The sequence below is a fragment of the Tetrao urogallus genome (assembly GCF_951394365.1).
Source record: "Tetrao urogallus genome assembly, chromosome: 24".
Lineage (NCBI taxonomy): Eukaryota > Metazoa > Chordata > Aves > Galliformes > Phasianidae > Tetrao > Tetrao urogallus.
In genome coordinates this window covers 1,144,496-1,265,301 of record NC_136837.1, presented here as the reverse complement: position 1 = coordinate 1,265,301, position 120,806 = coordinate 1,144,496, and the positions used below count along the sequence as shown (strand labels likewise).

The 120,806-nt window shown below is 51.5% G+C and overlaps 7 protein-coding genes across 8 annotated transcripts in view; 4 read left to right on the top strand and 3 right to left on the bottom strand.

Annotated features, from left to right (window-relative positions):
• Positions 1–3,923: 3,923 nt before the first annotated feature.
• On the bottom strand, positions 3,924–28,608 carry BLTP3A (bridge-like lipid transfer protein family member 3A; the record flags this gene model as incomplete). The annotated part of the gene is made up of 21 exons (XM_079546561.1): positions 3,924–4,049; positions 4,491–4,606; positions 5,183–5,291; positions 6,063–6,328; positions 7,774–7,921; positions 8,021–8,172; positions 8,687–8,880; positions 9,092–10,656; positions 11,464–11,657; positions 12,117–12,258; positions 13,379–13,521; positions 13,992–14,156; positions 14,661–14,747; positions 15,116–15,293; positions 15,692–15,862; positions 16,438–16,578; positions 16,764–16,953; positions 17,115–17,206; positions 17,610–17,648; positions 18,880–19,042; positions 28,565–28,608. 21 exons carry the CDS (start codon positions 28,606–28,608, stop codon positions 3,924–3,926), a joined length of 4,425 nt encoding a protein of 1,474 aa, XP_079402687.1.
• Positions 28,609–32,927: 4,319 nt separating this feature from the next.
• Positions 32,928–36,802, bottom strand: SNRPC (small nuclear ribonucleoprotein polypeptide C; the record flags this gene model as incomplete). Its single annotated transcript, XM_079546440.1, has 6 exons — positions 32,928–33,254; positions 34,177–34,281; positions 34,854–34,943; positions 35,982–36,090; positions 36,487–36,529; positions 36,795–36,802. The coding sequence occupies 6 exons, from the start codon at positions 36,800–36,802 to the stop codon at positions 33,130–33,132; spliced, it is 480 nt and encodes a 159-aa protein (XP_079402566.1). The 3' UTR covers positions 32,928–33,129.
• Positions 36,803–38,646: 1,844 nt separating this feature from the next.
• Positions 38,647–66,507, top strand: ILRUN (inflammation and lipid regulator with UBA-like and NBR1-like domains; the record flags this gene model as incomplete). Of its 2 annotated transcripts, XM_079546365.1 has the most annotated exons (5): positions 38,647–38,804; positions 50,408–50,562; positions 54,883–55,080; positions 57,462–57,790; positions 66,472–66,507. In XM_079546365.1, the coding sequence occupies 5 exons, from the start codon at positions 38,647–38,649 to the stop codon at positions 66,505–66,507; spliced, it is 876 nt and encodes a 291-aa protein (XP_079402491.1). The 2 variants fall into 2 exon arrangements, with proteins under 2 accessions (XP_079402491.1, XP_079402492.1); XM_079546366.1 differs by lacking the exon at positions 54,883–55,080.
• A 12,550-nt stretch (positions 66,508–79,057) lies between these two features.
• On the top strand, positions 79,058–83,521 carry SPDEF (SAM pointed domain containing ETS transcription factor; the record flags this gene model as incomplete). Its single annotated transcript, XM_079546439.1, has 7 exons — positions 79,058–79,081; positions 79,235–79,304; positions 81,708–82,043; positions 82,621–82,818; positions 82,892–82,939; positions 83,121–83,261; positions 83,343–83,521. 7 exons carry the CDS (start codon positions 79,058–79,060, stop codon positions 83,519–83,521), a joined length of 996 nt encoding a protein of 331 aa, XP_079402565.1.
• Positions 83,522–86,750: 3,229 nt separating this feature from the next.
• Positions 86,751–90,073, bottom strand: PACSIN1 (protein kinase C and casein kinase substrate in neurons 1; the record flags this gene model as incomplete). The annotated part of the gene is made up of 9 exons (XM_079546404.1): positions 86,751–86,860; positions 87,160–87,353; positions 87,586–87,710; positions 87,789–87,909; positions 88,400–88,575; positions 88,919–89,074; positions 89,234–89,469; positions 89,545–89,701; positions 90,011–90,073. 9 exons carry the CDS (start codon positions 90,071–90,073, stop codon positions 86,751–86,753), a joined length of 1,338 nt encoding a protein of 445 aa, XP_079402530.1.
• Positions 90,074–102,390: 12,317 nt separating this feature from the next.
• Positions 102,391–107,692, top strand: RPS10 (ribosomal protein S10). Its single transcript, XM_079546405.1, has 6 exons — positions 102,391–102,398; positions 103,295–103,444; positions 103,834–104,005; positions 106,510–106,587; positions 107,074–107,129; positions 107,606–107,692. The coding sequence occupies exons 2-6, from the start codon at positions 103,295–103,297 to the stop codon at positions 107,645–107,647; spliced, it is 498 nt and encodes a 165-aa protein (XP_079402531.1). The 5' UTR covers positions 102,391–102,398; the 3' UTR covers positions 107,648–107,692.
• Positions 107,693–109,536: 1,844 nt separating this feature from the next.
• Positions 109,537–120,806, top strand: part of NUDT3 (nudix hydrolase 3) — a gene marked incomplete at both ends in the record, with an annotated part of 19,554 nt that continues 8,284 nt past the window's right edge. Inside the window, 2 exons of the mRNA XM_079546406.1 lie at positions 109,537–109,635; positions 119,874–119,984. Coding sequence (XP_079402532.1) covers positions 109,537–109,635; positions 119,874–119,984 — 210 coding nt within the window. The remainder of the gene's footprint in view (positions 109,636–119,873; positions 119,985–120,806) is intronic.

The window sequence follows — 120,806 nt, the reverse complement described above, 5'->3', positions numbered from 1 at the left end:
CATGGTAATTGTGTAATGGTGTTGGTGTGATTCAAAGCAGGGAGAGCGCGCTGCGATCTGCCTCAACCAAGCCCAACATGTCCAAGAAGCTTCACGCCTCCGGCATGTATTGCTCCATATTGCTCCATGACCACGAGCAAGGGAACACGTGCTGACAGCTGATACTTCTTAAGTCATCGCTCGGCTGCTCCTCCCAGCTGTATGGAGCTGCCTAGAATCCATACAATGGGGAACGTGAGGAAGAAAAGGAGGGGGGAAAAAAAATGCAGGAGCCCGTGAGGAGGTTAACAAGTTTAATTTCTTTTCATGGTTCACAGAACCAATAAATGCATGAGTGGAAATATACTGCAACAAAGTTCCAATACTGCCTAAAATTCAAGTTCAGACTTGTACATCACCCACCTGTGCATCCAGTAATCCCCTCTGAGCACACTTCTCACTAAAGGTAAAAGATGCTGAGGCCACGTGCTTTTCCTAGGGTAACTGCCATGCAGTTACACAAAGGATTAAGTTGGCTCTCATAACGTAGAGCCCTTAAACAAAAGGCTCTAAAGAGTAAACTTTGCTAATCATCATCAGTGGAGTTCTGTCCTCCCACACCTACACCTCGTAGAAAGGAAGGGGGTGGTGTTTTACAGTACTTCTCTCCATAAAGCAGAAGATAGTGGAAGTGATTTAATTGTCACACAGAACTGGGGCACTCGAGTTGCTGAAGCAAGAGATTTGCTGCCAACAGCTTGGGCCCAGCTCTGGTCTGTCTGCCCACGTGGAAAGAGAGGTAAGGAGCTCTGTGACACTGCAGATAGGCACCGTGTTGGAGAAAACCCCTTCTGCCCATCCATTCCCTATGCTGGCTGGAGATGAAGCTCTACTCAAACAAAAAGTCACAAAGTGTGAAAGAAAGGAACCTCCTATTTTCAAGCAGTTGGTGAATAAAAAGGAAGAATAGCAGTGCATTCCACCTAAGGCAAGCGTTTTCTTGCTTCACACAGAAAGAAGAAAGCACAGAAGCATGTAGGTTGCCAAAAGTTCAACTTCTGCTTATGTGGGCTTTGTGCAGTTCATAATGGTACTTACAGTGAGCTTTTGCATATAGGTTTGTTTCACAGCAAGTCTGGAGATACACAGAGACTTTATTTCCTCCCTCCTCTATTACTCTGAGAACTGCGCATGAAAAGAGTTTTATTTCAGTATGGAAGATATCTTGCATTTCTGACCCCTGCTTTTACTTCTGGATTCTATGCACGAGGCAGTATTGGTGAAGGAAATGCCCGCTGATGCTTAGAAAGTTAAAGTGCATTTTCCTCTAGAGAACAGGCCTGACGGGCTGCTCCAGAACGTTGCTCCATCACAGGCAGCACCACAAACCCGAGTTGTGCACTGAGCTGGGGATGGGTCACACAATGTGCTCCAGAGAAAACAGCAAAGCTGTCTAACAGGAACCAGGAGAGGGCTTTCCTGAGGAGGAGGGAAAGCCATCTTGTGAAAGGCACAGCACCAAACATCAGCTCCAGCCCTGCAGAGTGGCGGTGGGCGCAGAGCCCTCTGCCAAAGGCAAACTCTCCTCCTTTCCTTTCATTTGTGCCCATTTGCTTCTGGTTTGCAGCAGGCAGGTCAGGCTCTCACTGCCGCTGTCACAGCTGATCGGAGGCACGGTCAGTCACAGCTGGGCAGGCAAAGACACCACAAACCACAAACTGCACTTGAGCAGCACAGTTGCCCCCAGGCTGTTCAGACCCTGCATCCCAGCACAGCTCCCAAGGAACATTAGTCAGGGCTACCTTCAGCACAGTGGAGTCAGACACCAAGTCACACTGATGATCTTAACAGTGACAGCAGACAATCAGCCTCTATCTCTTACATACCCTCTTTTACAGAGGGTGAGCAAACAAACACAGCAAGGATACTCCCAGCTCCCCACAAATCACAGCAGCGCCTCGGCGCCCAACACTGTGCTGCAGATATGTCCTTATTGCCCCAGAGCTGCAGGAGAGCTCAAAAGATACCAGGAGTGTCTGTTAAAAGTGTCTGTAAACTGCTCAGCAGCTCCAGAGCTGGGCAAAGGGAAAAGTACATCAGAGCAAACTCAGCTCGTACATCACTGCTTTCTTTCGTGTTGCTCCCAGGCCTCAGCTTCTCATGGCTTGTAAATCAGAGGCTGTTCCTTGCATAGCAAGCAGGATTAAATCTTCTATTACTTTAGTTAATCTAAATACAACAAAGTAATGCTTACACACACACACATTAAAAAAAAAAAAAAAATCCAACAGAAGAAAGTTTTGGGTACTGTGTGCCTTTACACAATCAGAAAATGCACCTGAAATCTGCTGAACTGCCATGAATTCTGCACACAGTACAGATGCTACATTTGATGGGGAGGGATGGGCACTCACCCTGAACACAGCTGGAGGTGAATGTTCCACCATGCTGTGCCAGAGCAGCACGGATTCTCCTCTGTAACAGCTCTGTAACAGCTCTTCCCTTCACAACCAACTTCTGCCCCTCACGGCTGCTCCTCATTCAGCAGGCAGCCTGTGCCCTGCCCGGACCAGCACAGTAAAGAAACCACACACCCCGTTCCCTATAGCAGTGCATTTGATCTCTGCACTTCATAAATTACATTTCCTTTCTTAGCTTTTAAAACAAGTGCTTCCTTCCTCTTTTACCAGGTTCCCATTTCTTTTCCCATCCACTCTCTCAGAGGCAGTTTCTTTACTAATTAGACCAATCCCCCCATTCAGCCACACAGACTTCAAGCAAAGGTAAGAATACAAAGCATACAAACCCTGCTTATTTTCACCTCCATCCCCTGGTGAGCAGTTAGCAGTGTCAGCCTGCACCCAGGGGACCCTGCTCAGCACCCTTCTCCTGACCCACACACCAGAATCCCTGCTAGAAGATGTGTAACACTGAGCATGAGCCCAGAGCTATGAAAAATACACGGCCCTGTAGGAGTGCAGACAGCTATTTCTTGGTGTTCCCACTGGTGAAACTTGGGAAACACAATGGTTTAAGGACACCACGTGCCCAAAAGGAAACACAAAGGCCTCATTCCATGGTTCAGCCAACTTCCATCACCCCTGTTCTTTGACTGTAAAATTAAAGACAGATTAAACAGCACTTGGTAATGAAATAATGAATTCCTCTTTGCTTCTGCATCAAAAAAGCCAAACGTTGCAGGATTGACAGTGATTTAGACTAAGTGTAATACACCACCACCTCTTTTTCCTAGAGGTGGAAAAAGAAACCTGAAAGAATTCCTCTTCTATCCTGGCTCTATTGTTGAGGGGTTGGTGAGCTGTAGCTCCATTCCTCCACATGGGGAAACCCGTTCTGCACCTCCCACACCCCCTGACCTCAGTTTCTCTCTCTGTGTGACAATACACATGCTTTTCACATCACAGCTCCGAGCCACATTTTCTGCCCTGCCTATTCTCTGCCGCTCCTTGATGCGGTGAATTGAACTGCACTCCTTTTGCTGCGCTCTTTGGCACGTGTCACTGGGCAAGAACACAAAGAGGAGGGCAGAAAAAAGCAGAAATCCTAACGCCAACCACCTCCAGGCAGAAGGGCTGACAGCAGACTGTCTCTGCCACCGTGTGCATGAAGAGCCACAGTGTCCCCACGCCAACTTCAGGCCTTTTGTTTGCAGGCTGCCCTGGTTCAGTGGCAGGTGGTAGCACCATATTGCCAGGACAGAGGGAAGTGGCAGCACACGGGTAACTCCTCGTCGCTCCCGTGCTGCTCAGCCAAGCTCTGCCCTTTCTCCCTGTACGAAGAGTATTTTGCAATCACGGTTGGTTTCCACTCTTTGTGACAATCAGTTCTCCAGGAGGTTGACCTGTTTAGCAGCAATGTAATCAAACTCGCTGCCTTAGTGCTGGTGGTGGTCTCCACTCCTCCTGAGCAGCTGCAGCCTACTGTCAGAGCTCAAAGAGGGGATTGTATTTCCTAATTTCCTGCAGAAGGCGAGCCTTGTCCATGTTGGCTTCTGCAAGGGCTATTTTCATGTTCTGAAGCTCTCTTTGCAACTCTGGCACTTCCTTTAACTACAAGAGACAGAGAAGAAAAAGAAAAACAAAGCAGGAGTTTAGAAAGGTAAGCAGCAGGGCAGATCTAACTACACTCATGCACACACAAAGCTCACTGACAGCCACCAGTTTGATTTGCAAAGTACTTCTAACCGCTGCCTGAGGACTTCCATACCTGTCAGCAGAGCCAGCTCAGGCTGCCAGAGATGCATTTCTAATGTCTACTTTCTCTTAAGACTTCCTTTCACACTTCTAGCCCTAGGAGTAAGGCCTGCAGCAAGCTAGCTGATCCCTTAATACTCTGAATGCCTGTAAAGGGAGGTACAGACTGCTTTGTGTGCTCCCTATCTGCAACACACCACACCTACCAGTAAGTGCAAACAGATGCAGACAAAAGACTTTTCTTGCCCACTGCCAGCTATCTGGTTGTCTAGACAGCAGCAGGCAGCAGTGACTCACCTGCAGTCCACGCATCCCTCCTGCTGGTGCTGCCAAAACACACTGTGCTGGGGCCTTGTGGCCCTGAAGAACTGACACAGGTTTGTCCAGTTTCGCTGAGTCCTCCCCTTGTGGAGCTGGAAAGAAAAAAAAAACAAAAAGCATGGAGATATTTAATTATTATTTATTTGACAGGATTCTTAGGACTGCAAGAAAAACTTGGATGCTCTTTTTGTCTGAAACAAAAACAGGAAGAAAAGAGACACATCTTATCCCCATTTTAAAAGGGAGAAGCTACGCCAAGGGAAGGTGCAGAAGTGCTTCATGATTGTATAAGCTCTAGGAAACACCAGGCATGAATTCAGGCTGCCCATTCAGTGTTCTAGGTGTTAATCTGTTCTGCTTGAGGTATCAGTTTTTCTGCCCAAACAATACAACAAAAGCAGTGAGAAGCAGAGAGGCAGGAATGCCTGCAGCCAGCAACCAGCCCTGCAGAGCAGCCAAAGGCTGTAGATGCTGGCACTGAAGACAGAAGATTATTTGCCCATTCTGCAGAACTGCAAGAATCAGAATTAGGGACAGCACACACAACAGAGTGCATCCTTCCCACCACCAACCATCCCGTTTCGGCTCCAGCCTCCACAATCAGGCCCAGCAGAGCACAACCTCCAACAAGGCCTAGAGAATAAAACACGTTTCCTGACATTTCTGACCTGTTAGGTAGAAAACTCCATCATCTCTGCGCTTCACGAGGACGTGATCTATTGCCAAGGTGACAGGAACAGGGCCAGGGGAGGTGGGGTATATCTGGGGGCTGTCATCCTGGAAAATTAAACAAAGCAAAACAAAAGGCAGAAAAAAAGACATTAACTGCTGTGACAGCTCTGGCAAAGGGCTCCCCTTGCCCCCAGCCTTCACAGGGGTAACATTACCAACCAGAGCTCACCAAGGTCACCCACCATATGGAAAAGCCTGGCTTTATTTACGCAGAGACTTAATTTGTGCAGAAAGGACTGGCAGGGATCACAGCACAGTTCTGCCATATCCATGACAAAGGCTGGGGAGAAGCCATCTCCCCTGGGATCGCTCTCACAGTTGTCCTGCAAATTCCTGATTCAAAAACCTATTAAAATGAAGCCAGTATCTCTAAGTCTGGAGATTCTCAGGTTGCTGTGGTTCCTGCTTGCCAGTGGAGCAAGCTTATTGCTTTCCGAAAAACAGTTTTGTCCGCCTTTACATCAACCAGCTCTTACATAATGTGGTTTTTTTCACCCATAATTCTTTACACGCTTACCAAAAAGGTCAAATAATTCTCATTTCACACAAGCACTTGGGGAAGAGGTATTTAATTCTCTTTCCCTTCAGTCTGCAAATAGATCATCAACAAAGCTGGGGAGAGAGTCTGAATGGCAGGCTCCTGTTTCTCCACCATCTGAGCTTGTGTTACCGTTTGCCCATTAGAAACAAAATAAAACACCATCAGGGAAACAGGAGCTTTGCAGAAAGGCACAGCGATCCCACATCATCCTTCCCGAAGCAGAACACCGAGGTGAGCCCTGCTCAGGATCCCGCCTCAGCTCCCCACACACCCACCTTCAACGTGATTTTGGCATCCACAACTTCAATCTCCATGGGGATCACCTCCGGGATGATTTCATCCTCAAGGAAGGGGCCGAGGTTGGTAAGGAAGGACATGAAGAACTCTGCTGCGTAACTGCGGACCAGCATCTGAAGGAAGCCGTTCTGAGCAGCGAGCGGGGAATGCACAGCAGCGTGAGGCCCTGCTGCGAGGCGCAAGCACACTTGTGGCTGGGTCTGAGCAGCTTCAGGGGCTGAAGGCTTCTCCACCTCTGCATCTCCTGAAGCACAAAGCATCACGGAAGCACAGAATTATTAAGGTTGGAAAAGAGAGCTGCAGTCCAACCCTCAGCCCGTCACCAAAATGCCCACTAAAGCACGACCCTGAAAGAGCTCACTGCAGGACATCATAGAATCATAGAATCACCAAGGTTGGAAAAGACCTCAAAGCTCATCCAGTCCAACCGTTCACCCATTCCCAATAGCTCCCACTAAACCATGTCCCTCAACACAACATCCAGCCTTTCCTTGAACACCCCCAGGCTCGGTGACTCCACCACCTCCCTGGGCATCCATTGCAGTGCCTGACCACCCTTTCTGAAAAGTAATACTTCCTCATGTCCAGCCTGAATCTCCCCTGCTGTAGCTTGAAGCCATTCCCTCTGCTCCTATCACTGATGACACGGAAGCAGAGGCCGACCCCCAGCTCACTGCAGCCTCCCTTCAGAAGTTACAGAGAGCAGTGAGGTCTCCCCTGAGCTCCTCTTCTCCAGGCTGAACATTCCCAGCTCCTTCAGCCTCTCCTCATCAGCCCTGTGTTCCAGATCCCTCACCAGCTTTGTTGCCCTCCTTTGAACACGTTCCAGGGCCTCAATGTCTTTCTTGCAGTGAGGGGCAATCAGATGGCATCAGTAGTAAGGGAAATGGTCAAAATAGGTCTCACAAGAAATCACAGAATCACAGAATGGCCCGGGTTGCAAAGGAGCACAGTGCTCATCCAGTTCCAACCCCCTGCTGTGTGCAGGTCCCCAGCCAGCAGCCCAGGCTGCCCAGAGCCACATCCAGCCTGGCCTTGAATGCCTGCAGGGCTGGGGCATCCACAGCCTCCTTGGGCAACCTGTTCCCATAATAAATAAGACCAGGTTTCAAAACACTCAGAGTTCACATCCCAGAAGCTGCCACCAGAACCAGGCTGCTTAATCCCCCAGGCCCACCCACCTCTCTCACCATCAGCACATTACAAAGCCAGCCTTCATTTAGCATTTGCACAAACAGAGCAGAAACTCTCAGCCTCCCAGAGCTGCTCACCACCACCCAACCTTCTATTCGCTGTGCCCCCTCGTGGTTACAAACAGCATGGATCAATAACAGCCCAACTGAGCATGTTTGCACTCAGAAGGTTTGGGTTGCAGCTGCTGCTGTGCTTTCCATTTGTTTGTTTCTTTAAAATTCGAACACATCTGTAGGGAAGTGCCCCAGCCCAGAAGGGTTATTCTCAGGGCAGGGATATTTGGGGTTTCCCTAGGGAGTTTTATCCCTCTTTTTGCTGATTTCATTCACTCCAGAAGAAATTTAAACACTTCCATAAAGGATGAGGGTTTCACTGTGCTGGACACCACACAGCTTGACTGTACAGGTACTTCAGCTTTGTGAACACTGAAGTTAGAACGGAAGATTCCTTGAGAGCAGCTAGCACACGACCCAGTTGTAAAAGCCAGAGCCTTACCCACACAGCCATGCAGGTATTGCCACATCCCAACATTGTTCAGCTGCTCTGGAACCACGTTCATGACTTGTAAAGCAACAGACAAATCATCACCTCGTGCCTCTACGGCACAGTTCACCTTGTTCATCTTCAGTAGAAGGACAGACACCTGAAACACAGAGGGACAAGCTCAGCCAGTGGAACACAGCCACACGGTTCACTTCAAGGCTCAGTGAGAGGCAGCATCACAAGGGAACAAAGCTCTGACCAGCTGCAGGCTGGGCTCCTCGCTCTGGGAAGCTGAGCTGTTTACTTCAGGAGAAGCTCCGCTCTCATCCTCCGCCACCAGGTTTGCTCTGCTGCCTGCATTGCTGTGCAGCTGGAGAAGATGCCCTGAAGGAAGAGGGTCCAGGCTGGGCTCTGAAATAGAATGGAACAACAACAGCTCGATTCTTGGTGTTTTTTTTCTGGTTTTAAGCAGTTCTGATCTCAGCATCTGCCTTAATCTCACGACCTGAACCATCCTCTAGAGAATGTTTTCCAGTTCCTTGGATGAACCTAAACAATGTGCAGCTGAAGTGAAGAATACTCACTGCAATGCATGGCACCCCTACTTCCAACCATCCTTTATGAAACCCTCCCCAGAAGCTGTGGGACATCTGCCTACCTGCACACCACCTCTCTACTATGGCCAAATGCCTCAGAGCAGCACAGTAATGGTGCTGGGAAAACCCTCCCCACTCATTTATACTCTTCATCTCAAAAAAAAAAAAAAGCATCTACAAAAGCATTAAGAGCCACTGTGGGTGAAAATGCTCATCATCTTCAAAAAGAATGAGTGGCACAAGGAATCCTGTAAGAACACAGCATGAGCTGCACTGTTAGCTGGTGTGAAGTAAGAGAGGGGACGAGGACACAGCTGGACCCTGGTTACCAGAGTCTGTGAGCATTACAAAGCCATCGCTGCCATCGCTGTCCACTGACAGCCCATCCTCAGGACCACTCCCATCCACAGACGTGGTGTCAAAGGAATGTTGGGATGCTGTCCTCTTCATGGAGAAGAAACGCATCCGGCTGCTGCCACCCCCTGGAGTCACGGCCCCCTCTTCTGCTTTGGGCACAGAATCCCTACAAAAAAATACAACAAAGAAAAGGACAAAGGCAAACAGGATTACACAGGTACTGCACTAAACTCTACATGCTTGCAATGCAGGCTTTTGTCTACTTATATTATGAAGGTCTGACACCTCTCTGGTCCAAATGGCACACAGACAGAGGGAGCAGTCGACCTACATCTTCCCCCTTTCCCAGCAGCCTTGCAGGAGGATAGCTCACTCACTTGGCTGGGGGGAGAGAGAGCATTTTCTGCACAGTAGAGGTCATCTTCTCCCGGCTCAAGCTCAGAGCATCTTTTGTTATAGACATAGCTTCTTTGGTGAGGTCCATGGTAACATGCAGAGCTTCCTTGGTGGCATCCTTTGTGATGTGCAGCGCACTAGACAGCTCCACCTCCAGGTTCTTCAAAGGGAGGAGCTCTGCCTGGCCATTGAGAGAGGGATTTCCTCCTCCCGGGGGGCCGGCACTGGTTGAGGTTGGGCTAAGGGGGAGGGGAGCAGGGCTCTGAGGATGGCTGCCAGGCTCTTCTGCTCCTTCTGCAACCAGGGCTTCCACAGCTTCCTCTATCAGACCTTTCTCCTCCATGCTCTTACTTGGTGGGGCTGTGCTCAGAGCTCCATCGCTTGCAGATTTTGGAAGCCTCTCCAGTGGCACATTGGTTGCACTGGCGCCTGTATTTTCAGCCTCATTGTCCTCTGGGACCCCTGTGCTATTGCACATTCCCTTTTCTGAACCGGTCTCGGATTTCTGCTCCTTCTCCTCAGCTGCCAGCTCCTTCTCTTCAGCTGCCAATCCTTCCTTGCTGTCTGAAGGTGAGAGCTCCGACTCTATCAGGCTTGTTGTATCTGAGTCGAGGGATTTGGGCTCCAAGCAGGAGCCTGGTGTGGGGTTCATGAGCAGGGCCACTTCAGCACTGTGGAACATAACTCCTACCGAAGCAGACATGGGATCTAAAGGACACCCAGTCACCTCCTGGGTGTCTTGGGTCAGCTGCTCCTGTAGTGTTTGCAGAACTTCTTTCATCCTGAGCAGCACCAGGTACTGGTAGTGGTTGAGACGAACTTTGACATGAACAGAGGAGGACAAAAGCACGTGGATATCAGCAGAGGCTTCCAGCTCTTTGTCATCTACTCCATCGTTAAGTTCACACTCAGATTCTCCCAAGGCACCCATCGTCTCTGGGACCTTGTAGATGCTCTTCAGATCCTGGTCAGTTCTTGATCTTTGACAAACTCCATGCTCTCTGGGAAGGTTCTCGTTCTTGGAGTGATTGCTAAAGCTGGCAGAAGACTTGATTTTCAAATCAGAGACAGATGACGGCTGTCGTTTAGATATCTGAGCTTGCCCCCATCTCTTGGGAAGACAGGCCCAAACGGAAAGGGGAAACGGCTCGATAAAGCTAAGGGCTCTGCCCTTTGAGCTCTCAGCACCCTCGAAGTCCAGGCAGAGCTCAGTGAAATTCACAGACCACAGATCTTCAGAGGCAGAGGTTTTGCGCAATGGCTGAGGAAAACCTGAATGCTTCTGAGGTCCAGCATCCACCTCGTAGGCATGGTGCAAGAAAAGGGTATGGAGGAGGTTAAAATTGTCCTGGGATCGTGGGAACTGGGTGTAGCTGGAGTGGAAGAATTCGGAACCAGCAAATTTACGGAAGAGGCTCTGGAGGTCCTGGCAGCTGCAGAAGGGAGCATGGCGGGTGTTGGTGGCCGTCATCTCCGACGTGTGGATGCAGAGCGCCTGCGGGCGATCCTGATGGGCAGCGACTTTCTTCTCCACAGGGATGCTGAGCTACAAGAAAGAGAAAGATGTTTTTCACACAGAAGGTGGTGAGGCACTGGCACAGGTTGCCCAAGGAGGCTGTGGATGCCCCAGCCCTGCAGGCATTCAAAGCCAGGCTGGATGTGGCTCTGGGCAGCCTGGGCTGCTGGTTGGGACCTGCACACAGCAGGGGGTTGGAACTGGATGAGCATTGTGGGCCTTTTCAACCCAGGCCATTCTGTGATATGATATGATATGATATGACATGACATGACATGACATGACATGATGTAAGTAAAGCAGCAAGAGGGGAAATCAACAGAACCCCATTCTGGCCATTTACACTGAAATTCAGCTGTGGAATATATAAACAGTTGAGAAGTCTTGGTCTCTACTAAAATCCCAAGAGCTGAACTAGATTCTCATTTGAGAAATTGAATAAAATTTACAAATCAGAGAAGAGAAATGAGACACAAGGAAAATATCACCTAGATGGCAAACATCACAGGATGTCAACGCCACAGACAGATGCCCATTGGGAATGGAATGGGAGTCAAAGCAACTTCCGAAGTCCAGAAAGCAACTTCTGGTTACCTGAACCAGCAATTCCTCCTTCCTCCTTGAAACTACTTCATAACTATTGACCTGTCCATCTATTCTGAAGTAGAACTCAAATGCTTGTTTTATGGCCCATAGATAAAAACAAAACCAACACAAGCAGTGGGCGGAAGAAAGGTGGAGGTTTTGTTTGCTCATCCTGGACTCCAGCTATTCCCTGGTACTTCCACCACAGAGAGGGAGAGGACACTGCTGTGCAAAGGAGGAAGGGCATGGTACCTTCAGCTGGAAGCCATCCAGTCGAACGTCAACATGCTCATCACATTTGCCTGAGTCCTCCAGCTTGTAGATTGCTTTGAACTGCTCCAGGCTGCGATAAAGGTCCAGACAGAAGAGGTTTATCCAGAGCATGCTTGCTGTGTCCAGGGTCAGCGTCAGACCATTCAGCTGTACATACAGGTTTGGGCAAGGAACTAGAACAAAACAGAATCAAATTCAGTTCCTGCACTGCAAACACCAAAGCACAGGGCTTTAACATCCACCCCAACACAGACCTCGTGGATGTGAAAAGCTGAGAAGCAGCAGAGCAGCGAGGAGCCCCAGTTCTCACACCAGGGCTGCAGAGCGCTCAGAGCTCCCTGGGGTCCCAGAAGCCCAAGCTTTAACCAAAGCAGGTCTTTCAATAAAGCAGGTCTTTCAATACGCTCTTGGGTTCATTATTTTTTGAGTACAGCATTTCCTCCACATTTTGCACCACGTAAACCCTACACCATTTTCTCAGTAGTAATTTAGAAAGGCAAACATGCAAACGTCAGGGAACCGAATGGACACTGACATGCAGAGAAGCTTCAAAATGGACAACACATCTAAAGAATGAAAACACTGATTTCTGAAGGAACTTATGAAAGAAGGTGCTAACCTTGGTGTATTACCTGGAAAGTCCTGATTGTCTGGGAAGTAATACTCTGTGAATTCAATGTGGATTGCAGAGACCTGATCAGGCAGGTTGAGGAATTTTCTACTACACGAAAGCAGGGTGGAAGGTTTCTTACTGTGCTGGCCAGCTGTGGAAACCTGAAAACACCAATGGCAAAAATGCAGTTGTACAGAACCTGCAAGTGGCAAAAGAAAGCATCCCAGAAACCTGCAGCCTCCCACACTCAATGTGTCTCATTTACACATCAAACACACTTGGCTTTCCAGTAATGACTCAACTTTCCCCTACCTTCTAACACTGTCAACTCCTCTCCTTCCAGGGAATTCATCTCTTTGTATACACATATATTCTTCCAGTATTTAAAAGAGGATTACAAACAGGAGGGCAATCAACTTTTTACAAGGGTAAACAGTGATAGAACAGGGGGAAATGGTTTTAAGCTCAAGGAGGGAAGGTTGAGGTTGGATGTCAGGGGGAAGTTCTTTACTATGAGAGTGGTGAGGTGCTGGAACAGCTGCCCAGAGAGGCTGTGATGCCCCGTGCATCCCTGGAGGTGTTCAAGGCCAGGTTGGATGGGGCCCTGGGCAGCCTGGGCTGGTGCCAGATCTGGAGGTTGGTGGCCCTGCTTGTAGCAGGGGGTTGGAACTTGATGATCCCTGGGGCTCCTTCCAACCCAAGGCATCCTATGATTCTATGATTTATATCCCACATCACTGCTATTAAGAACCACAACAATCAGATTTAGGTGATGTGAATAAACAGAAGTGAATCCCATCATAACTTTCTCCAGTATTAACAGCATGCCAGTAAGTGCATGACAGCATCTGGTACAGATCTCACAAAGGGCACAGGGTGTGTGGATGTAGGGTGATCCGCTCCAGTGATCCCTGCTGTGCTGGGTCAGAAAGCACAAGGGCAGATACATTCCTGCTCTGTCAAAAATCCCCATCTTCACCTCCTTCTCAAATACACGAAATCTTTTATCCTGGCTTTGCCTGAGGAGGTTTGAAAGCGGACACGAACTCAAAGAGCGCAGAAACACTGTGGCTCTTCATGCAATTTCCTCTGCACGTGACAACGACCAGCACTCCCTGCTTGCCTTAACGGCTGCACGAGCAGCACAATAATGGCATTCAGCTTGCGATGGCCGGCCTGCACTGAGCGAGATCTGTGCCATTTATTTGCACCACAGCCAATTAAACTTCCTTCCTCACATAAACCCCACGTGGCTGCCCCCAGGCACTGCTCAGCCCCCACCTGGTGAACGTCCAAGTCGTCCACACGCAGCAGCACACAGCTGGAGCGCAGGCGGTGCCAGGGAGGGTGCCGGAGTTGGGGCAGACTGCAGGGAGCTCCACGGCCCTTCTCCAGGGGGCTCTTGTGAGGACTCAAGGACGCGTCTGTGGGGATGGGAGAGCAGAAGGGTTTTACTCAACTCCTTTGTAGTGAACGTCGCCGTCAGCTCCGACACAGAGCAGAAATAACAGCCCCAGAATTAGAAACAGATGGGCACAGCCAGGCAGGAAAAGAAAGCCAGCACTCAGTGCTTGCAGAGGAACTGTGAAAGATCAGCGTGATCTGCACCAACAGAAGTTCTTCAGCTGCATTTCAGCCACCCTCTGCTGCTCAGCCTATTTCATTTACTCATTACACATTCACTTAAAGAGGATAGAAATAAGCCAGGTCTGTCCATTCTTGCTGCGGTATTATTCCAATATAAAACTCATTGTACTGTGCCATTAAATTGATGATTTTTGGTGTGCCATGCAATTCTGAACAATGGATCAAGCTGCTAAGAAAGGGAACTAGAGATGCTGCTGGATGGAGAACAGCTGTTATCACCTCCAGGAGTTTAATCCAACATCCTTACCTGCTTTCTTTTTGAAGGGAGAAAGTGGAGTCTTGGCAAAGGCAGCATCCATTTCTTCATAATGCTTCTCCACCTTGCTCTGAAATTCACTGACCAACCTTTTTGCCCATTGTCCCCGCGTCTCCATTGCCTCACTGTACCTCACCCAGTGCTTGCAGGCATCTCCTGCATTAAAGTAAACACACCAGCTTTAAAATTAGGCTCCTGCGTACTCACAACTCTCTTGTTCCCCTTAAACCAATATCAATCTGTAAAGCATCCCCCTTGATTGATATCACATTCTGTTGCTACTCCAAATACAAGCATTGGGAACAATGCCACGGTGACACTTCTTCTTGCACCCTCACTTAACCAACAAACAGATTTTCTCCTGAGACACAACCCTTTCTAATTGATGTGCTCAGAATCAGGTCCTGAGCTTCAGCAACCCAAAAAGAAATTCAAAGTTCCAACTTTATGGTTTTATGGCAGGCAGCAACTCGTTCCTTTCTTCGCACTCTGCCAACAACTTGTCAATCTTCCACCAAGAGGTAAATCAGATCAACCCTGACCACGAGGATTTCAGATCCAGGTCCTTTGTGCAGCTCTTTCTTCTTGCCCTGCCCGACGCCTCACAGCATCACCATTCTTCAAGTTCTTTTTTCAAGCTGGAATGACAAACCCCCTTACCAGCCCTATGGAAGGGATAATAGTCAAAAGCCATCCTCCTGAAGGTCAGCTGCATGGCACCTCCCAGCATCCCATGCTTCAAAGTGCCTGTGAGAAATGGAACAAAGAAAACTATGATCAGCTCTGCAATCCAAGCCCTGACTCAGGATAATTCAGAACAATGCTGCTCTGATTGCCATCACTGTTACCATGGCTGGTATCTGCTTCTAAAGAGCTCTATCAGAATCTCATCCTAGGGGAGGAAAAGGGCAATTGAATGTAACAAGGCAACAGTTTATACCATAGGAACCAGATCTAGAATCTCAAATTCCAAATCACAAGACCCCACTGCTTTGCAGGCTCCCATTAATCACACTTCTCACGGCACCAATCAGGAGAGTTTCCAGAGGAAAATCCTCTTTTGAGAAAGAAAAGGACTGGCTGATTTTTTTGCTCCTGCTGCTGCTCTCTGTTACCTGACTCTCGAGTGTGGCTGTCGTCACAAATGTGCAGATCCAGGCGTGAGATGAGGAGGTGGTAGGACGACTCCTTCATGTCGTGTTTATCGAAGTACTGACCAATGCTGGTTGCATTCAGGCTGACTCCAAATGGTTGAGACCAGGACTGCTGGGTACTGGGAGCTGGTGGTGTGATCTGTTAGGAAACAACGAGCTTGGTAAGAGCTCATCTTGGAAGATATTCTGAGACCAAAAGGGCAAAGTATTCCTTATGATCCCTCCTGTAACCTCACTGCACTACATGCACTGCCCTCCTTCCCCAGAGATTCCACTACCAGTGATATTCCTCTTCCCCCCCTAGAAACACTTTTTGGCCTCTGCCCTACGTATTTATTGTATGACATTCACCAATCAGTTACTTAGAACGGGATCTGGGGAAAAACATAAAAAAACAAGTGGTGAGGGATGTTCAAAGTTGCTGCTTAGAACTGCTGCTTCAAGGCTCTCACAGACTATGCTATATGGAAACCAAAGAACAACAGCAAAAAATCAAGAGCTCTCTCTGTCTTTTCCTCTTCCCTATGGCTCACTCACCTGCACAGAGTCTGGTGCCAAGCTCTTCCTCTGCTGAGCAGACTTCTCCATGGCTTCACTCAGAGACTCTGCATATTTCATCATTGCTTTCAGCTGAGAGTCTGTCAGCACCCAGAGAAGGTCGTCAAGGAGAAACATCAGCTTTGATGCCATCACATTGCAATCTTTGGTCTGAAAACAGCAAGAAGGTGTCAAGGACTAAGAGCTGCTCACTTTACACTCTTCTCAAAATACACAGAAGCTGTAGCACGAAGCAGAGATGCTGCTCTGAAACTCATCTGAGAGAGAAGTTAACTCATCTGGTGGATGCCCACACTGCTCTCATCTGAGAAGGAAAGGACTCAAAGCTACCTTCTCTTTGGAAGGGAAATTGATTGCTGGCCATTTAAGACAGAAAAACAAGAGATGACAATTTTTTGCAACTTCTCATCACATCCACTCATCATCACCTTTCTGCTGACAGCTAAAAGCAAAGCTAGCAGCCTTCCAGCTCCCAGTAAAGAGATGACAGATCTCCTTGGGACGAGAAAACAGATTTTAAGACTTGCTGCACACACATTATTCTCCCCAGGGAAATAGCTTTGACATTTGGTGAGAACACAGCTGTTTCCAACAGACAGCAGAGCAGTACATCAGCTCGGGCTCAGTACTTGTGAAGGAGATGAAGCGTGGCTGAGGGATGTGGGAGGAAATGTGCATCATGGCTGCAGAGAAGGCGTCCCCCAGGGGATGGGTGAAACACTCACCCTTCTCTTGAGAGAGATCTGTATCCTCCCCTGGTTCGTAATGAGTCTCAGAGGAGTAGTAACAGGGTCCTGATCACCGTTGTCAGTTGCATCTGCTTCAATGCGGAGCGTCTGCCAGGTGAGTTCTTTGAATGTCAAAACCTACCCAGAAAGAGGAAAATGGGGAGATGCTGAGATTTGCATCAGCTGCCAGGACTAAAGGAAACCCTTTAAGGACACAGAATGAAACAAGGGCACGGGGAACCGTCCCACACGTCTTTCCTCTGCAGTCCCTATCCACAAACAGGGATGTAGCCCAGGTCAGGCAACATCTGAAGGCTCCTTACCTCCCCTCTCTGTGGATCGGTGATGCGGGTGAGCCGCAGGTCGCTCTGCTGCCAGTTGGGGTTGACGCTGTAGCCTTGAAGCTGCCACAGCTCAAAAGAAGCATGAAAGGCCTTGGAGTGAATCTTGATAGTGATGGAATTGACAACAATAAACATCCCCTCCACGACCTTTTCAGCAAAGCCGTATTCGCTGCAAAGAGAAAAATCCTTTAAGTCATCAGGGAGAGAGCGCGGTACGTGTGGAACCACTCAAAGCAGAACCCCCAGAGGTCAGTGGTTGACTTTCGAGAAGAACAGCCCATCCCATACCCCAGCACGTCAGAAAGAAGCCACGGGACTCAGGGGTCTGACCTCTGGCCGGCTGCAAGAGCAATGGGAGACTGTCCATTGGGTGGCCTGGGCTCTTCACATGTCCGCATCTCTACCTCCACTTTGTCCAGGTACTGGAAGACAAAAGACAGGAGCAGTAAATACAAGACCAAGGCTCAAGGTCAGCCTTACACCCTCAGGTCTGAGGCTCTAGGGCTGGTATAACCCAGCTGTGCTACCTCACATCCCTCAGTCTCGTGCTGAAGTTCTCACACCTTTCAGTGCCAGAATGGTTGGGTGATCTGAATCTCCAAAAGTGGGGGGAAACAAACAGCAAAAAGCAGGCAACGCTGCCCAAGAGCTGAGCCCAGCTCCATGCTGCAGGGAAATGGGAATCCCATGGGAGGTCACCCAACTTCTAATAGAACTGCTCTCAGAATTCCCCCATGCTCTGAAGGCCTGGAGGCTTCATGTTGACACTGCGCTTCACAGTTTCCCTTCAGAGAATTAGGAAGAGAACAAGAGAATAAACATTACCAAACAGATTGGGTGCGTCTTCAGTTTTGTCCACTGGATCTGAAACAATAAAGGTAAGATCACAAGAGTCACCTTTGCACTGGGAAAGTTAAGATATTGCAGGGAACCATTTGAGCTCAAAGTTCTGCTCTGAGAAATGACCAGTATGACTTTCCATCATCTCTAAATCCAGTCAAACAGCTCAGAAGGGGAAGTGAGACATTGCAGCTGCCAGCCCTACAAGCCCAGCCCAGCTTTTGCATCTCGTATGTCATTGTGAGTAATAGGTGCTCAGTGGGTCAAATTCAGATTCCTCCACTCCCTTCGTAGAAAATGCTGCCATTGCTGAAAGTCAGGTCACCCTTTTGAAGACTCCATACAAACCCAAATGATCCTATTTGATTTGCTTGCAGCCACACTTACTCTGCAGTTCTTGTACAAGGGAGGACAAACGTTTGGTGCTATATTAAGCAGATCTGACTCTAAAAACAGATAGAACAGATCTGATGAGTAAGACAGGCTCGTTTTCATTCTCATTTGGCAGAGTAGAACCATCATAGCAAGTCTCCTCCATGTACTAAAAAACCGTGCGTCCAGGTAATGCAGCTATGGTCGGTACCAGCCGAGATTAAACAGCCTGGCATTTCACATCAACTGAAAAAAAGTCAATTTCGTGCTCTAAAAAGCACAAGGAGGAAAATTTCTAAGAGGGGTCAGAGTGCAAAAGTGCAGCTGCCCATGCGTGCCCAACTTCAGCCATTATGCACATAAGCAGCAAACGGTGGCTGAATGAGCGCAGGGCGCACTGCTTCTCAGTGTGCCATTCACAGAGCTCTTAAGAGCTGCCTTCTCAACAATGAAGGCTTCAGCTCAATTTGTTTTATGGTGCCTCACAGCATCGCCAGGCTTTCAGATAGCAGCACTCCATTTGTCTCTGCTTCCTATTCCCGGTGGAGGTCTGTGTTCATTCCTTAGCATTAACAAAACAAGCCACTGGGGATGAGGGAAGACACAGAGAACTGCTCAGCGATCAAAATAAGAGGAAAATAGAGGAAATGGGGAAACAGAGCTGTAAAACCTTAAGGTGCTTGGGGGTAACGAGCAGGGAGACATTCATCACCATTTCTTCTGAAGAACAGTGCCAGCTCACCAACTAAAACTAATGCAGCAAAAGCAAGCATGCAGTGAAGCTGCGAGGCTCTTTGCCACAGCGTGCTCTGGATATTAAGTGAAGGGTGAATTAAATGACGTGTGTGGAACCCAGGGACGTGACCACAGCCCCCCTGCTCACCCTGATGGATGCCTTGTTGCAGTAGACCCGGGTGATGGCGAGCCAGGTGGGCAGCTCCAGCACATTCTGCAGCACCTCCTCATCCAGCTCCAGGTTGGTCAGCTGCCCCTGCCCCTTCAGGGTGCTCAGGTTGATTTTGTCTGGAGAGAGATTCTTGGTGAACCTACAGGAGAGGAAAGAAGAGGCTCTAAAACCAAGGCCAAGCGGAGCTGCTGAGACCCGCAGAGCCTTTCAGAAGGGCGCGTTAAGTGAAAAGAATCTGCTTTCTTCTTTGTGAAAACATGCTGACATTTTTAGGCCCAAGGCAAGTTGGTTTTTCCAAAAAAAAAAATAAACCACCCAGAAAACCCCTTTATATTTTGACATTTGAAGGGACTTTATTTATTTTTTCTTTCTAAATCAAATTCAAGGAACTGAAAATTCCATCTAAAGCCCTGGAAAGGCAGAATTCAGCAGAACTGCCTTAGGACAGAAACAAACCCAAACCAAAGCCAAACCACAGATAGGGAGAACAACTTTGCTCCCCTATGAGCGCCAAAGCAGTGATGAAATGCTTTGCTACCCAGATTTTTCTAGGTAATGAGGACAGAGGAAAGGAAAAGCCCGTTCATAAATTATTTTTATTGCTGTCTCTTTAAACAGCAGCCTGGCAAGCTCTCTGGTCAGCAGGTCCATTGCAACCCAACCCTCAGCCCAAATTCCCATCCTCCCCATTGGCATCCACCACCCTGCTCCCTCTGCTCCCGTTTCTTCTCCCAGGGGTTTATTCTTGCATATATTCTGCTATCTCCCTTCTGGGCCTGAGATTTAAGTGCGACAGATGGAACGATTCCAGCAGGGCCGGTCAAGAGCAGCATGCCCTGCTGCAAACCTGAAAACCTCTGCCATCATTCAAAGCACCACGGACCCATCCATTGCACTGCAGCCCCCAGGCTTCCTGCCAGCTCATTGACTCACTGCTGCAGCCAGAGCTCATTTCATAGGATCACAGAATGGCCTGGGTTGAAAAGGACCACAATGATCATCTCTTTTCAACCCCCTGCTATGTGCAGGGTCGCCAAGCACCAGACCGGGCTGCCCACATTCCTCTGTGCTAATACTCATTCAGCACAGCGCTCCAGAAAGCAGAAGAAAGGCCCTATTGTCAGCACAAGCAGGACAAGGCTCTCAGCCCCGTGTCTCCATTCTCTCTCCTCTCCCTGCACCGTGGTCCCATTCCCTGGGAAAGGCTCACGGGGCATCGTGCACAAAGTGCAGGCACTGCTGAAGGGAGCAGAGGGGAGGAGGATGCAGAGCACTGCTGCTGGGATGGCAATGGGTGCAGCCATGGGGCTGTGCTACCAAGCTGCCTGAGCCGTCTGCCAGCCCAGAGCTTCCTGCAAGAAAAGTACCCTTCTAAACCCAGCATTTCGTTAACACAGATGGTGGTGAGGTACTGCTGTTAGGACACAGCACTGTGAATCTGCCTCCATCCCTCCTGCACAGCGTGGCCTCCTGCTGCTGCAGAACCACAGGCAGACGCTGTGATCTGCCACCTCCCCGAGCCGCAGGTGCTGCTGATGCCAGCATCCCAGGGAAGCTGACACGTTTGCTGCGAGCGCGTCGCTCCCTTTGACCTCCTGCTGAAACACACGCGGGCAGGAGGCCAAGATCAACACAGCATCCCAGCCCTGCACAAAGAAACGTGGCGCTGGGTGCCAAGGAGACGCAGCGATGCGCTGGGAGCTGTGAGGTCGGTGCTGAGTCCTGATGTACAAAACCCAGGCACTGCGTTACGCTGAACGCCTCCAGAGGCAACCTGCTTTGCCTTCAGCCCTGCTGAAAGCTGCTGTAATCACGCTCACTCAGGACCGGGTTTGAGAATAAAGCAATCCCAGTGAGGAAAGCACAGGGCACCGCTATGCTCGCGTGGGGAGCTGCAGCTGTCTGACATCCTCGTCCCAGGCTGGGCGCTTGGGTGGGTGCTGCAGAAAGAAAAACAAAACTCAGCATAGAACTGCTTCACCCAGTGCATACGTGTGCCAAAAATAAAAATAGCCCTGGGTGTGCTGGGGAAGGAGGGCGAAGCTGCGACACCGGACACTGCAAGAGGGAGCGGTGTGAAACACGACCCAGCCTGAAACAAACGTCTGTGTTCATCTGCAGGGAAAGGCTGCAGAAATCCTGTGAGCAGATGAGAGCAGCAGAGGCGCTGCGGGTGGAAGCACTCTCAGCTGTGAGACACTTTGGTGCTTCCAATGCACGTTGGTGGGGAATACAGAAGGAGTAGAGATGATGCATGCCTGCGAATTTGGAAGCTTACAGATGCCAAACTGAAAAGAACCGCTTTGGTCACTGCCAGGGGAAGGACAGAGCTGTGAGAGCAGACGATTTGAGCTGCTTGTTGGCAGGCTTGCTGCATTCATAGTCACAAGCAGTAGCATTTTTGGCAGCACGGATTGCTGGCCTAGAGAAAAATGAATGAAAACGGTGACTATTAGAAAAACAGACCGTGTGGGATAGTTGCTTTTTTTTTCCCCCAACTCTGGAAGAAGTCATGCAGCACTAAGCCAGTGAACTCACAGGACTGCACTCCTTTTGAGCCTGCTCACATTACCATGACAAAAGTCAACGCAGAAAATCCTTTCCCAGCCTTGACAGAGCTGTCCTGCAGACTCACAGGGCCATTCTGCAGCTGGGTACACAAGCACAAATGCAGGCACTCCCATGCCACGAGTGACAGCCTCCTTTCTGGCAGCATCTGCAGCTGACAGCCAACAGAGCATCCCAGTCACCTGCGCCCATGGAAAGCCTTCAGCTGACTGATGTGCAGTTAAGATGACAGCAAATATCAGCTAGAAGTTTCTAACCGCTGTAACCAGGGCAGCCCTGCTGGGCCAAGGCTCCTTCTTATGCCAGTTTACAGAGATTTCCCTGCTGTACGCTCTCCCCTTTTTGTGATAACGTGGGCACTGCAGTTTGCAATCAGCAGACGCACAGTAGTGAACCGTGCCATCCCAGCTTCTTGGCAAAATGAAGGCTTTGCTCTTTCCTAAGCAGAAACGCCACCCAGATGAGCGAACCCTCAGCAGCTCCTTTGGACCCAGCCGAAAAGCACCGTGCTCCTTACAGGAACCCTTGGCCTTTGGGATTCCCCCACTGCATGCTGTAGGTGGGCACAGGAGAGTTCCTCTGTTTGCTCCATCATCAGCCTGAGCACATGTACAAGAAATGACGCCACTCCTGCATGACGGCCTGCCCCATTCACCAGCTGGGAGATCCAGAGGCTGCAAACCCATGGACTGCAAGCAGGAGTTTGGCCAATCTTACAGCTGGCCTCAAGCCAGGCTGTACCCATAAATAAAACATCTACGTCCACACCTGTAGCTGCTGCCACGCTGCATCCAACCACACACAGATAAAAATGCTCTCCTTGGAGCCATCCCTCCCCCCACACAGATCCTCCCTTCAGCACATCTTCTGCCTCAGACCCCGTTTGCAATTACCCACTGATCGCCTCCTATTGCACACAACCAGCACCCACACGACAAAACACTCGTTCCTATTAATATCTTCGTTACTATGGTTATTATATGCAAGAACTAATTAGCAGGACAGCAGTGACCTCGGTTTTGTTTAGTGCCACGCATCATCCATCAGCAGGAGAGAACAACCCACGGTGGTTGCCACCAGTGCAGATGGAAAAATACTGTGAAAAACTCTGTGTCAGGCCAGTTCCCTTCGTGCTGACTCTTGTGAGCCACAAAGGTCGTTGTTACATGGAGATAAAGTCATGAGTGGAAAAGGAAAGGTCAGGCAGTGCTGAGGATGGGAGGCTTTCAAGGAAGACAACAGCAGAAGCTCTGACTGCAAAACACGTCTGGGAATGAAGTGAAAGATAACTGTGGAGGAAATAAAACTGGGCAAGTGATCAGAACTTCTATAAAAAGGGAGGAAAACTGCTGGCTTGGAGGCACATGGGAAGAAGAAGGAAAGCCTTTTCAGGAAGCAAAACCACGTTAAGTAGATTTTGCACAACCTAGGTTTTGCACAACCCCAGAGCCATCTGCCTGGTCACAGTGCTGCCCAACACTGAGAGATGCAGATCTGCAGCCAAGGAAGAGAAAAGAGCAGAAAATGAGGCTGACTGATGCACAGCGTTGTATGCATGTGGTGTGGCCTCTAGCACCAATCCCATCCACCTAACTGGTATAAAGGCATTTAGAATTGGAGGAGCCTTGATTGATACCAAACAAACTGTTGGGATGATGGAAAGCATCGCATCCTATGGAAACCAACCTATGGAAATAATATATGGAAACCAACCTATGGAAACCAACCTATGGAAACCAACCCATGGAAACCAACCTATGGAAACCAACCTATGGAAACCAACCTATGGAAGTCTGGAGAAGAGGAGGCTGAGGGGAGACCTCATTGCACTTTACAGCTTCCTGAAGGGAGGTTGTGGTGCAAAAGGGTCTGGCCTCATCTCCCAGGCAAATAGTAGGACCCGAGGAAACGGCCAGAAGTTGTACCAGAGGAGGTTTAGGTTGGACATTAGGAGAAACTTTTTCTCTCAGAGGGTGGTCAGGCAGTGGAATGGCTGCCCAGGGAGGTGGTGGAGTCGCCGTCCCGGCAGTGTTCAAGAGGCGCCTGGATGTGGAGCTACAAGATGTGGTTTAGTAGCTTGTGGTACTGATAGGAATGGGAGGGTGGTTGGACTAGATGATCTTGCAGGTCGTTTCCAACCTTGTGATTCTGTGATTCTAAACCAACCTATGGAAATAATCCTATGGAAACCATCCCCATAACTCCAGCTCTGCTGCACTGGGCAGGCAGCAATGTTTGGTTCCACCACAAGAAACCTGTTGAGCTCACCCTATTCCACCTGCAGAACAGCACCGCACCTGTCTGCTCGTTATCAGGTGAACTCAGCGCACTGCTGACGATTTCAAGGCAGCAGCACTACATAAAATCAACATTCTGTCTTTCCAAGCACCAACTGCTCTGATAAAAGGCCAGTCGGCTCAACAGCCCAAATCCAAGGGCAAAGGCACTCCCACCACAAAATGCCCAAAGCAATTCCTTATCAGCTCTCCCAGCTCCCAGAGCAGCGTTATCTGCTGCAATGCACTGCGATGCAGCTACAGCCAAAGGACTCAGAAATTCAAGTCAAAGTGAAACTCTTGAGGATGACCCACGTTTCCAAGCAGATGAAAGAGACTGCAGCATTCCCCAAGGCTTCCTCCCCGCTCACACACCCAAAAGCACTCTGAAAACCTGAAAACGACTGCACCCCACATTAGGGGGATTTCTTACACTGCTGCCACCTCCTTTGGCACTTGGAGGTTGGTGAAGCAAAGCACAGGTTAATGGACAGAGGCAAGGATGCTGGCAGGGTGGAACAGAAGATTGGTTTTGCTATTTCCAGCTCGTTGGCTGGGAGCTCAGGGAGGTTTAAATGGCGCTGCCCCATGAAGCCTGGAACACGAAACCTCTGCAGCTGCCAGGGAATTTCCCAGGACTGACCCTCAAGCGAGCAGCAGAGCACAAAGGAAAAGGAGGAAGGAGTGCATAAGCAAACACAGCATTCCCAGTGCCTCGTGCTGGGCAGGAGCCCCGCTGCTTGGATTATTCATCTTGTGATCTGAGCCGCGTTTTTCTTTCCCAATGGCAGGAAATCCGAAGTGATGACATAATTCAGAGCTGGCTGAGCAGCGCCGGGCTGAAGGAGCCCCACAGAAATGAAGCACACCGAGGAGAGCCCGTGCTGTGAGCACTGCCTGGTCTGCAGAGCACCGGCAGCTCGAGGAGGTTGCACTGCATCGCTGCAATGCTCCACCAAGCCCAGCTGCTGCAGGGAGATGCATGCAGCCTGAGCAATGGTAGTGCAATTTCTTTTTGCATTAGCAAGAGCCTATTTAGCATTCTGGAAAGGGCACATGTTGCTCCCTTGAGCAGAGGGGAAGCAGCTGCAAACACCTTGCAGCAGCAGCTGATGCATGTTTCATCAGATGACAGTTTGGCGGCCCAGCAGCCCTGATTGGCGTTAGAGATTACTTTCTGTGAAAGATAAATGTCACATCCTGTCATGCGTATGCTCTCCCTCCCCACCCCTGTTTGAACAAGGAATTAGTAGCTGTATTAAGTAACTACAACACCTCAGGCTTTTGACTTTGCATACAGAGTTCCTCAGTATTTAAATCTAAACAAAAAGCCATGAAAAGGTACGAGTGAGATAAGAAAAATTCCCTCAAGGGGCTGAGTTCAGATGGCATCCAGCAAGGCACTGGGTCACACAGAGCCCATGCAGCAGTGCAGGCTTGGGGAGAGCAGCTGGAGAGGTGCCTGGTGAGACCTCACCTCAAATACTGGGCTCAGGTCCCTGCAGGAAGGATGCTCAGACGAAGAGAAGGGAGGAGGAAGATGCACGAGTGTGGGGACAGAGAGGAGGAGGGGAGAGCCCAGCAACGCACAGCCACAGGCAGGAGGCTCAGCAACGAGGTGACCCATCTCCTTTCTCGGGTGACAAGTGATAGGACACGAGGAAAAGGTCTCAAGTGGCACAAGGAGAGGTTTAGATCAGAATCAGGAAAAATTTCTGCATGGAGAGGGCAGCCAAGCGTTGGAAGGGGCAGCACGGGGAGGTGGTGGGCACTCCATCCCTGGGGGCGTTTGGAAATGTGTGGATGTGGCACCGAGTGACAGTTTGGTGATGAGACCTAAGGATCTTGAAGGACTTTTCCAGCTTAGATGATGCTGTGATTCCATTACCTGGCTGAACAGAACCACAGAATAGAATGCTCTGCAGATGGGAGACTAATGGCTGCTTTAACTTCAGTTTTTACCCGCTGGCAGCTCTGTGCTTTCACTTAATTCCCAGCTACTTTAGGGCAATTATGGTCTTCTGCAGGAAAGATTTCCCTGATTTCTGAAGAACATGAAATCAGCTCCAGCTGAAACTGTATTGTTAGTGCCAATTGCAGAAGGGACCTGCAGAGGACCCTGGGACACCCAAATCATTTTATGGTCTGCAGATCTCATCAGCCCACTCTCAGATGCGACCTCCTTGCTTTTCCCCCTACCCACCACGCTCTTTCCATTTCTGGCAGTTAATTTAGAATCAAAGTCAGGAAATTGGAAGAAACTCAGAGGGTTCTTGCAGCCCGGATAGTGGCAGCAGGTCCTTCTAAAGCAGAGGGTTTCCAACACGTTGTTCTCACTGAAAATCCACTGCTTTGGTTGTCACTGCAAAGCCACAGCTGCAGCTCAGTATTTGAGCACACAGAGGACAAGAAATGAGAAGCAAAGAGACCTGAGACCTCCCAGAGAAGCAGGCAGTGCAGGTGGAGCAGAAGCAGCCCTTGCTTGCAAAGGGCAATAAGAAGTGGATTTTAAAGGCCAGGAAGGGATTCTGAGGTTCTCAGACCCATGTTATTTCAGAACAGCACACAACAGCCTTATTCATCCCTGGCTAAGGCACTGCCTGCAACACCCACATACTGCTAAACTGATCCAGAAGAAGAAACGAAGGATACGCTGCAGGCTTCTGTGCCAGCAGGGGCTTTATGTGCTGCAGAGCTTACATGCAGCTGCAAACAGAAGGGGGAGAGGCAAAGCAGTCCTGCCAAGGCCCAAAGCACCGGGAGCTGGAGGTGCCGTGCTGAGATGCACTCTGGTTTATGAGCGTCACGTGAAAGAAGTGTCATTCCTCCTGGCTGCTATCTGACCTACATTTACACTCGTCAAAGCATTACATCGTGTAGATGGTACGCAACTGTTTTGTTTTCTAGGATATTTTTTTAGTTCTGCTCCTAAAACTTCTTTCATTTATCCCCAAAGGTGCAGCACGGCTCTGCAGCTTCCTCCAGGCCTCATCTTCCTCTGCGCAGCACCTGCATGGAGCAGCAAGTGAGAGTGGATGGCAGGATGGATGGCTGTGCTGCCCTGCGCCAGCCAGATACAGCTCAGCTCCAGCATTCATCAGGATGCCCGTGGAGCCCCAACCCTTCATTCAGCAGCTTCCAAAGGTGGGGAAGGAGGAAAACAAAGCAGCCAAGGGAAGCGAAGCAGTGATGACAGAGAAATCCCTGCCTTCCCCACATCCCAGCTCACACACAGCTGCTCTGCCACCAGTGGGGAAACTCAGCCTCACAGATCCCTGCAAGCAGCCACGGGGATCCCATCGGACACTGCTGTGATTCACCCGGTCTGAACAGTGGTGTCAAAGAGCTCCTTCATATTTCCCTCATCTCTCTGCCTCTCTGATCCCTTCCTTGCAAATCTGCAGAGATAGAAGGAACAAAAGCGAGCTCCACACATAACACAAGGAACAAGGAATTGCTTCATATGCAAATGGAAAGCTGGAAATAAAGGCAGGTTAACGATTGAGCGGTGAAATTCTTCCAGGCAAATGAGCACAGCAGAAAGAAAAACCCAAAGGGAGTGTGAAGCAGAGTTATCTGCAGCAAACAGAACTGGAATGGAAAAACATCCTCTTTTTAATACAGTATCAGTGTTCAAAATGCGTTGCTGCAAAGTATCTGCAACATTTAAGTGAGAATGAGGCAGGATCAGACCAAGCACCCCCAAATATGTTCTTAAACTCCAGGCAAAGCAGCAGGGAGGAATAATGCTCAGCTCTGCTCCAGCCTGTAGGAGCTGCTGCTCTCATCCACCTCTCCTTGCTAGCAATCCGAAGGTCGGGAGGCTGATCCATCCCAGATCCATCCCAGATCCATCAGTGCCATGCTTTGAGATGGAACAGCACAAGAATCCTGACGATCCGTGATGTCAGATGAGCAGCAATTCATTTGAATGCAGCAAAGCCAGCAGCAGGCCCTGCTGCACACAGCACTGAGCAGCACTGAGCCCAAACCAATGCAGATGGACACCCCGTGGAGCTCAATTCAAGTCTGCAGGGATTCCTCTCAGGATCTCAGTGCCTCCCCTCAGCTCCAGGGAGGGACTCCCAGTTTTAATCCTCACTCCAGCACCGATCCCATGGAATGCGGGGTTAGTCTCTATGATCTCGTGCCCCTCAATGTACATCTGAGTCTCTCTGCCAGAGGCACAGAGTGGCTCCATCACCCGCAGCTCACAGCGCACACAGAAGTGATCCCAGGGATGGGATGCGGCCCTGCAGGGACAGGCTGAGAGCTGGGAAAGAAGGGGACACAGGACGGCAGGGTCTGTGTGACAGGGGAAGGGGAAAGGGTCTCAAAGAGGGGAGGTTTAGGTTGGATATAAGGAAGGTTTTGCGGCCAGGTGAGGCACCGCACGGGCTGCAGGGAGGCGGTGATGCCGCGTCCCCAGAGACCCCAGGGGGCTGTGAGCACTGATGGAGCTGCGGGCGTGCAAGGATGGCTTTTAGAGATCCCTGCCGACCCCAGCGGTCCTGCAGCTCCTCAGAGCGCTGTGCAAACCTTGCCGCTCCGCACCTCCGCGGGGAAACTGAGGCAGAGGAACCAGCCAAGGTCAGCGCAGAGCCAAAATAAAAAGCCGCCATTCCCACGGAGCTTCCAGCTCCCTCCTCCAACCTCACCGACGCGAGCAGCCCCTGAACGCCGCGCATCCTACAGCTCCGGGACGGCCGAATCCCCCCGGGACGAACAGCACGGCCATCGGGACGGACGGACCTCGTGCCCCCCCCGCACCCCTCCCGCACATCCCGGCCCCACGGGGCGCTCCGCGGATGCCTCACCGGGACAGGTGCTTCAGGATCTGCTTCTTGATGATGGCGGCCATGCCGCGGCGGGTGGGCTGGGGGGGTCGGGAGGGGTCGGGGGGGTTCAGCGCTGCGGCCGTCGGTCCCCCATCGCCGCTCCTCCGCCGCTCCGCTCCGCCCCGCCGCTCCCGTCCGCCCTCTGGCGGCCCCGCGCGGCCCCGTCCCCGCTGTCTGCCCGAAGGGGCGGCACCGCGGGTGGAAAAAACGCTTCTGGAGCCGTTCCGTGCGGCACGGGATCGTTACGGTCTGGAAACAGCGCCGAGACCTGCAGCCCGCCCCACTCTGCGCCCCGCTGACCGCGGCCCTCGGTGCCACATCCCCGCATTTCCCGGCCTCTCCCAGGTGTAGGAATGGAACGTTGGTGCTGCGTTTGATATTAAAAAGGGGGAATTGATTGAGGGAGTAGAGCACACTGTTTGTATTTTGTAACTTGTCCTTAGAAATGTGATGTGAAAAGGTAGAAATGCCATCTATGTTGGTAACATGCTTTAGGAATACAGCTGCTGGATTACGTGATTAATTCTTGCTTGCAAAATGCAGTAGTTTTTAAATGTTGCAAATAGTGTAGGTATAGTGTGATGGACTAGAGAGCATGTTGTAGGGCTGTTCTGTTTGGGTAAGAGACCCTCAGCAAAAGAAAAACAGACTTAGCAAACATCAAAGCAGGCAGGGCTGCACACTGGCTGGCTTGCCTTGCTCTGTGGGCAGGTTGGGGTGCAGCAGGCAGGCATCAAGGCCCTCTGTCCTTCCAAGCTTATCTGTATGCAAGGACGAGCAGATGTGCAGAAACAGCGACCGAGTGTTGAGTGAGCAAATGTGAGAAGTTACTAATTAGCAATACATGCTCAGCTGCAACAATTGATGTTTAGCCAGTATCTGTGTGTTCAGCTGAGCATCAGGAAGATCGTGATCCTAAAGCACTCGGCCAATGAGGAACCAGGGGAGAAGGAGATAAGCGTCGAGTAATAGGGCATAAAAGATGGAATGCTGTTTTCTGGGTGCTCTCCTGCCTGCAGGAGGCCCACCACTGCAATTGTGAATAAAACCTGCTTTATCAGAGATACCGTCCTGATACATTATTTGGGTATTTCCAACACAGGGACGGTGACCCACCGCCCCCCAGCAGCCCGTGCCACTGCAGCACCATCCTTAACGCTCAGCCTGCCCCTTCCTGGTGCCACGTGAGGCCATCACCTCCCGTCCATCGCCGTTAGCTGGGAGCAAAGGCCGACCCCCACCTCACCAATGCCTCCCTTCGGGATATGAGGTCCCCCCTGAGCTCCTCTTCTCCAGACTCAGCCATCCCAGCTCCCCATCAGAGCCCTCGTAGCTCCATGCCCACCCGCAGCACCCCGACGTCTCTGCTGAAGGAGTGGCTCAGAACGCAGCGCTGAGGACAGGCGGTCACCTCCTGCTCCTGCTGGCTGCTGACACAACCAGGCTGCCATCACGTTCTTGGCTGCCCAGGCTGTCAGCTGACACCTCCAAACCCTCCTCCACACAGCTTTCCAGTCACTGCCCCAACGCAGCTCTGCACAGAGCTGCTCTCACCGAAGCGCAGGACGTGGCACTCGCACCCCTTTGGCCTCAGCCCAGCAGTGCAGTCTGTCCAGGTCCCTCTGCAGGGCCTTCCTCCCCCCCAGGCACATCAGCGCTTCCTCCCAGCTCGGTGCCATCTGCAGACTTCCAGAGGGTGCCTGTGTCCAGGTGGAGGCTGGTAATGAGGGCATCCCCCAGGGCTCCGTCCTGGTGCTCTGTAACACCTTCATCCATGACAGCGATGATGGAATGCAGCGCACCCTCAGCAAGTCTGCTGACCACACGAAGCTGAGTGGGGCGGTCGATATGGCATAAAGAAGGGATGCCATGCAGAGGGACCTCAGCAGGCTCAAAAGGTGGGCCTGGGTGAACCTGATGAGCTTCAACACAGCAAAGTGCAGGGTTTGGCACTTGGGCCATAGGAATCCCAGGCATTTGTACAGACTGGAAGGAGCAGTCCTTGAGAGCAGCCCTGCAGAGAAGGACCTGGGGGTCCTGATGGATGAAAAACTGAATATGAGCCAGCAGTGTGTGATTACAGCTCAGAAAGCAAATGGGATCCTGGACTCCATCAGCAGAGGGGTGGCCAGCAGGGACAGGGAGGTGATCGTCCCCCTCTGCTCTGCTCTTGTGAGGCCCCACCTGCAGTGCTGTGTCCAGGTCTGGAGCCCCCAGTACAAGAAAGACAGAGAGCTGTTGGAGAGGGTCCAGAGGAGCCACAGAGATGATCAGGGGGCTGCAGCACCTCCCTACAAGGACAGGCTGAAGGAGCTGGGCTTGTTCAGCATGGAGAAAAGAAGGCTGCGGGGTGACCTCATTGCAGCCTGCAGTACCTAAAGGGAGCCTACAAACAGGAGGGGAGTCAACTCTTTGAAAGGGGAGATAACAGCAGGACGAGGGGAAATGGTTTGAAGTTGAGGGAGGGAAGATTGAGGTTGGATGTCAGGGGGAAGTTCTGTGCTATGAGTGGTGAGGTGCTGGAACAGCTGCCCAGAGAGGCTGTGGATGCCCCGTCCATCCCTGGAGGTGTTCAAGGCCAGGTTGGATGGGGCCCTGGGCAGCCTGGGCTGCTATGAAGTGTGGAGGTTGGTGGCCCTGCGTGTGGCAGGGGGTTGGAGCTTTGTGATCCTTGAGGTCCCTTCCAACCTGGGCCATTCTGTGATTCTGTGATGCACTCCGTTCCCTCATCCTGATCATCAATAAAATATCGAACAGAACAGGCCCCAATGCTCACCCCAAGGAACACCACTGCTGACTAGGCACCAGCTGGATTTAACTCCATCCAAAACTCTCCAGACCCAGCATCCAGCCAGTTCTGGACCCAGCAGACACCCATCCAAGCCTGTGGCACCCAGCAGCACAAGGGAAGCTCCTTATGGGGTCCAGCAGCTCCAGCTCAGCCAGCCATTATCAGCCAGCACTGACAGGAGCAGGGCAGAGCCAGGAGCACCCAGCACTGTCGCAGAGCTTCAGGCAGCTCTCAGCTCTGCCTTTATTAGCACTAATTGCTCACAGTGCTGGAGGTGCAGGGAAAATCCCTGAGCAGCTTCACACCTCGTTCTGTATGAGCTACCTCAGGACAGCCAAAGCCAGCCTTTGAGAAGCAGTGCTGAGTCCTAAAAGCATTCAGCATAAAACAATTGCTGGAATTAAAAAAATAATAATAATCTTAGAGCAGTTTCTGTGCTCCTTCATTTATGCTGCATTGCTCCTTGGACAGCAAGTTACATTTCACATGCTGGGGGATTTCATACTGTGCTACAAGGGAGTGCTTTGCTTCCAAGGCTGTGAAGAACAAAGAAATCCTTCATAAATGCTTGTGTTGTTCTTCAAATAAGGCACTGGAGCATTAAACTGATCAGTCAGTCCTTCACCAAGGAAGCCACGTGCTTTGTACTTGGCTGCATACGTTGCTTTAATCTGATAGCATGCAGCCACCCCACGTGCTTTGTAGACTTGAAGGCATGAAAAATGCCTTCCTAAAATACCACCTCGTATCAATGATTCAACTCAGAAAAGGAGCCCTTGCAGAAGTGCTGACCAAACACTTCCCTGCAAGATAACTCCCACTCTTTCATGTTAGATACAAATATGCCAAGAATGAGTTGGAAAATTCCACCTGTATAAACAGATGACAACCATCGTGCACAGAGCAGGCGGTTATGCAAACAGAATAAATTCTTTGGATTCAGTTAGAACTGTATGCTTGCATTAAGCACATGAAAACCACAAAGCCCTCTGCACCAACAGAAGGGCTTTGGTAATTGTCTTTAACCCCACATTCCTTCCCTGAAGAAGAAAAGTGGGCATCACCACTGCTGCCTCCACAGCTCTGATAATTTGATGACACGTGACACACAAACAGCAAATTAAAAACACACTTGTGAGTGGCAAAGCGATGACTTCAATCCCTCACTGCAAGCAGTGAGCTTCTAACAGCATCTCTTTGCTTCTCACAATATGGAATCAAGATTTTATTAAACTCATCCTGCTTCGTTAGGAATTAACACTGATTAACGTTAGTTTCCCCAGTTAGAGAGATGACTGCAGACCTTTTTGACATCACTTTTGTAAATTAAAACCATGCCTGCTTGCTTTGAAGCAAGAATTTCTAGTTAAAGAAAGCAGTCGTTCCTCTCTCTAGGGGTGTGATGTGGAAGTCGACTCAAGGAAAAAAGAAACCTTAAAAAGCCAAGTGCAGCACAAGTGGAGAGGGTGCAGCGAAGAGAGACGTCCTGCCAGGCAGAAAATCACAGCAGGCTTCAGGTGTTCCATACATAAACCAGCTTCAATGCTTTATTTCAACAGGGAAACAAACAAAAAACCAGACCAGTTACAAAAGCATCACTCCAGTGCGCATCTAAGGCAAACAGCCTGCAATCTGAAATAAGAGCAGATCTCATCTACACCCTGCTTTCATATAAAACCCTTGGGACGTAGGACTACGGCATTTTAGCACATGGAAGAGCACAACATGAAAAGAACCAGAGGGCTCCATGTCTTTATCTGTCGGGACGGGTCATCCCCGGCCGGGTTGGCACCATCATGGGCCTCGAGGGTGGCCTCATCATTGGGGGCCCTGGCATCATTGGCATGTGTCCTCCCATCGGGGGCCTCATCCCTGGAGCTATGAGAGGAAAGAGAAGACATCAGAGGAAAGCTCTCAGGATCAGCAGCTGCTGGGAACGTGCAGGTTTCCTCCCCAGACAGCTTTCATTTTTAAGTGTGTCATCTGAATCCAGAACACAGGGGGATGGGTTACGTTTCCCTGAAGGATATTAGAAATTAGTAGAGGAAGAATCACATTTCTGAGTTACGTTTCTGGCTTTGCAATATTGACTGACAAAATTATTTCAGCTACTCCTAAGAGATGCCAGCTCCATCACTGAATTGGAAAGTTCAGTTGGAATAAAGTGCTGCAAAGTCCTCCAGTTAAGGGTGTTTGCATAAGGCCTGGTGTGCTTCTTACAGCTGGGGAACAGCACTGCCAAAGGACATCAGGTGCTTTACCAAAAAGCAGAGAGACAGTGCCTTCAGTGCAACCCTCCATTCATTGCAGCCCTCCATTCATTGCCCAGCAGCCACTGTGCTGCCCATGTCACAGAGCATTATCTACCAGAATTGCAGCACCTGCAGGTGCACTTCACTTCACTGCTTTTGGTGTGCATGTGTGTATTCCCTTAGATTTGCTCCAGTAACTGAGTCAGCAAAACGTCCTCTGAGAATCCTTCAAATGCCAATAAGCAGAACAAAACATTTCAGTTTACCTTATTGAGGTAAATTGCTTCTCTGGAACACATTACTGCAGGACATTTTAAACAATAAGCTTCACCTACTGCTGAAGAGCATCTCTAGTGCAAAGATGAGAGCGCTGCAATCATAAAGCTGCTAAATAATTAAAGGCTGTGCTGTAAGACTAGAGGTAGAAGACCTGCCATTTACCACAGCAATAATTCCAGCAGGACTCGTAAGCGCTTTCGACGAGCAGTAAAGGACAGAACAGAACAGGCTGGCGACTGCTAATCACAGAGAATTATTTTCCCACTTACCAGGTCCAACTGGCATCATTCCTGGCGGGGGTGGGCCCATCATTGGCATCATTGGTGGTCCACCCATGTGGGGGGCCGGCATCATGCCAGGCCGCGGGGGGCCAGCTGGACACACACAGATCAGTTAGGTGCTCTCCTCAGCAATGTGCCATTTCAAACAGTTATTAACCTTCACAGGAAACGTCAGCAATTCCAATAACTTTCACTGTTTTACAACTGCCTGCCTTTGTTTTCAGTTTCAGCTTTGACTTCAGGTGCCAGATAGAGAAGCAAAGAATAGCCCAGCTATTATTTCCAACTTTGCATATTTAATGCAAGTAACTGCCACAGCCAGGCTCTGCACAAAGGGATCTCAAACGTTTGCCAGTCACAGGGCAAAACAAGGTTATCAATCTTACGTTATTATAGAAAAACCCCACTGTGCTGGAAGTTTTCACGAGGTTATCTGCACAGCAGCTATCAAGTAATGAGGGAGCACACGATTCTCTTGGTGCGCTCAGCATTACTAAGGCACAACAACCCGAAGATCTTGCAGTGCATTCCCTTACATTCCAATATTCACGAGCTCAACGCTTCCTTGCTCGATCCCAAGCTAAGAGGACTTTTCTTGGCAAGCCCAGGAAACACAGAACGCTGCTAAAGAGGTCTGCCATTACAGCCCAAAAGCAGGGACTTACGGATGCTGGGAGGCGGTGGGATCATGGCTCCTCCAGGAGGTGGTGCTGAGAATGGGGTCGGTGGAATTTTCCCTTGCTGAAATGCAGCCGCTACATTGGGGGGGAAAAAAAAAAGAAAAAAAAAGAGAAAGAATCCCAGAAGAAAAAACAGTTACTAAGCAGAGGAAGCTCCTGCCTCAACGCTCCTTCCCACGGCCAGCACTCAGAATATACTTAGCGTCGTGGTGCAACTCATTTGTTCTTACTCTGGAACAAATCCCTGGTTTACACTGCTTGTCAAGATGGAAGCACCTGATATTCCTGAAGACAGTTATTACAGTAATTACTCCAGCTGAGACTAGAGAGCTCCGTGATGAATTTCACACACCTACTGTAGTAGATAGCAGAGAAAATATGTCACATGATTTGCAGCTGTAACTTTTCACCTAGGATCATTAGATTAATCCATGTTATCTTGAGAAAAGGCAGGTGACAAAAAGCACGGAAAATATCTAGTGTGAAAGGGAAAAGAAGAAACTCAAGAGACTGGAGTTGATCAAAAAGAAGGCCAAAGATGCGACAGCTGGAAGCATCTAAAGAAGAAAGTTGCCATTAAGGTGAATTTGGCACTTCTATTTATGCCATTCAGACTGAAAAGAATTCGTATTAGGGAGACAGCTTAGAGGAGAAGAATCCCCAACACTGACAAAGGAAACTTTACTGAAGCCTACAGCAGTGAGGGAGGAAAACAAAAACAACCAAGGACATTTTCACTATCAAAAAAACTTGACCCTAAGGGTGTTAGTTTACAACTCAGCAGCCTGAGATAGAAAGTCTAAATCCCTGACCACAGGCATAGCTGTGTGCTATGGCAGCTCGTACGTTATGAGCAGTGATAAAGGTGGGTGTAACCACAACCACCTCAGCAACACTAAAACTTTAACTGCTGCAGGGCCCATCACACAGGGCTCCATCTGTCACGCAAAGATCACGCTGGGATGAGTTCAGATTCTAAGTCACATTTTCATTTGTGTTTCACAGAATAACCAGGGAAGTTATGTTGAATCAGCACAGGAAAAAAGGAAGGAAAGCACTTAAAGACAGAAGCAAAAGCAAAGCACACCAAGATCACAAAAGGATTCGTCTTACTTGTTTTATCAATCAGGCTCTGAGCTTGTTCCTCCATCCATTTCTGATAGTAGTCTTTCACATTTTCTTTGTGCTTTCGGCCACTGCAGTGAGTTTTTCTCACGGAGGGCTGAGAAAGATCACATAAACCTAAAGCTCACAAAACACCACGTAACACTACAATTTCTAGGAACTTTGATACAGCTATCTCCTTTGCAAGCACAGAACAGATTGGTTTTTGTGTGCAGGGAGAGGAAAGGTGCCGCACAACCCTTATATATAACTTATATATATAACTACCACGATTAAGACTCAAGTTTGAGCACAAAGCATGCTAATGCTAAGCCAGCTGCCTCCTACTAATATAAGGGTTGTTGAGTATTTCTGGCACACCTATTCCTCCTCTTTCTTTCTTTCTGCTATGACAAGCAAGCAGAACACCTCAGCATTTCAAATAACTTGCTTTTACTCCGTGCAAGTTTCACTTTGATACAGTCAGAACCAAAGATGAAGGCTCGGTACTCACCGAATCATGGGTGAGGTACGTGTCACAATAGTCACAGTAAAACCTGGCGGGGGAAAAGGACCCGTTAGCGACGGCATCTCACGCTGTGGCTGTTACAGCACAGCCCTCCACAGCCGCAGCACAGCGGCTCTCAGCGCTCTGCACCACCGGGACCCACCCTCCATCTTCCCAAGCTGCCAGAGAGCGGAACCAACGCGAGCCCCTAACGCCCCCGCTGCCGAACCAGGCGGCTTCGAGCCCTAACAGACCCCAGAAGCCCACAGCCCCTTCCGAAGCCGTCCCGCGTTCCTGCCCGCGGCCGCGCTCACTTGGGCATGGTGCTCCCCGCGCGCCGCCGCCAGGAAGTGACGCAATCAGACGGCGACACGGCAGCTCCTTCCGTCACGTGACCCCGGCGAGCCCACAGGATGCTCGGCGCGCTCTCGACGGTGGCGCGAGAGGGACAAATGAAGCAGCGCGGCTGCTTTGCGTTTCTTCAGCGCTCGGAGCAGCGGGCTCCCCGGCTCTGCCCGTATCCACATTTGTGCTTGAATCACTAAACCACAGGATCATGAGATGACCCGAGCTGGGAAGGACCGTAGGGTCCAACCCCATCTCAACGCAGCACTACCCAAACCCAAACTCAATGGCTGAGAGCAGCGTCCCAGTACCCCTTGGGCTCTGGCAACTTGGGGCTGTGTCCACAGCCCTAGGAGCCGTGCCAGTACCACGAGTGAGGTTCCCAGGCTGTGGTGCGGTCCTGGCACTGTGCCTAGAGAAGCTGTGAGTGCCCCATCCCTGGGGTTGCTAAAGACCAAGCCGGATGGAGCACTGGATATCCGGTGGGGAGCACTCAGACCATAGCAGGGGAGTTGGGGCTGAATGGTATTTAAACTCCTTTCCATCACAGAGCCATCTGTGATTTAAGGCCCCTTTTTTCCGCAAAGCCATCACAGAGCCTTCAATCACAGAGCCATGCTATGATCCTGTGGTTGAACCCAGGGCTTTCCAGACACCATGGAGGTAGGCAGGTGCTTGGCACGGCCACGTGGACACAGCCCTGCCACCGCAGTCTGTATCAGCATCACAGATCACAAGATCCAGCATACAACACAGGCAGTGACAGCGCGACCCTGCTTGCTGGGGCTGCAGGGACAGGGGCAGCACTACTTACTAAGTCTTACAGCAAAGAACGAGCAATGCAAGACGATATGCTCTATTCATTTTGCTTGTAATCCCACTGTTTGTTTTTCTGTGCAGTCTCCACACTGACCCTCACCCCCCTGTACAGTCGCTACTCATTTCTACCCACGCACCCCAACACAAGGGTGGCACTGTCAGAACAAAGCCGCCCTGCACAGCACTACAAAGCCCTCAGCTGGGCCTGTGTTTAGAACGCCTTTTGTAGCTTAGCACGCTTATGTTAAAGCCCAGCATGTCTTAAACAGAGTCAGAAATGAAGGCATAATGGCCTGTGCTCGCCCTGTCAGTGCTGAAGGGTGGTCAGGGCCTATGTTTGAGACATCACTTAGGTTTCCCATGTGAGACGCTGAGGTCAGGGCTCAGCGCGCGGAACTGCCACCATAAAATGGGAAACTTTAGCAAAAAGCGACACTTTGAGGGGAATTCAGGCAAAAAACAGCATTTTGAGGAAAATTCCAGGCCCGAAGGCGCACAGCCGCCCCGCCGTCCCAGCAGCCCTTGCGCCGCCCCGCAGCTCCCGGTGACGTCACACGGTCCCGTCCGCACGTGACTGATTTGCATACATAAACACGCGGCTCGCCTCCCGCGTCGCCTCCATATATGGGAACGTGCGGCTGGGGGGGGTTATGCAAATCGCCTTCCTTTCTACCGCTCTCATTGGCTGCGCTGCGCCCTCGCGTCACGCCAGCCGTACGCCACGCTCTCATTTGCATCCACTCCCCGCTCGCCCTTGCGGTTCCCCTTCCGCATCAGAACAGCGCCGTGCGGAGCGCGGGGAAACGCCGGCGCGGTGACGTCACAAGCGCGTGCGCCGGGGCGGAGCGGCGCATGCGCAGTGCCGTTAGCGCCTGGCGTCGCCCGCGCCCCCTCCCCCCCGCCCCCCGCCGTGCCCGCGCTCCCCCCTCGCCCCCATGCGGCGCTGAGGCGGCGGCGGCGGCGGCAGTGGGGCGACCCCGGGGCGGCGGGGCGCGCTTCGCCATGGAGGGCATGGACGTGGATTTGGACGCGGAGCTGATGCAGAAGTTCAGCTGTTTGGGTACTACCGACAAGGACGTGCTGATCGGCGAGTTCCAGAGGCTCCTCGGTTTCCAGCTTAGCCCGGCCGGCTGCGCTTTCTTCCTCGACATGACCAACTGGTGAGGGGCCGGGGGGGGGGGGGGGGGGCTGGGGGTCGACGGCTTGAGGAGGCCTCGGCCCCGGGTTGGGGTTGAGGGGGGCAGGGAGAGGCCTCGGCAGCGGCGCGGGCTGCAGGCCCCGCCGTGGGAAGGCGGCGGGCCGGGCTGCTGCCGGCGAGGGGGGAGAAGGGCTGTTAACGGAGATTAGCGGGGGGGATTTGGGGCTGGGGAGGCCTTAAAGGGGCATTTCTGGGCGAGGCTGCGTGGGGCCGGGTCGTTAAAGAGGGAAGAAGGCTGAGCGGAGGGGTTGTGAAGCTCCCTTGGTCTCTCTGCTCGCACACGGGGCTAGCCGAGCCTTTTCCTTGTTGTTTTTCTTGATTTTGTGAAGGCTCTTTGTGGAAAGCAGAAGTGCAGGTAATGGGGGAGGCTGCAGCTGGGGGGAAAATGTGAGAAAACGGAAAGCGAGGAGTGAAAGTGGCGTGGGGAAACCCGGCGGCTGTAAGAGCGCGGTGGGGCTGCTGCCGTCCGACGTGTGGGGTTTCCTCGTTATTGCTGCTTGCACCTTTAAGCCCACCGCTGATAGCAGTCCGGTGAGTTGGCTCACATCTGGGTTAGTGCCCTTCTTGTTGTTTACATCCCGTCCCCGCAAAGGATGCGGGGAGGTGAAGCGCCCTGTGTTTCAGAAATTATTAACAGCAGATACTGAGGCGGACTCTGCTTTACCCATTAACAGCATAAAATCAACTCCAGAAACTTCCAGTTTGAAACTGGGAGTCTGAGTTGAAAGCCTGGAGAGCAACAGTTGAGAACAAAACGAAACTTGCGTGGAGTTGCTGAACTAATAAACAGAAATATGGCGAAGCAGTCAACTTTGTCTTTTCACTTCTTTCACTTTTCCTACAGCCCTATAGTAAATACTGCAAATCTGCTTCTGCAGAAGGAGTAAGGGGATAACAATACAATTACAAGCTGATGTGATGTAAAATAAGGCCTCTGCTCTAGAGGAGTTCAGGAGTTTGCTTTGGAGAAGTGGTGCAGGGCAGGAAATGCTTTCCTGCCTCATTCATGTTGTCTTGATAACATGAGTAACGCTACCTGTGCTACATGTGACACTGTGACACTGCTGTTGTGGTGTGGGATTTTTGTTGTTTTTGCTGTTCTGTGATGTTCCTGGGGAAACTCCAGCAGAAGCTGGAAAGTGGCTGGTGGGGTTACTGTGTATAACCCCGGTGTTCCTGGTTTGTGCTGAAATGCTGCTTTCTTTTGTAGGAGTGAAGTAACAGTAGCTTCTGTACAACCCCTTGAGCCCCTTTGTTAAACATTACATATTTGATTACAGTTGAAGAATCATGGAATCACCAGGGTTAGAAAAGGCCTCCAAGATCACTCTGTCCAACCAACCACTGAACCCCGTCCCTCAGTCCCATGTCTCAACATTTCTGAGCACCTCCAGGGATGGTCTTCAGTGATCAAAATGGCTTGGATTTCACAACTCTGGCAGCAAAAAATTTGATAGCGTGATTTTTTTAATTAGGATAAGTTAATTAGCCCTGTTGGCTGGGGGTGTGCGTGCGTAAAAAAAAGAACTCTTTTAACTTGGTGTAACACATCCAGCAGTACGGGAGGATCAGCTGGGGCTCTTGCAGTGGGCTTGCAGCCTGTGAGGTGTAGCCTTTCAGCAGCCCAGACTCGGGCCAGCCGTGCTGACAGGTGCTGCTGGTTCTCCTCGGGTGTCTGTGCCAGGATGCTGCTTCCCTGAGCTATGGGTGCTGTACAGCTTCTGTCCCATTCCCAGCTCCCACCTCGCTGCAGTGTCGGCCTGAATGTGCCAATCCTGTTCTCTGCTGTTGCAAAAAGCTTCAACCAAGCCACGTTTCCCCTTTCTGGATGCACCTTTCCTTTGTTATGTCGAAGGACTACGTGGAAGTCAGTGCTGTAATCCACTCTACTCCGGGTGATGTTGGGCAGCGGCACAACAGGAGATTTCTTGGTGTAGAATGAGGGTCTGAATCTTTTACCACCATTCTGTCCTGCAAATAATTCCTCTCAGTGACACCATCAAATCACTTTTTTTTTTTTTTTTTTTTTTTTTTTTTTTTTTTTTTTTTGCTAAAGCTGCAGCACTGCAGTGATATTTCCTCGTTCTCTGTGTCAGAATTAATGCTGGTGTGCAGGAAATGGTGAGGAGGTCACAGCAGGGCTTAGGGCACTTGTTTGGTGCCTGAGCTCTCATTAGATATGTTCATAGAGACTAATTGGAAAAAAACTTTCTTCGTAAATGTGGCAGCCTGCTCTTTGATAATGATACAGTCAGCAGGCCTGAAGCTACTTCCTCGTTGTAGGCCTTTGAGATGGTGCTGTGTGTAATCTGTAATGTGTTTTGAAATAATATTTCCAGTGTATTCATTAGGAATTGCATTTAACACTTAAAACAAATGAGCAGTTCTGCTGGGAGGGGCGAGTTATCTGAACACTGCTGTTCTCAGATCTCGGGCAAAAGAGTGGTTTGGTGATGGTGAAGAAACACAGAGGAGCCTTTAAAAGTGAGCCCACCTCTCCAGCTCACCTGGAGTCGCTCAATGTGCTCCCCAGGTATTTTTCAGGCTCAGGACAGTGCAAAGAAACTGCCAGCTGATTTCACTGGCGGTGCTGCAGGAATGCTCCAGGTGAACGCATGCGTCTGTAGTTTCTGAGTCTGCTCTTTGATCTTCAAGAAAGACGGGTTAAATGCTTTGAGTTGTCTTTTTCCCTGTTGTTTATTAAACACTTTCCTAGAGCTGCGCCTCTTTGGAATTACAGCCCGAATTCTGACTGTGGGCTGTTCTGACTGCTTGTGTTTCTGCTAAGGCCCTCTCACGGGTCCTGGTTCTAATAGAGCAGCAAGCACGGGCTCCCTGTTGTCATTTATTTACTGTTCAAAGTCCTGGAGTTTGGGTTAAAGGTTGAACTTTGGCTTTTGGTGTAAAACTAAAAGTGAACTTTTCCAACAGGTGCTTTGGCACCAAAACATTCGTTCTCCAGAAGGAGAACAGAGGCTGAGGGTGTTTTGCTGCCGCTGCATCTGGGATGAAACCCCCCCTGCCTGGCACAGCACGCCCCAACCTGCAGGCACACAGCTGGGCTCAGTGGGATCCCAGCAGAGATGTGCCACAGGCTGCCCAAGGAAGCTGTGGATGCCCCGTCCCTGCAGGCACTCAAGGCCAGGCTGGATGTGGCTCTGGGCAGCCTGGGCTGCTGGTTGGTGACCTGCACACAGCAGGGGGTTGGAAGGAGATGAGCACTGTGCTCCTTTGCAACCCAGGCCGTTCTGTGTGTGCTGAGGTGAAGCTGTAGTGCTGACTGCAGCTCCCTGCGCTGTGGCTGGAGCGTGTCTGAGCCTGCACGGCTCGGTGCGTTTCTCTCTTCCTACAGCAGAAACTCCTTTTGGGAAGTTATTTTCTTAAAATTCGGGCTTGTTTTATGTCAGTCAGCACTGAATGAATCTGCACTTGAATACCTGCTCAAGGCTTTTAGTGCAGGAGCAGTGCAGGGACTCTGGGTGGCTGGGATCGGGGTGTTTGGAAGTGTTCTTAAATGGCAACCAGCACTGGTCATCAGCACTAAGGACTGGTGTGAGCGTAGGAGCAGAGGAGGCTTTGCACAGCACGTGTGTATGGTTGGTTTTTCAATTGTCTGTGCTCAATAAAGAGCCATTTCTTAAAAGACATTGGATTCTTTCCAAGCTGGTATGGGAACTGTATTGTGAAAAGGAAGAGGGGATTTCATTTGTTGGCTGCTATACCAAATTAGAGGGTGAGAGGTTGCCGAGTAAAACTTGGAGCTTCTTCAATTCCCTGGGAAAGTGAATTAATTTGATTTGAAGTATCTGGTGGTGCTGGATTGAACATCTTTTGTGCAGCACACTTGGCTGCGAAGGGGTTCCTAATTTGGAAGGTTTATTTTTGTGTGCACGTTCCAATGATTTACAAGCAGTGTTTGTTTACGCTTCCATTTCTGTTGGGAAAGCTGAGTTCTGTTATTCTGCTAGGTGTGATGCTGCATTTAATGGTGGAGTGCCACATATTGATGGTTTGCATTAGGTTAAAAAAAAAAAAAAAAGCCCAACATTTTCTTGTTGCTGTAAGTCCTCATCTTGTTTGATCTGGCTTCTGGTGGCAAAAGTCTCCATAGGGCCCTCCTTAAGGTAGATCTCTTCTAGAGGTCCCCTCTTGTCTTCATTCTGAGAACTTGCAGCTGTAGGCTGGTTTCATCTGCTGACATATTTCTGTGCTTTGGTTGATGATACAGAGCTCTAATCTGCGTTCTGTTGGTTGCAGAGAAAAGGTTGAATATTGACTTGTGACAAAATTAAAATTGCCTTAAATTGTTGTTTCTATCCCCTGGGTTGGCTGTTGGGATGCTCAGTGTTGAATGAACCACCTGTATTGCTCAGAAGTGGGTGTGCTTGACTGCAGGTCTCAAGGCATGTTTGAGCTGGTGATGGCCTTGTAATTGCTTTTGGTCTGACTTCAGGTGCTTCTGCTTTCTAGCAAAGATGTTAGGAACCTTCGCTCAGGAAACCTCAGATCTGTGCATGGAAGCATGTGTGAACACTTGAGATGGAGTGCTGGGGTGTTGTTCAGACCCTCAAAGTACGGCTAGGTGAAACATTGGGGCGTAATTTGACATGAACAGTCAATCATCAGAAGCTATTTGCACACAATGCATTTCCTGGTAGCAGTAGCCCCTTGGTACCCCTGCTCCTGATATCCAGGCTGTGCTTTTTTATTTGATGAACGCCTGCATTCAGGTTGTTAACAGACTCATCTGCTTTGCTGAGATCTTCAGGCACTTTGCAAGAAGAGCTTGGGTTTGAAAAGCTCCAGCTCAGGTACAAGCAGGTCACCAGGTGTTGTCCAAAGCTCTTCAGCTCCTCCCAGCTTAATGTAGCCAGGTGGTTTTTTTTGTGCTTGCTGTATTTAGAAGACTTGCTGGTACGAAATGCAGTCATCTTTCATTTGAGCCTCCAAATAGTTATGCTTCCAACATGTATGGGGTGAGGCTGTGTAGGAAGCAATTGTAAGGACGTGTGAAGCCAGGCTGCCCTGAAGCTCGCCAGCACTGCCAGGACACCAGGTGGAATGTGCATCCTTCACTGCATCTGCCCTGCACCAACCAACCTTTGATCATCTGGCTGTTCCAAAGGCCGCCTGTATTGATTACATCACGGCTCTCTGTGTGTTTGGTCTCCGGTCCTGGGAACTAATTTGGGTTCGTGCTGCTCTGGGCACCTTTTGGGGAGGTGATGGGGAAAGTCACCGAGCTTTCCTTCTCCTCTTCCTCTATCAGGTGATGGAGGAGGAAAACAAGAAGTCTCTGTTCCTGATGCACCTCAGTACTTAGCAAGTGTTTGAAGTTTTAATCCTCTAGTCTGATTAATGCTTGCAGGTGGTGGCCCGCTGAAGGGAAAGCAGTGAGAAGTGTGATGCACCTGGCTTAAAAGATCATTTCAAAGAGGAGGAAGGATGGAGGCTTGAACTCCGTGGTGTTCTTACTCTGAAGCAACAGATGGACTCTGCTGTCCTCACAGGCACAAAAGACAGCACAGAAACAGATCTAACAACTCTTCTCCACAACAGCTCAAACATTGGAGCAAAAATACTTCAAATATAGTGTTTAACTGCAGAATACACTGCAGTGGAGTTGTGCTGTGCACCTAGGGACAGGACTTGGAAAATGGAGTGCATGTGAGATGGAGCTGCAGTCAGACAAGGGTAGCAGAAGGAGTTGGGTGCGATGCAATGTTCGGCCAGCTGGACTGCTTTACATGCATGAACTTGTTCTCAGGCACTTTCTGGAGCTTAATCCCCCTTTACGTTAGTGCAGACAACTGTAGATTGGTGACATGGTTTATGCTGAGGAATTAGCAGTTACAGAATCTCCCGTGCTGTGGCAGCTCGTGCTGACTTTCCTCTGGGAAGAGCTGGGGCAAGCAGAGAGCAGCTTCTGCAGGGGCATTCCCAAAATGTTTCACCCCAGACTGAAAGCTCCTGACTGCCTGCTTCTGGGGGTTCAGCTGCTGGGGATGGGACTTAAAACAGCACTGGCAATGATTCTGTCAGCCAGACTGCTTGCTGCTGCTAGGCAAGGTACAGTGCTCAGCTGGGAGTGGGGACTGCGATAACGGCCAGCTTGTGGTGTTTGTATCTGAAAGCCTGATAAGGGGAAGTGACTGCTGGAGGGTTGAGAGCCCTGAGGAGGGTGTGCCTTCTCTGCGGCCTTTCTCCTCCTGCTATCTGTGCACAGTGCATAGCTGCTGATCACAACAGGTTTCTGTGGACTTCCTGGAACATCCCACTTGTGTTTTGGAACTGGCTGTTTTCAGCTGAAACAGTGAAATGTTTTTTCTGTGGCTTCGTATAAGGAAAATACATAAGCTCTGAATTAGCTGGCGTTTTCTCCCCTCTAAAGCTGTGTAATTTCAGTTCAAAGCTTTCAGCTTCCCTCCTTTTGGGTAATTCAACATCTTAGTTTCTCAGCCTCGTGGTTTAATGTAGGAGAGATCAAGACTGAAGATAATGGATATACAAATTTTGGCTTTCAGAAGTGGTGTTCATTGAAAGCTAATCGCTTCCAGACCTTCAAAATGTCATGGGACTTTTTCCCCCTTAATTGCCGTCTGTCATCTCTATCGAAAACCTTTGAAGCCAAGTGCAGGTAAAGGTGCCTTTCCTGGGGTGTGATGATTCTATCTCCTCTCCAGCTTTCTCTAATGCTTCAAGGTGCTTCCTACTGCAGGAGCTCTTTCGGTCAATCCAGTTCCAAAGAAGATATGAAGAGGCAAAAGGAGTGGCCTGAGGATTGCCTCACCGGGATGTGTTGCACGTCTGTTTTCAGTCTCTTCCACCTGTACTGTGTAAAGAAGATCCATCATTGAGGAGGAAGAAACGATCCATCTGTTGCATCGCTTCTCTTGCATGCTTGGTTTTTAACACAGATGCCTCGTTGGGTGCTATGGTGCTGCCCTGCATATTGCATTTAGGCAGCGGGAGCAAGAGCTGTAAAGTTGGACAATTCAGTTATGGAAAGAGTACAGAGCCTCCTACACAGGGCCGTATGTTACTGTCACTGTGCTCTGTATCATTTAGCCTTTGTGTCACGTCTTTCTGGGAGATAACCCCTGAGCTGCTTTGGGCACAGCAGGCATTCTGCCACATGTGAGTGCTGAGGCCATGCAGCTGCCTGGCTTTCAATGGGGAGCTGCTCGGAGGGAGAGAAATGGAGCCTGGCGTTCAGTTCATTGCAGCCATCTGCAACCGAATCCATTTGTCAAAGTTCTTTCTGCTCGACTTAATAAATGTCCTCAAGTTGCTGCCTGTGATATAAGTGCTGTGTGCGGTGTGAGATCTGAAGTTGAAGGCTAAATTGGTATTGCACTGGAAGGGTGACCTTTGTTTTTTTCCTGACGGCTCAGGAGAATCAGTGCTGGAAGAACGTCCACTTCTATGGCTGGCAAAGGGCGCCAGGAGCCATAGGAGCAAAATCTGCGTGCCGTGTTTGAGGACTGTCTTCATCTGACTTGGGTTCATCAAAGACTTTAAAAGAAAACTTCTAGATTCCTGTAAGACTTACAGTTAAAACTTGAACTATCAAGTCGTTGCTTTCTATTGTAACTGCTACTTTGGAGTGTAATTCCTGTGTCAACAAGTACTTCAGAGCATCAGCCGGCGTGGTACGGGGCCGTTTTCCCATAGCTCGGATCCCTAAGCTGCTGGGTTGGAAATCAAACCCAAATACGATTCCCTGCGTCTGCTCTGCTTTGCTCGAGGCCGATGTGAGCGAGTCTCAGTGCCACGGTTTCTTCCTTGTCGTAATGAGGAATCGGATTCAATTAAAAGCAAAAAAATCATTTCCAATTACCCGTATATTGCTCTTCCCTTGCACCACCGTTCGGTTGTATGAAGAGTGCTCTGGTTTTTGAATTGATTTGGAAGAGTTCCTTTTATTTTTGAATTCTGCGCGGTGACCTAGTTAATTGGGAGTAATTACTGTCTAAATATATTGGTTTAACATAACAAAAGGCTGTCTGGAAGAAACATGGGAAGGGAGAGAATGGCTCGAGATAAAGCGCCTCTTCGCAAACACTTAAGAGTTGTTAAGGGACATCTCCAGCGCTATTAGCAGGGAAGGTTTTAACTTCTATTGTAATGTAGCTCCTGAGGCCTGAAACCAAACGGCGGAGCAGAAAACGGACTTGCAAAGGAACACTTTCTCCCGTTGTGTGGGTAGCTCTTCGCTGGGAAAAACGCGCTGCCTGAGACTTGTGATGCCTTTGGGGAGGAAGGAGCAGGGTACCGGAGCTGGAGTGGGTTTGGTTGATGATATGAAGCTACAATTTGCTGCCTTCTCCCCTCTCTCAGGACTGAAACAGAGCTCTGCTTTGGTGGTAAGAAGGCTCGCGTTGTTGTGTGTGATTTCTGATTGCAGGAGGCCGAGGTAAAACCCTGCCAGACCTGCTGTGTGAGCATGGCAGAGCCCTGCTGCCCTCCTGGAAGAGCCCGATTGCTTCATTTGGGAGAGCATGACACCTGGAGGGCTGTGCTGAGAAAGAGACAGAAATATGGCCATCCCTGTAATTAGGATAGATCAGTCGTGTAAATTGCACGGGCTGGGTTGGGCATGCTCATCTTACAGCTCCAAAGTAGTTTTGTTTATAATAGTAATTGATATCACATGGCAGGGAGCAAAGGGGGTAAGTGTGGTGCAAGTCACACCTGGGAGTGAAAGCAGGCTGGCATTAACGTGTAAGCAGCAGCTTTCAAATGATAACTCCTTCCTCTTTAGTTTTAACTCCTCGTTCCCCTCCCGGGAGGATCTGCAGTTGCTGTTCTGCAGTTGTATCTGGGGCACGAGGGTAAAGACCTAATAATAACAGCAAATATATATAGGCGAACTTCAGGGACTCGTCTGTGACCTCAAAGTCTCCTTAGCAGCATTTCTTTGTAAAGCCCACAAACACTGTGCTTACAGTAGAAAGGCAGCAGCATTCAGTCCTACAAATGATACGCAGCCTGGGGAACGGGTGAGTAATCAGGCTGAGCGTTTTGCAGCTCTGACCTCTGGACGTGGCCCTCGAGCAAAGGGCTGCATTCACACTGATACCTGAGTTTTCTTGCTCGGAAAGAGCAGAAACAAAGCCAGCAGTGATAGGTTGCTTTCTTTGCTGGTTGTGTAATCAGAGAGCATGACTAAAATGTGAGCGCTGTGTCTGCTGCGGCGGTGCGGTGCTGGACAGCCGCTCGGTGGCATCTCTCTGGGCTGCCTGTGCTGAAGAACTTGAACTTCAGTCAGATTTGCTTTGTCATCCTGACTTGGGCTCTTGTTACTTTCGATTTCTCTTTGGTTTCTGGAAGCTTCCTTTTAGTTCTCCAGCAAAAAGGCCATTGTGCATTGGAATGCACCCAAGTGTTCACCCCCAACCCAAACCCGCTGCACACTGATCAAAACAGTGGGAGCAGGGAGGTGGCTTTGTGATATGTGATCACAGAAGGGTGGCAAATCTGTTTTTTAGCATGTACTCTTCTTGAGTTAGCAGCTAGCTGTACGCTGCGGAGGACTGGAGTTGTTCCCCAATGGCAAAGCAAGCAGTGAAATATGACACAGGGAGGGGAAGAAAGTTGGCAGAGAGCCTATGTGCACAAATAGCCCACTACCTTTGAAGCGTATTTACAGCCAAGCAAACAAAACGTGGTGCAGGCTGCCTTACAGCGGATTACAGCAGCAACCTTCCCCTTGGAACTTTTATTTTTCTCTTTCTTAATGTCAAGAAAATGTCGTTTCTACTGATTCCAGCACTGTAGCGTGCAATGTGGTGTGTCTGGGTGCGTTAGGAAGAGGAAGAGCTGTATTGCTGGCTGTTATCCTTCTTGCAATACCTTTTGTATTGGATTGCTGTAACGCAGGAAGAAATCAAAGTGAAAACTGAACTCTAGGCTGTAGTGTTAGCTGGTTGAGTGAACAGGAGTCTCCTGGCACAGCCCTTCTGCAAGTTATGTAAATCTGGTGTGGTGTATCAGCAACAGGCGGTCAGTGATGTAAAACAGAGCATTTGTCTCTATTTATTGGCTAATGTGGCACGCAGCCTTCCTGCAGCATTGGACTGAGCTGTCTGTTTAAATATAGCCCTGACACTCCTAAGTAGAAAATGCCTCAGGCTGAATAATGACTGCTGGTCCGAAATGCGGAGTTGTAAATGTGGAAGTCTTACAACAGGGTGCCTCTGGGTTCCCGTGTGAGCAGCAATCAGCCATGCTTCTCTCCCATGCGCTTCTGATTTTACTCCATGTCTCCCTATGACTTTTTTTTCCTTGAACACTGTAGGAATTGAACAGGAGTTCCTTTGCTCACCGTTTCAAGGCTCTTTCCAGCTGGCAGGCAGTCCAAAAAGCCCTGTGTTTGCTTTTTCTCAGGGTCATGCTGCAAATGTTTTTCTTGTTTTCGCCTTGGCTTTCTGGCTTTGGTTTAGACACATGACACTCCACCAAACAATACTAACCCACAATAAATCGCCGTTCCCATCTACTGCAGCTTCTCCAATGTGTCTTTTGTTTTAGGTGGTGATTCCTGGTTCTGGAAGGCTTTCTTGTCTCGCTTTAAAAAAAAAAAAAGCAAACACAACAGAGTAGCTCTGTAATTACGAATAAAAAAGCAATTGCTTTGCCCATTGCTTCTGGAGAGATTTCACTCATCTCCATTCTCCCAGCACTTACTCACAACATGTAAAGTAGGGCCACAACCTCCCAGACGTGCGTAAACAGAGGAATTACATGCCTTGCCAAGACACTTACATAATGGCACAGTAGTATATCGTGGAATGGCAGCTGAGACTCATGGATCCTCTTCCTGTTTGACTGTTCCTCTTTTCAGATTAATTACCGTTTGAGTTTCTGCTACACCGTGACCATGAATCAATAGCATCTGTGGCTTTCTGAATGTCTGTAATGCATCACAGACTTCCGCTGTCATTTGTTTTTATTCAGGAAGAATGCTGGTGTCAATGGTTTGTAAGTTCCTTTGAGCCACGACTGTCCAGAGACACCTAATGATTAATAAATAGCTCTCATGACCGTATGTTTCAAACGCAGCAAAGCTTCGGTTATTTTCCATAGCTGCTGATTCTCTTTAGCCTTCAGAATTATCAGTGTGTTCATTCTGTGGTCTTTTGGACCTTTCACACCAAAATAAAACAGAATTTGAGTTGTCTTGAAATTAGCCCAGGAAACAAGGCCAGTAAGGAAGCGGCTCTGCTTACATGTGGTGCACAACACTTAACCTCACTGTCCTTTCAGCTTATTGTCAGGTCTCAAGAGAGAGCTAATGGCTCAAAGGCCTTGCAGACTCTTAAGTTCCAGGTTTTACAAAGAAAATGAGAATCAGGCTAGGAATGTTGCCCTGTGGGAGCGTCCATGGAAAATAAAACGCTGTATGTTGGATTTGGATAGCTTGGAAAATCCATGTGTGATAGTGATGGAAGCTTTAGGAAAGTGCAAGCAGCAGAGCTGATATAATCTGGATAATATCTATACTTAATTGTCAGACCCCGACCCTCCTGTGCTTAAGATTCTAAGCTGCTTTTTGCTTTCCAGGAATCTACAAGCAGCCATTGGAGCCTATTATGATTTTGAGAGTCCAAACATCAACGTACCCTCCATGTCCTTTGTTGAAGATGTCACCATAGGTGAAGGAGAGTCCATCCCTCCTGACACCCAGTTTACAAAAACATGGAGGATACAAAACACAGGTAAGTCTATGTGACTCAAGCAAAGCCCATGTAAAGTGTATTATGTGATAGGGTGGCAGATCTAATGGAGGAGATGTTGCTTAAGGCAGAACGTTCACATGCACCTACCTTGGAATGAAGCCATGCTGCTGCTGAAGGAGGTCGCCTGCTGGCCTGCCTGCATTCCCCTTCCTACGTCAGCACTTCAGGTTTTGTGGCTGGATGTGGAGCTCTTCTTCCTCCTGTCGTCACAGAAACAAAAGCTCTAGGAAACTTTTGGAGGAAAAGGCATATAAATAGAAAATGAAGTACTTCTCTTGTTTTGGTTTTTGTAATGGAAGTTAAATCTGAAAATAGGTTGAGAATCCTTAAGTAGCCTTATGTCCACTTGACAAATTCACTTGACACCTTCGAGTCGGTGAAGAGAGAGATCCCTGTAAACCTTGAAGCCTTTCAGCTCTGGCCTGTGTACGTTACCACTACGTTTCATTACTCTGTGTTCTGATTGCCTGCCCTTTGGTGGTTGGGCTCTCAGTATTAACCTTCTCTGTGGATGCAGTGATGCCACAATCTGAGAAGAGGCAGCTGTGTGGCAGGCACCCTTGACTTTTTAATACACCTTTGGCAGAATGGCTTTTTCATGCTTTAGGAGAATGCAGAGATGGAGAGAGCACGTTCCAGAATGAAATAAATCAAAGCAGTGGCTGCTGTCTGGAAGTGAGACTAGGCAAAACTGCTTAATCTTTAGGGATGTAGTCAGAGATCTGAGGATGCAGAGGGGAACACCTCATCTTTGGCTGCTGCAATGACAGGATGTTGCATGAATGTTTAACCTGTGTGTCTGAATGTAATTGACCTGCTTGCACTTCTGTGAAGAAGAATGATAGCATGACAAGGTGTGATACCATGAATCATCATGAGTAACACACAGCTGTGCAAGTGTCTTGACTTGAAAATGGCTGCAGTACTCATGCTGTATGGATTTGTGCTAAATACCAAAGTGCAGCAAAGACTAAAACCCCATTAAAAATCTTAGTATTTAATCAGGATATTGGAGGTGAGAAGTGTGCATGTAAGAACACTGATTTATAAGCACCATATTCTAGAAAAAGGATTTAATTATTTCAATTTTTTTCTGCCTTTTTTGACTTAGTAAAATAGAAAGGTAACAGAACATCCTTGAATTCCTGTAATGTACAAAATTGACTGGAAAACTTTTATAACTGTCTCAAACAAGTCTTAAAATGTAGTAAGCTTGACAGATCTTGTTTCTCCACTATTAGTATCTTAAACTGTATGAGTTATGACTGCACCCCCTACATAGCTCCTTTCAGACTCCTCCTCCTCTTGTTCTTCTGATGTATTCTTTCCTGAATGCAAATTCAGCCTTAATTTAACATCCTTGTTCAAGCTGTTTTTCACTGTTTGCTGTGTTTGACCTTCTGAAATCCATGGGCCTGCTGAAATGAGGAAAAGAAGTTCATCTGGACTCACGAGCTCCTGGCGAGGCCAAAATTTGTTTTGGCTTCTGTGTGGGTTAAAGCCCAACTTGTTAAAAGTACATCTGTGCTTGAATACTGGTGCTGGAGGCCAAATCTTGTTAAAACCACGCTGTTGAGGCATGTTTTAGCTAAATGCACCTCCACATACTGTGTTGTGACTACAGTTTAAGCAGAACCAGGGCATATTAAAACCATTTTGAGGTTTAATTAAGATATAATATCAAAAGACTATGGTGTTTCTAGATAATATCTGCTTGTTAGGCAGATAACTGAAGTAAAGCCAAGGTTTTTAACAGCTCTACAGGAGCCCTTGATTAAATGATTTCAGTCCTAGAACAAGAAATACCTGAAGCATGTGTCACCCAAGCACTCGGTGTCTGACGAGTATGACAAGCACAGCTCTGGGAGGCTGTCAGTTTTAGGCACGCAAGCAGTAAGCCAGGTTCAGTCAGGTTTTTATGTTACTAAAAACTAATACCCTGCTCTGATATCTTCCAGGATGGTGCTTGGCATGTCTGCTCAAAGACCAGGCCGTATCATAGAAGCAGTGCTAAAAGACAAGCAGAATTTAAGTTGTATTTCTTCTTCCCACTCTGCCCCCAGCTGCTGCTGGCTCTGCATGCAGGACAGTTACTGCAATTCATCATCTCCTGACAGATGAGTGTACTGAAATAGAATGGCATAATCATCTTCATCAGTGACCTGGATGGGGGGTTAGAGTCCACCCTCAGCAAGTTTGCTGATGATCCAGAGCTGGGAGGAGTGGCTGGCTGTGCTGCCATTCAGTGAGACCTGGATGGACTGGAGAGCGGGGCAGGGAGGAACCTGATGAGGTTCCACAAGAACAAGTGTAGAGTCTTGCACCTGGGGAGGAGTAACTGCATGCATCAGTACAGGGCAGGGACTGCCCTGCTGGGGAGGAGCAGTGAGCCCACAGTGTGCTCTTGTGGCCAAGAAGGCCAACGATGTCCTGGGCTGCACTGTACAGAGCATGGCCAGCAGGTCAAAGGAGGTGATCCTCCCCCTCTGCTGTGCCCTGCTGGGGTCACATATGGAGCGCTGTGTCTAGTTCTGGGCTCCCCAGTTCTAAAAAAGATAGAGATCTCCTAGAAAGAGCCCAGTGGAGGGGACAAAGATGTGCAAAGGGTGTGGAGTATGTCCTGTATGAGGAAGGGCTGTGATCCCGGGGACTGTTCCTTCTAGAGGAGAGAAGGCTGATGGGGGATCTCATCACTATTTCTGAACACCTAAAGTGCAGGAGCCAGGTTGGTGGATGTGGGCTCTTAGTGGTGAGCAGCAGTGGAACTTCAGCTCGATGCCCCTTGTTCTGTATGACGCAAGGAAGAACTTCTGTCCTGTCAGAGTGACAGAGTGCTTGTGGAGTCTGCTGTATGACCTGCTGTAGAGAACCTGCTTTAGCAGGGAGCTTGGCCTTGATCTCTGGAGGCCCTTCCCAGCCTCCTACAATTCTATGATTGATTCCTTTTGATTCCTTTTATGGGGCTTATTAATTGCAGCATTCTAGGCATCTTCGATCCTGAACTGATAAAAGTTGCACAGTTTAAACCCTATTGCTGGGCTGCTAACCTTGTCAGAGGAGGCTTCATACTTGACTCCCCCATGCCTTAGTCTGAGATCAGCTAATCGCTCAGCTTTTCTCTTTCGGTTACCTCCCTGTCTCTGTAGTGTTTCCAGTTGTAGCAGTGTGTTCTCCACTCTGAATATCCAGTGTTATTAACTCACATCTTTCTTTCCTTGCTAGATGGAGAGTCCCATAAATAAGGATTCTACTAAGAAGCTATTCCTTGCCATGTTTTCACTGAAGCATCCATAGGGATTAAATTAGCAGACAAGCTGTTTTGCATCCTTTGCAGGATGCTCTTGGAGGTAACCTGAGGTCAGATCAGCATCCACCAGTCTGGCCTCAGAATAGACTTTGAGTGGTTCCAAGCGTCTTGGTGGTTCCTTCAATTAACTGCTTCCTGCAACCTTAGTCAAGCAGAAGGTGTTCTGAAAATCTTTGGCCTGCCACAAATCGGAGAAGAAGCAAAAGAAAATTCTGCTAAGCTTTGTTTGTTTGTTTGCTTCAGTTCTTGTTATCTTTGGAGGAAATTGCTGTGTTTGCATGCAGTAACTGCTTTCTGAATCTCTCCAGATTGCCAGCTCACACTGTCACTCCCAGTATCTCCAGTCTAAACACTGTTCTCCACAAGTAAATCATATGCTCGCAATCATTTCCACCATTTTGCAAGGCTGAGAGAAGAGTTGGTGCAGGAAGGGGTGCAAATCCTTTTAAAAAACAGTACTAGCTCTTCAATTGTAATTCAGAGTGTGAGTTTCTCTGGAGACTAACAGGCTGAAAAAGGAGTGAATGCCTGAAAGAAAAGCTTCCAGCACTTTGAGATAATAGCATACATTTTGATGTTGAAAACCTCAGGAGCTACATGTAGGGAGGCAGAAATGAGGAAAAGAAAAATGTCTCACCTCTTTGTCTGTAGTATGAAGTGAATGTCAGTTGTGTTGATTTTCTTTATTTCTTTTGCAGCTGTTGAACTGTGACTTTGAGGATTTTCCTGAATAATGAAGAGCTAGAGATTATTTCTGTAGGAATGTGATTTTGCCTGCTGGTCGCAAAATGGACCAGTTAAACCTTATCAGAAAACTGTTTTCTTCTGTATCCGCTGCTGGCTGTGATACATAAATCTTGGTATTCCTTTAACTGTTCAACAGTTGCACAGCTGTTTTAAGAAGTGTTTCACCCAGTCTCATAAAAACGCACACAATGCCTTTTCCTGGTGCACTGTTGCTAATTTATTTTTTTTGCTCTGCTTAATCCCAGGGACAGAGGTCTGGCCTCCAGGAGTTTGTCTGAAGTACGTTGGGGGAGACCAGTTTGGCCACGTAAACATGGTCATGGTCAGGTCCCTGGAGCCCCAGGAGATTGCAGATGTCAGCGTTCAGATGTGCAGCCCCAGCACAGCAGGAATGTATCAGGGACAGTGGCGAATGTGCACTGCCACAGGACTGTATTATGGAGGTGAGTGGGGCCTTTCCTGGCACTTCTTTGTGATATTCCCATCATAAAAGGTGCTCCTGTTCCCCTGATAACAAAGTGATAATCTACCCATGATCTTTGTGTGATTGATTGTAATTGCTGTTGATGTGACACTGTGCTGTGCAAAGATATGAAAACCAAAGTAGCAGTTGTGTTCTGACCTTGGTTTCCATATTGAAAATGTTGTGCTCTGCTGGTCTGGTGGGCAGTGCTGCAGTCAGGTCTGAAAGACAGAAAGCTTGCCTTCAGTGAGCTTTGACTAAAAGCAGAAAGGTAGGGAGGTCTGCCAGCTCTGAGACTAAAATAGAAAGCAGAGAAAGCATCAAGTGAGCTGCCTTGTTGTCTTGGTCAGCACAGAGCTGTTTTCTAAACACTGGCACAAATTGCAGATGACACAAAGCTGTTAAAAACAAAGGAACTGGTACGGTTCTCCTGGAGTCTCTTACCCTGTCAGAATTCTTTCAAGTTTTTCAGTGCTGATCATCACAAACTACATACAAACATAACATCTAAATGGCATAAACCCAATCTGACAAGTTTAGGAGAAGTTTTAATAGATAAACTTGGTAAACATCTACTGTGAACTGGTTTTCTGTGTTTAAAAATCACTTCTTGATGATTCTGTGCAATGCCTTGGGCTGAGCCACTAGCATCTTCATTCATTTGGAGTCTCGCAGTCATTTTTAGCCAGCTGTAGTTTATACTGAGAACAGCTTTGTGTCTGTTTTGGCAGTTGGGAGTGTCCCAAGTACATGGCTTCTGAGTGAGAGATGTTAGTGCTGGGAGTCAAAAATAACTCCTTGCTCCATTTCTTTGGCAGAATTGTCAGCAGGAGTAAGGCTCTGCTGTGTTGCCAGTGGATGTAACTTGTCCTTGAAAGGTGTGCATAAATTAGGTTGGAAGGTAGAAAGGCCTGTTCAACTTGCATTGCCTGCCACCAGCCTGTGTGTTTATTAATCCAAGGCTTTCCTACATGCCAACAAACAAACAGCTTAAGATCTCACTAAATTTCCTCAAATTCCACACTTTGAAAGAAAACCGCCTGCTAATTAAAACCTTGTTGGCAAGTAAGCTTAGAATCAGAGCTGCCTTTGCTTGATGCTTATTTCCTGAGCTCAGATCCAGCAGGAAGGGGAGACCCAGGGCTGCTGTGCCTGCTGTGCCTGCTGGCTGGGTGTTGGTCAGGCCTGCACCAGGGAGAGCCAGAAGTGCTGTGTGGGGTTTGGGTGCCGGCAGCGTGCTGTGCTCCTTGAGCAGCTTGTGTAGGGCGGGATCTCACCGTGTTAATTGGGCTACAAACTGTGGGCTAACGAGCCGCCTTGCACGTGGTGAGTGACTGCAAGGAGAGTTTCAGTGCATCGGAGCTGTTTGTGGAGGTGGTGGTGGTAAAACTGCACAGCAGTAGCTGCTGCCTCCCTCCCTTCCCCACACCGTTGGTCGCAGCACAGAAGAGCCCCTTGCAGGCTGGCACTGTGAGAAAGCTGGAATCGGAATGATGTCACTTGAGGTCCTGTAATTAGATCAGCTGAGATTAGGAATTGCTGCTGTTGTTAATTTTCTAGCTCCGTGCAGCAAAGCAGAACTGGAGCACGTTTAATGGAGAGGTGGGGGGGGGGGAAAAAAAGCAGTGGAATTGAATTTGGATATGTACCAAGAAATGGGTTTATGTGAATATGCCCTAGTGTTTGCATGGAGTACAAGGTGAATTAGTAAGAAGAAAAACAATCTTATCTGTGTACGAAAGACACACGTTATGTAAGAACTGATGGGCATTCTTATTCTAACCAGTAGTTTGCAAACTTGTGTAATAGTTTACCAGTCTAGATAGGTGTCCACCTGCTGGAGACATGTTGGAACTAGAATAGAGATAAATTAATGTGAACTGCAGTAAATCTATTTATTTTCCAAACAACCCTTCTTGGTGTGTATGGCTTTTAAGAGCCAAACCTTTTAATGCTAAACAAAAAAAATTACCTTTTCTTTACCATCAGAGCAGATTGGCAGAGGTTCTGTCTGGTTCTTGTTTCAGTCCTGCTGTGTAATCTTGGTTAAAGTCACTTACAGTTTTCTTCTTTCAGTGCATCCAGTTGGTGGAGTGAAGTATGGAGTTTCAGGCTGTCATGTCAGCTTGTTTTTTTCTATGTTCCAACCTGGTTCTTTAAGTTCAGTAAAAGTGCCTTTGGTTTCTTGAAAGTTTACACTCCCTTAGTGCCTGGCCACTGCTTCTGACGCTCTGTGTTCAAAACAATCCATCTTTTTTCCTATTATAAGGAGTGAATTCGTGTCCTGTTTTTTTTCTCCTTCTCTGCCCATCTCCATAATCTCCACCCAGTTATGACCCAGGTGTCTTTCCTTTTCCTCAGATGTCATCTGGGTGATCCTCAGTGTGGAAGTGGGAGGACTTCTAGGAGTAACACAGCAGCTGTCATCCTTCGAAACGGAGTTCAACACGCAACCGCACCGCAAGGTAGAAGGAAACTTTAACCCGTTCGCCTCTCCACAGAAGAACAGGCAACCAGATGAAAACAACCTAAAAGACCCTGGGGGTTCTGAGCTAGGCACAATCAGCAAAAACACGTGGGGGCCTGCTCCTGACCAAATTGAACAAGATCAGAATGGACTGTCACAAAACTCTGTAAATCTCTCCCCCAGCAGTCACTCGAACAACTTGTCGGTAGTGACATACAGTAAGGTAGGTGCCCTGGGAGAACAGGAGAATGGGTAGGTGATGAGACTGTGCTGTATGTAATAGTTCTTCATTACAAACTGCAAAGCCCTTCCCTTCTGCTTCTGCCAGACCTGCTAAGGAAGGTTTTGAATTTGACTGTCCGACTCTGCCAACTCCTCATGTTATATTAAAATACTTTTGCCTCTAATAGACTCTACCAGATCCACCTTTTCTTTTTGTTTTTGCTTCGAGTCCTTCTTAAAGTTTATATAATCTTGTCTGGGTGCTGTAACTATCAGTGGCTGGAGCCTCTTCCAGCTGCATGTGCAAATAAGTCAAAATATCTCTCAAGATGTGTTCCTGAGTTTTACGTAATTAAAAAGAGAAAAAATAACCACACCTCCAAAACTTGAGATTAACCAGATGACTTCTGTTGTTTGTTTTGTTTTGTTCTAAACTGGTGTGGAGAGACTGCAGAGCTCAGTGCTTTGGTCCCAGAAGCTATTGGTCAGGAGCAGTCAGAGGACTATTGCTGTGTCCTTGTCTTGTTTATAACTGTAGGTGACTTTTAAATTATCTTTACTTTAAACCTCTCTCAAAAGCTTGCTTGGTGGATGCTATAAGAGTCTGAGTGATATTTTGACTTTTTATTTGCTTGTGTGTGAAAAATGAATTGCAGGATTATTTACAATTCAGAATCCACCTGTTAATGCAGCCAGTATGTGTAGGTGTGTACTGTCTTATGTCACTAGTTTGATTTTAAAATCCTTCAAAAATGCTTTACTGTACTTTAAGCAGGCTGTGTAGGACAATAACACTTGGTTGCTGAATGACTTAATAAAGCCCTAATGTTAGTTCACCTACAGCACTTTAGTTCCTAACTGGATGAACTCCCTGTCCTCTACCAGTGGATCATACTTTAGTGTCCTACTTTGCACCAGGGCTATGCATTTTTTTAACTGGTGTCATGCATGAGGATAACTATTTGTCAGGCTACAAATCCTCCTCCTTGTGTTTTGCACCCCGAAGATCAATTTTTAATAAGCTCTGTTGGCTTCTGCTTCAGGATTTTCACTCACTAGAGCTGAAACGGATGGCTTTGAAAATAAGTGCAAATAAAGTCTTTCACCTATCAGCTCAAATAGAACCTGGGTTAACAGTGACTGGAGGTCACTGCTGTTGAAGAGCTGCTGGATGGCACTGAAAACTTTCCTAGCAGGGTTTGCTGGATGGATGGGCTGTTGTCTGCCTTAGCAGAGGCATCCATAAGTTTCTTTGCATGAACTTCACCTCAGGAGCCTTGGGTGGAGGGTGCTGCCCTGCTGTTGCTGGTTGTACACATCCCAGCAAAGTTTGGTGGGAGGGGATGGAGATGAGAGTTCTGAGTTCCAGCTTTGAAATGCTGGAATTGCCTCAACCTTTCACAACTTAAATACGAGGTTCGATTTAGATGGGTGAACTCCCTTCTGTTTTGGTGTCAGCTTTAGACCAGAGGTAACTTTTCTTTTTTAATCCTTTTCTCCCCTTGCCTGTACTCTCAGTGCAGGACTTGGCAATTGCTTTGTAGTTGATTTGCACTTGCAGGTGGATAGATTTGGAAGTGCTAAGAGATGCACTTCAGAGAAAGCTCCTGCACAGAAATCCTGGAAATGGGGTTTTGGCAGTAATGTGGCCTTTGATATATTTTTTTCCACTAGGTCTCTCCCTATGGAAAACTCCTTGCCCTTCCTACTGAAATTAAGGTGATGTGAGTGCCAGCAGGTTGGGTGTATCAACAGGCTCTCGTGGCTGAGGAATAGTAGAATATTTTGACTTTTCTAAGAGTAAGGAACGTGCCTATTGGAGATGCAGAGGACGTAGCGTGTGCCAGTTATCTGCAGAGAAGGGAAGCCAGGGAAGAGACTGAGGCACTACAAAGATGCTCTCGCTAAATTTAAGAGAACTGGTCTAGCTAGTAGCCCAAAGTTCATGAGCATTGCTCTGATGGGATGAGTCATTATAACCTAACCCCAGACATAGGCTGGGCGGCCTTCCTTCTCTTCTTGTTCCTCCTTATCCTCACAGCATGTGGGTGGTTTTGGGGTAGATGTAAGGTAAGTCTTGTTTCTTGTTTACTTTTAGAAGGGATGACTTCTGGAAAGAGGATGGGCTGTGCAAGACGTTCATTGATTTGTTTTTTTTTTTTAAATGAGGTCTTTTGTCTCTCAGTGTTTTCTGTTTGTGACCCACAACAAGTTAGCTTTTGTTTTGGAAGCAATTATTGAAGGTAGATGTGAAGATGAGTTTTGTTCCAGCCGTGCCCTTTCTGTCCAGGGCAAGAAGCATTATGCCCCAGATTTCATACCCACCTTGGTGCAGTGCCTGTGGTGAGCACAACTCTGTAGTGAACAGATCTCAGTAGCTTTGACGTCCTAGATATTTGGTCTCATCTTAGGCTGTCTGGTGAACACGTTTGCCTTCCTGGTTTAGGTCTTGCACTGTTGTGTGCCTCCTTTTCTCCCAGAAAGATTTGAAGCTTTCGGGAAGGTTTTTTTATTTTCCTAAAAAGGAGCAATGTGTGAGCAGCTGAGGCTCACCTTAAGTGGATAAGGGCTTGGTGAGGTGATGTTAGAAGTATTAAACCACCTGATCAGCAGCTATCTCTGGGTAAAAGCTCTGTCTCATGGCCTGCTTCAGCTGGTCCACTTCCCCCTCCTCCCTGGAGCCTGGACCTGGACTGCTGATTGAATGGGAGAAGGAGAACTGTGACATTTGGAGCCACTGCCCTGTGACAGAATAATGATGTGAGAGGCTTGATTTCAAGATCCGGAAGCAAAGATTACTGTGGGTTGGCAGTCTAGATACTTGGATATAGGATACCTGAATCTTATTTAACTTGAGCAGAACCTCTAATATCTTTATTTCCTTTCACGTCCCCAGATAGTGGATTGAATCCCTGGTCACGTTTAGCACAGCATCTGGTGAGATACAGTAAAGGAGGAGGTTAAGGTTCAGTTTAGGCCTGCGTCTTGTATTTAAAAGGGTTATAAGCCCTCCATATTTCTCAGATTGGTGTGAAGGCTTCCCCTCTGCAGAGGGATTGTGAAGGATCCCAGCCACGCAGCTGCATGAGACCATGAAATCCTGGAGATGAGACGAGCTGCTCCTGGTGGCTGCAGTTGTAAAACGTGCTGGAAGTTGCCAGACCTTGTCTGCATTGCTTCTCGCTCTGGTGCAGCTGAGCAGGTGTGACTTGTCCTCTAAAATTCCCCAGTGGAGCCAGGATCTCTGCGATGCTGATGTGCCATCTGCTGCTGAATGAGGCTGGTGTTTGAATGTTCAACACGTGGAAACAGTCAGAGAGCTTCTCTCCAGCAGCACAAAGCACGTGGCATGGATGCTGTGCTCAGTGAAACAAACCTTCCTAGGGAGATAAAAGACTGTTCTGTAGGCAGATAAGATGAAACCTGTGACACAATTGAAAGAAACTGAGTGTGGTCTTTATTCCTGCTGTACTGTATGCCTTCCCCGGGTCCATCTTGCTCACCTTCTGAAATAAACTGCTGGAAGGTAGATCAGGGTCTGCGTTCAGGGCATTGCTTGAAGCATGTTGTTATATCTATTCCCAGTGGAGTTTTTTTGCATGTTCTGAGAATCAAACGTGCTTTAAGTGCAGGATAGGATGCTTATCTCAGGGCAGGGATGAGCTGTATTGGAATCCAGATATACCCATGCATGGGTATTTTATTCTCCTCTTTGGCATCGCTTTCTCTCTGTATTCTCAAGAGAGATGAGGCTAATATAGTTTCCTTCTATTTACTTGCTCCTGTCTCATAGCAACACTGTGGAGGTCACTGCTGCTCTCTTGTGACAGTCTTTTACATTAAAAGCACAAGATGCAGTCTTCTAGAGCCTGGGAGTTAAATTCCTTAACGAAGAAAAGAAATGTACAGATTAAATGTCTAAATGGAGAGTTGAAGTGGATAGCCATATACTGACACTCATATTGTATTTGTCACTTATATGATAGAAGTCTATAAATCTGTTGCTGAGTTTAGTTGCCTGCCCGTGTGAATTGAGGTATTGCTGCTTTCCTTGTAGTGCAGAAAACTGCATATGGAAGTTCAGAGCTGCAAAGATTCGCCCACACAAAACAAGTTGCATTGTCACTGCCGTTGCAAAAGGCATTCTACCAGTTGTGTGATGCTAATCTGTGCTGTTCATTGCTCATGCTGTTCTTAAAAGGTGATGTAATACAAGCATACGTGGAGCTCAGAGTGCCACCTTATTTCCCTTGCTGTATTTATGCTCCCCGTCATCATTCTGTGTGCAGCTGAACTCTGATCTGTGCTAAATTGCAGATTTATATACCTAGGGGAAACCAAACCTCCCTCTGTCCTGACAGCCTTCTCACTGACTTCCCCTCTCCAAGTCTAAAAGCTGCTGCTGCTCCTGGAAGTATCTTCTGCCAAACCAGGGCACTAATGGGCATGTTTCTGGAGTACCTCTGTCACCTTCAGATAGTTTCCAGTGGGAAAAAAAGTCCTGTTTGGGTACCAAACTATATTTGTAGGTAAGGAGGATGCCTCAGAAATGTGCTTACTTCCGTGTAGACAAGAAGCTCCTTCTGTTCTGGTGTCTGGGCTTTAAATTGGACTGGTTAACACATGGCTAAATTGATTCAGAGCAAAGAGGGGAGAATATTGGACTTGGAACTACTGGAGCTAGTCCTTGACAGCCACACTGCTGCACAGCACATGCAGGTTAAATTGGGGTTGCATGAGCCGGTTTGTTTATCTGGTGAAAGACTAACATGTTTGGGTGCTGCATGTTAGCTCCTCCATGAAGACAAACAGTCCGTGTGCTTTTGGCCTGTGGGAAATGTGGTACAGTGCAGTTTTAGCTTCTCTGTGCTCCATTGCAGGCCACCAGTTCCCTGCTTTTTATCTCTGCGGACTAAAAGCACGCCGTTGATTAAGTTACAGGAGCAAGGTTGTTGCATGGTAACTTAATCGTGTAGCTGAGCCCTCGTTCCTTCGTCAGCTCTGTACATCTCCACTGGCCTGTAGTGCTTGGCAGCTTGCATCAAACTCCTGTCTCTCTTCAGTGTACCTCGTCTTGAGCTTGCCTCAGTTACAAAGGTGAAATAAAGATAGCTATTTGAAAGCCTGTGTTGTGATGGTTTATGAAAGATTAACTTAATCTTGGTTTCATTTCAGTGCTAACTAAAAAGGCTCTGCTTTTTCACAAGTCTGTTTGAAAAGGGAGTTGAGTGATTCTCCCGCTTATTTCCTCACATCCAGGTGCTGTGGGTGTGAATGTGGAGGCTTTGCTGTGCTTGTTTGGCCTTTCTTCTAGCACGAGACCATAGCATTTACTGAGCATAGCATTTCACTGTCCCAATCTCGATTCCCTTTTAGACAATGAAGTCAAATGATTACTTAAAACAATTTTAATGTGCAATGTTTGCTTGAAAAAACAGGGTCCTCTGTGCTCATGTTTGTCTTAATAGCCAGAATGCTTTCACCAGCAAGTTAGCAGTTACTTCTGTGGAAGACACGGGAAGAACTGAAAGTAAATTTGCAAAGCTGCAGCTGAGCTTTTCATAAAGACAGCCATTTCATTGTGAGAATAGAAGGGAGTTCACCAAAAATAGGGTGAGACACTCAGCTAAAATAACTTGGGAAAACTGCGTTGGCATGCAGAATTATTTTTGCATGTTTATGGTGTGAAATCTTGCATACAAGGGATAATTATTCTTGGAAGCGCCCTGTAGTGGAGGTTGGTATTTGCTTTGCAGCATAACTGCAGGCTTTACGTACGAGGATGCTGTTACCACTGTTCATTGAATAAATGTAAGAGGAACAGAGGTCTGCAAAGAGCTTGCACCTTGCTGAGGAAGAGCAAAGTGTTCTTCCTGCACAGAAGGTTTCTTGCTGGAGGAAATCACAGGCAGGATATGCTCCTAAAAACACCTGAATACAATTACTTAGATTGCTGCTCCTTTCCTGACACGTTGCTGTCTGTTCCCACCCAAGTCCCCGGGCTTTACCAAGAACACAAAAGCACAGAGCTTAATGAACTGCTGTAGGATGCAGAAATGTGCTTTTAGAATCATTTGGGGTTTCTTTTTTTTCCCCCCCCACTGGAAATAGAAGAATTTGAACAAATGCTTCCTGCCATCAGTGCTAAGTTAAAACAGATTATTTCCTTCCATGCAGGAGGGCTGTTAGGTCTGATGCCAAACCAAGTCGACACTGCCTTTAAGAAACAAGTCTTTTAACTCTCTGTAACTTCTGGTATGTCCTAATAAATCTCATAGGTCAGTGAAGCTCCACCAAGAGCTCCTCAGATGCAGTGTTGCGTTTTATGGTGGTCCCGTGACCAAAGACTTTGGGCTTTGTGATGAAATTCACTGCATGCAGAGAAGTTCCCCTCAGTCAGGTTCTGAGGCTGCCCTTAGCACTGCTGCAACAGGGAGAGGAGCTCAGCTGGAGATGTCAGCCTGCGGAGTGCAGGGTGGCAGGCAGCACCAAGCCTTGTGTGCTCAGTAATCTAACCATAAAGATGAGCAGACCCCTGTTTTTAGTTAACACACTGTTAGCGTGGTAGTTTAGCTTTAAAGTACATGCTGTGTGATGTAGTGTTTGGAATTCCAGAGGCTTTCCCTGAAAACAAGGTTAATATCTGCTGTGCTGGGGCTGCCTCTGCCCACAGAAAGGCTGGTGAACTCTTCCCGTGTCTGACTGAAGCAGAGCAGCCTGTGCTGTGTGCTGATTAATTGTGGTAATTCTTCTGTGCCGTGAGGTGAGCAGTGAAAATGAGCAAAAAAAAAAAAAGGTTCTGCCCGTGCTGAATGTCAGTGATGGGCTGTGCTGTGCAGCGGGCAGCACCCAGCAGAGGGAGCAGGCAGCGCCGAGAGAGCTGTGGGGCTGGGGGAGCTTGCAGGATTGTAGGATTGCAGTCACTGCCTGCAATCGAAGCGCTGTGCAGGCAGCTGCAAGGTGAAGCAAATCCTGGCAAATGTCTGTACAGGTAATGAGCAAATCCTGCCTTCTGTCTGCAGGTACAGCAGCTGAATCCCTTCGAAATGAGGCTGTTGATGATTGGTGTTTTTAATGCTGTTTTCATTCCCTGCCCTTCGATTTATTGTACAGGTCTGTGTGCCTGCTCGCGTTGTTTTAATGCAGGTTCCCTTCTGCTCTTCCTCCTGTTGATAGCAGTGATGGTATTTCTGTACTGCTAGTGGGAGCTCCTGCTGTCAGAGGCGAGCTGTTGTGGAGTCTGCTGGGTGTTATCTCTTGGAGATAACAGGCTGGAGATGCAGTGTATTCCTAGGGCTGAGGTGTGCTTGTTTCCCATCACTTGTGCACATTTCCCTCTGCAAACAGCAGTTTCCAGCTCTCTGCTTTTTTTTCTCCTTGTTTCCCAGTTAGTTTTTAAGACATCCTGTTTAATTGCTAATCCTCTTTGGGCTGAATTTTGAGAGCTGCTGGTAGATGCTTCATTTGACCACTGCCTTGTATTTTGCCATCTGATATATCCTAAGGACTTAACTTTTTTCTCACTAGCTGTATCAAAATAATTGGCTTCTGATAGCACCTGCATTGTAACGGATACCCAGCGGGGCTCTGGAACTTTTGCAATGGATCTCAAGGTGGTGCAGCTGGTGCTTGCTGTGTGTGAGCCATGCTAAAGGCTCATCGTTTCGTGGCCCGTGCAGCAGGTTGTTAGGGAGCTGCAGCAGAACATGCAGGAAATAATGTTTCCTTTGAGATCTTTCCTGTTAAAAGGTGAAACGGTGAAAACTTGAAGTCAGAGCTTCCCTGAAAGACAGAGGATGGCTCTGTGCTCATTGAGCTGTCTTAGCAGCAAGCCAGCCAGGGGATGGCCTGAAGAAACAAAGCTTCCAGCTCTGATAGTGAAACAGAAGCTTTTCCTCCCTCCTCTCGCTTCTGACCTGAATGTATACCTGGATCTTATGGGAGGGTTTGGCGTGGCTCTGACCTTCATCACTGTGACAAACTTTATCTGTGAGATCCATTGCCTGCCTGCTCACTGCTTCGATCAGCAATCCAGTGTCTCATCAGGAACGATGGGAATTAAGACAGGAGCTCCTGCTAACTGGAGGCTTGTCACTGGATCTGTCAGGCTGCTCACTTCAGAATGTCAATGAGGGGACAGTGGCTTCTGTTGTAAGCTTTTAATTTTTTGCTTAAGTGTTGTGGCTGACTTTCACTTGAAAAAGAACGTGTCCTTAAGAAGTGCCTGTGATGAATGTGGAGTTCAAAATGCTGCTGCTTCTTCAGTGGGCTTTTCCATCAGTTATGGCCTTCCTGTTTGCTGTAACCTTTAGAATAGACTTGTGAGACTGCAGCTGTTGGCCTTTCAAGGACAGCAGCATCCACAAATGGCTTTTGCTCTGGTGTAGGAGCTGTCAGCAGTTACTTATTTAGCCCTGTAGCACCTGAGAAGCGTTTTGCCCGGCTGTTAGCTGGCCTAGGTAACACCTGGAGGAGGTAAGTGGATGGCAGCTGGTGTGAGAGGGGAGAGCAGCTCCTTTGTGAGCCTTGGTGAGGCTGGAGAGCTGGGGCTGTTGCTGTGATGGGTGAAGGGTTGATCGGACGTAGCAGCACTGGGATGGGATGGGCGTTATTTGTAGGCGTGCGCTGAGCGCTTTTGTTTCTTGCCTGTTGAAATTGATCATGTCTCCAACTTTCTTTCAGGGTTTCCACGGTCCTTATCCCTTCGGACAGTCTTAAAACACACACACACAAAAACGGGTATCGGCAAGAGGAGAATTTAACAGAGAACTGACTTGTGGGGGAAGGGAGAGGGGGATTCATGTGGCAAACAGACGCGGCGTGGAGCCCCCTTCTCTGCCTCCATGTTCTGGATAAAGAAGACAAAAAAAAAAAAGCCCAATAACTTAAGACTGTTTCCGGAGGAAAGATCTCAGTATGCATGTGTGAATGCTGAATTTCAGGAGTGCTGTTTAATGCTATGAGAAGGAAACTATACCAACACCCTGATTTTTTTTTTTTTTTTTTTTTTAGAAGTCATTCTCACACAGGATAATTAGGTAGCTTGAGAAGTTTAAGAGAGAAAATGAAATGAAAAAGCCATCTTTTTAAGCAATTTTGCCTACAGAGCGGTTGTAGTTTGAGCAAATGTTTAATTTGTTTCTCTCCTGTTTTTTAAATAAGGGACAGCGTGCATTTGTGTGGAACTGTCATGTTTTGCTTGTTACCCGATGGACGTTTGCTTGGCATCTTCTGGGGGTTTGTGCAGTGACTTCTTTGTGTTGGATGTGTTTGAATGGCGGGTTGGGTCTGTACCCAGCTCAGCGTTTTTAATTTCACTTCTGATTTTATTTACCCACTTCTTAATTCTTTTTGTGTCGTCATTTGTTTCCTTTTGGTTTGAGTGTTGCTGTCAGTTGCCCTGCTGAGGACCAGGTCTCAGCATCACAGTTGAAGAGAGGGACTCTGGGACTGGGGTAGGATAAAGGAGGGCTCGTTTCCCTTCCTCTTGCGTATATACAACCCTATGAATAAGAAACAGACCTATTAAAGTTCCAGAGCTGTCCTATGTGGTTAGCATTTTAAAGTACTTTTTTTCTCTTAACTCTTGATGTACAATAGCTGTGCCTAGAGCCACCAAGCGAGTGTACTGGTCCTGTGCCAAGAGGAAACTACTTTTCTGTAGCTGTAATTCACTCGACGATAGTCGCGAAGCTTTGCAAGTCACCTCCTTATTAGTTTTGAGTCTCCCATCTCTCTCATGCAGTATAAGTTTGAATTCCTTTCTCCTGTTAGGAAGCGTTACTTAGAGGCTAAATCTTTGCAGTTTTGAATGTAGAGCAAGAGTTAGAATCAGCAGCTGGATTCCACTCTGTCGCCTTGTGTTCATTCGCCTTTATCATCCTTGTATAGCTTGGAGGCTCTCACCCTTCCAACGGCTCCAGGGCTTGTTGCCGGAGGAGGACTTGTTCCTCTAAAGATACGGGTTGCTCTGCTGTTCCTGCAGTGTATCTTCATGCAGTTATTGATTGGAAAGCCCAGCGTGAAGGGGGGAGAGGGGCCTCGTGGGTTCCTGAGGGCTGTGTGCCCCCAGCTCCTTCTGCAGGGCACTGACTGACAGGAGTCCTGCAGGCCAGAAGAGCCAACTGCCAAAGACACAACGATATGCAAATACCCCACAAGCTTCTTCCCAACCTTTCTGGTGCAGACTCCTTTCAGAGCAGAGCGCAGGCTTGCTGCTGCTTGGTGCGTGGCATTTTCTCGATTTGTTGTGGATGGGGGATCAGTTTGCATTCCAGCTGCCAACCAGAGCATACAGGTGCTTCTTGTGGAGGATGGTGGGTCTTCTCTGGATCCAGCAGAGGAAGAATTGGACCTTTGGGAGCACGTGTGGTTTGGTGAACAGACCTGGGTCTGTGTCAGTGTCGTGACAGTCAGCAGCTTGCTGGAGCTGGTAAGTGGTACAGATTCAGACTGAATGTGCCCGTGGAAGGTAGTGCTGCACTGCCTGGTGCCACTGCGGTGTTTTGTTCTTGTCCTGTACCATCTTTCTGCCCTGATGAAGCTGTATTCTCTTAGCATTCAGTCTGGGGAGTAGTTTGCCTTGCTGCATTGTAGCTTGGGCAAGTGGATTCTGCCTCTGCTCCTTCCTTTCTGAGCAGGTGGTTAATGTGCCAAGCTCTGAAGGCATGAACTTGACCATCACATCTACAACACTGCCACTGCCCTTCTGAAAGCATCTAAAACACTGCAGGCTGCTGTTTGTCCAGATGATGAGGTGTTTCCTTATCTTTATAGCTCCCTTTGTCAGCTGTGTAATGGAAGGAGGCAGGGGAAGGAAATTAGACCTCATACAGCAGCTGGTGCTGCAACCTTTGCCTTGAGTCAGCTGGGAGACCCTCGAGCCTCAGATCCCCCCGCTTCAGCTTTCTGCTCCCAGGCACGTCTGCTCGTCGTGTAGAGAATGGCTGCCGAGCTTGTGTTCCTGTGCTGCTCCTGCTAATGAACCTTCCTTTTCTTGAGAAAAGCTTGCATGATGCACCCCACGTAGCCCTGTGCTTTCCCACTCAGAAGGCATCCTTGTTCGGCACAGATCTGGATTCTCTCCTCAGCGTTTTCAATCCACGGTGTCCTTGCTGCAAGAGTTGTTTGCTCCAGGCTGTGCAGAAAGGCAGGGCCAGAGCTGAGGTGCTGCTGAAACCTGCAGCCCGGTGCTGCTCACCGTGCAGCTGTGCCCTGGGGAGCTGAGCGTCAGCCCTCGTCTGTGGGAACGACCTCTGCAAATGATGGTGCAGAGCTGCAGATGCTTTGGGAGCCAGGGCTGTAACCCTGCTGTGACAGCGGGAGAACATTGGAATTAGAGGTTGCTCTACCCTCTGGGATTTTCCTCTCGTGAGAACTGTTTCTCTGAGGCCAAAGGTGGTTTTGTCTCCTCTGGTTCCTTGAAATGCAGTGATACAGCCAGCCCCCAAATTGCTCGTGCTGTCGGCTTTCCTGATCTTAAATAGAGAGGTCTGAGATATTCAGGTGTTGTGGGGGGATCCGTATTGATTTCTCTAGGGCTGATGCGTTCAAACTTGAACACCAGGCAGGCGAAACCAGCGGCGTTGTTTGTCACCACTGCTGGGCTGTGCTGCAGCTCACAGGAGCCGGCCGAGGCGGGTTGTGCACACAGAGCTTGGGCTGGTGAGAAAGAAACCATTGGGAGGCTGCATCGCCCCAGTGGGGCTGGCACCCAGCGGTACAGAAGGGTGCAGCGGCAGAGGCTGCAGCTCCGGTCTCTGATTGACACCCATCTGTCCTGAGCAGGAGAAACAGATCTTCCTCCCCCGCTGCCCCTCCAAAAAGGAAAAAAGCTGCAATACATCTCCGCTCTCTAAAGTCAGCTCCCTGCGTTGGGCGCCAGCAGCGGGCCGTGCGCCTCCGAGAGCCCAGGAGTCCGAGCACAGCGGAGTTCAGCCCCAAGGCTCAGGCTGTGCTGCGTTGGGCTGCGCTGAGCTGCAGCGTGGGGACGGAGCTGCAGGGCTGGAGAGCAGCCGGAGCTGCAGGGCTGGGGATGCACGCTGTCCCACGTCTGGGTTTCTGTTGTGTGTTTAATTTCTTTCCTTGTGTGAGTGAGTGGTGGTTCTGCAGCCTGTCTATTCTCTCTGGGGGGAGTGCATGTGTAGAACAGGATGGTGTGTTGCCTCATCGAGTCTGGGAGAAGTCCTGCGACAGCACATTGGGGGTAAAAAAATGAAAAATAAAGAGGAAGCTTTTTCCTTGATGTATAAATGAATATTTGTATGATTAAATTAACACAGAAAAAAAAAAAAAAAAAAGTTCTGTGGCCGTTGAGAGTTTTATTGAAGCTGACAAAAAACTCCTGAATCTGTCATCTTACGGCTCCTCCTGTCCCCGGGATTTTGCTAAGGCTCAATTCTCTCTCTGCCTTTCTTCCAACTCGCTTTAAAAAGAAGGAATTCAGTGTGTGCTGAGTTAACCAAACTCCCCAGCCTGGGTAAAGGTGTGATGAGTGGCTGAGGTCCATTTGTGGCGAAAGGTGATGGGGGAGGAGAGCCTGTGAGGGATGTGGGGCTGTGCTGGAGCTCCCGTCCCTGGGGGCTCCCTTTGGGCGGCTCTGGTACGCAGCGCTGGTAGCTGGGGAGGGGGATGCTGGGGGAGAAGCACTAAGGGAGGTGCCTGGTGTCCCCATGGATGAGGATGAGGGCATGCGAAGGTCCTTGGAGGCACTGCGCTGTCACTTGGGCTGGTGGCATTTCCCAAGCCAGGCCTTGCTGCTCAGGGCACCCAGCCGAAACATTTGCCTATATAAACTGTATTCTGGAGCAGCTTAGGTAAAGCTGATCTCTTGCTTACATGTGACTTTGTTACTAATCCTTGCAAGAAACCTCAATATGTGTGTGCTGGGTTTGCTTTTTAACATTTGAATAAGTGCCTGGAGCTTTCATGTGCTGTTTAAGCTTGACTGAAAGCCTCACGGGGAAGAGACATCCTGCTATCTGTGCCTATGGGTGTTTGTTTTGCACCACGAAAAGAATGCACCCCTTGAGCTCTGGGTGCTCCTGGGTGGCTTTAAAACAAGTCTCTGTTTGGATAGGTTGGGATGCCTCCCCTTCTCTCCCCCCACCAAACTTTTCATTGACTGCTTATTTGCTTGAAAGAATCTGTTTGTCTTTAGGGTTGCAACCTGTCAGAAGCTCACCAGAGCAGGACAGTGTGATCACACCTCCCTCCTCATGCTGTCTCCCAGGCAGGCTAGTCCTGGATGCCCAATCCCTGCAGGCATTCAAGGCCAGGCTGGATGTGGCTCTGGGCAGCCTGGGCTGCTGGTTGGGGATCTGCACACAGAGGGGGTTGGAACTGGATGAGCACTGTGCTCCTTTGCAACCTGGACCATTCTGTGATACCTGCTGCCATTGCTATAGTGGAGGTCATCTCACTGCTGGGGCTGCTGCACAAGGAAATCCTGCATCATCCCCGGTCCTTCATGCACATGTGGCTCTGCTGGTATTTTTGCCCCCCAGGCAGGGCTCCTTCTTACACTTTCCATGTGTGGAAACAGCTTTTGGTGGAGGATTTCTTTGGAAGCTTGCTGTAAGCTGTAATTTGTGTGCTCAGCCCATGCATTAATGGGAAATGGCCAGCTAGACAGAAATGATTTAAGGGAACTTAATCTGAAATGGATCCCATTCACAGAACAGCTGAGTAAAAGCATGCACTGGAAACCAAGTGCAGCAGCAAATGGCACACACAGGTAAGCAGCAGCATTGCTTGCTCCACCAAATATTATGGGATCAGGGCTGGCTTAAGAGCTTGGTGTGTTCCCTTGTTTTGTTTACATCTTCATCTGCAGTAGTGAAATCTCCACGATTCCTGGCCTGGACTTGGAGTAGGTGCCAGCAGAGGGAGCTGAGTGTGTTCCTCATCTGCATTCCTTCCGCGGTGGGATGCTGCTCTCCCAGCCCTTGGGATTTGCTGATGATGGTGCTGGGTCCCCAGATGCTTCTGGAGCAGATGCCAGCCCTGCTCCTGGGCTGGGAAGGTGGTCACACGTTTCTGGGTGTGCTCTGTCCTGCTCCCACCACGCCATGGAGTGGCATGGTGTCACCCAGCCTGCTGCTGCCCTCATGGAGGTGACCTGCTGGGGAGGAAGCTGAGCAGAGCTGGGATGTCTGAAGGGCAGAGATGTCCATCAGTGGGGATGTAGACCCCAAACACCCACATCTGTGTGCTGCTGGAGCCCCAGAGCAGGAGGTGGAGCTGTGCTGGGGCAGGAGGACAGAAGACCCGGCCCTGGGGACGTGGAGTTGTCCCCAGCCTGGCAGAACAAGGGAGCACGACCCAAGCTGTGCACTGCTGGCTGGGACTTGAAGAGCTCCACGCAGGGGGAGCGAAGGAGAACCTTCCTGTTATCTAATCTGCCCCATTTTCCCTCCTCGTTGTTTACTGTGCTGGAGTTTCCTCAATTAATTCTGACAGCTGCAGGTTGGGCTGTAATGTCAAGCCCGTGGTGGCAAAGCCCAGAAGCCTGGAGAGGCATCAGATGTGACCCTGGGGGTGACCCTGTCTGACTCTGAGGACACGATGTGTTCTCCCTGACCTCCCCGTGATGTACAGTGAGGATGTGTTGTCCCCGAGCCTGGCTGCCCAGAGGGACGTGGTGGCGCCTCCAGCGTCCCCAAATCTCCTGCTCATAGCCGTCCACTTCCATGGTGCACCACGCCATGGGTCAGGGTGGACAGAGAAGGGTGGCATCTCCCATTGGAAATCCCACTTTGTCATCTCAAGGCGAGGAGGTGATGGGGAGCTTGGTGTCCCACCAAACATGGGGTGGCTGCAGTAGGAAGAGACCTCTGTTCCATCTGCTCCAACGGGGACATGGCAGCAGCTGGGGAGCTTTCAAAGGCCTCCAGGAGGAATCCCCCCACTTTGGAACCTCCATCCCAGGCTGAGTCGGCACAGGGGCTGCTCTGTTCTGCAGTGCCTGCAGGCAATACGGGGTGTGGGACGCAGGTGCCTTGAGAAGCAGGTTTGTCTGAATTTTAAAGGGATCTGCATACGTAGCGATAAGGAAGCCATTATTTAAAGAGCAAACAAATGGAAACTGCTAGAGGTACTTTTTCCTTTTTTTTCTTTTTGCGGGCCAAGGGTGCGGTGCTGATGCCATCAGTGGGCAGGAGTGGGTCCCACAGTGCTGTGGGGCTGGTGGCAGCTGTGCCAGTGGGGCTGGGATACCTATGGTCCTCAGGGTCGGTCTGGGATCCACCGCAGGGTGAGCAGCGCCAGGTTGCTCCATGTCTGAGCTGAAGATGAACCTTGAGATGACAAAGTTTTGAGTCATCCCGCCAGGAAAAGGGTTTCTGACCCATCTGGAAATGCCAGTCTTGGTGAGCGCCTTCATGGCAGGCTGCTGGTGTCACGGCTGTGTCATGGGACAGCTGCTAATCCCAGCTTGTGTCTGTGCCCAACGGCTTTGTGTTGGCCGAAGGGAGGTGGGGACCTGGTGTTGCTGCCACAGGACTTTCACCAGACGAACTCTAAACCTCACAATATTGTCACCCGAACGGTTGGGGTCCCACTGGTGGCTCCTGTTCCCCTTGCAGGGTGTTGTGGGTGTCCGTGGGGACTGGCACATCCCTGGGTGGGATCCTGCCCTGCTTGCCTCAGGCAGTGCTGGTGCCCTCCTTCCTTTTGGGGCTGTGGGTGTCACGGTGAGGGCTTTGTTTCAAAAGGGCAGCTGATTCCCATCCTTCCCCCCCATGGCTTTTTTCATCAGCTTTTGGTTGAGGATTAGGCCCGTGTTGACAGAACAAACACTTTGCTGCCCTCAAATCCACAGCTGAGAATAGAAGCCATGTTCTTGCTGCATTGGGGCCCAAGCCAGCACTGGGATGGGGAGAATTGGGTTTGGGGTGAGGGTGCCCCATTTGGGGTCATGTTTGGGGCTGAGGTTGGAGCCTGGCTTCTGCAAGAGAACAGAGGGCATTAATTGCTGTCTGCTTTAGTATTCTATCCTGTGAGACCACGATGGAATGGTGCTCATTTCCCATAGGATGTCACTGATGGTTTTTTTCTTTCCCCCTAGCCAGGCTATGGGGGGGCTTCTCGTGGTGCTGAAGCTCCATGGGGGGAGGTCTGGATCGGAGGGCAGCTTGTGTGTGCTGGGGAGCAGCAACTACCTGCAGAGCTGGGAGAGGGTGCTGGGCCTCCTCGTTCCTTGTTTGGAGTCCTGCCACCCTGGGTCTCCACTGAGCCCCCCAGGTGTAGGTGCTGCTGGGCAGGATGGGGGCTGCAGTGTCAGACCTGGGTGATGCTTATCAGAACAACACATCTCCTTAGGAACTGGGTGACTCAGGGCTGAGTCACAGCTCCCTGTGCATTGCTCATCCCCAGCTGCTCTGCGCTGAGCCCTGTGTGGTTGTCCCCATGACCCCTCCATAGTGTGCGATGCTCAGTGCTGGAGAGCAATGCCTTTGCCCTGGAGCTGCAGTGCACAGAGTGGCCTCATCCCCCACGGGCAGAGTGATCTGAGCTCTGTATGGAGCTCAGAATGGGGGTTTGCCCCCCTCCCTGGGAGCTCCAGCCCTTGCAGGGCAGTTTTGGGATTTTCTGGTCTCAAAGAGCTGTGGCTCCTGTGAGCCTGGGGAGAGGTGGCTGAGCACCATTCACCTCCTGCCACCCCTTCCCACCCAGCCCTGCCAGCTCTCACTTCCAGCCAATGCTGCGGCTTTTGAGGCTGATTTTTATGGATTCCCACCTGGGACAGAACCTTCTGCTGGCTCTCCTGAGGACAGCACAGGACTGTGGGGAGCTGTGCCCAAGAGCCTCTCCTGCTGCGGGGCACTGTGTGCTGCCCTGGGCTCCCAGGGCATCAGAGCGGCTCACGGGTTCTCCCTGACCCCATGGCTCCCACGCTCTGGGGCCGTTATGCCCGAGAATCATTTGCACGTGGGGGGAAGAAAAAAAAGCAACGGAGGAGAAGAATGAATTTGCATTTCTTCATGGCAGCTGCTGTGGGAAACAAAGCTGCCGAAGGCTGTGCAAGAAGGCATCGTGTCTGCTGGCACAGGGCCCTGCCTGTCTCACCTGGCTGCGTGCGTAGGGCTGGGAACTGCTGCATGTGGCGTGGTGAGGTGTGCTGGCCCCATTGCTCCACCCTATTGGTGGGCTGAATGGTGAGGAAGTGGGGATGCAATATAGAGCCATGGGGTGGTTGGGTGGGAAGGGACCTGAGGGATCATAGAGCCATGAGATGGTGGGGTTGGAAGGGACCTGAAGGATCATAGAGCCATGGGGTGGTTGGGTTGGGCGGTCCTTAAAGGTCATAGAGCGATGAGATGGTGGGGTTGGAAGAGACCTTGAAGACCAGAGAACTATGGGATGGTTGGGTTGATGAGACCTTAAAAGTCATGGAGCCATGGGATAGTTGGGTTGAAAGGGGCCTTAAAATCATCGAACTCTACCCTCCCTGCTGTGAGCAACAACCAAGGTTGGGTTGTTTGAGGTTTGCATGCAGCTGGTGCAGCAGGCAGCCCAGCCCCAGAGCTGTCCGTGTTCGATGGTTCCCCTGCTTTGCACCCAACGCCATTCAAGGCTCAGCCATGGCCTGTCCTCACCCCACCTCTGCCCGCGTTTGCTCTGCGCTGAGCCGGGCGCACCCTCAGCTCCTCCTGAGCTCCTCTCTTCCTGGCACCGCTGGGCGACCTGCGACCACTTCCAGGCTTTTAATCCCGGGAGACAAAAGCCGGAATTTAATGCAACCCGGGGATGAAAGGAGCGGGGCATTAAGCAGGGAACAGCAAACACGGCAGGTGGATCCCGGTGCTCCCGACTGCCAGCCCTGCGACCTCCCCGCCTGCGTCAGCGGCACCGCGGCCGAGGAGCCGAGGTCGGGAGCCCCGGGTTGTTTTATCAGGGTGGGCCCCGCGCCTCGCCGGCAGCAATAACCGCGGCTGTTTGCGCTGAGCAGACGCACGTCGCCCCGTAAACGGGGTTTATGGCAGCAGCTGGAAGATGGGAGGCGCGGGGCGCGTGGCCGGGGGCAATAAAGGGGAGCGGCCCCGCCTGGCACCGCGCTGCTGGCTTTTGGGAAGAGGGATGGGGGTGAGGAGGTGTTAAGGAGATGCTCTGCGGTAGGTCTGCACGTGGGGTCGTGGCGCGTTGCTGCCTGCCCCGGGCTGCTCCTCGCGTGCTTTGGTAATGTGGCTCCTGGAGGCTTCCAACAGAGCCCCGACCCCAAAGACTTCCCCTCCAAGAGCTGCAGTCCCAGCTCCATCCCTGCGCTGCTGGGAGGGCCGTGTCCCCACTGCCATCTCTGCACTGCGCTCCCTCCTGCAGCACAGGGACAGTGGGATGGGAATGGGGCACGATCCCCATCTCCACTGGGGTGGCTCTTTCTGGGACGGCTGCCCTGACCTCCGTGCGTCCGTCCTCCAAACGCGATAAACCCTGGGCGCAGGCTGGGGTGGAAGCGAACCACAGGAAGCAAACATCCAGGGAAGAGCAATTAAGATTAGGAGCAGCCGCCTCCTGCGCGGCGCTGGGATCCCTGTGGGAGGAACCCCATCTCCCCACGCCGTGCTGGGCTGGGCTCACCGCTGTTCTCCAACGCAGCAGAAGAACCGCGCTCTGCAGAGCACCAGGAACTGCTGCTCGGCTCTGGTGCCGGCCCAGCTCGGTGCCCTCTGCGGTTTCGCAGTGACATCAAGTCCTGTCAATGGTTTTATTATATCTCTCCATTCTAGAGCTGCTGATGTGTTGTTCTTGCCGTGCAGCCAGCGATTGCTGCAGGCGCAGAGATTCCTCCGCGCTGATTCATGGAGTGCTGCTCCATCGCACCGGAGCCGCAGCCCACCGCCTGGCAGCGAGGATGAGGAAAAACCCTCCAGAGCTGCGCAGGCAGAGCAGAAAAGCCAGACTTCATTTCCCCTCTTTTGTTGTTCCCAAGGTGTTGCAACCTATTCTTTTCCTCTTTTGCATATTGTAACCAGAGCTGCTCGCAACCAGCTGGGATTGCACAACTCTGGGGTGACGCAGGTGGCCGCAGCCCTGGGCTCCCATGAGGGGCAGCTCCACTGCTGGCCCCATCTGTGGGGACCCATCACCCCAAACCCTTTGGAGCACTGCTATGGATCTGGGGAAGTGGTGAACGCTGGGCGCTGTTGGTCCTGCAGCAGACGTCAAATGGGCTTTGTCAGCCCTGGATTTCTCACCTCTTCTCCCCATTTTTGGGGCTGTTTCTCCATTTTCAAGCCCTGCGAGGTGCTGCTCACCTCCCCCTGAGCAAAGCCAACGCTCAGCAAGGCAGAGAAATGCTTTTCCCTTTAATCTCTCACTTATCGAAATGTCCGGTGCTGCTGATAGGAGGAGCTGGGAGAGTTTTCCCAGCTCCAGTGGAGAGCAGGACAGGGGGAGGGAGCACCAAGGGGACCCGGCTTTGGGATGCTCCTACAGAGCCGAGCCTCTTCTGCCCTATGCCTTCCCATTGCATCCTCCTCTAGTTTGCTCCTGGCCTTGCTAATGAATGATAACTCAACCTAACGAGCAAGGGAGGCCCCTGGCCAACATCCCAGCGAGGAGGGCAGGAGTGCTGTGCACAACTTGTGCCTGCAAGCATCCCCTGCACTCGTAGCTGTATGGAGATGTGGTGGAAGGCAGACGTTTGCAGTGTGGGGCTGTGCACTGAACAGGGGGTGTGAAAGGCAGGGGTGGCCACAGTGCTTTCCCAGCATGTGCATGGGCGTGTGGCTCACCTGGAGGTTCTGCTCTGTATCTTAACTCCCCATGGCTGACACACCTATGTTTCCACGCACGAGCGTTGATAAAGCTCCCAGTGCTTGGATGGCTGTGGGGCTGAGTGCTGGGTCCTGGTTGGGAACTCTGGAGCCCATTTGGGGACATGCAGTGCTGCGTATTTTGTGGGCACAGCCCCTGGCAGCTCGGCCCGCTGCAGCTGTGTGGCACTTGGAGGGATGCTCCGCACTGAGTGCAGTGCTGTGCACTGATGGGAGCAGGGAGAAGATGCTCAGAGCGGTGCAGGGGGGTCCTGGAGCTGCAGTGAGCTGGGGGCACTGAGAGGACCCCTCTCCCCACACTGCCTGTGCCACGTCCCCACCTCACCACAACGCCCCCCATCCTTCCCACCGCCATCTCTCCCTGCCACGTGTTCCCAACCCAGCTGTTTCTCCCAAAACAGAGGAGGAAGGCTCACCTCAGGTGGCAGCAGCCCTAATCTGGGGGCAGTGTTTTCCATAGGATAAGATAACATTAAGGCTCTGACCGCCTTTCCATGGGATTTTATTTCCCTCTCTCCTCCCGGAGCACACCTGTGCTTATCGGTGAGCAGGAGGGGTGCGGAGTCCCTGTGTGCCATGGGACGCACGGGGGGGGGAGCGGGGGGTGACAGTAAAATCATGAGGGTTTGGGGCACGGCGTCGGGTTTGGTGCATGGGGGTTTGGTTTCGCACATGCAGGAGAACTGCCTGAGCTGTGCTGCGTTCTTTACGTGTTCGAAGTGACCGTAAATTCCAGCTCGGGGTCTGTCTCGCTCAGAACAGCTTTTTCCTGCTTTTGCCGGTGCGGACAACCCAGACCCAGAGCACTGCATGTTCCCACTCTGCTCCACACGGCAGCAATGTGGGGAGGAGAAGGGGCCACGTCCCTGTGCTGATCCCTGACAATTTTGGGGTGGAAGTTGGAGCAGCGGGTCCTGATTTGTCCCTGGGGGCTCAGAGCATCCCTGCTCCCCCTGAAATGCCACGGGATGCTGCGTGCCACCGTAGCGCACCCAATGGCTCTCTGTGCTCCAGAAGAGCCTTCTGCTCTCACCTTGCACATCTGTGCAACCAGGGTGGGTGTTTGGGTGGAAAGGGGTAAACTGGGGTTTGTCCCACTCCCCTATGGGGTCCCACATGGGGCTGAGCCTGGCACCAAGCTGCACCCCTCAAGGGTTAACCCCACTCGGGCTGTTCAAACACCTCCAGCTGAGGTAAGCACGCAGCCTGTTTGTTCAGGTAAATAAGGAAGGAATTGGATATAATGGGCCAAGGAGGCATTTGCTGAGCGCGTCCCCATCGCACACCTCCGTCCCTCAGCCACCTCTCCCTGTGCCCCATCCGTGCCCCCACCCCATACGGTGCCCACTGGCAGCCCATGCTTCGGAGCCCGTGAGCCGGGTGGGTGCTGTGGGGCACCGTCCCCATTGGGGCACTGCGCTTGGGGCCATGCCCACCCCAGGCACTGAGCCGAGCGGTGCGGGGTCAGCTCTTCCCACCCACTGCTGGGACCGATGCTGCTGCTGAGCCCCTTGAAGGTAAGAGCCATACAGCCGTCCCTGTGGACCCTCCTGCCATCCCCTGTAGGTTGGTGCCGGTTGGGGTGGGTGTGGGGTTGTCTGCTGTGGTCATTTCATCCCGTTGCTCTCAGGTCAGCTGGGGGCACAACCATCCCCTGCTGTGAGTTCCAGGTGCTCTTCGGGGGGTTATCACCCAAAATCAAGCGTGGTTTGCAAGACCCCAACCTGCTCTATGGAGATGGTGTGATTTGGGTTCACCATGAGAGCGCAGAGCGGTTGGGTCCCATAATGAAGATGCTGTGTCCTTGGGGGCAGCTGGGTACCCTGTTACCAGAGCAGCGCCTTCTTAGGGCCGCTACGTTTCTCTGGATTTCTGCTGTGTTTTTTCCCTGAGTGCTCGAGGCACGTTGGCTCCAGGTTGGATTTTTATGGTTCTGCTCGGTTAGTGAAACACAAACACCGCTCGGCTGCCAAATCCCCCACAATACGGCCGTTCTCGCGGGCAGGGATCTGCCTGCTATAAATAGGGGCTCCCTGGCCCTGCATGGGGAACACCAAGCTCTGCTGCTCACCTGGGGGACGCCGAGCGCTGAGGCTTTGCTCAGGACACCATTGGGTTGTGCCCGTCCCCACCCCACTGCTGTTAACGCATGGCTGGGGCAGCCTGACCTGGGGTTTGGGACACACAGCCCAGCTGTCAGCCCCCATGCAGGTAATGGGGGGGTTTAGGGAGGGTGACAAAAGGCTGGGGGCAGCTTTGGGACCTGGGTGGGCTGCATCCCTCCTGTGCACTGGGTTTGTCCCATTGTGGGGCTGCAACCCCGTAGTGGGACCCCTGGCATTTCTGTATCTGCCCCACGTCCCCAGCTATGGGGTGGGTCTTAGGGCATTGTCGTGTGAGGTTTGGGGGCTCTCACGTTGTGTGCTGTCTGCTGCTGGAAGAAACTGGGGACAAACCCCCCAAATCCCTGATAGCAACAGGTTTGGGGGCAGAAAGGACTTTGCTGGGTCTCCATCCTCTTCGAGCTGTCGCTATGGGATTGGAGGGAAAAAGGGTGTCCTGCTGGCAGTAGGGATGTGTGGGGTGGATCTGGATCACAGCATGGCCCCATCGCAGTGCTGGGGTCGGGGGGAGAGGGGGGCACACAGCCCGGCCCCACTCCCCTCACTGCCTGGGGAGGGGGGGGGGGGTGGTTGGGAAGCACCTGTGGATTCAGGACCGTCCGGGTGCCCCATGCCTGGCACAACCTGTTCCACAGCGGCTTAGGAGTAATTAACGGCCCCATTGTTCGAGGGTCGGAGGGGGGGGGGGAGGGATTTTTTATTTATGTTTAATTTCCCTTGTTTGAAAGGCCGATCCCTGCGGAGGTGTCACTGCGCACAGCCGGGCGGTGCTTGCCAGCATTGCTCCGGGGCATTTCGGTGTCCCCATCGCTCACAGCTCCGTTCCCCAGATAGGGCTGAGACCGGCACGGCTGGGCCGTACCTCATGGTGATGCACCTCCAGTTTTCTAGGGAAAAGCAACAAGGGAGAGGGAAGGGGGAAAAAAGGCACCCGAAGCTGCGAGCAAACAGTTCCCACCCAGGGAAGGCAAACAGCGGCCCCCGCCCTGCGAGTACAACGTGGTGCTTGGGTGGTTGCACTGGGGCCATGTTCCCAAACGTCCCAATTCCTCCCTGTGCCCATCTGGAGGGCTGGCAGAGGAGGGGGAGGGCAAAGCTTTGGGGATCCCTCCTGTTGTGCTGCTGGAGCCGTGCAGCTGTCACCGCGTCCCTTTGTGCTGCAGCAGCGTGGGGCTGCATGGAAGGCGGATCTGCTAAAGCTCTTCTTTTCATCCACAGCAGATAAAGGGGAGGCTTGGGAGCGGGTGCCATCGCTCAGGGAAACTGCTGGGAGAGGGGGGAGGCAGCCCCTTTCTCCTTCTCCTCCTCATCATCGCTGCTTTCACTCAGTGCTGCGGTGCCAGGTCCCACGCAACCGTGGGGCTGTGCCACCCCTGACAGCAGGACGTGGCTGGTGCTCGTGGTTGGTGCTCAGTAGGGCTCTTCCTGATGCTGTGTGAGCACCGTGCTGGGAGCAAATCTACTCCCAGGCTGAGCGGTGCTGTGCAGCTCAGTGCTGCCCCTTCCCTTCGTCCCCATCCCCTCACAGAGCACCGGTCCCTGGATCCCTCTCCTGGAGCTCTCAGTGGATGGAGCCATTCTGTGGGGTTGCTGCATGAGGCTCATCCTCCCGAGCCCTCAGTGGATGGGGACAGACAGATGGGAGCAGCTTTTATTGCAATGGAGTGAAGGGAAAGTTGTGTTCCAGGGGTGGCCAAAGCCATTTGGCCCAGGGGAGCCATCCCTGCTGCCCCCGCTGCTGGGATGCACTCAGCTGATGCTCTCCATGCACATCTCAGGGTTTAGGCATCCCACGTCCCACATGCAGGGGCTCTGGGGGCTCAGCCTCACCCAGGACTCCCCAGTGCCCCATAACCAGACTCCATCTCCCACCCCAAAACCGGGACCATCCGCATCACAACCCTAAGCCAACATTCCTCCGAAGGCTCCCCGGGCTCCGTGCTTCTCTTTGTAGGATTTTCCCCCTCTAACAGGCTTAGCACTGCTTTGTGCCTGAGCCTCTCCTCCCCCCCCATCCCAGGTCTGAGCACTGGAAGCATGGGCAGCCCCAGCCCCCCCAGCACCCCTTTCTGCCTGCACTACTTCGACATGCTCTACTCGGAGGACGTCGCGTGGGCTGCCAAAGGGATGGGGGAGACCTCCCAGAGCGGCGTCCCAGGGGGGCGAGGGGAGGTGAAGAAGGAGCCGGAGCAGTGCCCCATCATCGACAGCCAAGGTTTGGGGCTGGGGGGCGATGGGGAGCTGCAGGGGGGGCTGCCCTTGGAGGAGCACTCGCTGGAGCAGATGCAGAGCATGGTGGTGGGCGAAGTGCTGAAGGACATCGAGACGGCGTGCAAGCTGCTCAACATTGCTGCAGGTGGGTGCATGCAGATCTCCTCTCCCCCCCAAAAAAGAAACCTATAAAATGCCCCCAAACCCAGATGATCACCCCAGACCCCCGAAAATGGCCCCAAAGCCTTTAAAATGTTCCCAAAAAAACCTGCAGAACTGCCCCAAAGTCCCCATGTGCTCTGATACCCCCAAAAGACCCAGAATGCCCCCAACCCCCTTTAACGCCACCAGAAGATCCAAACACACTCTGAGATACCCAAACTGCCCTATGCAGCCCTCCCCCTCCCCTTCCTCCCCCCCCAGATACCCCCAGATCCCAAAATCTGCCAGGACACTCCAAGTGCCCCAAAACATTTGGATGTGCCCTGAAACAGAATGTCCTAAATGCTCCGAAACCATTCTGATACCCTAAGGCTGCCCCAAAAGTGCCCAACCTACCCCCAAACCTCCTGCAAGGCTCCTTAAATGCCCCCCAAAACCCCCTCAAAATGAGGAGAAAAGGACTCGCTCATCCTCCCCAGTCTTGGCCCCACAGGGGTGGACGACCTCAGGGTACCCCCAGCCCTATGGGGTGACGCTGCTCTCACTGCCCCCAACCCCAGACCCCGCAGACTGGAGCCCTGGCAACGTGCAGAAGTGGATCCTATGGACGGAGCATCAGTACCGACTGCCGCAGCTCGGGAAGTCCTTCCAGGAGCTGTCAGGGAAGGAGCTGTGCGCCATGTCGGAGGAGCAGTTCTGCCAACGCTCGCCCGTCTGCGGCGATGTCCTGCATGCACACCTGGACATCTGGAAGTCGGGTACGTGCGGGGCCGGGGGGAGCGCGGAGCTGCAGGTTGGGCTCCCTCTGACCGCCCGCTCCCCAATTTCCAGCTGCGTGGATGAAGGAAAAAGCTGCCCCGGGGGATGTGAGATACTGCGGTGAGTTCTGCGTGGCTTTGCTGGGGTTCTGACCCTCGTTTCAGCCCCAGATGCAAGCACAGGGTATGGGGGGGCTTCATGCATCCCTATGGGGCAGCTGAGGGTTGGACTCCGCTGTTCTCCCTGCTGCCTCCTGCCCCAACCCCAGGGCTCATCAACCACCCCACACCTCCCTGTGCAGGGGGTGACAGCGGATGGGCGGACGGCGAGGTGGACTCATCCTGTGCCGGGCAGCCCATCCACCTCTGGCAGTTCCTGAAGGAGCTGCTGCTGAAACCCCACAACTACGGACGCTTCATCCGTTGGCTCAACAAGGAGAAAGGTGGGCGGGCACTCCTGGGGTCAGGGGAAGGGTCCGTAGGGGGGTCACCCCAAACTTCCCATCCCCGCTCCCCCCACGTAGGGATCTTCAAGATCGAGGACTCGGCGCAGGTGGCGCGACTGTGGGGCATCCGGAAGAACCGCCCAGCCATGAACTACGACAAACTGAGCCGCTCCATCCGGCAGTACTACAAGAAGGGCATCATCCGCAAACCCGACATCTCGCAGCGCCTCGTCTACCAGTTTGTGCACCCGCTCTGAGGGACTGAGCCTCGGGGGCGTGGGGGACTCTCACTGCCCTCCACGACCTCATCATCGTCTTCCAGCGCTTTAGGACTGTGGTTGGGGTCATCCCTGTGGACCGTAGGGGCCCTTCTGTCCCCAGAGCCCGTACTTGGAGTGGGGATGAGCTCAGAGAGCATGGCTTTGTGCCCAGCTCCAGGGCCAGGACAATGCATGGTGTGGATTTAGGGGCTGGAGGCTGCAAAGAGGGACACGGAAATGACAGACAATGTGTTGAGGAGCTGAGGGGGGGCTGCCTGCAGTCTTGGGATCGATGGTGAGAGCGTGCTCGGGGTCACCGGGGCTGCAGCTGGGGACCTGCTGTCCCCATACACTGCCCTCCCTTCTCTACAGCCCTGGGCATCACCAGGACATGGCCCCCCATAGGAGACCCCAATAACTCTATGGCATCACCTGCCCCAGCACACGGAGCACCCTGCCCTTGTGCCACCACTGGGCTGGGATTTGGGGTCGTTCCCCCTTCTTGCCAGCAAACCCTTGAGCTGCAACAGAGCTGCCCCGGATGAACCCCCAGAACAGCTCTTGGATGTCGGGGATGGAGCCATCCAAATATGGGGTGCAGTGGTGGGACCCCACTCCATCCCTTCCTCCTGGGCACGGGATGGGGATGGAGAACAAAGCTGGGCTCAAGGCACAAACGAGGACAATGGCCCTGGCTATGGGTCAGGCACTGCAGGGCCAGGCGTGTTGGCTTCACCCTGTGGGGTGAGCATAAGGGAGGGGGAGGTGGGAGGGAGCTGGGCCACCCACCCCCATCTGCTATGGGTTCGCACCACACAGAGACACGAGGCCCCGGGACAGATGCATCCCCCATCCCTCTGCAAATATGGGGGGTCCCACCTCAAATCCCACCTCATGGCTGAGGATGTGCGCTGTGCACAGGGAGGGACTGCACAACGTGGGTTCAGCTCCCTCAGCAGCCCCCATTGAGCCGCACCCCCAGCCCTGGGCATGGAGACCCCCAGAATCCCCCAGCCCTCATCCTCAGCACGGTGCTCTCTGCTGGGTTTGGGATTCCCCTTCGCCTGTCCTGTTCCTTAGAGAAAGAGACACAGCTCTGCCATTCCCCTCCGGACACAGAACTGGGGGATGGTGGGAACTGCACATTTCACAAAGCTCTGGGCCACCCGGCGATGTCCACCTTGTATATTACAGTCGTTGTTTGTTTGATTTTCTTCATGGTTTTGCCTGGCGGTGAGTTGTGCTTTAGGTTCAGGTGGAGAGGGCAGAAGGGAGACCTGAATCCCTGCGAAAAAAAATGATTCATGCTCATGTTTCTGCCTGTACCTCCACTGAACTGCCCTTGTCCTGCTGCTGCTCGCCGTGGGCATAGGGGCAGCACTGCAGGGTCAGCCCCAAACCCTGCTGCGTACATAAGGGAAAATCACTTTTCTCCCCTCTCTCCCCTTTCTCCACCCCCGTTGCTCACAGCTGCTGCTGTTTACCAGGGCTGCTTGGGACAGGGGCTGGTGACCCACATGTTGCACCTCCTGTGGGTTTGGGTTTGTAGGAAGTCTCTGCACGCCGTGCCAGAACCTCAGGGCTTTCCCACCTCCCACTTTCCCCAGTATAGCTCAGGATCCCATTGCCTTCACTGGGAATGCTCTCCACCTGGTTTATCTCAGATCCCCCTGAGGGCTTTGCAAGGCTTTGCCCCATGGCTTGGCCCATCCCACAGGGTGTGCTCCCCTTCCCACAGCCCCTCCACACGATCCACAGCTCCCTGTGCCGTTTCCCAGCTGACCCCAAAAGCAGCGAGCCCCGTTCCTGCAGCACCCAGTGCCGCATCCTGGGGCTGCAGAGGGGCACGGGGGGTGGGGGGGAGGCGGGGATTTTGGCACTCACCCCGCATCGAGGTCCATAACCCCAAGGGCAGAGCGGGATCTGCACACACAACCCCAAACCCACACCCGGAGGATGCGCACAGAGGTCGGTTATTTTCGCTTGCTGCTTTAGTTGTTGTATCCACGGTCATTACAATCACAATATATATATATTATATATATACTTCTTAAATTACACAATCAATGTACAAAAACCGGGGTGCATTGCTGAGACGGGCGGTCGGGGTTTGTTAATCTGACTTTTTGTGTGGGTTGTTGTTTTTTCTTTTTCCCATTCGTGTGCCGGGCAGGAGGGCGCAGTGCCCACACGCTGCCCCCGGGGGAGCGCTGCGTCCCTGGAGCCAAACAATTCGCAAAGCCAAAGGAAGGTGGGAAAGAAATAAACGGTGATGAGCTGTAGGGAAGTGCGTGGGGCAGTGAGGAGGGGAGGGGGGTGGGGGCTATGCGGGAGCACCCATGGGTGCTGGGGGGCTGAGCTCTGCGCAGAGCACGGGTGAAGGAACGAAGCGAGCGCGGCTGCAGTTTCTCTCCCCCTGCAGGACCTCTGGAAGGGGTCAGAGGACAACCTCCCAGCAGCACCCAGAGGGTCCCCACTCTCTCCCAGTTTGGCTGTGTGGGGCTGTGGTGGGGTCCTTGGCCAAGAAGAGACATTTCGGGACGTGCTTCGCCCTCACAGAGCGCTGCTCCCTGCAGAGCACCCAGGGTGCAGCTCTGGGCGGTGAGGAGGAGGAGCAAGATGGAGAGGTGCCACCACGCTCCGTGGTGGGGCTGCTCCTCTTCCCCCCCGATGGGGAGAGGTGGCTGTGGGGCAGGAGGGGACGTCTGTGCCCTTCCTTTTGGGATGGAGGAGGAATCGGAGCAGAGAACGTGAAAACATTATAAAATAAAAGGTGCAAAACCCCATTGCCTCTCTTTTTCTTTTCAGAGAGGGGCGAATCAGGTTGGTCCCAGGAGACCAGCGCCGTGCGTTTCGGAACAGTTCCAGCCAATCAGAAGGCGGCTCATGAGTTCAGTATCTTTAAAAACCAACCAAGGAGGAGCTGTCGCTGGTTGGGCTTTAAGATCTTGAGGTATTGGATTTTCGCTGGGAAAAATCAGCTAGCGCGGAACGGACGGCGTCGTCTTTCGCTTCACGTTATCTTAGAAGAAGAAAAAAGCGGCTATGCAAAATACTCTTCAGAGACAACTCTTAAAAAAATAAAAGCTCGGTCGGAAAATATGTCTGAATCTCTAAGAGGGAGGAGTGACGGAGCAGACGGAGCGATGGCGGTGGGCTGGCGGAGAATGGAGACAACAGAGGGCGGGTTGATCTGCAGACGGCGACGAGGAGCACAGCACAAGACTCAGATTGCCTCCACGTAGTTGGCGGGGTACAGCCCCAGCTGCCCGTTGTCCAAGCGCCCTTTGCACCATCCCTGCTCGTCTTCTTCACCCAGCTTGGTTAGCTCGTCCCCTGGAGGACAAGGGAGGAAGGGAGAGCTTGCTGTTGGAGCGTCCTCTGGGGTGTGGGGTTCATGCTGAGTGAGGTTTGCAGGGCACGAATGCAGAGTGTCCTATGATTCCTCCTGTGCCCCATCCCTCCCATCCCACCCAGTGTCGTGCCTTCCCATCTCAGTGTGACGGGCTGAAGGTTGCACTTGGAGGGCTCTTCCAACCTTAATGATTCTCTCTGCCAAAGAGCTGGGGCAACTCTGACACGATTTAGTGGATTTTCCACCCAAAAGGGGAATCGCGCGTGGGACATCCCATCACCTGCTTTGAAGCTGAGCTCGTCCTGCTCCTGCCCATCGTAGTCGTACAGCGCCCGCACCCGCACGCCTTTCCCTGCCGAGTCCTCATCAAAGGGGTTGGTTCCACCGTTGGCCTCGCTGGCATTGAAGGAGTTGCTGCCCTCGTCGTCGGACCACTCGGCGCTGTAGGTCTGCCCGCGGTCGTGGCTGCTGACGCTGGGATGAGAGGGAGAGAAGATTTGGGATGGGCAGGCACCCCGATTCAGGGGGCTTCCCAAGATGCAGCAAGCAGGACCCCAGCTAACAGCACTGCCCATGGGAGGATGGAGCAGGTCTGCTACCAAGGACATCTCATCCGCCCCAAGGTGACAGCAGGAGTGTTTGCACAGGCAAATCCCATGCGTTCCCCAGTGCTAGGAGCGGGCTGCAGCACCCCGATGGCACTCACCTCCCGCGCTCTCCTGCTGACGCCCCGCTCTCGCCCGTGCTGCTGGCATTGGTCAGAGTCACCCCTTCACCCTTCTTCATCTTCTCCTTGCGCGTTATCGTGTGCGTCAGGTCCGGGTTCCACTCCTGGAGGCACAAGGCATGAGGCTCTCAGCACTCAGCCGTTGGGACGTGGGTCCCAATCACAGTGGGGCTGAGCCTCACCTCAAACTGGGGCCAGTTCATGGGCATGCCAGGGCCACTGGTGCTGCGGAACCACCGGAGATCCTCCTGAGCATCTGAGAGGCGGATGGTCTGCTCCAGCTCCCGGTAGACGTTGGCGTAGCTGTGGGAAGAGGGGTGCCATGGGGGTGGATACACAGGATGGGGGTGGGATGGTGGGATGGGGGTGGGATGGTGGGATGGGGAGGTTCAGGTTGGATGTTAGGAAAAATTTATTTGCGGAAAGAGTGGTGATGCAGTGGCACAGCTGCCCTGGAAGTGGTGGTGTCACCATCCCCAGAGACGGACCATGGAGATGTGGCACTGAGGGACGTGGTTAGAAGGCTTAATGGGGGTAGGTGGGGGTTGGACTTGGTGATCTTGGTTGTCTTTTCCAGCCCGAGTGATTCCACGATTCTATGCTACGATGCCCATTTTGTGCCACCCCCCAGGAGGCACTGGGGAACACCGCTCTGGTGCCACTCAGTGACCATCATGTTGATCAGAGCCCACTCCCTGGTACTGCAGGGGATGGGAAGCACCTGGTCCTTCAGGGCAGCACAGGGAGACCTCACATGGGTGCTTTCTGCCCAGACAGCAGGGAGAGCACCTACCTGCTGCTCTCAGCCAAGTTCAGGTGCCTCTTGATATCCAGGAGCACCTCCTTGAGGAAGTTGAGCCTCTTCTCCTCAAACTGCTGGCACTGCTCAAAGACCTGCTCCATGCTCTCCATGTACTGTGGGGTGCACTTGTTCAGCTCATCCAGAACCTTCTCGTACTTCTCCTGAGTCTGCAGGGTACACGAGGTGCCTGGTTACACCTTGAGCCCCCCGGATCCCTCACAGAGCCAGGCTGACCCTTGGATCTCCATGCTGGGGAGCCCTTCTTGAGCTAGGAGCCTCCATAGGGAAAAATGAGGATGCAGGAGAGATCTTGCCCCAGTGGGAAGGTAAAATCTCTGCTCTTCTCGCACTCACTACTGCCTGTAATCTTTTTGTACACATAACCAGAGACAGGGAAATGGGAATAAACGGGGATGACAAAGTGGTGGCGTCCATTTCCACTGCCCTGTGCTGCATGAGCCCGCAGCAGGGGCAGCAGTGGAGCTGCACCACAGTGCTGATGGCTCGCACCTTTTGCACATCCTGCTTGCACTTTTCCACTTTGTCCTGGAGCTTCTTCTGCTGCTCGGGGGTGTTGGACTGGTCTGCTTTGCTGTTGGCTTCCCGGGTCATAGCCAGTTTCTCCTCCTTGCAGGCCAGGTGGTAGGCTTTCTTGGCTGTCTCCAGCTACGGGGAGAAGAGAGGATGGACGTGGGATTAACAAGGACACCACACTACCAGGATCAGCTCCTACCCTGCCCCTCTGCCTGCAGAAATGTGATATCCAGCTTGGATGTAGAGCTGGGGTTGGGACAAGGCATGGCCATGCTGTGGTTCTCCTCTCACCTCCTTGAGCTTCTTGGCCCAGGGTTTCTGCGCTTTCCGGAAGCCATCCTCAGCCTCCTTGGCCTCCTTGAAGCCCCCCATGATCTGCTTGTGGTAGGCGTCCTTCTGCCAGTTCTTCACCTTCTCAAAGTCATCATTCAGCAGGCTGTTCTTCACGTCCTGGTGCAGCTCGCTCACCTTGTCCGCCTCCGTCATGATGGCACCCCACGCCCTCTCCAGGCTGCCATACTGGGGGCCTGGGGGTGTAGGGGATGGGTGAGCACCCCCACGCAGCTCAGACCCCCCCCCATGGCATCCAGGTGTCCCACTACCTTTCTCAATGAGCTGCCTCCACCTCTTGGACCAGTCAGTGAGCTGCTGGGCGTAGGACTTCTCAATCTTGGCCCTCTCGTGCACACAGTTCATGAGGTCATTGCAGAGCCGGTGTCCGTCATCAATCCGCTTCACCGTGCGCTTGTAGTTCCCCACCTGGGTTGGGGACATCGATGGGGATGGGAGCAGGGATGGGGATGGGGACAGGGATAGATGGGGATAGAGCCATGACCATGGAAGCCACGGTGGGATGCACAGATGGAGCTTTCGCTCCGGGTCTTAAGGCCACCTCCTTTTGGCCCGCTCTGACTGTAAGTGCTGGTAGGGCAGGACCTCCTGCAGGCCCCCCCCCAGCCACCATAGCAGGGACCCCGGCGCTGGGCTGGCTTCAGAAGGCAAGGGTGCAGTGCCAGGTGGTGACAGCAAACCAGGACATCGCAGGGACAGGGTTTGTCGAGGGCTCACCTCCCAGAAGCTGTCGGTCGTCTCCTCGGCGGCTGCTGCCGACTCGTCGTAGGAACCCGACATGGCTCCTGGCACGGCCGCGGCCGTCAGTGCGGGCGCTCGGGGGCTCTCGGGCAAGCAGCAGCCTCATGCACTGTGGAGAGCAGAGGGGTCAGGGTGGGCAGCAGGGACCCCATTCCCATCCCCATCCCCATCAGAATTCCCATCCCCATCATCTCCATCCCCATCTCCTGCAGTGCTGCAGGGTGAGCATCCAGCTGCAGGGGATGGGGACAGTGCCCTTTCTGTCTCCCTTCCTACGTCCCCCGTATCTCCCCCTAAGGTGCCATCCAAAATCCAAACCCTCTGCAGGCAGCCAAGCCCTGCTCGAGCCCCAGGATTTCTTATGCAATGTCTGGTCAGGCAGAGCTGCCGCAGAGCCACCAAAACCCTAAGGCTGCTCTGCTGGGGTGGAGAAATGCAGGGAGAAACACGGGGAGCAACACGGGGAGCCCTTACCCAGGGGGGGCCCTGGCCCAGCAGCTGCGCATCCTCAGGGGGCCGTGGAGTGGGGGGAGCACAGCCCGGAGAAATTCTCGTCCTGATATTCCAGCCTAATCCGTCCTGATCTACAGAAAAACGGCATCCCCAGAGCGTCACGTGGGGGCTGCTGCATGGCTTAACCCTTCGCTGCTCCGTGCGGAGCTGCATGTGGGGCTGGGGGATGTGGAGATGGGGCTGGTGGATGGGCATCGCACGGGGACCTGGGGATGGGGTCGGTGGGTGGGCATTTCACAGGGATGGTGAGGGGACTGTGAACATCACGGTGACAGTGGGACACTGCTCCCCACGGGATGTGCTGGGCTTGCCCTGCGTGGCATCTGCCACCAGCATGGGGACAGCACAGCCACAAACCACACAGAAGTGCTGAGGTGGGGGGATACGGATGTGATCCCCACGCACCATCGCAGCCAGAGATGCAACAGGAGACCCAGACACCTGGGCCGCATCCCACACCCAGGATAGGGCGGTGGCATGGGGTGCACCCATGGAATGCAGGGTGTGGGGTTCCCTCTTGCTCCATCTGTGCGCACATCGGGCCCCATTGGGATGGGGCATGGAGGAACGAGTGCTGAAACGGTTACTGGTGCGCCACGGCCAGGCTCGCTGTGCTGGAACTAACAGGGCCTCGCAGGGATTTAGTGATATAACCAAGAAACCCACCAATCCCTGCCCGTCCTCCCCAGCCAGTTAAAAATAAATGTGTGACTGTCCCTCGCTCCGCCGCAGAGATGCAGATGGATGGGGAGCGCGGCGGTGCGGAGCGCGGCCAGCATTGTCCCCTGCAGCCCGTGGCGTGCAGCACCCACCCACGTGCATGGGGCGCCTGCATCACAGCCCCCACCTCCCTGCACATCCGCAGCGTGCCCCGAGGTGCTGGGATTTGTTCACACCTTGGCTTTGGCTCTGAGTTTCGTCACGGATGCAGGGCAAAGGCAACCCCAGGGGAACAGCCCAAGGCGGTGCTGGGCATGCAGGGGAGGGTGCCATGGGACCCACAGGCATGGAGCTCCCCAGGCCGTGGGGTGCTGCAAGGCTTTGCTGCAGCTCAGCGTTTGGTGCTGTTATTTGGGTTCGAGCTGCAGCTTTGGGTTGTTTTTTTTTTTCCCAGCAAATGCTGCTGCCTTGTTGCTGCTCTCCTGCCATGCACCCGGACAAACAAACATGCATGCAGGCAGACATGCACGCACGTGTGTGTGTGTGTGTGCCCTCCGTGCAGCCAGACCTGTGTTCGATGCCCATCACCCAGGGCAGCAGCACAGCCCCCACCATCCCCTCCGCTGCAGCCCGTCGCTTTGCATTGAGGCGGCTGGCGCTGGTGCCCGGCGGCTGAGCATGGTGTGGGCGAGCTGCCAGCCCCAGCTGGGTGCTGTCACTCAGGAACCCTGAGCAAAGGGGCTCTGCTTCACTGCCCTGAACCACCCCAAAGCCACCAGAGGGTTTTGCAAGCTGCAGCAGTGAAGTTTGTCTGAGCTCACGCCCCTGCAGACGCTGGCGTGTCCTTGGGTTGCTCCCGCAGCCTCAGGTCCCCCTGCACCTCTCCATCCTCCCCAGCAGACTGCTCAGTGCAGAGCTCATCTCTTGAGACACAGCTCCTGCTGCTACAGTGGGTCGCTGTCCCTGTGCAGGTACCGGGGGCTGGGATGCAGGCGCTGACCCCACGCAGGCAGCAGGTGCTGCAATGCAGAGGGCTGGCACTGCTGCTGCTGCGGGCACAGGAGCTGGGAATCCCCACAGCTGCACAAGAGGGTGCTGCTTGAACCAGTCTGCACCCCCCATGCTGGAAATGGGGACGGAGAGGGTGGCATCACACAATCACATTCACCATTAGTGGGTTTGCTACAGCCACTGAGCAGAGCAGCAGATGGGAGTGCACTGCTTCACCTTTGCTGCAGCATCACCTCTGAGCCTGTAGGAGCGGTGCCCTGAGTTATGCATCAGGTTGAGGTGCAGTGGCAGCTGTCTGCATGTGTCCCCATGCTGCTACCTGCACGTGGGGCTGGGAGGGGCTGCAAAGCTTCCCAGTGTAGGGTTTTTTTTTGCTGCAGAGTCCTTTGCCACAGCAGGACTGCAGCAGATGCACTGCAAGGAGGGGAGCAGAGCGTGGATGCAACTCATGTCCCTGTCCCCATCCTTCCCCAAGGTTTGGGTTTGTGACAAAGCAGGAGACAGATCTGAGCCCTGCTGTGGGGCTGAGAGTGATGCCATGCCAGGATTAGCCTTGGTGCCAAACCCTCCTGCAAAGCATCCCAGCCCCAGTGCAGCCCCAGGACCTCATCTGCAGGAGCACGTGAGCAGGGCAGGATGCAATCTGCTGCGTGCTGTTCTCTTGTAGCTCCTTGGTGGCTCCCAGCAGGGCCATCAGTACAGCAGAGCAATCCTGGCAATTCAAAATGAGCCAATTGTCTGAGCTGGTTTTATTGCAATTAAACACAGAGTCCTGGCTTGTCGAAAAACACCTTCTGAGGAGCTGTAATGTGAAATAGGTGCCGCATTTTGGTTTCCTTCTGCAAGCACACGAGGCAGAGGGTGAGTATAGGGCTGTACTGGGAGGGATTCAGGCTGCATTTCAGCAGCCCCACTTTGCGTGCTCGGCTGCAGGAAGCTGATTTCCTCACCTCTTATTGCTGCTAATTGCAGATGGTGGGCGCAGCACCGGTTGCCCCAATGCCACCGTGATGCAATGCCATGTGAAAACCACTCCAGCTGAAGGCAAATGGACTCAGAACAGCAGCGCCAAGAGCAGGGTCCCACCTCATGCACCCCCATAGCACCAAGGAGCAGTATCCCAGCATGGGTATGAGCACCTCGTGCTGCTCCTGCCGTGGCAAAGCATGGTGGATGAGATACCCCAGCACAACGGCAGGTCCATGTGCAAAGCCAGCATGCTCTCCACGATGCCTTACTGGAAGGGAAATGAAATGCTGCTGGCTGCCCTCCCCACGCCCCAGAACCAGAACTGGGGTTCCTCTGCGTGCTCATGGCACAGGGAATGAGATGCAGTTTCCTCCCCCACAAAGGAGCAGCGACCCCTGTGGGATAGAGGAGATGGGGATGGGGGCAGTGGGAGGTGGTGAGGTGGGGGCTGCACTTCGGGGGTGGTGACAGCGTGACAATGGTGACGGTGGCCTGGGGAGATGTGGGCACCTGGCGAGGCGCCTGGGGTCTCCCCCCAACCCCAAGCTTCCCTATGGGGCTCGGAGAGTTCTGGGCAGTGGGTGCTGCTGATTCCCACTGGCAGCTGGAGCTGAGCAGAGCCCCAGGCTCAGGGCTGAGCAGCATGGAGAGGCGTGAGCGATCCAGGGAATGCCTGGCTGTGTGTCCACCCCACCAATTATCAAACTGAGTTAAAGCCTGAAGGGAGGTGAGCCTGGGTCTTTCCAAGCCATAGGCTAAGCTTGAGAACAGCTCATTGCTGGGCTGTGTCCCATTTCCCCCAGCAAAACCACTACGGCTGGGATGGGAACCCTGGGGCAAACAGCCCAACCCTGCCCAGGTGTGGGGCTCAGGGGGCCCTCGTACACAGGGTGCTTCTGTGTGGGGTTTCAGACACGGCAGTGCTGTGGGGCTGGTTTGGGGATAATGCACACAGTGGCAGCACATCCTTGGGGCGATGCATGGTAATGGTGGGAAGCTTCTGAGAGGTGCTCTGTGCAGGATGTGCCCGTGGCAGTGCCTTGTCCCAGTCCAGGGGCAGCAGGGATGGGTTGGGGGGTCCAGAGAGCAGATCTGCATCTTCCTCCAGACTGGAACATTTGCAAAGGAGGTTCATTGGTCCAGGAATGCTACAAGAGCCCTGTGTCCCATATGATGACAGCAGGGTGCCATCTGGCTGGGATGGGGCTGCGTGCTGCCAATGCTGCCACGTTGCAGCACCAGGGCGACGCTTTTTGCTCCAAGACCTGGCAGCAATCAGCTTGACATTTTGTGTGCTCTGCAGAAATATTCCTCCTCCTCTCCCCAGCGTTATCTCCCTCAGCACGCAGGACACCCATCAAAGTCTTCTAAGGGATTTTACAAGCATCGCTCAGATTTCTGGAAGAATGCGTGGCATTTGCAGATAACACAAGCGTTTCTCTCCGGGGGAGCTTGCAGCCAGCACAGGTACAGCGGATGTGCCAGGAATGTGGATAGACACCAGCAGGGTGCAGAGATCTGGAGCAGGATTGTCAGCCCCATAATGTGCTCAGGCCTGGGGAAGGGAAACTGCCCTGAGCCTCAGCTGCTGGGGTTCCAACTCGCCTTGCAGCTCTGCAGCTCTTCTCAGTCTGCCTTCTTAGCTCGCTGCTGTAAACAAGGATGCTCTGATTCTTGAGTAGGGATTTTTGCAGTCCCAGGAGTGGGGTTTAGATGGAAATCCAAATATGTGTTTTGCAATTAAGCCGAGAAGTGCTGGAGGATGTGGGGGTGCTTCCATATTAGGAAGGGGGGAGACAGAGCACTGTGTGCTTGGGGGGGGGCCATCCCCTGCCTCTCAGTGAGCCCAGGGCTTGCAGTGACAGGAGGGGAATGGGGCTGCCATGGAGCCGCCAGGTGCCTGGGGTTTGGCCGTCAGTGGTGGGGGAAGAGGCCTGGGGTGGGGGTGGGGGGCTCAGTGAGGGGGTAGGAAACGGAGAAGCTGGGGGGAAGGCAACAAAAGGAGGGGTTCAGCAACAGGGTGAGGCGTTCATCTGGGCAAGGAGACAGCGATGGTGGGGATAACACAAGTCCTCTCCCCTCCAGACCATTGCAGCAGCCAGGGAAACTGAGGCATACCCGTGGTAGCAGCAGGGTCACAGCCTCAGCACCCTCACGGACACACAGGGGGACTGAAGGTCATGTGTGCATCCCCCCGGCTCACAGAAAGGATTGGGTACACGATACCCTGCCCTGGGGGGTGAACATAAACCGGTTCCTCACAACACCCCCCCTGCACCCCCTCATGCACACCAGGCAGCCCAAGCATCCCGCAGCCCCATCCCCGGGGAGGGGACCCGGCTGTCCCCTGTCCCCCCCCAGGCTCCCTGCAGTAAAGCACCGCAGGGGCTGCCGCTTACCTGGGCCGGGCTGTAGGGGCCGCAGGGGGGCTCGGTGGGACGGGCGCGCTGCGTTGCGCTGCGCTCAGCACCAGCCGGGCAGCAGCACCGTGCACGGCCGCGGGAGCGCGCCCAGCCTGCAGCCTCCTGTCGTCAAGGCAACCGGGGATGGAGCCGATGCTTAAAAGGTTGCAAAACCACCCAGGGAGGGTGTGGGGACCCCCCTCCTCCCCCAACATGTACATGCCTTGGCATCGGGTTTCTTAGGTACCAGGAAGGGCAGGTGTTCGCTGTGCCTTGTGCGCACACCTGGGGTTACAGGGTGCTCAGCACCCACTTGTCACAGACCAGTGCAGGGTGATGTGCTGCAGCACTGCTCTTGGGGCTCAGCGGGTGCTGGGCTGTGGGAGGCGGCACACGGCAGCAAGGTGTGCACAGGTGTCCGGCCCCATTGATGCTGCAGGGCTCCAGCAGGGCTGGGAACAGGTTCTTATCACCCTTCAGCTGTGCTGCAACGTGGCTCTGGGGAAGCTCCCAAGGAGCTCTGTCCTTGGGATCCTTGGGATCCTCGTGCACTAGGTGCAGGGCAGCAGGACAGGACGGAGCAGAGCTCTCTCTCCACTCCTCCCCCTGGCGCAATGGGGAGGGTTTCATGGCCGAGCTCTTGTAGAAACAAACACCCCAAAACACCTTTGGAGAGGCATCTGGTGCTGCCTCCCTGCCAAATGTGCCAGCTGGGAAGGAGCTGGTGCAAGAGAAGCATGGGATGGGGCTGGGGAAGGGGCAAAGCAGCTGCACCCCATAAGCTGCTGCACACCATAAGCTGCTGCTGGAAGGCCATGGAACCAAGCAGTGCCCATCTGCTGCCTCCTCCCAAACCCCAAGGCTTGTGCCTGGGCATTTATCCCAGGGTGCCACATCCGTGAGCCCTATGGGGAGCAGCAGCCTGGAGCCAGGGTACTGACAGGCTCTCCCACTCTCCATTGCTTGCATTTTCCCCCAGCTCAGGGTGATGTCAGGGAAATTCAAAGCTGGCAGGAGACGAGAGGCTTGGGCTGAGTAACTGAAGCCGCCCACAGGAGCTGCAGTAATGAGGCTGTCTGGTTGTCGGGCTGCAGCTGCCCAGATCAGGTTGCCCACAGAATGCAACCTGCTCCCATGAGGCTCAGCCCAGCTCAGCTTTCCCCTAATGAGTGCCTTCCATTCCTTAATGAAGCTTGGTGGGGCTCTGTGTGCCATCTGAGCACGTCTTCCCACCTCTTAGCAGGCCAGAAAGGCCCTGAAATATTTCAGGGCTGGCTGCGCTGGCAGAAGGGGAGAAGGCAATGCAAGACCCAGGTGAAATAATGCTGCCCCAACACAGAACAGGAGTGGGCTCAGGCTTCTGCAGCGTCGTGTGGTCTTTGCTCTTTGCCATTTCAGGCTGCTGAACCACTGGGTGCTGCGGGTTAAACATGCAGTGGTGCTCTGACACCTGCTTTTGGGCAACACCATCATCTTTGTGTGCAATGAGCTGGCAGTTCTCAGCACAGGTTCTAACCAGGGGCTGTATCAGCTGCCCCAAGCCCTGGCAGCATCTGGGCACAGGGAGCAAACGCTCTTGGCATTACACACTGAGGGGTGACAAATGCTCCTAGGAGATGATGGGGAGCATCTCAGTGGTGGGGGATTCCAGTGCCCAGCCCATTGTCACCTGTGACACATGGAGCTCTGCCTCCACGCTGCAGAGCCCCAGCAGTGAGTGCCAGCTGGCTCCTGTGGCAAAGACACGGCCATGACAAACCTTCCCCCAGTGGGCACCATCCAGCGGTCACTATTTCCTGCAATAACTCATTTCCCCCTCAATAAAATGAGTTTCCCCGTGGGAAGCGGCGGCCAATATTGACAGGAAATTAGCCTTGATTTATATGGCTACTTGGCACTCTGAAATTAAGATTCTTTGAGCACCGCGGTGAACTGAAAGCAAATCATCCCCGACTGGGCTGGTGGCTGCCAGCATCCTGCTCATGCAGCCCAGGGCGAGGGGGGTCCTTCTGGATCACTGATGCTCTGCAGCAAGTGCTGCATTTTGGGCTGGGCTGGGCAGAAGTGCCGTGTGCTGCCAGCACTGTCAGCCTGCAAGGCACGAGTGCCGATCTTTGCATGGTGACGGGGGGGGGGGGGGATTTTTCAGCATGGCATCCTCCCATCTGCCTCGCAGGTAAGGAAAGGAAGATGTATCCCCCAGATGATCACAGAACCTTCTGGGTATGGAGCTCTGTGCTGAGCTGGTTGGTGTGGGAGCAGTGGGAGAGCCCCCAGCACATCGGGTCCCTGTCCCTTCCCTGCCCTACTGGGTGCTGGGAGGAGAAGGGGCAGAAGCTGGTGTGGGTGCCCCCATTCTCGTGCCCTGCCTCAGCCACAGATGTGCTGCAGGTCCCAGGAACCCTCTCATTTGCTGGGAGAACGCAAACACAAGGCTATTTTGCATCTCTAATTACCATCGGAGGATAATTGGCCCCTCTGCAGCAATTATGCAGAAAGCGAGCCATTGTGGAGGGCCCCTGACACAGAGCAGGTGCTGCCAGCAGCCGAGCTCCCACCACAACAATCCCCTTTTTGTCTGCCCATACCCAGCCCCAAGGCATCCTGTGAGCCCCTTCCGGGGCAGGGGCCGAGACATAAAGGCTCCATTTTTCCTGGGAAAATGCCTCTGCACAGAGTCTGCAGTGGGCAGCAGCCAGGAGGAGCACGTCCCCATTGCCCACAGCCATGGCAAGGTCGGGGGCGCTGCCTCCTCCTCTCTGTGCTGCCGTGCCCCGTGGGGAAGTGCCTTCTCCAAGGCTCCTTTGCTAAAACACCTCAGGATCTTCTGTTTGCCTTTGTGGTGTTGCACAAACACAGCCCTGCTAGCTGCCCCACCGGGGACAAAGTCTGTCCATGGGGCAGAGCCGAAGGTGAGGTTTCTACAGCCACCCAGGCTGCCTTTCCTCAATCCCTTCAGTTAAATCCATCCCACACAGCCGGGCGGTGCCTTTGGGCCCATAGCATGGCACTGTGGGAGGAGGCTGCAATGGCCAAGAGGGGCAGGAGGGGATGGAGACACGGCTGCAAACACCTGGAGACGGGCTCAGTGCTGTCACCAGCGGCAGACCTGGCATTCAGCCGCCGATAAATTCCCCTTTGCAGTGTTAATCTCCTTCCCAAGCCTCTCCTCTCCCTTTTCCAGCTCTTGTCTCCGAGCTGAGGAGGCGTGGGGACGCAGCACAGCCTCATAACCAGCGGTGCCACCAGTGTCCTGCCTAACCAGAACTGCTCCTGCAACACGGGGTTATTTTCTGCCTTGTTAGCCCTCAGATGTGCGCTGCCAACCAGCTGCAGGAGCCAGATTTTGGTGTAAGGTCACCGTGCCCCAGAGCTCGGGGACAACCTGTGGTGGCTGTGCTGCAGGAACCGCCATGTCCCAAATATGTGATCTGTGGCAGTGCAGCACCCAGCGGGGCTGAGAGCTGCGGGAGCAGCTCAGGAGGCTGCAGGAGGAGTGCAGCTCTAATCCGTTTAGCAAAGCGCTTGCTTTGCTGTTTGTGAGGCAGGAGCAAGAATGGCAGAGAGGAGATGTGTGCAGTGCAGCGGGATGAGAAGGACAAGGGCGGCAATCCTGATCAGGGCGTGGGGCCAGGAGATGCATTTCTCCCATGCAGCCATTGCTGCATCCCTGGGTCTGCCCCGTGAGGTTTGGCTTTCCCCCTCCTTGTCCTATCGGTGACCTACCCCTAAAGGAGCCAGAATGAGGGGATAAAATGGTGGCAAAGCCCCAAGATGCCACAGGCTTCTCCGTGCATCCCTGCAGCCACATCTCTCAGCCTCTCATATCCAGGGGTAGCTGTGGGTTGTGGGGGTTGAGCATTGCCCCCACTGCCCTCGGGAGCCCCTGGCTCATCCTAAGCCTCCTCGCAGAGCTCCCTGCCAGCCTCTTGGTGCCATGGTGCCGGGTGAGGAGGGGGTGCGAGCAGAGCCTGCATTTCTTTGAACCCAGGGCTGAGGGCAGGATCCTGAATTTCTCACCAGGCAAGTAAGAGGATGCCAAGCGCATAGCAAGGAGGCAGAGGGAAGACGAGCACAATCATTCCGTTTGCTCAGCGCTGACAGCCCTGACAATTGCAGGCTGTTCAGGCTGGCTTTTTGGCTCCCAGCCTTCTTTTATGCATTGTGGGCAGCCAGAGGGACCCCGTTCCTGGTGCAGGATGGTCTGTGGGATCTCCATGGAGCAGCACCGTAGTGCCAGTCCCCAGCTGCCAGAGCGAGTGTGGCCGTGGGGCCAGCAGCCCCCTGGGACTCCCCAGAAGTCCCTCAGGAGCCCTTGGGTGCCAGCAGGGCTGTGCGGGCTGTTACTGAGCTGATGCAGCTTTTGCATAACGCATAGAGCGGGGGCGAGCCACAAGATGCCACAGAACCTCTGCTGCCCCCCATGAGACCCTTACTGCTATTTCCCACCTGACAGCAGCCCCCCGAGCCCAGGCACAAGATAGAAAGCAATCTTCAATCCTACAGAAGTTTGGAAATGGCTTAAACCAGGCAGCAGTGAGCTGCTACATCAAAATTTCACTTCCCAGCTCTGGAGGAATTTTAGAGCTGACACCTCCCTCAGGCTGCACAGGAACATGCCGAACCCAAGCATCCCATCCACTCAGCAGGGCCACCGCTGCCCCCATCGCCCACCGCCCGCTGGAAGCCCCTCGTTGCCAACCTCCAGGAGCCAGAACACGACGCGTGTCGGTACCTTGGGCGAATGGCTGCAGGGCCCATGGGAGGGCGCGGGGAGGCCGCTGGGGTGCGGAGGCTGGGCGGCAGTGGGGGTGGCCGGGGTGCTGGCAGGGAACCCAGAGGCTCCGTCTCGCTCGGGCTGGCTCTGCACATTGGGAGGAAGGTCACGGCAGATGGGGAGGAGGGGGTAAAGATCAGCACGGAGATTACAGAGGCATTTTTAGCCAGCCAATCGCCACCCCGGCTCGGCATAATGACTCCTTCGCAGCACAAGGTGAAAACGTTACCGCAGGAGCGGCAAAGAATTAGCTTGGGTGGCTGCGGGGGGGTCCTCAGCCTCCCTGCACACTTTGCTGTAAGCTGCCACCTCTTCACGCTCTCTCCTTTCCCTTCATCCTATGGCTCACAGCCCCCATTCCCCTCTCCCTGTGCCTGCCAGACCTGAGGTTGGGCTGGGAGTTGCCCCCCAGCCTGATCAAGAGATTCACCTATGAGAGCCTGCACCCATCTCCCCTGGGGTGCTGAGACCTCCAAGCAGCCTTAAGCGCTGATGCTGCATGGGGCAGCTCTATGGGACGCAGCTTGTGTCCTGCCATCCTGTGCTGGTTCTGCCCTGAGCCACCACGTCCAGGACCAAGGAAGGACAGTGGGACCGCAGGGAGGGTCTGGGCTGTGCTGAGCCCACAGATGGTGGTCAGTGGGGTGGATGAGCTGCGGTGCACATGGAGCATCCCTCTGATGCGTGGCCAAGGCAACGGGCAGCATTTCTTGGCACAGAAAAGCAGCATTTGTGGCACATTGTGGTGGGAGCAGAGCTACGTGTGCTGGTGCCCAAAACCCCAGCACAAGGTGCTGCTGGGGAACTCGGTGTGCTGGAGGAGGGTTGCCACTCTGTGAGTGTCCCCAGGGTGCTATGGGTGGCTCAGCTGTTCTCCATCACCTGTCAGGATGCTTTGGGGCACTGAGGGGACTTCGGATGCCTTCACAAACCCCAAGCCCTTTGCCCTGGAGGGAGCAGCATGGGTGGAACTCTCCACACCTGCACATCCGTTTCGCTCCCGGATCCCAGCCAGAAGTTTACAGCCTGGCTCCAAAGGGCAGCACTAGCTGACCAGCTCCTCCTCACCCCTGGCTCTGCCTGCAGCAAGGGTTGGGCTGATGGCAGCAAGGCTGCAATATGAGCACGTCATGGGGATGCTGCACCAGAGCACCTGGGTGTCCTGCTGTGGGCAGAGCAGGGCAGGAAAAGCCCTCCTGCAAACATCCCCTCCCCTCATGTCCCCAAGGTATAGCTTTCTCCTCCCTGTGAAGGCAAGAAAAAAAGTCTGCTGCTCCCTGTTATGAGACTGCTTGGAAGCACCCAGAGGGGGCTGTGGGAGCCTCTCAGGGTGAATGTTTTCTCCATGGTGACTGCTTCACTCATACCGAAAGGCAGCCATGCCCAAGCCCTGAGGCTGCCTCAGCCCTGCAGGGTTCCTGGTCCTTCTGTGCCACCCATCCGGAATACAGCCTGAGCAGTGCTGGGCCATGTGCTAATCCATGGGGGATGATCCCAGTCATCAGCACCGCAAATCCCATTGCTCTGCGACACATGTGGGAGCTGCCGGGTGCAGGGGATGGAGTGTCCAGCTGAGCACTGGGGCTGCCCCAGCGTCTATGCGGCTTGAGGACTGGCTGCTGCTGGGGAACGCTGGGGACTGCCAGGCTCTGTGGGCACAAATGGAGCTGCTCCATGATGCAGCCTGTGGTGGAGGCCAGTGATGGAGGGAGGATGGCCGTGGAGGCTGTTGCTTGGCATCTGGCACCCTGCGCAGCCTCGAGGCGAGCTCCGTGTTTCCTTACTGTCCCTATTAATATTTAAGGGCGGCACTGAGAGGATGACACCACGAGGGATGCTGAGGCTACAGGGCTGGTCCCCATCAGGCATCGCGGCAGACACCTCTCTCGGTGACCGGACCGGGGGCCTCGCACATTCCACTGCAGGCAGCGCCGCGGACACCCTCAGCGCTCGGGGGCCTTCGGGAGGCCGGAAGTGAGCGCGCGGCGCATGCGTCTTCCTTTCCGCTCTCGGCCCCGCTGAGACTGTCACGGTGAGGCCGCGCTCCGGGCCCGCATCGGGCTTGCATCGGCTCCATCCTTGGGCAGCGCCGTGAGGCGGTGGCGTGACAGTGGCGGGGAGTTCAGGCCCGGCCCGTCCGCTGTGGGATTTCCGGAATCGGGGGGATCTGGGCCCGAGTTGTCCAGGCCGATCACCCGGGGGTGCAGTAGGCCGCGTGAGGCCCAGTTACCGGCATGCCGGGCCGCGGGGCGCTCAGAGCCCTGGGCCGGGGGCAAGCGGCGGAGGGAGCCTCGCTGTGCTGCCGGAGGGAGCACCTGGCCGTACTGACCGCGGGGCATTGAGACCTGCCGGTTGGGCGTGGACTGCTGCATCTGGGGGCTCTGTGGGTTCCCTTCGCTCGGATATCCGAGGTGCTGAGCGTTCGTCCCTTTGCTGCGGTCTGCCTGTGGCACTCAAGTGGGCTCCAGCGGTGGGTGCTGAGCACTGTGGGAGCACGATGTCCTTCCTGCACTGTGGCTGTGGGTGGACAGCTTGGGAGGATTGCTCAGCTCCGTGGTTCTTCAACTGAGTGTGAATTACTGATTGTGGCACAAGCCAGGCTGGCAGCACCTGCAGTGCAGCTGAAACATGCACTGACATGAGCTGTGTCTGTGCCCTGCCAACGGTAGGCCCTGTCTCTTGTTCTAACTGACACCAGGTTGTTTACAGTCTTTAATATGGTGCTGTGATTTAGTGTTAAAAACAAGTTCTGGGTGCCTAGGCGTTCAGATGCTGCAATCTAGTTCAAAATCATTTTTAAGAAATGCAGTCTGCAGGGTTTTATTTCATATTAGGCTTTTTGTTTAAAACAGCTGTGTGACCGTTTTATTCAGGTAGTCAGCTGAACGTGTTTAAAATAGTATTTACTGCCTGCTATCTCTTCTTTAGATGTTGATGCCCAAGAAGAACAGAATTGCCATCTACGAACTCCTTTTTAAGGAGGGAGTGATGGTGGCCAAGAAAGACGTCCACATGCCGAAGCATCCAGAGCTCGTTGACAAGAATGTGCCCAACCTCCACGTCATGAAAGCCATGCAGGTACGGAGGTGAGGGCGAATTGCTGGGACCAGGCTGCGTGTCAGCTGGGATTTGGGCATGAGATGTTGTAGATTGCATCCCTGCGGATAAATATTGCCACTTGTTACCAAATAAACATTGTCACAGATGTCGCCTTGTAGTCATCATTTCTTTCGTTATGTTCAAGTTATACTTGACCCATTTTCCTCATTATTACTGTTTCTTGTTTACTCTATCTGTTCTCCACAGGCTGTTGAAGGCTTTTGGTGTGATCCACATCTCTAGCTCTCTTTTTTTTTCGAAGCTCTGATGCCTTTGTGTGTGGTATCATTATATTTTCTGCATGTGAACTTTAGATTATTGCCTGTTATCCCCGATAAGCGTGAAGTAACTGTGAATTCTCTCTCTAGTCTCTGAAATCCCGTGGTTATGTGAAAGAGCAGTTTGCTTGGAGGCACTTCTACTGGTACCTGACCAATGAGGGCATCCAGTACCTGCGTGATTACCTTCACCTTCCCCCTGAGATTGTCCCTGCAACCCTGCGCCGCAGTCGCCCAGAGACTGGCAGACCACGGCCCAAAGGTAACCTGTGGTTGGGAGGTGACAGCTGTGTCAGCAGAGAGGAGCAGGGAATGAGGGAATTAGACAACGTAGGAGAGGTTAGACAGCTGGATGTCAGCTTCCAGCACCCAGTGGTGTGAGTTGCTGTGATTTCTGGATGTATAAACATTGATGGGTGATGCATAGTTGTGGGTTTAATTGTGTTGATATTTGGCACTAATCTGATGGCTACTGGTGTGCTGAAGAATTGGAGGTGGTTAAAAAAAGCTGTGAGAGTGAGGAAAGCGCATCCTTCTCTGATAACACAAGGGAATGGAACCTCTGAGAGCAGGCCTGCAGGCTGTGGATCTGGGGGGCAGGCGGTGCCTGGAGCTTCCAGAGGGCTTTTCAGAGATTGTTGGCCTCTTTTTGGGAAGAGCACTCAGACCACTGCAGTTCTCCAGCAGGGCAATGGCACATGTGTTCTCTGTGAGTCCAGCAGAGATGGAGAACTTGGCTCTACTTAAAAAAGCTCCTTGGGAGGCCAGGACTGCCAGTGCAGGGCACAGACTGTGTTTGGATGTAGCAGGGGTGCAGAGGCTGAGCCTCAGTGCTGGACAGTTCATGTGGGGATTCCTCTGGTAGCTGAGATGAAGCTGGGAATGCATTCTTCTGCCTTGATCACGCACAGTTAGCCTGACTTGCTTTGCAGCATGTTGTTAATGCTGCCATTGCTTTATAAAATTGACAAGTACACGTGGTGTGCTGGTTTTGTAGTTCTGATTTTTCATTTCCCAAAGCAGAATGGAGGTGATGGTCGTGCAAACATAAATTCTTGCTGGTGTTGTCATCTGAGATTGCCAGAAGTGCTCTGTGAAATACCTTTTGTTTGCTTCTTGTGGTTTCTTGTCTGGGGGCAGACAAACACCTCAGTATAGGATGTGAACTGTAAAACTGCCAGGAACTGCAGGGAGAGCAAAATTCTCTGGAAACTCTTGAGAGAAATGAGGGAGCTGCTGCACCTGTGGCTGACAGACAGCATTGCCAGATCTCTTAGGGGCAAAAAATAGTTATTTTTCTCAAGGTAGGGAGGTGTTGGGGTTTTCTGCTTTACTTCTGTGCAGTTGCTGCTTCTGGAACGTTACTCTGCCTTCAAACAAGGACTGAAAGGGGAGTCCTGTGTGACAGAGCTTTCTCCTGTGGCTCTCAGAGCTACATGGTAGCCCTGGCCCAGTCAGCAGGTTCTGTGCCCTGTGCTCAGGGCAGGGGCTGTGGGCACGTTCTGGTGAGGAGTTCTGCCTGCAACTCCCACAACTTGATTTTTAGGCAGACAAAACTGTGGCATCATCTGCTTCAAAAGAAAGAATCGCAGTGAAACTAAGAACATGATGGTTTCTTTGATCTCTCAGCTTTGGATGTTATCCAGTTTATCCTTTAGAAGCTGTATTTATCCAGAGGGCTGGAATGACTGCGTATCTGATGAAAGCTTTTGTAGTTCCTGGCTAAAGTGTCTTTTTTGGTGCTTTCATGCAGTGCTCCCAACCTTCACAGGTGATGCTCGGTAAACAAGCTGGAACGTTCAGTCTAAAGCAGATTTCAGTATTTGTATCTACAGTTTGTTACGTGTGTAATTAAACCCCTAGAAATTAAAGATGGGGAGACTGAATTAAAAAATGTGTGCAAAGCAACTGCCCACCCGTTGGCACTGGGATGTGTTACAATGGGTTGACCAGGATGGAAGTGAGGGATGTAGAAGCACTTAGAGGAGAAGTTGATTGGTTTGTGTATCAGTGAGCACTATTTCTGTTTGCAGTAGGTGTCTGTTGGAATAATTGGTTTTTATTTATGGGGAAAAAAGTGCATAGAGAGGAAGAGACTTCAGAGGTACATGATTCATTTCTTGTAGCATGCTTGAGACCACAAGTACACCGTGATGTGCCAAGCAGCAGCCGGCTGTAGTTGTGTCCTACTGCCTGAGCGTGGAGACCCTGCTCTGAGACCATGGGAGAGCATTTAATCTTTGATATTCTGTGGAAAAATCCCTGAGTTGCACAGAAACAGGCAGTTCCACCTCATCCATTTCTTTCCTGCAAGTATTCTGTCAGATTTTAATCTGATGTTACATAGATAATCTGCTCTTAGCTTTATTAATCTATTCAGTTGTGGAGGATTTGTAATGCTGATAGTATTTTAGATTGGGATCAGGATGCCATGCAGTTCGTGACACAGCTAGGAGCAGCCTTGCCAGTTGTGACAGATTCTCTGCACTTCTGATTATTAGGAATAATTGCTGTGGCTGTGTTGGATGCTGTGGGTTCAGTTTAACACTGTTTATGACTTCAGCCCAAGCACGAGCTCTGGCAACTTGTACCCTTGAGGTGAAGTTTTCCTCGCTCTGTTGCTTCCCCAGTTCAGCTTACATCCACTGAGCTGAGGTGCAGCGCTGCTGGTGGCCGTAATGCTTGGCTGCAGGGATCACCACCAGGTGTGGGGCCGCACTCAAATACGCCATGCGTGTCCTCTGATGTCGCTGTTCTGGCTTACAGGTCTGGAGGGTGAGCGCCCTGCACGTCTGACTCGGGGAGAAGCTGACAGGGACACGTACAGGCGCAGCGCTGTTCCACGTGAGTCTCGCTGCTGCGCGTCAGGCTGAGCTCTCGCTCTTTGGGAAAACCGTCTTCAGCATTTACCTCCTTTTGAAAAGGAAATGGGGAAATGAGGCTGTTGGCACAGCGTAGGCATTTACACAGCAGAGTTCCTTTTTAGCTGCTGTGAGTAGCATTCTTCTTTTAAATTTTGGCAAGATGTGCTGGGGGGATTCCAGGCTGGGGCCGGGCTCCCTGCAGTGGTGACCAGGGGCACACACTGGAACGTGGGAAGTTCCATCTGAACGTGAAGAAAAGCTTTTCTTTGAGGGTGTCAGTGCCATAGAACAATCCTCCCAGAGAGACTGGAGTCTCCTTCTCTAAAGATTTCCAAAACCCACCTGGATGCTTTGCTGTTCAACCTACTGTCAGAAACCTGATCCTCCTTCCAGCCCTTAGTATTCTGTCGTTCTCCACTTGGCCAGTGGATTCTTTGGTTTGTAACTCAGTCATTTCTCTCATCAGCTGGTGCTGACAAGAAGGCTGAGGCTGGTGCTGGAGCAGCCACCGAATTCCAGTTTGTAAGTATTTGTATTCAAATTGGCTTCTTGTGTTTGTGCTCTGAGGTAGAGACACTGCACATATTGTATCTGCGGGTGTTGGGTATGGTGCTTATCAGCAACTGCTGTCCCTTACACTCAGCTGCTCTCTTATTAAGGAAACTGAAGGCCTTACTGCTGTGACAAGAAGTCAGTGACACATCTGAGAAGCAAGCTCAGCTTTCTAGAGGAAGTGTATTATTTTATACGACAGCAGCAGAAGAGTTTGAGATGTGGCAGAGCTGGTCAAGAGGGTTCATTTTTGCAGTGTCACTGGTCTGCTTAGGGTAGCTAGCCTCAGATCAGAGTTAAGCTATGCTTGGAGCAGGGGGTGTTTATTAAAGTAATGCAGTGTTGAGGGCAGATAGCTGGCCCTTCTGTCAGTGGTTTTTGCACTGTTTGTTTGCTGTTGCTTGTTTAATATGGTGACTTCTAATGCTCTTCCTTTTCTGTTGCAGAGAGGTGGATTTGGTCGTGGACGTGGTCAGCCTCCTCAGTAAACCTCCTGCTCATGTTTTGTGTATAATAAAATAGGTGAAAATGCCACTTGGGCTGCATCAGTGTTTTGTTTGTGTCATTCTAGAGCTCACATAACAGGGAGGTGACTCGGATCTTTGGCATGCACACAGCCATGGAGTAAGTTGTGGTTAGAAAACAGTTTATGGGAAGGAGCTTTGTAGGTTGGTGGTTACTGACACATGGTTGTGCTCGTGTGCAGAGGTGATTTATGGGGGGAATGAGGAGCTCTTGGCAGCGCAGAAGTGCTGTGGGCAGCTTTTCTGCTCTGCCTGGGGACACGCTCATTTCTGATCATGCAGTAAAGCTGTGTAGAGTGAGTTTTTATTTGTAAACAGAAAATGGAGCAAGTCACCCACGTTGTGAATTGCACATAATCTATGCAGGCAGGTCAGCATTTCCTGTGTTAGGAATTCTGAATTCACTGGGTTGATCAACTGGATTAAGAAAGAAAGGAGGGTTGTGGCAGCATCTGCTGTCTGGAGCTGAGCAGAAGTGAGAGGGGAGGAGTGGAGGCCGGGGCTGCACTGCAGCATGCAGCCTGCCAGCAGGTGTCACCCGCAGACTAATAATGGCATGGTGCTAATTGGGAATGGTTTTCTGTTGCTTGATAGATACTTCTTTCTAGAAAAGCCTTAGGATCAAGAATACAGAAACACAGAACCCAGTGTGAAAGGAGCTGCTTACAATCCTCATGTAGGGATGCAGCAAACTGTAGGCATGTGAATTTTCTTAAGATCTGATATCTGAGGGACTTACAGCTGCAGGGAGAGACGGGCTGCCTCAAACGTTCATTTTAATCAAGCACTCCATCTGCCTCCTGTCAAGTTTGTGCACCTCGATGGAGCTGAACCTAATGGCGACTAAACTGCTGAGTCCCACACGACTGGATTTAGCCGGGACGCACAGCCTACAGCTCTTAATGCAGATGTGCATTAAAGCAGCTCTAGCTGTGCGATGCACTGCCCAGATCCAACGGGGCTCTGAAATCTCCGCCTGCTTTCCTGTAATGTTTATACATATTTCTACGCAGGAGTTCCAAGTGAGCAGGGCAGGGGGAAAGCAGGGCCCAGCCCAGCCTGACTGCGGCCCTGAGAGCCGCTTTACCACCCCAAACCCCTCGGGTTGAGGCCGAGCCCGGGGCGGCCTCATCGGGCCCCGTCCCGCCCCGCCGCCCGCCCCTTTGTTCTGCGCCCCCCGACCGCGCTCTGCCACAGGCGTAAGCCGTCCTTGCGCAAGTCGCGCGTTCTTCCCCGCCCGGCGTCTGCGCGCTTTGCGTAGAGCCGCTGTCAAAGCGGAGCCATGTGCGCCGGGCGCCGGCTCTGCCTCCCCGCCTTTTGCGTAGCTGTCAGGGCGCCCCGGCACGCAGCCCGCGCCGTATTCTTGAAGGCTCTGCGCCGCGCCGGCGTCGGGCGGAGGCGTGGTGGCGGCGTCCGAGTCTGCCGCGGGGAGGGGGGTAGCGATTCTGGAAGCCGGACTGCGCCGTCTGCGTGGCGGGAGCGCCGTGCAGCCGCAAGGAGCGGCCGCCCCCTCCCCCGCCAGGCGGCTTTACGCCGTTTGCGTAGCGTGCCCCAAGATGGCGTCGCGGTCGTCGTCGGCGGCGGTGGCCGGAGCGCCGGCAGCGGCGGCGGAGCGGCTGGAAGCGAAGGGAGGGATGAGGCGGGCGAAAGGCGGCAGCGCGTAGCGGGCGGCTCCCGGCCTGCGGGACACAGAGACCGACAGAGAAAGAGACTCGCGGGGAGGCGGGTCCCCCTCCGTCCCCCCCGTCCTTCCCCGCCCGCCCCTCGCGGGAGCCCCGGCGGCTCCTTCCCCGCCCGCCCCCGCCGCCTCTCCAGGCCTCGCCGTCCCTCGGGCCGCCCCTTGGGAACGGAGGATGATGAAGCTCAAGTCCAACCAGACGCGCACCTACGACGGGGACGGCTACAAGAAACGGGCGGCCTGTCTGTGCTTCCGCAGCGAGAGCGAGGAGGAGGTGAGGGCCGGGCCGGGCTGCGGGCGGCTGCTGCCCTGCGTTGCCCGTCCCGTGCGCAGCGCTGTGCGGGTGCGTTCGTTCAACGCTGGGAAAGTTGGGGCTCTCCTTCCCTTCCCCCCCCCCCCCCCCCCTTTTTTTTTTTTTTGCTTTTTTTTCTTTTTCCTTTCTTTCTTTCTTTTTTTTTTTTCTCCTTTATCTCTTTGCTGAGGGATGGTGGAGCGGCTCGCTGAGCAGCGCCGGGCTTTGGCAGTGGTTTGGAGCAAACCAGGCTGGCAGAACTTCAATCCAGAGCATCACATGAGATGGGAGAGGAAACCTGACCTTGGGTTTATAAAAAGAAACGGGGATAAAAGGGGACTGATGGAGTGCCAGGAGCTGCTGTCCAGAGAGGCTGGGGAGGAAGTGGGAATTAAAGGTAAATTGGGTGCTCTGAGAATGGCAGTGCTGCCAAGGGCTCGGATTGTAGCTGATGTTGGAAAGAGGAACTTTGCTCAGATGTGGATTTTTTCGCTGTTTTCTCTTTTAATGTGCCTTTTAATATGCACAAACGAGGCTGCAGGTCTTCCTTGCTTATTAGGGAGTCAGGCGCACCTCACTTCATTGACTGGCTCCTGAGTGGCTGTTCTGAAGGCTTTGTTCTCCTGATTATCATATTTGTAGCTACAGGAAATCGGAAGGGAATGCAGACAGTTTGCTGGAGGAAAGTCAATTAGCATACTGTGCAGTTATTATTTAACGTGGTGGTGGAGGCTTAGCAAAGCCTTTGTAGTTGCACTGTCACGGTGAAGAGTGTCAGCATCTCAAGCGTGAATGATCTGAAATAAATGTAACAGAAACTTGTTGCAGCTGAGCCTTCCCACCGACTTTCAGGAAATTTATGATCCTCTGAGATAACTATGAAGAAGACTGTAATCACATTGTGTAATGATGCTGGGGCTTATCAGCTTGCATGGTTGAAGGCATCTGAATTTCCTGATGCAACTTTACCCAGCTGGGGAGGCAGTTCTCCTTAAGAACCAGTTGTCAGGCCGCGTTAGGCATGGAGAACTGTGTATATTGGGGCAATGTGGGTTCTCACCTGAGTGCTGTTTGCTCCTTTTGGTTTTGTCCTTCTTAGCATTTGGCCTTGTGAGTGCTCACACCAGAGAAATCAGGTGTGCTGCACTGGTTTGTGACACGAAGGCACACTAATTGCTTTGTTAATGATGCAGTGTGGGATGTAGATTGATTTCCTCAAGCGTGCGCACGTCGGTGCTTCGTTGTGAGCCACAGAAAGGGCAAATTAATGAACTATGGTTTTGTTTTATTTTGAATTGGTCTCCCGAGGACTTCACGCAGTCTTTCAAGCAGTGGATTTATTGATGATATCTGTGTGTTTAATGGAGAGCTGGAACTGCGTCGTGCCTTCCCATCTATGGCGCTCCTACCGTGCGGAGTCGTTCAACAGATTCGTTTAGGAAAGTTGTTATCAAATATTGATTGATTACTTTTATTGAAGTGGGAATTAAGATCTCTTTAAAGGGTCTCTCTGGGCAGGGAGAAAAAGAGTGGAGCCAAAGTATGTTGGTAAAGATCTATTTAAAGTTTACTGTTGAAAAACGAAGGCCAAAGGCAAGCTTTGATAAAGGAGCATGCTGTACCAAAGCATTGTTTGTTTCTGCTTCTGGTTACGGCTTCTTTTAAGGGCTTAAGAAACAGTAGCTGCTCTCTATCCCAGCTCTCCTCCACTTCCCACTATGAGTTTAAAGAACTGCTTTGGAGTTCCTGATTAGTTCACCATTCAGACAGTCAGTGAGCAAGAAGCAGGAGAAATTCTGCTTTCCCTTACTGAGCAGACCAGCCTGATTTTTTAGGTTTACCAGTCTGTTACCCAGCAGTAAATGGGGATTGTAGAACAGAGCATCTTTGGCTGGGCGTTGCACTCGCGCATGGAGGCTTAGCATAACCATTCTTCTTGCTTCTTTAGTTGAAGTGATTTATTTTTTCCTTACACTGCTTGAGGTTGCACATTTTCTCTGTATTGTGTTTGGAATCTACCACTTCTGGACATGAGAGAAGCCAAGGAATGCCTTTGGAAGCACGAAGAGATGCCTTTGTCACACAGCTCTTTAAAAAGCTGCAAAGGGAGAATTGGTTTAAGCACGAACCTCAAACGGAGTGAAAATACTTTTCTTAATTGGACTGCGTGGAAAGTCTGTTTCTGTGTTGTTTCACAAGCAGTAAAGCACTGCAGAGGGCGGGAGGGAGATCAAGAGAACCAATGGCATTAATTCTAAGAGTGTGAACAGACTTCAAAGGACCTTTCAGCCACCCAGCGCTGGCACTCTGCTGTTCTCATCTTTTCACATGGAGTAAAATCCCGGGATATTTTGCTGGTTCAGTGTAAGCAGAGAAGGAGAGAACCCAGATCAAGAGAGCCCGAGTCTCGTGTTACCTCCAAAATCGCTCCTTATTGCCACTGTTGGTGTGTCTCAGTATTGCTGTTGTGTTATTCTTAAATAGTACAAGCTTTTTGTGTGCGTGTAGCCAGCTGTTTGAATGAGAAAAGGTTCTAGAACATGTCAGCAACCTCTCAGCATCACAGAGCAGATGGAAGCCTGCTTAATGGCAGCATCCCTGTTAGATTTTAACAGAAATAAAAAGCAACTGTTTGGCTTTAAGTCCCGCAGTGGTGTAGCTACAGGTTTAAGCATGCCTGCATTGTGTCTGGTGAAAGGACAAGCAGCTCATTAACAACTGGTATTCTTTAAAGCCGGTTGGAGGAAATGCTTCAGGAAGAATAGCACCCGGGATCGGCCTGGTCTTTTTTAATTGTGAATGGAGGCTAAATTAAGGTGAGAAAACACAACTTTCACACGGAGGCTGGTAGGAGCTCTGGCTCTGTCGTTCTGTGTGTGCCAAGCCAGCACTGTCACCAAAAGCCACGTTCGGGAGCCCCACGAGGCCTCAGTTGGGGAAAGCAGTTTGAGTGCAAACTGACTGCTCTCTTCTTGCCTCTCCTGGGTCACTTTGGAATGAAACTGGGGTGTAGTACAGCAGTTTCCAAATGTGAACTGTAGACTCTTGATGATCACACAGTGTTCCTACGCCGTCCTTTGTGCGTTTGCTTCAATATAAAAATATGATTAGCTGGAACCACTTGGAGCACTTTGCTGCCTGGAAGTAAAGGGAGCTCAGCATCATATGATCGTAGTGCTGTGTGTGGAATAGAGTCTGAGTCCTTGTTCCAGTGGCTCGGGTTAACTCTTGACATTCCCTTCAGCTACAGAAAAGGTTTGTGGTTGAAACCAAATAAAGTTCTCCCTGCCTGCTGCTGACGCATCACCACATCCCCAGTGGGAGACAGGCCAGTTCCAAAGTGGCCTGTTTGTGCTTCTGCCCTCTCTGCCGTGCTTATAACCAATTTTCTCCAAAAGCAGGGGGGTAATTCTTCCGCCAAACCGAGCTTTTATCTAAGAAGTGCCTTTTTGTAATGGAAGCCTGTGTAAGCAGTTCCATGGTCTCTTGTACTTTCCCAATCTACAGCAGGATGAAAATGGTTGCATTTTCACTTATTTCGCTGGAAGTTCCATAAACTGTTGGGTAACTGAAAAACTGCTTCAGTTTTTATTCCCCTGCAACTCGAGGAAAGGGCTGCACCAACTCAGAGGCACACAGGGAAGAGTCCTTCCAACCCCTGCGCTTGCACCCGAGAGCAGTGATGGCTGTGACTTCTCTTTGTAACAGCTCTGCATACGCTCTTTTATCTCAGTGTTTAATGTCAGATCAGAGTTTTTACCTGCATTTCTTGCCTTTCTCCCCTTGCTCTCCATGTGCTGTCACTGCCGAGGGCATTGCCAGGCTGTGGTTTCCTGCAGATGGAGCAGAAGCTGCTCTTTTCTTCCCCTTCTCAGGGTTTTATCATTGTGGGTTGGTTTTTTGTTTTGTTAACTACAACAAATCACTTTTGTGATTTCTCCAGGTTCTCCTGGAGAAACTGAGGCAGATCAAAGTTAGGGAACTCACAGTTCTGTGCAACAAATAGTGAACTTCAGCATTCAAAGGCCGTTTGTAATATCCAGTAATTGTGACTCAGTCGCTCAGTTTCCTTAAGCAGCAGTCTGTTCTTCAGTGGGAGCCTGGCTGCAGGGACCAGCCCAGGCTCTTTCAAATGTTGTGAGTACCATAGTTTGTGTCCCTGTAGCTGTGCAGAGGATAATGCACGCCACCCCTTTGTCCTCATAAATTTCAGGTTAACATGTAAAATTCAGAGGGATGCAGCTTCCTACTGGGGAGGATTTTACTTTCTTTTAAGATGCTTCAGGTGGTTCAAATGTTGTTTTCATCCTTATTGACTGGGATGGCTACTTCATCTTGTGTAACAAGGTTTACAGAATAGGTAGAAGGAAATACTGGTATATGAAAAGCTTCTCAAGAGTTTTTGTGGCCCTAAGGTACTGACATGCTTTATTTTATGAATAGAACTTGTTAAATAAAACAGTGAAGTGTGCGCAAATGCAGCTGCTGACATGCAGAGCCACTCAGGGCATGATTTAGGGGCATGATTTAGCAGAGGGTTGTTAGTTAGGGTGGTATGCTTAGATTGTGGTTAGACTCGATGATCTTTAAGGTCTTTTCCAACCTGAGCGATTCTGTGATTCAGCCTGTGTGAAAAAGACCAAACTCTTCATTTCCCTTTGCTACAAACGCAGTTCCAAAGCCAGCAGAAGGAGTCTTTGGAGAGTTGTACGAGCACCATGTGGTCAGCACGTGGGCTTTGCCAGGCAAACCGAGGCTGTCAGGTGTAGGGTCTTTGGGAGTGCCTTGTTATCAGTGCTTTTGCTTCTGAGGCCGTGGCTCGGCCCCTCCAGCTGCCTTCTGCCTTGCAGATAATTCTTGCGGTTATCCGAAACGCAGTCCTGCTCGTGGCTGCGTCCTTCTGTGGGAGCGAGCAGCCACTGTAAAGTTACCAGAAATGTGTAGTACCAGCGATGTGAGCGGTGGTGTATGGAAGGAGCGCGGTGCAGGATGATTGATTATCACTATTCTAAGAAGCAGGATTTTCTTTACGTTTTCTGCCTACACTTCTCACACTGTAGGTGCAATCAAAGTGCTTGAAATCGCATGAACTTTTCCAGCTCAGCTCTTTTCCCCTTTCTCAAGACTTGTGCTTTGCTTTTGTCATGTCCTGTAGGGTGAACAATTTCCCCTTCCATAGAATGGCCTGGGTTGAAAAGAACCACAATAATCATCCAGTTTCAACCCCCTGCTGTGTGCAGGGTCACCAACCAGCAGCCCAGGCTGCCCAGAGCCACATCCAGCCTGGATTCCAGCTTCCCACCATCCATTTGCTGCCTCTGTTTTCCAGGCCTGGCATCGTAAGTTAAATCAAAGTATGCCACAGAGCAAAATGTGGGTGTTTGAGCCCCGAAACATTGCTCAACTGAGAAAACTGTATGCTGTTGAGGAAAAGCAGAACTCCTGTGATGGTCAGGAGCAGGCTGTTTGGTGGCTTGCTGTTGAGGTTGTGCATTGCAGTGTGCAGGGCTGGCTGTGACCTGCTCACCACAGGCTGTGCTCTTGCTGCCATGTGTTGTGTTAGCTCTGTAACGTGCCCTGAATAGCAAGAGGTCACAAGGAGCTGTGCTGCGAGCCCCGTGCTCCTTGGCATGCTTCTTTGGGCCGTTCAGTGTTGGCAATTTGGCACAGCGTGTGGTTTGTGGTGTGGTGTAATTGAGGCTGTGTTGAATGGAAGAGTTTCTGCAAGGCTTTGCTGTGGGGAGCGGTGCCTCATGGCTCCTCAGGAGCACAGTTTGTCACCCCCTGTGTCCTTGGTGCTTCGAGGTGCTTTGATGCAGTCGGATGGATCCCCGTTTTATCCGTTATAAAAGCACTGAGTAAAAATATATTGGGGTTGTGAGAGCATTTGTTAACTTTGGGTAAAGCATAAAAGGTCTTTATAATCCTACGGTGTCCTGGCTGGTGATAGGGCAACCTATAGACACTCCCATTAAATTAAAACTTTCAAACAAAGGCAGATTTGTACAGGAGGAAGACACTGAAGCCGGCCCTCTTCTCCACCCATCTCCCTGAAAGTGTTGTGAGACGTGCTGGTTCCTTGCAGTCTGTGTTCTAATAAATGATGCTGAAGTGTGAAACAAGTTTTAAATATCGAGGGGAGGGGAGGTTTTCACTTCAGACACTCTGCAAACTCTTGGTTTTGTGACTTTATATTGGTAGAAAACATGAAATAAATACGAAGGCTGTCTCAGCAGCCGTAAGCTGTTTTCTGGCAGCAGGATGGGGTTGGGATTGGGAGCACCTATTTGCCATCTTTGCTGCCCCTTTCCTGCCTGGTTGCCTGTATGTGTGCTGGGAGGCTTTTCCTGGAAGGCTGGCAGGTAGGCAGCTCTGATAACATCGCAGGTTAGCTTCTAATCGTGCTGCAGCCCTTTTGGTCTTTGCTGTGATGCTTCCATGGAGCCTCTTTCTAGGAATCACGGTGGTTACAATGCAGCTACTGTTGTTTTATTTATGGGTGGCTGCTGTTTAAATCGAGCATTGCAAGAGAGAACCTGAGCCTCAATCTGCTCCGTTAACTCAGGTGCAGCTCGGCTGTGTGTGCCTGCAGCTTTTGCCATGTGGAGCGCCGTTATTTTGGGGGGGAAGCGATGTGATCTGTGTGTAATGAAGCCATTGTAAGGTCAGCAGTGAGTATGGGGCCCCCAGGCTTATCCTGGTGGCAGCCTCCTTCCCCTTTTCCCATGCAGCTCCCAGCCCTGTGCTGGGCAGCCTTGGATCTCAGTGCCCTTCCTGCTGCCCCGCTGCTGCTGAGCTTTCTGTTTGTTTGTCTGCATGCTGCTTTGAAGCTTGCTTACCATCAGTGCTGTGCTGTGTGGGCGCCCCTGCTGTAGACTTTAAACTTTTGCTTATTTTTCCAACCTTTCTCTTATTTCGTTGATTGTGGATGAGAGCTGCTTCTGAGCTGCCTTGTGCGTTGCCAGAGCGGCTTGTGTTGCTCACTTCCCTGCTTTGAAATGACATAATTGTCATCCAAATCCTGGAAAACAGAACTTGGTGATGTGACACGATACCTGAAAATGCTTTTCCCAAAAGGCTGTGAGGCATGGCTCCAAAGGCTGCCCTGAGGTCCCTGGTGGGATGTGAGCCTCAGGAGCCCTCTTAAAACAATTACACAGCAGGAATGAAACGGAACTGTAAACCTGCCTTTGTGTTTTGGCCTGAATGAAATCAAAACCAAACAGACAAAAGCAAATGACAAAACCGAAAAGTCTAGGTTGTATCCTAACAGAGGTGCCTATGGTAATTATCAAAGTCTTTCATTAACAGTGGATCCAGGATATCTTGTGCTGGGCGAGGGGCACGAGTGACTGAGTAGCACATCATTCTTCCATTTTGCTGCCTTAGCTCTAGAGATCTGGTGCTTTCCTCTCTGTTCTTAAGCAGATTTCAGAAATAAGCATTTTCTGCTTATGAATGTTTTCATTAAGGTCTCTTAGTGGTATAGAAATACACAGATGACTTTATGCAACAGATCCACAAGCAGTAACGTAGCTGTTAGGGGCACAGCCACCAGGTAGACCTCAAAGAACAGCATACACCATATTTCTGTGGAATTGTACTGCAGTAGGCTCAGTCTAAATGAGCAGTTGTGTAACATTTCTGTTGTAAAATAAAGGTGTCGTTCCTGTTCTGTGTCCGTAGCTTTTCAGTGCGAGTTGGAAATTGATTGTGACCTTGTTGTGGCAGAAATACCGTTCCATCTCTGTGTTGAGGGAGCTCAGCCCTGCTCAGCTGCTATCTCCCCATCTCCAGGTATGCTGCTCCCCCAGCCAGCTGTAGGGGCAAGGTTTTTGCTGAGGAATGCGGTTGTTATCTTGGAGCCAGCATTCAGGCTGCTCCTCCTCAACACTCGCTGCTGTGTTGGGCAGATGGCGTTTTTATTGGCTTGGGGGCAGTTGGTGAGATAGATGGACCGTGGCCCCTTGTGCAAATGGGGGGTTGGGGTTGGAGGGACCTTTTCACTGGGCGCCTCTGAATGCACTGCGTGCCTCGAGGTGCAGCTTTCAGATGGGTGAGGTTTAGAACAGGACGAGGTCTCACCCTCCTTGTGAACCTGGGCCCTTTGTGTGGGGAGAGCTCATTGGTAGCAATATCCTGTTGAAAGCTGTTCAGAAAGAGCGACCTTGGAGGGCACGCTTCCTGCACTCTCTGGATGGGATTTCCTTTTTATTAAACAGGAAATAGTCTGATTACATAAAAGTGTGAGAATGATAGGTCTTTCCTTCCCAGCACAGGTTGTTCGTGCTAATGCTATTTAGAAAATGCTCAACTGCCAGACCAGCTGAAGTTAATTTACTTTGACTAAAACTGTTGTTTACACCTAAGAAGTTCCTACTGGTGCTGGTAAAGCATTGCCTCGATCCAAACGATCCAGCAGAATTAAGGCAGCCCGTTCAGCTGCATTCATTCCTGGTGTATTCTAACCTTTCCAGTTCAATAGACAGACCGTGTAGGGCTCAGGGGTTTGAAGGGAACTGCTCAGTAAACGCTGCTGCTTCCCTGTATTGCAGGATTGAGACGTGGGCTCAGAGTGAAGCAGGAAAAGGAGGCTCTGGGGCATCATCTTTGGTAGGACCCACAGCAGGTTGCTGATCAGGGGCATTCTGACACTTGAGAACACAGAGTTGAGTTCCAAGCTTAGGAAAGGTTAGGCCAGCAGTTGCCAAAAGGTTCGTTGTGACCCCTCTTCAGTTTCTGCTTTAAGCTTTGCTGCTCCTGGTTGGAGCCTGCAAACGATCCATGTTCACACCTGGTGTGTTCCAGTCCATGGGCTGCCCTCATCGCTGGGCAACTGCCTGGATGGCCCCAAAAAGGAAAAAAATCTCTTTGCAGGGTGGTTGGCTGGCAGGTGAGAGCTTCCAAAATAGAAAAGTACTGCAAAACCCCAACTCCTGAGCTTGTTTTTGTCTCAGAAGTGTAATTTGGAGGTCTGTAGGTAGGTTGGTTCCTGAAAATCAGTGCAAATCTTCTCATGGTTTTCATTTCTCACACTTGTAGGTCAACATTTACACAGTAAAGCCTTGGATTTTAGCGTCTTGCTCAGTTTAACTACAGGATATCTGGTTGAAACAGTTATGACTGGCCTGTAACCTAATTGGACTGGTATGCTGGAAACTTTCTGGAGCAAGTTGCTTTGGCTCTGAGCTTTGTGCCAGTGAAATGATGAAGTATAGCATGATGACTCTAATGAACGAGCTTTGTTTAGAGAGCTGAAAAACAGTATTAGTTTTGTTTTTAGTTTCCATCCCTGCTCATGGATGTATCACAAATAGGTTTCATAAGCCCAGCGTCTCAGTTTTCTTTGGGGAATTTTCATCCAACTGAGGTTGTTAGTGAGCTTCTTGTCTCCAAAAGACAGCAAGAAGTTTAACAATGAGGCTGAACCCAACTGTGCAGAGCAGAATTACTTTGGAATAAAACATTTCGAGGAAAAACTCCCACAAAAAGTCTGTCCATCTATGCAGCCTTCTTGTGGGGCTTTTAGGTGGTTAATTACAAGCTTATATTTTGCTGGCAAATCCCTTTGGGCAACCTCATCCAAACCCGAGGTAACCGAGTGCTGGCCCCAGAGCTGAGCTCCCTGGTGCTTGCTGCAGGAGAGGCAAACAGGGAATTGCAAATCTTTGTTGAAACAATTTCACATCAGTTTTTTTGGTGGCCGGTTACCTGACCTGTGCATACCATCACCATGACTGCAGAAGCAATCAAGGCTGAAGGTCCTGGTGGAGTTGAGCTGCACAGGATGGAGGAGCTGAGCAACTTCTCTGCTGTTTTGCGTTGTTGCATGACAAATATCCCAAGCTGCCGAGGCTGTAGTGACTGCGAGGACAGCATTGGACTCTTACAGTGTAAACATTGTGATGCTGTATCACATAGCAAATTGTTGTTTCGGTATGCAGAGGCTTAATTTGTTCTTCAGTGCTCAAGAGGAGCAAGAAGGTGATGGTTGAAATAATTTGGAGGGCCTTGGTGTTGTTGATCACGCAGTCGGCACTGCTGCTTGCACTGGGCTAATGAGACCATATTGGAAAAAGCAAAGGGTTTTCAAGAGCTCACATTGCATTGGTCATGTTTGGAGCTGCGTGAGGTGCAAAGACAAATTCCCTCTTTCAGCTGGGCTCTAAGCAGCAGCACCGCTGTGTGTTCATGTATGTGCTGTGCTCTGTTCTCCTCAGGTGCTGCTGGTTAGCAGTAGTCGTCATCCGGATCGATGGATCGTCCCTGGGGGCGGCATGGAGCCCGAGGAGGAGCCCAACGTGGCTGCCGTGCGAGAAGTCTGCGAAGAGGTGAGTGCTTACAGAGCAGGAGCTCTGGGGGCTTTCGTAGCTCCAGCTTCTTTTCCTGCAGGTGAAGAGAAATCCGTGGGCAGTGCGGTACCTGCGTTGTGTGTATGGGGGAACCAGGGCCCGAAATGAAGGAAGGTGATGGACTAGATGGCCCTCTGAGATCGTTCCAACTCTAAGGATTCTGTGATAATTAAGGCTCTCATTTGGAATGAACTTTTTCTCAGCTTTACCTGAAAAAAGTTAAAATTCAGCTATAATCACTTCAATGCAATGATATCCTCCTTTTTTCTTTCTTTGTTGTACACTTTCCTAAGAGAACTTTAAAAAACAGCAGTGCTTTTGTGGAGCTGCCTAAAAATGGAGTGGAAGTGCACCAGACCCTACCTCAAAGATAGGAGTTTCAATAAGTTTTGTGTTGCTACACGTTTTGAGCTTTATATGAATACCAGAATTTGGTGGCAAGAGTTATGAGAACAAGGAGTTGTGACGTATTCATGATTTTAAGTTGGAGCTGTTTCAGAAAGGGAGGCAAACAGCAGCACACAGAATGACCTGCGTGGAGAAGGCATGCTTTTCTGTTGAAGCTGGAGGAGCTATTTTTCATATTTAATTAAAGGAATTTAAAGTCAGCAAATGGTAATTGACTACATCGCATGTAGAATTTGTCTTTAGGACTCACTTCTGAATATTACTGAATAGCAGAGATGCTCGGCTTCAGAAATGATTAAATGATTATATATGGATGACCAAGTAGGTCCATAGTTACATAAGGCAGGATTAAAATGCTTTCAAGAGGTTTATGAATCTTTGTGCTACAGGACA

Excerpts from the sequence above, each read along its gene's own strand:
- RPS10 (XM_079546405.1), top strand. The coding sequence starts at position 103,295 with ATGTTGATGCCCAAGAAGAACAGAATTGCCATCTACGAACTCCTTTTT. Across the intron at positions 103,445-103,833 it reads ACGTCATGAAAGCCATGCAG|TCTCTGAAATCCCGTGGTTA; the intron begins GTACGGAGGTGA and ends TTCTCTCTCTAG. Across the intron at positions 104,006-106,509 it reads TGGCAGACCACGGCCCAAAG|GTCTGGAGGGTGAGCGCCCT; the intron begins GTAACCTGTGGT and ends TCTGGCTTACAG.